General features: G+C 41.3%; 1 long non-coding RNA gene across 1 annotated transcript; it reads left to right on the top strand.

Moving 5' to 3' along the window:
* The first annotated feature begins 56,965 nt into the window (after positions 1–56,965).
* LOC143694210 (uncharacterized) lies at positions 56,966–134,978 on the top strand. The gene is made up of 5 exons (XR_013182563.1): positions 56,966–57,047; positions 57,819–57,956; positions 129,971–130,051; positions 130,658–130,707; positions 134,891–134,978. It is a non-coding gene; the product is annotated as an uncharacterized LOC143694210 (long non-coding RNA).
* Positions 134,979–144,179: the final 9,201 nt, after the last annotated feature.

The raw sequence follows: 144,179 nt of genomic DNA, 5'->3' as shown, positions 1-144,179 counted from the left end.
TCTCACCAACACTGATTTCCCCCACCTTCAATTCCTCATTTTCAGTCATTTGTGGCATTTTCCCAGTTGCTAGATAAGAGGCTGACCTCTGGGATCATTGTTGTGAGCAACTGAATTAATGGCAATGCTGCCCATGAACAGGGAGCTTTCTGCAGTGTCTCCACAGGGATGGCACGAACAGACAGAGCCCTGTGCCTGCCACCAGCTCAGCCATGGAAAAGCTGCAGTGGAAACACCCAAGGATGGTGTTGGCTCTGGTGATGCTAGCAATGGGCTGCATTTCACCTACCCTGGCACTAAAGAACATTTCCAAATTGCCTTCATCTTTAATTTATAGCCACAGCCACACAGTGGCTTTATTTAGAGGATGGAGACCTGAAATATGAACCTCCCAAAGGGGAGTTCTCTGCTCCCCTTTGGATCCAGCATGGATCCAAGCACCACAGCATATTTCCCTGAGTGTAGCCATAGGACTCCCCACATTTCCTAGGTTGTCTGGTCATTTTTTGGAGAGTCTCATTGCTATAATTCTTTTTTACAGCTGGATACAGGCCTGGAAAAAAAGCCCTGAGCTTCACGCCAAGATAAAATATTACAAAAAAGAAACTAAGTGTTGTCTGCCCACTGAATCTATTCCAGTGACCCTTTACTTAATAAAATGTGTTTAATTGGTGTCAGTGGGTGTTACCTCCGCAATGAAGGCAGGACTGGGCTTACACAGTCAATAATTGCTTAAAACCTTGTTCTTGATGAATAATAATCAGTGCTATGAGGACTGAGATTCCAAAGGAATGGAAAAAATGTTATCACCTGAGTAAGAGATTGCAATAAAATGTGAACAAAACTGGATGATTGGACCTACTTGGAGAAGATTTGATAAACAGCCATATAGAAGCATTCTGGATACAGTGGAAGCACACTTAGATAGGGGTAAAACTTGAGATGCAGCATTGCTAATTATTGCTAAGCACCAGCACCACTGTTTCCCAAAGCAGACATTCTTAACAGTTCTCTTATCCAGTGATTCCTTTAGTGAAGTCTGAAGGTAACCAAGCACATCTAAGCATTTAACTGAAGCAACAAACTCAACTGCACTGCCCACAAGCTTGAAAAAAAATATTCTGAAATAACATTGGGAACCCTGAGCCCAGGACAGGAGAAGTAGTGGATCCTAAGCTGGAAGATGAGGTCAGTCCTTCCTCTTTTCCTCTCCAGATACAGCAGGGGGTTCCCTGCCATCCTTTCCCTGGGTAAGTGGCAGTCCCTACACTGAAAGGAGAGGCACGATCCATCCAATCCCTTCCCAGTTTGATTTCATGGCAAACTAGTGGAAAACTACATAGGGGATTCCATAACAACAGAAATACTGAAAAATAAAATCTTCTCACGACTTGTCTCGTTGCAGTTGTTCATTTTTCCCTGTTCCCCTTGTGTAATTTCCAGGGCTGGTAAAATTCTGCTTTTGTATCTACAGTAAGTGGCTGTGATACCACAGCAATGGCAGGTTTTTATTAGCTGAGCTGACATCTGAAGTTAGGAGGAGCTCACATTCCCTTTCTCTAAAGAGGAAGCTCTCACTCACCTACTTTTAAAAGACTTATTACATCTTACAGTAAATCTACTGAGTACCTACACTGGGTTTATCTGCTTCTCGTAACATAAAAAACTTACCTAGTGCATTCAAAATCTAAAAGCAGACATTTTTTAATCATCTATATGGAATACAGTCCCCCTTATTTTTCCACACTCAAGCCATCTAAAGCAGATCATGAAACCTTGCTGGAGATCAGTCCAGTGAAGGCTGCAGATTTCAACTGCTATTTTTAATTTAAGCATTTCAATATATTAAAATCTTCCAAAGAATAAATAATGTATGTATTATGACCCCTTTCATTTATGACCTTTTTTAAAATTTAGTTTTATCCCTAAAGATTAAACACATCAGATGCCAAAATCAACTAAATCCGAATGTTAAAGTCACAACACAATAGTTTGCCTTCCCAGCATTGCTATCTTCTTCAAATAAAACTGATCACACCTATCTTCCTGTGGTTATAGACCAAAAAATAGTGTGTTGAGGCAGGCTTTGACTGATCCATCCCCTGGTCATTAGGAAGGACTGATTGTGTCTAAACACCCACAGAGATGGCACATTCTCTGTACCTGGAGGCTTGTTTGTCTTCAGCCTCAGTGATTACAAAAGTATTGCCCCTGGTTAATTCTGAAGCCTCTGTCAGTAACTCTGACTACATCATATTTCACTTTATTCAATCTGACCCTCTCCCTAGTTTAAGTTGCTCTCTGGGCTATTTCTAGTTCTGCTGTTGCTGGGTAAGTGGCTGCAGTGAGGGGGAAAAAATGGGGTTTGTATATTTAATTTCGTGCCTTTGCTTCAAATTTGTGTACATATTCCATTTATGATGGGGCAGGAGGAATAGCTCAAGTGTTCAGCACCAGCTCAACAATCATGACCACTGCAAGAGATGAAATGTGCATCACAGGAGGTGGAGAACATTCCTTTCTGACATGGAATTTGAATTCAATATATTTGAATATTTATTTGAACTATTCATTCAATTTATTTGAATATATTTGAATATTTGAATTCAATATTTGAGATATTCAAATTCAGTATTTGAGATATTCATTGCTCGGTCACAGAAGACCAAAATGAGGGAGGTGGGAGGCTGAAGGAGGGTTCTGGTACTTTGTCCCCCCAGGTGTCTGCAGCCAAACTGGTACCCAACCTTTCCTTTTTAAAATGGTGTGTTCAGTTTTTGGAAAAAGCAAATAACACACTAGAAATTATTGCTTTATGTGAACCCATACCTTGGGAAAATCATATAAGTTTATAACTAATAAACCAACAAAATGCTTGAAATGATTGTAGCAGAGTTCTGTGTGCTGCAAGAGATCAGTTCACACTGGATGAAAAGCCAACAGCACCTATTTTTTTGGGGGGGAGTAAGAAATTGTCTTTAACTACCCAAAGGTGTTCCAGACAGCCTCTCAAAGGACAGCTGTGTGTCAAATGCTCATCTCCAGATGTGGCAATGTGGTCACTGGAGAACAGACCAGTCAAGATGCAGAAAAACAGATTTAGGGAAAAAACCCCAACCAAACAAAAAAAAATTGGAAATCAAGAGAAGCATTTGAATTTTTAGTTGACATCATTCTCAAAAAGTAAGCGTTACAGGATGTGGTTATTTTTTCCCCCCTTTCTATTTTAATTTAAAATGTCACAACCTGAGCACGTCCGTGTTTGGCTGTTTGGGAATTTGGTGGCCCTCCCTCTCTGGCCCCACATAAATTTGATTTGCCTGTAGCAGATCTGGGACAAATTTTGCTCTGATGTAACACTTCATGCCAGGTGACTCAGTTTACGTCAGATCCTTCCTTACTGCAAACTGGGAGACTCCAGGTTCAAGGAGGCACTGGGCAAGGCAAGGTGGGTGAGAGCTCTGAGGCCAAGCAGGGGACAGACAGAGACACTCTGGGCAGTGGCAGGCTGTACACAGCCACATTCCCAGGCTCTGGAAAGCAAAACAAACACAGCCCAAATGCTGTGGAACAATCCTGGGCCCGTAAGTCCAGGCTGAATGAAACAGAGCTCAGTGCAAACACAGTCCAAAGGCAGTGGAAAGCAAACTTAGGCAAATAAACTCCAGGCTCTGTGAAACAGAGCACAGATAGATACACTCCAAGCACAAGTAGGAAAGCAAACAGAGACAAATATAGTCTAAACTTAATGAAGCAGATACATGAAACAGTAGCTGTCTCACTCTCCAAGCAAAATCCAAGTAACTTAGTCCAAAATCACTAAGCTGAAACATTTGTGGCTCTCTTGCAGGCAAACTGGAGTGTTAACCTTCCCTTCTCATATCCTTCGTGCCTTCCACTCACATTCAGCATGGGAGGCTCATTCTCCATCCCTCAATGGCCCACAGTAACTTCTGTGGATCAAAAGCTTTCCAATTTTTGCACGCCTTCAGAAAAATGTGAAGACTTGCAGTGTTTCAATGCAACATTCAAATGGGGCAAGGACACCATACTCAAATACATATATATACACATATATACATATATGTATATATGTATATGTGTATATATATACACACATACATATATATGTGTATATATATATATACACACGTATATGTATATATGTGTATGTGTACAGTTTCTTTTGGATATTTATAATGTAGCTTCCAAAGGAATGAAATAATGAAATAAAGGAGACAGATTAGATAGCAATCAACACATATATTTTAAAAAATGAAAACCAGAGAAAAAGGGAACCTAAGAGCATCAGAGACATTTCTTTACCTGAGAGAAACGGGACTAACATAAAAAAAAAAAAAAATTCTGAAGCGTTTCAGAAACTGAGAAAGCTTCCAGTGGTTAATTTTTTTTTTAAAGAAGATAACATGGTTAGTGATGGAGAGGAGGTAAACACTTAATAAATACTAGAATAAAAAAGGCTAAAGTACTTTTCTCACTTGAACATGGCAAAGTACTTCCCACTCTGATAGTAACTGTAAAGGAGGGTAAAAAACATCAATTACTGATAAGTACTTTAAACCTGGCAGGCCATAGATTTTGTCCCAAACAGTCCAAAAGACCTGTCTGAAGAAAATCCCTGGCAGATTTTTGATGTCTCTTGGAAGACCAGGAAGATTCCCATGAAACAGAAGAGCACTATGTTTAAAAAGGGCAGGCAGGATGACACAGGCAGCACCAGGTCAGTGAGGCTGACCTAGGTCTTGGGGGAAAGAATGATTTCACTTGCTGCAGGAGTCAGCTAAGAGGGAAATAAAGAGAGGAAAGAGAATTCTTGTCATTCAGTGTGTTTAACAGGAAACAGGTTGTGTCAGACAAACCTGATTTCATTCTCAGTGTAGATTGCTATAATTCTGCAGATGTGATGTACAGTACAACACTATGGTTAAAAATAGTGCTACATGATGGCAATAAAGTACATGGTCAAAGCATTAAGAATGAGATGAGTGCTTTTTTAAAAAACCCATCAGTGGGGAATCACAATTGGCTTGATGGCATTTTTGGGGATTCCCCCAAATCAAAGCTTTTCAGTGTTTTTAGCAATGTTTTAAGTAATTTTAATGCATGTTAACATGAAAACAAAGCAAATGCAGCCACCTTATATCACCAATAAAGGCTTACAGAATAAAATGAAGGTCATTTGCACTGAAAAACTCCAGGGCAAGAGTTAATTGTGTTCTTTTGATCCATTAAAATATTATATCTGTATGATTCTATAATAGGCAAACCAGTGACCTGTAATAAGGAAAGCGGGGAAGGAAAAGAGAATAAATGGCTGGGACATGAACCCCACTCGTGTTCCTCTCTGGGCCAGCCCTCCCAGGAATCAGAGCCATTGGCAGAACCCCTAGAGAGGTGTAACATCCTGCCTTAAGGCTCAGTAGCCCTTGCACGGTGGCACAAGTACTGTGCCACTAAAAACACCCATTGTTTTACATGCAACTCAATTACCAGCTTCATCTACCTTCAGGAGTCCCCTCCCATGCTCACTTTGCCAGTTTCCTCTGGATTCAGAATGCTTTTGTTGCTCTGAAATAGCAGAGTAAATGCAGTCTATCCCAAGGGATCTATTCTGCCTTTCACCTACTAGAGCAAAAGAAATGCAAAGCCAAAGCAACTAAAAACCATCAATGTTCCTAAATAATGATGACAATGATGATAATAACAACAACAACACTTTAGTGCTTTCTAATATTTTCTAAGTTAGCTAGATACCATTTTCCTTATTCCAGGAGGTGTTTGAGCAGAAACTTTGAAGGAAACTTATTTTCTACTTCAACTTTTATTACCTGCAGTCTCTTTTTGAGTGCAGTTCCTGGGCACTCCTTTTTTCTTTGTAAGATATTTTGCATATTTTGCATTCAAGTTGTGTGGCAAACTGAAAAAAAAAAAAAAGAAAAAAGTTTTGTTTGTTTAAAGTTATAATTATAATGCAAATCATATGTTATTTGATAATGTGTGATAAGCCAGGTCCTCAGCTGATAGAAACTGGGACAGCTTCACTCCTGAGCTGTGTCATTTTTATGCACTGAAAGATAGACCCATTAATGAAAATTAAAAGGCAGTGCTGCTTGTTTTATATTAATAATCAGCTTGCTTTGGTTTTCTCTTAAAATAATCATTAGCTAGCACACAATTTTGTTTCCTCTACATGAGAAAATACAATAGAAAAAGAAATCTAGTAGCTGGTAGCAGATCTACTAACACAGATATAAAACTCAAGGTTTGTTGACTGAGTATCTTTACATTCACTGATTAATCTTCCCTTTTCATCTCCCTGCATAAATACAGGATGGCTGAATGATCTAGATAATGGGAAATACATTTCATAATCTCTCATAAAACGTGTGGAAAACATATTCCCTTTTGTATCCAAATGCCTGGGTTTTATTGAAAACAGAGAAAAAGAATTGCTAACTTCCTCCTTATGGCAAAAGGCACCTTAGACATTAATCTTCAAGTTAGGGAAAAATCAGTGCAATGGATGCCCCAGTGAATTTTGCAGGTGAGTTCCTGCCTATGCAGTCAATTGTCACATACAAACAATATTCACAAACAATTGTCACATACAATAATCAACTGAGGCACATATTCCTCCCAGCCTTGTATTCTCAAAAAACAACAATGAAGGAAAAAAATTTCACAACTTCTCCATGCTCACTTGTCTCACACGTTTTGTATTTGATCTTAACTTCATATTTAAGAACTATAATGATAAATAATCCTTTTATGGACACATTGGAGTTTCATTAGAAAGGGGAGAACAACTGAAAGAATTACCTCCTACATGTTACAAACAGACCTCAGGGCTCAAACTTGTTGAGCACAAAATGCAGAATTTCACAAAGGTAAAAAGGTAAAAGGTGAAAGATGGTAAGGATGAGGTAAAAGGTAAAAGATGAGGTAAAGGTAAAAGATGAGCTCTTTTATGGCCTTTCTTGTCATGGGGGCCACCTACCAAGTTTTGTGTGTCAAAATTCTAGAGCTTTCTATTGAGACTATTTCATGAAGCCAAAATATGGAGACAGAGTCTCCTGTCCAGGATTAGGACACTGCCTAAGAGAAAAGTGGCCTATAATTCAATGAATTCCCATCCAACAACTATTCACTATGAGCTGTGGGACCCAGTGCAGGAGCAGGAACCTGTGTTGGCGTTGACCACTGACAATGCAGGACTCACTTTCACCATTGGCATGCCTTCTCTTGGCTTATCTAGTCCAGAAAATTCATCAGGATTTCTGCAAATGCCTTCAACAGAAGGGATAAAAACTGCTCCAAGTGGGGTTTAGTGGTTAGGGGATCCTCAGGGCTCTTTGGCCATATGGGCCTGAAATCCAGCAAAGAGAGCAGGGAATGGCCTGTTCACATTCTGGGGTTGTGAACATGGCCTGAAAGGGTTTGGCAGCACTTTCTTGGCTATACTTTAAAAGAAAGGAATGATCTCCGTGGTAGTTTCCAAGAAAATGACATAAGTACCTTATTCCCGGAAAGGTTTCAGGGAAATACCTCGCTGCAGCTCCCAGGCAAGCACTTAAATGCAGGAGAAGGAGCTGCAGAGTTGAAGTCATTTCCTGCTGACCAGCAAAGGAGTCTCTCTGCTCAGGGATCTCACCACCATGAGGCCCAGGCTGAGGCAGCTCACTTTCCTCACTCATTTTACAAGAAGCAGGGATGCCTAATTCAAAGTCCTGGATCACAGACTCAAAATTAGGTGCATAAAATCAGCCTAAAAATAGAATCAAATAAACCAGCAAGCTCCAAAATCTGAAAGACTTGGCTCTGAGGAGGAAGGCATCCAGATACAAACAAGGGACTATATTCAGGAAATGCACCAGCAAATGTGTAACAGTGCACAATTTGAGATGAACAAAGGGTGCTGGATTTTGGAGAGCTCAGAAATGCAAAGAACACAGGCAGAAGTGTCAGAGCAAGTCTATGCTCCATTCCCATGGGGCATATTATCACCATCTGGGAGATGATTGATATTTATTTGTGTAGCTTATGCACACACACAGGCACTGCATTTTAGATGGAGTCTCTCAAGTTAAATAGCAAAACGAACAATAAGACAACCTGCTGACAACTCCAGCTCAGACTAAAAGAATCAATCAGGAATCTCACAGCTTAGGAGTAACTCAAAACAGTTATTCCCCCATACATTTTCACTCCAGTGATAAAATGGTGTGTTTCGCTGTTTATAAACTACTTAACTTGGTAGGGATGTGGTGCACTTTCATTCTGAAGACTCCGAGTGCATCAGGCAAAGAAAGAGACTCCATACATTATCTAGGAAAAGGAAGGGTCAGACTGAGCCCCTGTTTTGACCTTCATGTTATTGGTCCCACTTAAACCAAAGGAGTTTGTCCCACAGAATTTTGCAGCAGCTGTGAGGTTCTGTAGTTAGTTTATATAAGCTTTGCTGAGTTTATGCTTGGAGAGTGCTGAGTGGTTAGGGGGATACTACATACTAAACCCTTGCCTCTTTAGGGAAAAAATGTATTAAGCTGTCATTTTTGTGTGCATAAATAGGAAATGTTGAATCAACTTCTGGCTTTCTAGACATCTAATTTGTTTTTCAGCTGTCCATTCTTTTTTCCTTTTTTTTTTTTTTTTTCCGAGGTTCAAGAATTTTCTTGGGAACTTTGGACATTTGCAGGAAGCCACTGAAATGCCATTCTGCCCATTTGCTTGGGAGCAAATACAGATGGCACCCACATGTAAAGAAACTGGGAGACACAAAGTTTTGTGGGAACCTACTCCTCTTCTGCTTGCCAAAAGCAAGTAAAATGTTACTCATCAGAACTTGAACTGGAATTATTATATAAAATTATGTCTCTTGCCTGTTAACTTCTGCTTCCAAAAGTCACAAAACAAGAAACTATATCATCATGTTTTCTAATGCCTTGTTCATGTTTATTTCCACAGCTGCCTTTAGACCTGTCTCAATTCTGAATTCCAGATGCTGACCAGGAGACACATGTTGGAAGGTACCTGGACTTCTCTGAGAAATCCTAGTCCATCTCCATCAGCAAATACCACTTTTAGACAACAGATTATCCTGCAGCAGCTCCAGCATAGAGATGGTGGGATGAGTTCTCTGCTGCCAGCCACACTGAGGAGCCTTTTAAAGTACCACAAACATCTACCCAAATCCCACAATCCAAACCAGACACAGAGCTCTGTGCAGCTCCCTGGTGTGCTGCAAATGACTGAGCAGGGCACGAGGCAACGCAGAGCTGTCTCAGTGGGCAAAACAGTCCATTTTATGCTGGTGTAACTGCAGCTTTTTTCATCTGAGTTGCACTTGAATAAAGTCGGGCTAACGCAGTGGTGAGGCAGATCTGATGCTTCTACTGTGCTTTGTATCTATGATTACAGCCTAAAAGATCTGCTTCAAGTAAAAAAAGATGTTTTGATTACATATGCCAGCACAGGAAACCACCATTTTTTTTTCACATGGGTGGCAATTATTTCATTCTTGGAGGTTGCTGCTATGCACCTATCCAAATGAATATATAGCATTTAAATATCAGCAGTGACTCATGGACCACTAACAACTACAGAACCCCAGATGATGAAAAGTTGGAAACATGTTTTTTTACAGATCCTTTTTGTGGTTGGTATCTTTAATAATGCCAAATGATTTACCAGGGTCTCTTAAGAGTAAAACAGTAAAGACTCCCATCTGTTAGAGGGTTGATCCAGCTTGTTCTCAACTTTTTTGAGTCAGTTTATTATCATCTGGGAGTAGTTCTGCACCTAGTTGTTCTTCTTGTCCTCCTTTTTTCTTGTTTTGGGAAGATAGCACCAAAAAAAGTCTTAACTGGAATGGGCCCTAAGTGCTTGTTGATTTTTTTTTCACATAGGAATAGTTCTTTCAAGAATGGTTAGGTCCTAAGCTTCAGACACTTCCTTCTTTTTCTATCTTAATTTTTTTTGCTCCTTAAAATTTTAACAGCTTGAGAAAACTGAGAAAATTGGAAACCTGTATGTAGAAGATTTAAACTAAATCACAATGTAGCCTTTCTTGCCCAATCATTCACCTTCCACTTTTGTTTTCACAAGGTCATACAATTTTGGTTTTCCAAATCTACAAAACAAGCAACTTTGTAAAATTCTGCCAGGTAGCATGATTGATCCCCAAGAGGGTTTCATTTTAGCCTTGGAAAACAAGAATCCACTTTCTCCACCACCAGCAGCCTCTGCCAGGTAGGATTTTGGCCTGGACATCACTTTCCCACCACCATCAGCAGGTTGTTTTTTCCTGAGATAAACTGCCCCAGCAGCTTAACCCAACATCACCAATGTCTACAGAATTGGGATTATTTTCACAGGAGCAGATCTCTGATAGAAAGTAGGTAAAGGAGAATGAAGAGATGAAAGAGTTGTTTAGGGAAGGCAAATTGGGAGGATGTGGAAGAATTTTATGAGGTTGATAGAGGGCTCCCAGCAGTGCAAAGAAATGGGAGATGAGTCTGCTCAGATTAAAAAAAAAAAAAAAAAAAAAAAAAAAAAAAAGTAATTTGCATAGACTTTTTTGAATTCTTCAATAATAGTTTGGAACAGCACCTGTGAGGAATTTCTGAATAAACATGTGTTTCTTAAAAAATATCAACCTGTTCATTCCTCTATTCTTTATCTCCGAATTCTCATCAGCTGCATCCTTCCTTCACATTTACCATTGCAAAGTTACAGTGGGTTCAAATGAATGTCCTGCCCTGTTAGACTGCTAAATATCCAACTGCAGAGAGCAAAGCTTCTCTGCCTGAGCCTGAAAGCCAAGGCAGGTACATGGAAGTCTCAGCCACAGCTCTGGTCCAGGGCCAGCCAGCTGTTTCAACTGACAGAGAATCAAGCTATCATTTCCCCAACCACAAACATACTACATCTTATTCAGAGTGAAATAAGAGACGTGTTTCCTTTTGACAGTTTGGGCAACAGGTGGAGAAAATTACAGTGTCACTCTAAGCATTTTCCTTTGGGCTGTTACACACTGTCTGTGCTCTTGCAGCTTTTGTGAACACTATCAACATGGAATTTCTCTTATTAACCATGAAGAACACAAGCTTTACATGCAAAACCAGAAGCCTTGACTCTCCTTGTGTGGAGCAATTGCACATGATATCTTAGTACCAATTCCAGATTTTACCCACTTTCCATTTTCCAGTTCCTGGGGCGCTTTGGAGATGAAAGACTGAAAAACACTGCAGAGTTTAGATGATGGAGCCAGGTAGGCAGCAAACAAAATAAAAATATCATAGCCTGGCCTTAAAGAGGTAGGCAGAAAACTGCATCCTGCTAACAGCAGAATATCCGTGCGCAACTGGTAAGAATGTCTGTCTTGTTCCAAAGTTTACTTCCTTTCTGAAAAAAAAAAATAAAATCTGCAGCTTGAAGAAAATACCAGAAACAACAAAACTTCATTGATATGGGCCAGGCAATAATACAGGGTGAGAATGTAGTCCACAAAACTATTAACTTAGTCAAGTATTTGCTCATTATTAAAATAACGCTGTCTCACTGCTACTGCTCCAGTTCCTTCTAGTCTCAGCAAAATCTTACAACATATTTCCACAAGAAAATGTAAAGCATGAAAGTACAGTGTAAAACATCACTGCTGCACCCAAAACAAGCCTTAATTTCAAGATTGGAATCTTTCTTCCTACGGCATGGATTCTGCTCATCTTCCCAGTGCTCAGCCTGTGCCCTTTTTCCCTGTCTGCTCCAAGCCTCAATCCTCACCCCTAATTGCTTGGTGCTAAAAAGCCCACTCGGTGCCTTGCAGAAGGTGTGTTTGGGAGGCTGCCAGGTCAGCTCTTTACACTGCAGAGACCTTGGGGTTGGGGCCATATCTCCATTTACGTTTGTGAATAATCCAACACATGTACAGCACTGCGGGTCTGATCCCGTATATCATAACATCACTGATGTGGGACCAGATGCTGTATGAACAAATGGGAATCTGTTGCATTCATGTAGTGCCTTTTTTTTTTTTTCCTTCCAAGGAACTCAAAGCACTTTACAATCTTTAAGCCTCACCACATGCCCGTGGGGTACAGCGGGGTAAGTAGGCCCTGTAGCATTCTTTACAGAGCCAAGTACATTTATTCAAATGTAGCTGAATAATAATAATGCAACCATGACCTCCCATGACACTTACGTTCCTCGGGAACAATGAAACTGTCAGCCACAAGGGTGAGACTCATGAGTCTGGGTGACAAAACTTTTTCGGCAGCTGGCCCACGGCTGCAGGCCTCACTTCCGTAATAGATTAGGATGACCACCAGCTCCCCCATGCAAAATGCAAAACTCTGCTTCTTCACACTCCTTTTCCCACCCCATCAACAAATACCAAAACAACCTCGGTGGAAAACAAGAAGCCCTCTATGGGGTTTTGTGAGCCGTGCTACAGATTCTAATGGACAATTGCTGCTCTGCTAATAGGTCTGTGTACTTTGGGAATGACCCTCTTCTCAATAATTTAATCCTTTAATAGCTTCTGGAGATCATTGATTGATTTAAATGAAGCATGGTTATATCCTTAAATTTGCTTTTACAGAATTACTTTTGCAGGGGTGAAGAGGTGACGAAGAAAGAAATTAACCTTCATCTCATCAAAATAGCATTTCTACACTATTACAAACCTGTATACTGAAAAGTATTGCACTTTTTTCCCAATTCAATAATTTGGTTCTAATCCAATAAGGAAAGTAGAAGAGACATTTAACAAAGGCCATTCTCTTCAGAAAAATGAAAACAAATTAAAACCAATCTGCAGGAAATCTTTGGAAGTTAAGACCCCAGACTCCTCCTCTGTGAGTAGAATGAATTTTGGAAATCTGTGAGTCAGAGGCACAATTATCTATGTAAAAAAAAATAAATCTATGCCCTATTGATTAACCTTGGCACTTCAGACAGCACTGTCACCTCATGCATTGGAATGACATGCCACCACGTGACAAACTTCAAACTGGCCATTTCTCAGAGATGGCTGCTAAAATATAAACTGCATTTAATGTACCAATGCCTGTGTCATGTGCAGCACTTTGCTTTCTAACTGGTTTACTGTCTTCCAGAAACAACCCAGAGTGTTAAACCAGGCAGAAAGTGTTACTTTTAATCACACAAACCTCTTTGTCACCCACTCTGGTTTTGCTGAGATGCCATTTCCCCCCCTTGTTTCTCAGCCTCCTTCCTCTTTAGCGGGAGCTCCTCCATCCCCTTATGTTCCCCCTGTGCACCGGGTGAGGCTGGAGTTGCCACAGTCTCCTTAATGTCTAATCCTTTAACACTGGGAGAGCATTGTATTGCAGCCCTAATGCAAGGATGAATTCTGGAATGTGCAGCCTGGAGAGAGGCTTATAGAATAAGAAAGAAAGAAAAAGGGAAGAGGAAAAAGGAATTGAAAAGAGAAAGAAGTCAAAACCACACATGGGACAGAAGGAAAAAAAGGGGATTAGGTGACAATATCCGACTGCACTGAAGGGTCAGGAGAATTAAGCTTCAGAGCAGCTTGCTCAATGTGTGCTGGGATAAAAAGACTCTGATATGAATGGAGGTGGTTCAAGTGCAGGCACATTGTGGAATGCAATAGGAGTCTGCTAGGGAACATTTAAGAGAGTTGTGCACCACTTTCATGTAGCAAATAATATATATTGTTTGCTGGGCAAAGATCTGAGCCTCCCTGTCACATTTACAAGGTTGTTACAGAGGAACGAGAAACACAAGAATGGAATGAAATGGAATGAAATGGAATAGCTTTACACTAAATGAAATTATAAATCAAATAATCTGAGCATGTGCTCCTAAGATTTATTATTGCATATGATGTTTATATTGAATATAAACTTAAAGCAATAGATTCCTTGTCCAAAGAAAATCAGTGCATTTGACATCAATGGAGTTAGATCCACTTTTAACAAATATTTCAGTCTGATTTTTAGTACCTAGTTGTACTGCATGTGCAACTGAATGCATAACCTTTTCATCGGGCCAGCTTTGTGATCTTTCTAATCAATGTAGGTGCTGCATCTTGAAGGACACTGACTCATGATTTTCATACATGCTGGGAGTACTTCTACACAGCTCAACAGTTTAACTGAAAATATTACAGATACTTTAAATTCCCATGCAGTTTATTTTCAATTTCCTACTCACTTCTTGCAGACAAAAAAAAATTCACTTCTCGCAGATGGCCTCAAAGTGACAGTATGGTTACTTTATGAAAACCAGCTCTCTACATTTTCTTACAAGACAGGCACTGGGAGTTAAACATAGCTGGAATCTGAGAAAATGCCCTATGTCATTCTGACACGCTTTTTTGCCCCAACATGGCTTCCTAATATAAGATGAAATAACAGCCTGATCTCAATCTGGCATGACTGCCTGTCTATGAAGCAGAGAGAAAACTGAGAAACATGAGAGATGGAAGAAACAAGTCATGAATAATAAAAGAAAGTGATTTTTAACTATGTAAAGAGAATTCATTCAAGTCAACCATCTGGCACAGGGCACATCCTGCAGAGAGAGCAGCCATGGAAAAATTACAAAGTCAGTTCAGTTAATATTTCCCAAGATGACACCACAGGAGACAAAGCTGGAGTAGAGTGCCACATCCAAGTGACTGATACTAAAACTATTTTGATATTGGTTATGAAACACACCAATCCCTAGAGTCTGGTTCAGGAAGATCCAAAGAACTCAGGTATTTACAAAAAAACCCAAAATACCATTTGCTCATTTGTAATACTATTGCCTTTCCTCTGCTGCAGAGAGCTTCAGTTAAGCTGAAGGTGGCTATGTATGTGACTCACATGCACTTTGCTTTACTTTTAAAACAGAACAGAAAAAAACAAAAAAAAACACGAAGAGAAGAGAAGAGAAGAGAAGAGAAGAGAAGAGAAGAGAAGAGAAGAGAAGAGAAGAGAAGAGAAGAGAAGAGAAGAGAAGAGAAGAGAAGAGAAGCCCAAAACACTCCACTTCTACACAAAAATTGCTTGGACTGGAGTGAGAAGGACACATTTCCTTCCTCCTCCCCAGTGGTAACACCTATGACCTGACCCAGGACTTGACCTGGAAGCTGAGAAAAGAAGAAAAAAGACAGGGCTTTCAGGGTTCACGACAGCATCTTTAGAAAGCTGTGTGCCTGTACATGGGCATTATGGAAGTACAGTGTCATTCATCCCCTAGGGACACAGATGTGAAAGCATTGCTGATGTATATTTTGTGTATTTTCAACTAATACTTTCCTGTGACAGAGAACAGAAGAATTGTTTCCAGTGAATTCAGCAGCAATATTTTTACTGACTTCAGTGAACTGGAGCTTTACTCCAAGGTTCTAAATATATCACAAGAGTTCACAGCCATATCAGCAATTCCTCCCCCATTATCCATATCCTTAAAAATACATGTATGTCCTTTATTTCCTGCATCCTCTGAGTTATCTGGGTTTGTTGTTTGCCCCGTTTCAGTCCAAGGCAGCTGAGAGCCAAGCCCCAGAGCCTTGAAATCAAAACAACAGCAACACATGAGGCAGTCTGCTGTCTGCAGGGTATGTCTGACTAAGCTGGGAGTGATGTAGGAGCTGAAGAATCCATTCTCTGGTGCAAGCAGGCACCATGGCTGGGCAAGGTCTCTGTGCTGCTACGTAATGTACTCCCCTGATCTGTGTACTCACACAGACACAGACTATCCTGCCCAAACAGAGCCAAAACATTCATCTCAAATCCTACAAAAAGCCCCAAGAGAAACAAAGGCAGTGTTTTGCATGTGTTTTTTTTAAAGTTTTTTTTTCTCACAAGCCCCTCCAAAAAAGATAGCTATCTTAGAGTTGGATTTTTGCATCACACATTCTTCTACCCACATCCCTTCTCCTGCTTCTTTTTCCTTAATAGCAAGAAGGGAGAAGAGAGGGAAGGAAAGAAAAAGGCTCTCTTTAAAGGAAAAAAAACCAAAACAAAACAATAGAAATCAAGGGCAGTATTACTCATACTCATTAGGAATCATGCTATAGGTAGAGGTTGGGAGGAAAGAACAGAAATCACTTTCTTTCCTACCTTTGGACTTCCTAGACTGGCCTAGCACAAAATGTTCGGCTTTACAGCTGGGGTGGAAGAGGAACTGTTCCTCCAAACATTCCAGAAGCTTATTCCTCAGAGAGGCTGGGCTGGTCAGCACAGCTGGACCAAGGACTGTGAAGGGATGCAAGAGGTGTAAATCAGCCTCTACAAGGGCAGGACCTCAGAAAGGAAATGTCTCTCCTCAGCAGCCATGTGCTAGCAGGGTGCAGCTCCTTTCCACCCCGTGTTTCTGGTCCGTGTCTGGAACAAACAATTGAGCCTTAAATAACTTGACTTGCCATTGAACTTGAGCCAAATGAAACCTGTAAGAGTCCAAATAAAGTTCATATTGGATTTTGCTCTTGTTTTTGGTATGTCACAATGCCAGATGGAGCCAAAAGTTGTGGTTCCACAAGAAGACTAATCTTATATTGCTCTTATCAGGAGGAAGACACTATTAGAATCTCAAGACACAGCTCATTATCAGCTACCTGAGCCCATTCTGCTGGTGAGCAGGCTGTCTGGGCAGTGCAAATCAGTTCTGACAATATTCATACTGTTGTGTTCAAGTCTGAGCCAGAGAAAAATCACATATAGATCCGGTAAAATAATTTTCACCACAAAAGCTTTTCCCCCACCAATGTAAATTATTTTGAGATGTTAGAAAACAAAACCTGGTTTTGCATGATCTTTCCCCAAGTGAACCACAACCCATCCCTCAGAATCAAGCTTGTTTATCTGAGAAATGAAAGTATTGGGAAATGGAAGAGAAGAGCTGATCAAAACCTTGCCTGCAGTCAGGCAGAGGTGGGCAGAGATTGTTTTTGAGGCAGAACCATTGGATGCTGTTGCCTGCAGTGCTGAGGAGATGCTTGCCCCTGCTTATCTGCAATTCAGGCCTCTTAATCACAGCTGGTAAGGAAAGAAGGCAGCCTGGTGCTCAGGTGGTTTGTGGTGCAACTACCAGCAGGCTGATAACGTGTTTCCACTGCAGGGGAACCTGTCTCTTCCTGTGACAATACTCAGGGTTTGGGGGTTTTTTTTTGAGTGCATGAAAGTGAGTGCAACGTGCACTTCCAGTACTTCAGATGAAATGAAGGCTATCATTTGAGAAGAGAACACGTTGAAAAATATTGAAAAATATTCAGAGGTAGAAAAATCTATTTCCCTGAAAACTCAGAGGATGAAATTTAGGACAGAGCTCTAACTGCATACCACTTTCCAATCGGTTCCCAAATGCCCCACAGGTATTCCAGCCACTGGCAGCAGTACCTGTGACAATCACAGGTCTGCATTCACTCCCCAAACAGCCCCTGCCCAGGGGAATGCCTGGATTCAGACCAACTATTGTTTCCCTCACATTCAGCACCACTGCTGAAGCATGAAGGAAACTCCCACCCTTGTCCTGCTCTCCTCACCCTCCTTGCCCTCCCCCTTGCCCCACACACGGAGATGTGAGAAAGGAAGCAGATCAGATGAAAGCAGTGAGAAATGGGGTTTCTTCCTCCCACTTTGCACTGCCATCCATCTCCCAGCACGGAGAGCCAGGCCAGGGCTCCTCTCCTGAGAGCTGCTGCTCACCTGCCACAGCCTCTTACCCCTGCATGTTTTTCCACCTTGGAGCATCCAAGAGTCAGAGAAATGAAAGATGAAAGTGGTGGTTGATAAATAATCTTGTATCAGCACCTCCTTCAGAGTACAGCACATTTTCCAAAGGGGTTTCTGGACTCAAGCACATTTTCCAAAGGGATTTATGGACTCTGCCTTTCAAACCTCTGACCACAAATGAATCTGAAGATCAAGAGCCACTACCACAGGGCAGGAAAAAAGGAATAATATTTGCTATCAATATTTGCTATAAATTTGACCTGAACTACATGTTGAAGCTTTAACAAAAAATGTCCCATACAGGTAAAAGTCTAAGTAGAAATACAGACAGAAAAAACCTGAAATTCCCAAAGAGACTTCCTGGTATCTTAAGGACACCATGTATCCCTAAAAAAAATATGCAGTTCATGGTATTTTAAGGATATTAAAAACAACACTGGTTTTTGGAAAGTGCTGGCCCAATCAGTAGTTTGTGAGAATAATATTACTTGTGAAGCATCAGTCACTTAACTGGAGTGCATCACCACATGACAACTGCACTCACATTAGAACAATTCAAATAAAAGTGATTTAGAGGGAGAATGCTCATCTATGTGCTACAGAGCATCATGCAGACAGCCTTGAAAGGTGGCACATATCAGTCATTTCCCAGAGCCTGGCTCTCCTATAGGCTTCATAATTCCTTCACCAAGTGCTGTGTTGGTAGAGCTTTAAAGAAGAGAAGGTAGAAAGTTCTGTTACACTGGCAAAAACTGGAAAAGTCGGTGTCTTTTAAACAAAAAAAACCAATCAATGGGGCATTTAGACAAGATAAAAGAAAAAACTTTTTACCATAGGGGTGGTCATACACCAGAGCCCAGAAAGGCTGGCAGCTCTTCACCCTTGGAGAGGTTAAAAACTCCACAAGTCCTTGGGCATCTTGCTGTGACTGGACCTGCTCTGGGAAGGAGGTGGGATGAGACAGCCAGAGGTGTTTTCCCACAGCATCCTCTGTCCCTCAGACTCTGTCATTGGAGGTTTTCATTGGCTCTGGTGCACTGTCTGCATGTGGAATGTTGTTCTCACTGCAAGTGGATTAGTAATAAATGAATTAATGAATAATAACATGGGCAATTAATAACTAATCTAGTTTATCATACAAAATAAATAATAATTAATGTGCAATAAATTATTGGAGAGTTTGCAAATTACTAGTTTGCTTTCAACTCGTGCACATAATCACACTACTCATGTGCTTGGAACCCTGCTACTCAGGTTTTGCATGTTCCTAGAATCTACTGAGCTACCTGTTCATAAAATTCAACGTGAATGCTTTAGTCATTTTTATCTTTGTAACAGAGCAAGGTTTGTTTGGGGCTTGCTGGGGTTTTTTTCCACAGCATAACCCAAAATGAACCTTAGATCAAAGCCATTCTATTCCACCCTGAATGCTGTGCCCTTTGCTGCAGTGTCTCAGAGCCTCCCAGTGATATATTACAGAATGTGATTAACAATTGTCACGTGTTGTTTGTTTCTCACCATCTCCCCAGGGATAAGCTCAGCCTAAGTGTTTCACTGGCAGGAGTTTATGCTCGGTTTTGTTTTGAAATTTTTAAGAATGATCTGGCAAAGGAGTATTGCCAGGTCATTTTCATGAAGCACAAGATTGACCCTGAACACTCTTCCACCTTTCTGTTTCACAGGGAGATAAGGAGATAAGATACACGCTATTTAATATAAAATTTGAGGAAGAACTGCCATGGTGAGGTTTCACTGGCAGCTCACAAAGGAACCAAACCTACGATCCAATATGCCCAGAGGCATTGATACTGCAGTGTGCTGAGGATCTTTTGACTGGTGTTCCTTATCCTCACCTCTTGCTGGCCCAAGAGGTGTCGAGGCCACTGCAGAGCAAATCAGGATCTCCTAGGATTTGACTGACTGGCAGAGAACAGGTTGGAGTTAACAGGTGGACTTGGCTGGACGATCTCCCCATGAATAAAAGACCCCTCCCCAAAAAGGTAATCCCCCAGAAAACATCCTGCTAAATGCACTCACTTTGTTTATCAGCACCGTGCCAAAACAACAAGCAGCTCTCTCTGGACTAGAGATGTGGTGAAAATAACTCCATGGCTTCAGCTCACAGACAGTTCAAGTCAGCACGGGTTATGTGAGCTCATCAAATCCCAGAGGAATCTTGGCAGAACAAATGAAAACATCAATTCAGGCATTTTCAGCACAACTTTAATGTATATTTTTCTCAGTTTTGGCATATACCCCCTGTCACCTCCCCACCATCCTCTCTATGTAGCCCCAAGGGCCATTAATCCCGTTTTGAAGACAGCAATTTCTTTCACAACCCAAACAACTGCCTCAACATGTCTAGATAAATACTGCTTTTATTTTTTGGAGGAATATTATATTCCACACTAGTTTAAATCTTTCATTCACATTATTTACATGAAATTTATCACCTAAAAACCCCCAAAATCCAGGACTACAAAAGACTGTGAGCTCTCCTTGTTTCACATATGGGAAAAACAGGAGCTGATGCTAAAGGATAGTCCTTCGATGTTAATGCAACAAGTCCTGACAGAAAATAACCAGGGCATGCATACCTGAATGCCTCAGGTGCCTCTGTACAGTGTGACTGAAAGGAAAACTCTCCTGGCTCACTTAGCTCCTTTAAAATGTAGGGCAAAATCTAATCACAATAATCTGGAAGTTGCTCTGCTCTACCAAGGTAAATCTGCCCCATGAAATCCATGGAGCTTCTATCACATTGTGCAGAGCAGCTGGGCTTGGAGACTCCAGCCTGGCACTGCAAGGCAGAAAAGATAATTCAGGGCAGGCTCAGTGTCAGGCCCAAGGTCTCCTGAACTATTTGAGTCATTGCCTAATGCAAATCTGTGAAATAAAATCAACAGGACTGGGTGAAGCTTTACATCTTTACATGAAACCCAGTTTCAAATGTAGAAATTCCGTTTTCAAGCTCGTATTTAATCAAACTGTGCACTCACCTTTCCTGCGGGTTTTACAGCAGATATCACTGATGAGAAAATCTGGGTTATGCTGTGGGAGAGCAAACGTACATCATTTTTTGCCTGATATTCTCATCTCAGATATACATCCTCCTCACTTCACCTCATCCAACTCCCAGACTGCTTGGAAATTATGGGAAAAGATCCTGATGTAGAAAAACTGACTCTCTGATGTACAGCTTGGGATGAGAACCAAATTGGGATGAGAACCAAATTATTCAAAGTACTAATAGTAGGATGAAAAGCCTCCTGTCACAACACAAATATTAAAGCCTTCATCCTGTCATGATACAAGGATAAATTTAGGAGTACACGAGGGACTCATTTGTCATGAGGTGGTAACAGTTTGAAACAAACTCAGATTTTCTTTTTTCAGTTGTATCAGAATTTTTTTTACCAGATGAGTAAGAAACCAGTGTAACAATTTCATTCAATATTTTGTGCTCCAAACTACAAACTTACTTTAAACTTGAGTAGATCTGGCTACAAGCAATTTTTCTGACTTCTTAAACAAATGCTTTTTATATAATTTAATTTTTAATTTTTCTACAGTTCTCTGCATGGCTAACAAACTGTGTTTATACCCTAACAGGAATATTTGATGCTCTGTCAAAGCAAATCAATCTTCCCTCTCTCTTTCGATTCTAACGATGCCATCAATAAAAGCCCTCATCAGAAATGAATGTTCTGCACAAAATGCTATGCATAATGGCATGACCCCTCAGGATGCAGGGCATGTCATTTTGAATTTATTCAATCTCTGGGAGCCCTGCACAGAGCTAACTTTTGAGTCTTTGGAGTCTCCAGCAAAACAAGATCATAGTGCCCCACACAGAGTCAGGAACAGAAGAGCTTGCACCTGCAGGAGCCTCTTCTTCACCCTGCTGTTGGAGGGGCTGCTTGTTTCAGTGTTTCCTCCCCACAGCCCTGCAGATCTCAGTCTGGGAGGTGAGCTGGGGATCAGCTCCATCCCTCTCTCCTCGTGCTGCCAAAACATGCAGAGCTGGGCTCCTCGTGCTCCCAAGACTACGACAACATGTTCCATACACACCACAGGGTTTATATTTCATAAATCACTTAAATCCCACTAGGCTCCTTGCCTTTTTCAATGCTGATCACCAGGGAACAGGAGAGGTTGGATTTCCATGGATGCTTTTACACTTGGGGGAACCCGGAGTGCTTTAGCATGGATTAATTCACATCCTGGCACACACAGTGACCAAGAAGTTAAACAGAATAATCTGCAGAAATGCAGATTATTCAGTGACTCTCTTTTGACCTGAACTACATGTTGAAGCCTTAACAAAAGATGTCCCCCACAGGTAAAAGTCTAAGTAGAAATCTAGACAGAAAAAACATTTCCATGAAAGCAAAGAGAAGAAATGTCAGTTTGGAGAAGAAACAAACCCTCCAAGCCTCAAGGATTTGTTTGTTGGTTTGTTTAGGTTTCTTCTGGCCCAGAAAAAATTCATTCTTTGGTTTTTCAGTTTTTCATGTAAAAGATGAAGCCATGCAGATTTCACAACATTTTCTACAAAAAATACCAGTAGTCAAAAACTTCATTATCCACTGAAAACCAATTCTGACCACCCTTTGTGTGATACTGGGGAATTCAAAGGAAGGTTTGGGCTCCTGGTACATATTTGCATTCCAGATGAAGCAGCAAGAAAATACAAGAGAACGAGTGGGAAGAATCACTTTTAAGATAAGCCAAGAGGGAAGAGTATCTCCAAGTCATGCAGGGTTTCCAAAGTAAAAGACTAGGTTGAAGGTAGAGCCTCTGAAGGGCTCAAAGGCAGTAGCTGTGGGCAGACTGGGGAGTTAGGCTTGTGCATACTATTGAGGGAACCAAGAAATTCAGTACTCAAAGATTAAAGAGAGAGCAAGGTAGATAATAGTTTTCGTTTCAAGAGACCTCTGTACAGACAGAAGGGGGAAAAGATCAGTATTTGAGGTGCATTGTTTAAGATCATCCTTGAATTCATTTTTTCCACAGTCAGAAGCAGGAAAAAAAAAGGAGTATTCTCTTGAGGAAGCACAGGAACCACTTGAAAATGCCAGAGCTATTGGACACTGAATGTACTGATGAGGGCATAACAGAGCACTCTTCCTGCAATTAATTTCTGATGGGAGACCAGTGTATCAGAAATATACGTGGTAGGTACCCCCAAAAGAGGAGAACAGAATGACTCCTCAATGCCTTCTCAATTCCAATGAGACACAGTGTAATATTATGAGAAATGCCCTTTTAAGAGAGCTTTCCCACCATTTCAGTATCCTGGTGGTAAACTGAGGTTCACAAGTGCAGTGAGTCCCTCTAACCCCCAGCCAGCCCAGCAGCAGGATCAGACCACAGGCATCCTGACTCCCAGCCACTCCAGTGGATATCAGCAATTAGCAGACCAAAACTCTCCAGGCTGATGAGGCCTTTCTGCATCATGGGCTCTGTTTTCCAGGACCTGGCTCCCAGAGCACAGCTGGTGAGGGTTTAATTGCACAGGCATTTGCAAACACTGCTATTACACAGTGAAACATGGGGACAGTTATAAATAGCACAGAGGGAAATTCAGCTCACAGAAAACTGGTGTCTCACAGGCTTCCACAGACCTTCTCCTGGATGGAGAATTTGGCAACTGAACTAGTTCAGGGTCAAATGTTTCAGGTTGACCCCTGTAGCAATGCCCCTTTTGAACACTTTTCCTCCTGCCTGCTACAAAGGTTACAGAGTAGGAAATGCCCATTATTGTTTGACCTTGTGTCACGGAGACATTTTAAGGCCCAAATGTGAGGTTATTTTTAGTTGTGCTGTTATTTCAAAGCCAGGCTGGGGAGAGCAAAATCAGCAAAACTTCACAAAGAGAAACAATACAAAATGGCAACCAGCATTATCTTCCCTTTCAGCTTGACAGGGATATTTGTCTTGATACTGAGCTGTGCTGGTGCTGTGCTTCCTCAAGGAATGTTGAATAACTTCCACTCACGTTACACAAGCGCCTGCCCCTGGATCACTTTCCTGTGTTGCCACTTGGCTGCAATGCCTGCAAAGGCTTTGTAATCCCCAGTTCTATTATTGTTTCCTAAGGATGCATCCTGCCTGGAAAACAGCAAAGGAAGGGAAACTGTATTTAACATTACTTCCTAATTAAACTGTTTGCATCATTCAAAGCCTGTGATGAATTCCTTCCTTTTCTCTCCTTCCCCTCTTGTTTACTAAAATCAGGAGATACAAAAAGACAGCAGGAGAGAGACACAGTAAACCAGATCCTAATCTCCAGCACAAAAGGTATTGGAGCTTTTCCAGGTTTCTACCAGCATCCTGAGGATCAAATTCTCTGACAATTTGCCACTGTAGCCTTGCAGAGGACAATGTTCTGTGCTGATGTGTAAGCTTTGCCAGAAAAATTTAATTTCTGGAGTTATGTAACTGGAGATAGGGGAAACCTATTTGTGGTGGTTGGGACAGTCTGGAATGTGGTTCAGCTCTGGATTCAGTCTCTATCTATCTTATTTATGATTTTCCCCAAAATAATTTGTTTGTGTTCCTGTCTCTGGTGTTTACAGAGATGGGAATGAGCTCACACCTAGATCTGAATTCAGAACTGAGCTTCCCCAGGGTTCAGATATTTTTGATCCGGTGTCTAGATTTGGGCCCACCTCCAATAAATGGGGTCACAGTCCTGATGAGCAAGAGGGATCTCTTGGCTTTATAATTCATGCCTCTCAGAATACGGGATTTCATATTTTCCAAACACTCAAACAGCATTAACTGCTGAACACTGACATGAACTCTGAATGATCAGCCCAAAATGTAAAGACTACCACTCCCCAAATCAACAACAGCAATACTGAGAGGAAGAGGCATGAGACAAAACTCTTGAGGTTGCAGAACAGGGAAAAGCCTGGGACTCCTGGCTTCCCATCCTGACCTCTGACTGCTGACTGGGCAAACTCTCCAAAAACAAACTAATGCAAAATCAAACCTCTCCACAGACTCCAGGTACGTGTCCTTGAGAGTCAGAACAGCAAATCTGGTGTATCAATCATACACAGAGGCACTTCTCCAAAAACTCAAGCCTTTGCCCCAGACTACTTCCAGAAATTAGAGACTGCCTACAAGCTATGTTGATGCATAATTGATTTATCAATTATTCCAGATAAATAGCAAGATAACCTTGGGAGCTACAGGGTAGGAAGATTATTTTCACAGGCCACAGTGCCCCAACAGCAGCTCTGTTAACAATGTACCACATGAAATTCTCTGTGTGGTCAGCTCAGGCACCAACAGCTGCCCAGATGTGGCACTGGAGTTAACATTGCTTCCTGCAAGGATGATGTCACTAATGCAGGCAGCATTTCAAAGCAGGAACGTGCTGCAGGTTCCCACAGATCAGCAAACGATGCAGGTCACTAAAAATCACACTGGTGACCAGGTAAATGAGGTGAGGCAGAGGGAGGTGTTCAATCCTTGCCAGGCACCCTGGAGGACTCCCAGCCTCTCCTAAACCTCTCTAGGGGCCTCCTTCAGCCAGAAGAGTCCTCCTGAGCTGCTCTTGAGTCACATTCACCCAGCTGGGTGCAGCACCAGGCATTCATCCCTGCAAGCATCATTCATAACCCACAGCCAAGTGGTGATTGCCTGAAGAAGGAAACAAAATCCTGAGGTGTCTCTACGGGGAGAGAGAGAGAGAAAGGCAAGAGGCCACAGTCAGCTTCTGCTCTGGTTGTCCCCAGTGTGAAATAGTCCAACCTTACTCCTACAGCTACAGCCAGATTTGCGGATGCATATTTTCCTTCTCTCTGGTGTACCTGCTGACTTGGAGTTCCTTAAACAATAAAACCAAGATGTGCTCTGGACAAACTGCTGTTCTGTGAAGCACAAATATCTCATCTGTGTGCATTTACATAGAACCACCACTGACTGGGAAAATGGGTCACCTTTTCATCAGGGCCAAAAGCCACGTGGTTGTGCAACTGCTGCTTTTATTAAGCTGTGCTTCAGACACTCTTCAGACAGAACATGAAATTTCTGTAGCCTCAGTGTATGGAAGTTGTTATTTGTGGGTAGAAGCCTTCTGGGAAGAAACATGCTATTATATGAAATGATAAACTCTAGAATCTAATGGACTGTATTGCAAAGATGCACAACCATGATTCTCACAAGGTTCACGACAGCATGGAAAAAAAATGTCTGTTTTTCCATATCCCAAGGATTTCCTAACAGCTTGAGAGTCTATAGCTGTTGTTTGCATTTTAAAAGAAGGTCAAGTTTCTCTGCTGCAATACATGCAAGCATTGGCATTGTCCCTGCATTCACCCATGTGGGCATTTCAAAGGATCACCTATAAACCATTCCTTCTGCTCCAGTGAATGTTGTTGAAAAAACACACACAGAGATTTTGTCCATAAAAGATGGAATGAATGTAGAATGAATGCTAAAATGAATGTAGAAGAAAGAAATCAGAAATATAAAGAAGCCATTTAGTGCCCTAACAGAGAGGCAGGGTTGAACTAATAGAAATTATTAACTACAACCTCTCTTCCATAATGAAAAATACACGATTATTGTTATTCTCTTTACTATACTTAGGAGAAGTAACTTTCCACAGGCTTGGCCAAAAGGCAGTGGCGTGGGAGATGTGTGTCATTCAGGTGCAATGTACCAACAAGATGTAAAACAAAGATCCTGGTGACCACCAGAGGTCCAGAGATATTTTTGGTAAAGAAACCCTCATTGAGAGCTAAATAATATTCACCTGATTACATTCTACATTTCCTCATGCATACATCGAGCATCACATGCCAAGCAAGGCTGCTGCATCTCTACAGAAACAAATGCATTTCTGTAATAGATCACTTCCATGTCAGATCATGTTGAAAAATATTGTCTTTGAAATATCTGAGTGCCTGCGTGGTTCCCAAAGGTTAGAACCACGTGGCCTCTTTCTCTGCTGAAAGAATAGCACCACTGCAATAATCAATCATCACCAAATCAGGGCAAGATCAGAAAACGGATACAATTAAAAGAACAGGGGAAAATAAATAGTCTGTGCAACACTACTGAAAAATCTGCCAAGGGATGTCCAGAAAGCTGCCCTAAAGTAGTCTCTTCTCAGACCCTCTCATCAGACAGTTCCTCACAGCTCGGGTGGGCACCTCCACACTGCCAGTCAGTGGCTGCAGGCAGCAACTGAGTCTGCACAAAGGCACAGAATCCCTTCCAGTATCTGTGTGGAAACACTCACCCCGGAGCTTTACAAGCAGCTTCACACAGGAGTGGAGGAGCTGCCTTCCTTCCTCTGCCATCTGGAAGTGGTTTGTGTCCCACTAGTGGTGTGCACATCACAGCCTGGAGAGCCCTGCTTTGGACCAGGAGCCTTGCCCAGGGCTCCTCTGGCTGCTCTGCACCCAGAGAGGATGAAGACCCCCCAGAGCAGCTGCATCACTGTCTGTGAAACCTCATATCTCATGAGCAGCAATTTAAAGCCGCCTTAAACTCCGCTGGCTTGAAGGCTGATCTGGCTGATTTATATCTCGGTAAGAGAAAAGACAAACAGATTTTCCCAGCCTTTCTAGTCTCTTCTCAGGAAGGAAAATAATTTCCTCTGAGGCATGCCGAAGAAGAAATCCATTAGCAGTTACAAAGCAGGGCTGAATGTTATTGTTACATCCAAATAGCTGTAACAGCCTTTGATTCCACTCCTATTACTTTGAGAGGGAAACATGGGATTTTATGTGCATGCAACCAGTGTCTCCTAATTGCCACCTCCCTACCACAATTCCATTGCATTAGATTTAAAAACTAATAAAACAGGCTATTTTGTTTCTTTTTTAATAACAATCACAAAGCAGTCCACTTATATCAGTTTCTCTGAAGGGCATCCATTTGTTGCCCACTCACAAACATAACATTGAGTAGCAGGACAGTAATTTGGTGCAAATTCATTCCTTTAGGGATCACCTTGAGTGTAACCAGGGTGGGTAAAGCAGTACTTGAAGTATTTAAGCTGAAGGGAGAGCTACAGGAAACAGGTGATTCATGCAGGAAACTGCACATCAAGGACTGTTGCCATGACTGCATGGCTTGGGCACACTGTGACACCTCAGGCTCAAGGCAAGGTGTCCCCAGCCACCCAGGGGCTGGCCTGCAGTGGTCCTCTGGACAAATATTTGTCTGTCTGGGTATTTTTGAAGGAAAAATACATTAAAACCAAGTGCTTGTTCTTGCATTCAATTTCTATTGAATATTTCCTCTCATCTGGGATTTAGGATTTTCCCCTCCCCCCCCCATTTCACATGTAAGTTTCTCTTCTCATTTTAGAGGAGTGCAAAAAAATGGATTAAGGGAGAGCTTTAGGGCTTTCCAAGGTAGGTAAAGTTATAAAATAAAATAAAGGTAACTAACAAATTTGCATTTGAAGATTGACCCATTAAAGAATTACATGCAAAGGTAAGAAGAGAAGTAAGAGAAAAGAATTCTTGTCTATCAGACAAAAAGTCATTTACTACCATTTCTCTTGCTGGCAAGGAAAAACACACACATACATGGAAAAAGGAAGGAGAACTAAATGAACTAAAGTTCATTAATCATGGACCTGCAGCTATAAAGATCTTACAGAAAGAGGAGGGATAGAGCTTGGGTTATATTAAAATGAGCTGGAGCTCTGCATGAGTCACAGAATCTTTAGAAAGATTTTATTAAAATCTATATATATATATAGCAAAGCATCATATAGAGATTTATAGGAAAGAAAGCATGTGGCTTGTGAACAGAAATCTGTGGCTCATGACTGTAAATATAAACACTGGTTTTGAACATCTGCAACTATTATTAGACAAGGCCTGTTTGTTTACATGGCCTGCTCTAGCAGGTGAAGAAATGAAGAGGGTATTTTTAGTGTCAGCAGGTTTTAAACTTGAGGACTTTGGGACTTAGGTGATTTTGATTAACCTGTTTAGTTACTGGGCTTTTTTGATGACGTGCATATGAGGGTGGCACACTCAATTTTTAAACAAATTCAGATTAGCTACAATAAGCATATTTTTAATGTCTTATTATTTTGCAACTATTTATGATGCATATCATCCCAGCTTCCAGCTTGGGTGTAAAAATCTTTGTTGCCTGTATTCAAAATCATGAAAGTTACGTTGCATGGGAGAAAAGTCATGCAGGTATTTTGCATGAAGATTAATGATAATAATGATAATAATAATTATAAAGAAACCTCTTCTTTTAAATAGATTCTTCACCCTGGTTTTTCAACTTGAAAGAAGATTTTGGGAACCCTTGATTTTCTGCTCCTTTTTCTCCCCCTTTTGGAGTCTTGGGCAGGTCACTTCAGTGTTCATTGCTCTTCATCTGTCTCAGAGAGATGCACAGAGACTGCCTGTTTTAGGGGTTTCAACTCAATGCTAAGAAGATTGACAGTGACAATGCAAATGAAACAGAAAGAAAAGTAAAATAATTGCTGAGATTAAGAGTTTGAAGTGCCAAAACATCACCTTTTCAAGTCAACTTGGATTATATTTAATCCACAGAGTTATGACTTCATGTGTTTGCTGTATGCACTTCCCTAAAATAATATTAACACAAGAAAAGTCCACCAAACCCAACAAAAAGCAAAGGCATTTAGTTTTTGGGTGTTTTTTGGTCTATGGAAGTTTGGTATTTCTCATTGTGTCCTGCTCTGGGTTCTCTCTAGAAGGAGCAGTGCCAAGACGCTCTGAGAAAGGCTATTCTTGTTCCACTCACAGCCCAGCAAGAAGCAGGAAGCTCCATAAATCTCACAAGAAAGTCTGTTTTGCCAGCAGGGCTGATTCTGAAGTTAACCCAAGTTGTGTCATAGCCTTCAACAAGGATCCAGCCAGGCTGAATTATCGCATTTACAGGAATCAAAGAGCTCCAGAAGGGTTTGGACAGAGATCAGGAAAGTATCTTAGCACCAAGCATCTAAGTAGGTCCCAAAATCAGATTCACCAAGCAGTTGCACAACAGGGGCAAGAGAAGCACCAGCAACACTGAAATCCAGCTCCTGATCAGGCTCAAGGAAAGTGTCAGAAGCAAAGCACCGGGGATTACAGAGAGAAATGACACAAGCTGAATGTAGGTGTGAGCCTCATTTTCTGGTAGATTTGTTTAGATTTTTGGCTAGTCTTTTTCTTTGCTGGATTTAAGGAAAAAAAAAAATCTCCCCTCCTGTAAAGATCAATTATGCCATATGCAAGATTGCCTAGCTGCATTTGCAGAGTTACACACGTTGTTCCCCACTCCATAGCTTGCTTCCCATGTGTTGGCCTACCAAGGATTGAATTAAAGAGCAATCAGGCCCTCAGTGGTGAAAGAAGGTTTTGTTTCCAGAAGTGTATGCTCCTTTTGGCCAAGGCAGCCCTCTCCTCATGGCTCTGTTCTTATTACACATATTAACTGTGGTCCATTTGACGTGCTATGTGAGTGCATGGGCTTGGAAGGATATTCCCAGTCAATATGATGAAAATTTCCACTATGTTAACACAGAAGGAACAATTGAGGTATCATTTACACGTTTCTGAATTCAGGATAAATGTAAATGAAAGAAAATCAATGCAGCTTTTGGCTGGAAATGAACATGAGGTCCTACTGGCAGGGCCTCGGGGTAGAAATAAGCAGCAAATTGTTCCTCTGCCCTTGAAAACATCATCAAAACCCCATTAAGGAAAAACTCCAGTAATATCTTGATGCATTTTTTCCCCAGAAAGAGAAAATTACCACCTCTGTCACATCCACCTCCAAACATCATAAAACAAGAAAAATACCATACAGCAAGTGGTTCCAAGGTTGGGTGTTATCCTAAACTGTAAGAGATTCAGGTTCAAGTAGCTACTTCCTGACCCTCCCTCCCCTCCCTGTCTGAAATATAAAGCCCAGCAGTATTCCAGAAAGACAATTATTTACCTATAGAAATCTAATGTCGCAAAATTTCTCTTGGCTAAAACATTAGAATTGGAACATTCCCACAACTCCACCAAAGACTGCTGGGTTAGCTGCCATTACATCACAGGATGTACACAATCCAGACCCTCCTAAACCACCCAGAGGTAGGAAAATGAAACACAGCAGATCCTAAAGATTCCCCCACATGCCCTGTGATGAGTTCTCAGGGAAAGCCAAACACCCTGCACGGGCCCTGTCTGCATTGATGAATGATAAGGAGCAGAGCACCAGCCTGGTCAGTGCTGCCCACACCATTGTCAGCCTGCTCACAAACGTGGGTTTGGCTCTTGCCAGTTCTCCTCTCTCAGATTTGCTTCAGCATGATCTGAGAGATAGCAAAGGTCAGTTGTTTCCACCAGGCAGCATGGCCAAGGTGTCTTGGCTCTTTGGGAGGGGAGGAGGGTGAGCTCAGCCCCATGGCTGAGTCATGCCATGCTCTTTGATCTCCAGGCCAAAGAACCATCCCTGGCTCTTTGTGTTCTGCTACAGACACAATCCTGACAGTCTGAGTTGAGAAGAAAACTGCCTGCTTCACTGCCTCTCCATAAATCACTCAGGACTTCTCCAGAACATGTTGGTGGGATTTCTGGGGTGATTTGGGAGATCCCAGTTTGAAGAACACTGGAAGCAGCCCGTTTTTCTTGTGTTAAAAAATGGTTCACCAAGAGTTCTTCTGTAAATCTAGTTCAGGCAGTGAGACAAGGGGATATTTCCACAACTCTGACCTTCAGTTTTGGATGAAGAAGCAATACATTGTCTTTCCAATAACTAAGACTCCAAAGGACTTGTAAACACTGGAGCCAGAGAACACCTCTGTGAGACAGTTTGGCCCATGCCATTATTCCCTTTCTATGGGGAGGAAAATTGGGTCACAACTTTGGTGAAATACTTTTCCAGGGCTTTTTCAGCATGCAAGTGGCACTGCTGAAAACAGGATGCATGAGTCACAAACCCTGGGCTCCCGTTTAACTCTGCAGGGAAAGGAGATGGTTATTTGGGTTTTGGGTGGCAGCAGGTTGCAGCCACAGAAAGGGATGTGCTTCCTGGAGTCACCTGAGCTCCATATCATTTATCACCTGAGCCAGGGGTGCCTCAGAATGGCACCATGGAGCCAGGCTGGAGAGCTGGCCCCACTCTGCCACAGCTGCAGCAGCACACCTGGGCCATAAACTCTACCTCTCAACACCAGGCAGCAGGGGGCTGAGAAGTCAGATCCTTCAGCACACAAGGTCACCAGGCCAAAGCCTTTTTATGGATTTAGCCCTCAAAACAGGATTTAATAGCACACGGTAAATAAGGCCTTGGGCCACACATGAAACAATGAAGATGAAACAAACTGCTGAATAGCTGCTCATTAGGAGGCCTCTGAACATCCTGTGCACAGAGGTAAGAGGCGTCTGCGGAAAAAATAGTATGGGATCAGATAATTAAAAAATGAATCATAATGAATTACACAGGCAGCTTTAATTAGGGCATTTCCTAACTTTTCCGTGCTTTTCTCTGTGACATCAAAATGCCCTTCCAACACCATTTTTTTGTGTGCAGAGTGTAGAGCTGTGTTCATTTGTGCTCCGAAGGCCACAGGAATATTTATGTTGCAAAGGCACCTTAGGTTTTCCTCGCAGGTATGTTATCTCCAAGTCACTTGCATCTCTTCCCATCCACACCAGCTCTGAGTGGAGGAGACCCTGACACTTCTACAAAGAACTGCCCCAGTAACTCAAGAGCAAGAACAGACTCAAGCCCTGTGTCTTTAAAAAGTGTCAGAAGGAAAAGACAGAGCAGTAGAAATACTCGTTGTACAACTCAGCTCTTCCAGCTACATCAGCTTATAACCATACCGGATTCCAGGGCATCCGTGGGAAAGTATTTATTTTACCTGTAGGTATAATTGTAAGCAATAAAAACACCTCAGACCTTGCCAGAAAGGGTGTGAATTTCTAAAAAGAAGGAAAAACTCTGAATTCCAATACCTGAGCAAACAAGTTAGTATAACAGAAAAAAAAAAAAAAGTAAATGAAACAGCGTTGCCAAAACAATGAGCTTATGGTTTGCCAACAGCTGGATTGCACTTTCACTTACAAATGCTACAAAAAAAGGCTCTGACTTCTTAGCACATTTTCTTTTGAATCCAGTAGATTTGTTTCTGAGTACAAAAGATGCACAGAGAGAATATTAGCAGAAGCTTTGAAAACCAAAATAATCCCCCCATATCTTTTCCTTTGGAAGAAATTTCACCAGTTTGCCAATAAAGAAAAAGCATGTCTTGCCAGCTTAAAAAATATTGGCAACACAAATATTGCTGTGGCCTTCAGGAGGTAGGAAGAGAGAATGGAGCTCCCCAAAATTCACACGCACTGAGTTAAAAACATGATCTGCAATGTTTTGATGCACCTTGCCAACTAAAAGCTCGACAGTTTGCTGTCAAACCAAGGATGCAAAGGCTGGAAGTGCTGTTTGTCTCCCAGCCAGCTGGTGACAATGCAGCCTGATTGCAATCTCCCCCTGTGTCATGCCCAGGTTGTCCTGTCACAGCCTCAGCCTCACAAAATGAATGAGGAGTTGGACTTGCCCAGCCCAGCACTTGAATTTGCAGGGACACGTTTTTCTGAACAAAATCTCACCAGACAAAGGTTTCCACTGGCAAGCTCTTGTGTTTCCTCATGCGCCACAAAATTCCCACTGCCTTCCTGACAAGTCTCATTTCCAGCCCTGAGTGAAACCAGAACATTCATGAAAAGCAAACTAGGTGGGAGAACAAAGTTAATCAACTTCAGAAGCCCTTCCAGAAGCCTGTTTTATAGGATGGCTTAAGACAGGAGTTATTTCAAGTAAGCTTGTTCGACTAAGCCCCAGCATCATGTCTTGAGAGGGAATTAGAATACCTAAAAATGTTACTAATTTTCACCTGCCAAATCTCTGGCCTTCAAGCTGACAATGACACTTCTTGGTCAGGTCTTTACACCTCTGTACTCGCCTCCACCTTCCTTTGGCTGCTCAGCCCTGCTGAGTTTTTCACACAGAGCTGACTTCTCCTTTTTGATCTCTGATAATCTGCTAAATCTCTTCTACTCCTTATCACAATCTAGTTTGCAGCTATTTTGCAGCTCTGCTTGGAGGGCTTTTTAGACAATATTGAAAATCCTAGAGAAGCTGCACCTCTCCTAACCAGTCTCTGCATTGTTATATGTGCACTTGCTCCTTTCTGCTGTGCACCTAGACAGATGCACAGCATTTCTCTTTTATGCCAATCGGCCCCTTACATCTGAAGGCAAAAAAGTGTGCTGTTCTAGCCCAGAAGGTCTTGCAATGGTGGAACTCACAATGGCAGCAACAATAACATCTGGCCAAAATGCTCCTTCTGCTAGATTTGGCAGAGTTGGCCATCTTTGAAAGGTATCATGCAGCAGTCTCTGTGTAAAATTCATCACATAAGGGAAAAAACCCCAGCTGAACCTTAAAAATGAGATGCATTTGTACTTGGCAACACTGGTTTTCTGATTGTTTTCTAATGGCAAACACTAAACAAGATGGCTGTGGCAAAGCAAAGGAGACAACTGAAAATGAAGGCAAAAACAAAAAACCTATAGACAACTCCACAATAAAGACAATTTCCATGCAAACTGCAACTGTTGAATTTCAGGCCTTTCAGCTGTCTGTCTGCTTAAAAGCTTTTTATTCAGCAAACAATTTACTTTGTAACAAACCTAGGTCTGGAAAATTTCTGCCCAAAACATGCTTCTTTCACAGAATCAGAAATTAGCTGATGACTTAATAGCAACACTTACTACTAAGCATTATAATAAGGAAGTATTTTATGTACTTGCCTTGCATTCTACCAAAGACAAAGATGAGAGACTTGCACTGTTCTTGTACCACACATATTGTGGATCAAAAGTTTGCCAGTAAGGGTCCCAATGGCGGTGTTCTCTGGCTTTTGTGGAAGGCTGAAACATCCCAGAAAAACCAACAACCAAAACTGGTGGTTAGCACTTGTGATAAAATAACTAAATGAGATTTGGACAGGGAACAGAGGCTTGTACATTCAGAGAAAGACAGTTGAAGAGATATGTTTGGGGACGAGTAGCAGAGCAATGTGTGGGTAACAGCCAATACAGCAAGCCCACAGTTCTTTACGGCATATTTGGGAAGTTACTGCCACAGAAATAACAGATGGAAACAAAGGAAGATGCAGTCATTTCCATAATAATACTTGGAGGGTGGAAAACAGACTGCAGCCCTCTGAATTTCTGTTTCAAAAGTCTTGTTCCAATCATACTAAAATCCACAGCATTAATTCTTCAGATACATGAGGAAGATGATTTGAATGATGTCTGGACTGAATCTGGGACCTGAAAGTCTGACCAAGTAAGAAAAAACCCCAAACCATCAATGTCTTGTATACCAAGTGTTAAAATATCTTGGCAAGACCTATCTATAGCAGATACAGGAGCTGCAGAATGGCCATCTGGCCCAGCATCCTGTCTTCAACAATGGCCATAAGCAAACCTCATGTCTAAGTTAAGAACAGGAGCAAATGTATATGACACTTTCTTTGAGCACATTCCCAGTCCTGGAATTATTTTATGCTCAAATGTTTCCTGAGCTTGGTGTGGCCTCTTGGGAACACCCAACAGAGCTGCCCCTTCCAAGTGTTTGCCTTGTCTCCCCTTAGAGCCACGCAGGCACTTTTTGCATCCAAAGCATCTGTTGGCAGGAAGTCTACCTCTAGAAGTTTCTTTTGAACATGATTCCTGCCAAGATCATTTGACAGCCCTTATTTCTTGCACCCTAAGAGATTGCAACAGGCAGCCACCCACCCATGCCACCAGAGGTTTGTAGACTTCTATCAGATCCTACCTTACTTCCTTATTTTCTGAACTGAAGCATCCCAGGAGGTGCAGTCACTCCTTGCTTAGACCTTTGGTCATTCTTTCTGCCCTTTCCAGGGCCTTTTGTAGTTTTGGGGTTTGTTTCTTTTACAGCAGAGGGGCCAGCACTGCACATGGGTGGAGTATGGGCTTGCAGAAGGACATGGTGGCAACTCTCCGATACTCCAGGGCCACAGCCCGCACGGTTTGGGACAACAAGTGAGAAGAAGAAACCTCTTCAAGCTGCAGGAGAAAGGGAACAGCACAATTCTTATGATGATTGTGGCTGCAGAAGTACCTGTCTATTCATAATGCAAGGATCTGAACCTCAGATGGGCAACAGCCTGAATGTTTACCAGTTACCAATCCTATTTACCAATAATATTACAAAATTGGGACTTGGTGAGCAAAACCAGATCTATTCAAAGGTATCATCTACCCACAGGTAGCACATTATTCAGCCCACAGAAAGTGACCATTTCTATATAAATATTTTGCATTACTTATACTTTTTTGTTACTTAAAAACGTTCAGAAGATGACTGGATTGCCAATATGTGCACAGTTCTACCTGTCATGGCCATCCTTAGAAGGTTCTCTGGATTTCAGGTCAGGTTTTGTGCTTGTGCTGTCTTACACACAAAACTACCTAAAATTTGAAATTTCCCTTGACCTCTCTCACCCCCTGACTACAATTTAGTTTTCTGCTTGGCACTTTTTTGATTGAGGTGTTGTGGTCAGATGGACTGACCAACAGCAAGCACAAAGAAGAACTCAAGAACAAGAATTAAGTTTGTGAATGGCTTTTTATGCACTTGAAAGCATCCCCCTAAAGAGCCCATATTCCTGAGAGCTTTCTGCAGAATGGTTGCCTGCAATTATTTTTTCTCATCTTTAAGTGCATTTATGTAAAGGCTGCAGCAACAATTGGCACATATGAACAGCAGATTGTCTGTGTTTTTCATTAGTGTGGCAGTAACATATCCTTTGTTTTTCAGTCCTGGGCTGAACGAAACATCTTCCTCAGAGACAAATCTCCACGATGATTAATCGTGAAGCATTCCATATGGATACTGATATCCCACGTGCTTTAAATGAGGCTGGGTGGGAAATCTGCTTCACTTACCTCTCAACCCAGAAAAATGCTGAAAGGTACCCACAGGTCCATTCCACTGTGATTTTTAACATCACCAAAGATTTGATTGAGACCAGGTTAACTGTGGGAGCCTTTGCTGTTACAGCACTGATCATTTAGTGGTGCCATTTTTTAGTTTAGTTTTGCCGTAAGGACAAAAATAGGGTTATGCTCACACAAAACTATTTTTTGCTGAAGTGACTTATTTCACTGACAGACCTTATGTAAAGCCACACCACTCAAAAGTGTCTTCCAATAGCATTAAATTCACTTTCACTGTGAGAGCTGAGCATGGGACAGAAGGCTTTGGCTGCTCTGCCTGCAGACCCATTTGATGTTCCATGGAGTACTGGAGTGTGGAACCTTCCTGAGATGCAACTGAACCACATGTGGGTTTATACTTCTGATATATTAATATATTTAGACATTATTAGCTTCCCCACATACTGCAGAGCAGTAACCTAAAGTACAGTCAAATTGTTCCATAATGCAATATATTCAGCACAATACTCTAGCCAAAATCAGCTCTAAAATAAATAGCCACAACTTAATTGACGTAATAGAGGTCTATTTGCTAGCTTGGCACTTTTCACTTATTTGACTTCAACTCAGAAAGCGCATTAAGAGCCTAATGTCCATTTTCCAAGTGGAAACAGAAGCAACTTCTTCCTATCTACACACATAAATTAAAACACCAGAAGTACAGCACAGTATTCTTTGCTTTATGAGTGTACCTCAGTCTGAAGTACAGGTTCAGTCCTGAGTTAATTTTTCCTTCTCCCAGACATATTTACTGTCCCACTTCCTCAGAACCCATTATTGATGACAGATTGCCTAATCAGTCAGTGGCTCTCACAACATTTCTTTCATCTCTTGACCTGCAGTGGTTTCGGCGTTGTTCTATAAATGGGTCTCTGCCATCACAGCATATGATAAAATCCCCAGGATTCTGAGCTTCAGGAGGCAGAGAATACAAGCTAAATCTTTAAAATAGTTTGCACCCCTTCATGAAGCCCCCTGGAACAAAGCTGGCTCCTGGGATGGCCTCTTTTGCTGTTGCTTTCTGCCATTCAGACAGAGGTTCAACAAACAAATGTCTAACAGTTGGATATCCGGATGCAAATTTTGGTAAAAATGAATCCACATATTAATGTCCCTCCAGAATCAGGGATAATTTGCTCATAGTATCACAATGTTGGCCTTTGCTGGGACATTTGAGTCATGACCCTCATAATCCAATCAGCTTCTGATACACCCATGCTTTCCAGGTGCCAGAATCACTAACAAACAAGAAAACCCTGAACCATAATCTTTTTCTTTCTCTTTAAGATTCCCATTGCAGCATACTCTCCATCTGGAAAGTCCAAAGGGCTTGGTAGGAAGACAGGTAAGATTGTTTTAACAAAAATCTTTTGAAGGACCAGCTCTTGCAGTGATTAATCTCTGAAGAAAAAGGTTTCTACCAACTCAAAGCAGCTTGAATGGAGGTGTATGTAAAATGAAACATATTTATGCTGATATTCAATTTTCATTTACAAATAAATAGGTAGAAGATATAAAACTGCCAGCTTAATCTTTGAAATTGATTAAGACATTTGAGCCAGCATTCAGAAATGTTAATTTTTTCTAGTTATTTTAAAAAAAGATAACTGGCTTCCTACCTAGCCTGTGGGCTAGGTTTTAAGCTGCATGAGCATAATTCAAGAAACACCCAACTGAAGTGAAATATGTTAAATGAGAGGATGAGAAAAGCAGCAACGTGCATTAATACGTTATTCAGAGGCTTCACAGAGCTCCTGACGTAAAGAATCAGTCAAATGCTCACCCAGCCAGGCCTCTGGAGAGCCAAGTGGCCTGCATTTCTTTATGCAGTGTTCTCCACGCCATCCCAATTATTAGTCTTGAGCTAATGGTGCTTTGCTATGAATAAATATGCAAAGTGGAGCCGACTGAATGAAATCCAAAAAGCCAAGGCACAAAGCTCCTCTGCTGTGTGCCAGCACCTCGCAGCTGCTGAGGCATGAGCTAGAAGACAGCTCTATTTCCCTGCTTCACTACAAGGCTCTGGTGTGGGCTCCATTATAAGCCAATATAAGATTAAAGAAAAGGGAAATCAAATCTTTCCATAAATCCATCTGAAAGCAAACGCAGCGATGCTGCAGAGACAGTGATTTACACTAGCATTCAATTTTAGGGACTAAAACATCCCATCTGAGCAACAAACAAAAAATTAACCTATTGTTAACAATTTTCTCGTTCATGATTTAAAACAGAAGCATTCACATAACTCAAAAGCGTATAAAACGTGCTATTTTTCTAATCACTGAGTACAGCAAAAATAGGACTTTTAACCATGCTGAAACCACAGCAGGGGCTTTACCACTGCTCATTGAAAACAACAGTCCAGCCCACACAGTAAAATTTTAACATATCTGTGATTTGTTTTGCATTTAACTGGAGCTCTGAAAAATTATACCAGTAAACAGCATTAAATCTTCTGTCTTACATGGAAGTCTGCCTGGATCAGCAGCTTTATTTTAGATTTATCACACTCCTTTGGTCCACATTTGAACTCCCCTCTCTTCCTGGCCCCACAGTGTATTCCAGCAATTTTTCTGGAGCTGTGCAAAGGTAGCAGCTTCTGGCAGACAAAGGTCCATCTAAGACATGAATCCAAGTCACCACCAAGCATTTCAAAGTGAATGCTACTTTCATCTGAAGAGGAAATGGTGCCTTTTAATCTTAATTATTTTGCCATGGCTCTTCCCACTGTTTAAAGGCTAACAGGAAAAGTAAGAAGTCTTATGAATTATTAAGCAAACAGAATTTCTGAATCACTGCATTCCTTCAGACACCACAAGAGTCCCAAGAAAGGTGACCTTCCCACTTCTGGACTTTCTGGAGTATAGCTGGAAGGCATCAGGCAATTTTGCCAGGGGGAGTTAAAATCTAGAAATTTGATGAGCATTGAAGGGAAATTCCTAGCACAGTGGATCAGTTGGATCCTCATCTGCAGTTGCTATCCTGGCACTCAAATTTTTGCCAGGACATTGACAAAAAGCTGTCAGCCATGGTGTTCCTGGAGATCCATTTGCCACACACATCCTGACCCTCACATATTCCCAAAGCATGAGCTATATAACCAGGCAGGCCTAGGAAGGGTAAAGGGATGAAAGACCAGACCAGAAGGGTGATCTTTCATCCTGATGTCCTGTATAAGAAAAGTTGTAGACCTTATTCCACTTAATTTTGAAGTGTAAAGAATTGCTTTTCCCTAGGAAAGTATAATCAGGCCTTGTTTAAGTAGTAATCATATTATTATTTACAAATGCTACTGATTAGCCAACTGAAGGCAGCTTTATATGTCTGCACCAACCAAAAATTCAGTTGATTTTATTTTCTTTCAAAACAACAACTTCACCTTCATGTCACTAGAGCACAGGGGCCTTAGGACAGAACTGCAATTGCTGGTAGCACCACACCAGCAGAGATCAGGGCAGTGGATTTGGCAGCCTTTTGGGAGCTATCAGTTTCCATGCCTCCAGCACAGACCAGACCACCAAGGAAGTGTAGATAAACATGGCAGGAGGCTGAGGACTGTGCTGGAAGCTTTGCATCCAAATGTTCCAAGTAAGATGTTGTTTAGGTACAACAGGACACAGTTGTGCACAGAAAATACTCTTTGCAATGGCTGCAAATGGGACCTGAGAGCTTTCTGCTGCTGCAGGACAGCAAACCCCATTAAACACAAAGAGAGATCCCGTAGATCCTAACAAATAAAGCAAGGTACAAATTCAGATGTAAGGCTAACTTCAGATCTCACAGTGAGCTCATAAGGCTTCATGTAACCTTGCACTCACACTGGCACTTACTTTAGGTCTGCTCCTTTGTTAAAACCACCACTGGCTGCAAAATGCTCTATCAAGTTTGCTCCAGCCGAATCATGGTAGAAGAATTCTTTCCTATTCCCTATCCTTCTTTACCAGTTTCTCTCTGCCACCCCTCTTTATCCTGATGTCCCTTAGATACTTTCCTGACATTGCCAGTCTGAATGTTCAGCCTCCCTGTTATGGATATCATGAAAACCTTTTGCATTTAATACAATCAGAGATGGATTTAGGCAGTTTCTGTAACAGCATTAAATATACTCAATATGTCAATATACTTACACATGTCTCAACAGCACAAATTGAAAAGGATGGACAGATAGAGCAGGAAGCAACTGAGAAAAGCACATGTAAAACAAGCTCTGTCCATTTGCTTAGATGACACTGACCTGCTCACAACTACCCTAAATACCCAGCTTGACCTGCTGTCAGTTTGTGACAGGAAAAAAAAAACAAAAACCAAAACCAAAAAACCCTGACCTCTGAGCTTTGTAGCAGCCACAAACAACAAGGATGAGCCACAGCATAACTTCATTTTGTCCAGATAATTATATATGTTCCTCTTCACATCAAGTCCTACCTTATTCTAGAAAGGAAAAATGAGGTCTGGTGGCTGTAATTTAAAGAGAAATGGAGCACCACTGACTGGGAGATCCAGAGATCACTTTGCTGGTAATACAGAAACACTATCAATCACACCATTCAAATGCCACTGACCCTTCCCTTCAGTAAAAAAAAGTACAGCTAAAAAGCAGAAGAAAGAGAGAGAGACCAAAGAAAGCAAGGGTGCTGATATACTGAAGAAAATTTCTTGAGTGTTTATAGGTCTTTCATTATCTGAATCAAAGGCTCTGTCTTGTCAAGAGGTGATTCTGGGTAAACAGGGCTTTATTACAGAAGTATGCCCACACATGGGATTTTCTTCCTATTCTTCAAACTTACTCTCCTAAAAGTAATTTCCAAGACTAGCCAAGTCCCTTAACAGACCCCATAAACACTGGGTTTGCTCCTGAATTCCTGGAGGATATTTTCATGTTGCCCCCACCTTTTGCACCCCGACAAAAGGTAAAGTTGGGGGGAGGATCTGCAGAATCTTCCCCCCTTTGGACTTCAGAGCCTGTAGATTAACAACTGGCTCAGGTGGGCAGCACAAATTAAAACCAGGCATGGCATGGGAGAAGAACAAATGAAAGAGACCACTATCCCAGGGAGGATCTGGCTGAAAGAACACAAGCGCCATGCTAAGAACTAGAACCATTAAATTAATGTGAGAATTCAGCCATACCTAAGAAATATGAATATGTCTCCCTGGGAAAGGTATAATGCACAAAGAGGGGGCATCAGCCTCAGGGAACCCCACAATTCCCAGCACTCCAATGTTTGCTTTTAGCAAAGCCTGCAGAAGGAGCTGGGTACTGAGTACCCTACCTCTTGGCAAGGAGCTAGCCCACCACTGCCTCTCTCTCACTGGTGTGCTAAAAGGCAAATCTGTGTTCTCACACATCAGAAGTCTATTTTTGCCATTGGAACTGTCTTTAAAAATAATAGCGGGAAGAGTGGGAACAAACACCAGCAAAAGGCAGGGAAAGGATTTACTCCTTGTAGCATTAATTCCTTCACTAATAAACCACAACTGCAAATTCAGTAACTCTTAATAGCAAAATTAGGTTCTTACCTGTTGCTTTTTGCCATTCACATGACCTTTAGTCATTGGAACTGGAATTGACTTGTGTGGGTGTAGTTTGGTATGAGAATTGAAGGCTCTCATAATTCTCAAACACACCTACATTGATGTAAGAGCTGCTTAGTGTTTCAATGGAAAAAAAGAAAAGATAAGTAAATCTTGATAATGTAAATAGTGTTCAAGCTTTAGAGATCATTTCCTGAATAAGCAGAGTAGGCTGGGTCAGGGGGTGGGAGGGAAGATTCAGAACAGATTTGCTATCAGGATTTCACAAAGCAGTTGAAAAATATGAACAGATTGACAAAAACTGTTGTTTAATATAAACTGAGGATAAAAATGGAAATCAACTGATCCATCCTGTCATGACCTGTGACAGTGCTTGGAGCTGATCATGGAAACACTCCAACTCATGCTTTCTGTTTCAACACAATATAAACTGGATTACAATATGATATCCTTTCCCTTAACATTCTCAAAAGTCTCACCACCTCTGCTTACTCCCAAACCAACAAGATTTTGCATTTCTCATCAGAGACTGATTTTTTTTTTAATTTTCCTCTGTGAGGCTTGTTTGTTTATCACAGGCTGAGAGAGCACACAGATTGCTCCAAGGCCTCCCCAGCAGACCTGAGTTAGTACAGGAGCTCTGGAGCACTTCTCCATCCATATAATTTCCCCATTATGACGGATAGTTTAATATGTGCCTTTAAATCAGGTTCAGAACAGCTTCTTATTGTTGCTGTTATTGGTTTTGGTTGGGTGTTTTTGTTAAAACTAACCTCATTAAAGATAATGCTACATCAGTAGGCTCCACTGACAATAACTGCAATGAAGTGAACCCTACTAACTTTTCACATGTAACTTTTCTTAATATGTTTTGGGCTTTTTTGGCACTGAAATCTGAAGGGGAAAAAATGCCAACAATCAACTTGATCTAAATCTCATTTTCTTCCCGTTCCTGCTATTGAAATGAGAAAGGATCTCCCCACCCTACCCATATACAAACTTAAAACTGAAAACAAAAAAGAACATATTTTTACTCTTCCCTCAAGTCCCCCTGTATGATAAAAGATTTTGGAGGTGACCTGGATGACCCTCAGAGAAGATGTCATTCATTCAGCAGGTGGCCAGCACATATTCAGGTCCCTCATCTGTGTGAGGGTTTGACTCCACACTTCCCACCTGAACATCCAAAGTTACATGAGCCACTTTTTTTGCTAGGAGAGTAAACATGAAGGGTTCAAACTCCTGATCTGAATTTGAGTCTGTGGTCTACTCATTGCTTCATTCAGCCTAAGCTCTGGCTCAGAGCAAGACTCACAGGGAGGGATTAGAAAACCACAGCTGATTTCTTAATGAGATTTTATCTCCCTGATGCCATGGCTTGTTTTAATCCCACCAGCTCCCTAACCTTCCAAAGAGTCTCCAAAAGAAAACAAGCTAGGACAAGGTAGAGAGAGGACAAATAATAACTTAGACATCTGAATAACTTGGGCATCTACATTTCATTTCCAAAAGCCAGTTGGACTGTAAGTGAAGTGAGCAGTATGAAAAAGGAACTTCTCAGGTTGAAAAAAGAATGTAGATGACAGCAGGGAGGAGGACACCACATGTCTAATGCTACCCCATGTTGATTCCTCTTTCCATATTTCCTTTCAGGTCAATGGAGAGAGGATGACTTTTCCTAAGTTTCCCACTTTTCCCATGCTGAGCACCTTGGTGAGGTGATCAAAAGACCTCTTCTGTATTTTTGAAAACTACTTCTTTTTTTACTTTAAAACCTAAACCTCTTAAAAATGCTCACTTAATCACCCCAAATGTCTTAATTCATTAGCAAAATACACCTTTTTATTTATGCTTTGGTTATCCTCTTTAATGTTCAAGCGTCCCCTTTAAGACTTTTACATCCAGTAACAAAAGTGTGAAGCAAAACACTGAAGGCTTTGAGTTTGGCCTGTGTAGACTTCAACTGTCCTCAGCTTTAAGGAGGAATCCGTCATAATACTGCACACAAGTGGCAAATAAAATTTATCAGCAGTGATCAGATATTTCTGGAATGCTGTAATACTTTTCCATGTTAGAGTTCCTTCTAAGGTGCAGTATATTACCTATAGAGACTCTACATAATCTCTTTGAGATGAAAAAAGTGCTCACAAATCAAGGTGTTGGCTGCACTTCCTGCCACTGACACCGGATTTTGAAAAAGAGATCTTGGAAACAGAGTAAATACACAGCAGTTTTCTCCCAGAGCCTCGGGTTCAAGTTCTTACTTAACAACAAGGAAAACCAACTGTGATAGCCTCCATCCCAGTCAGCACAAGTTATTTATCATCACCCACCCATCACAGACTCAGTGCAGCAGCCAGCTCTGGTCTGGCAGGAAAAGTTTTAGTCTGGAGTGACTGAAGACCTGCCTGTCAGCAAGAGAATCACAAACCCTGCCTGCTGCACCAGCATGGGCTCTTTTTCAGAGCATCAGTGCCATTGATGATATTAGTAAAAGGACATGGAACTGGTAGAAGTTGAAATTATCAAAATAGAGCTGCCTGGAAAATAGGAAGGGTTGTTGATTTTTTTTTTTTCCCTCTTTTTTCCATTACAGAAAACAATGCATTTTTACTCACAAAGAAAAACTGACATTTCAGGCACTGTGGAAATAGTCCTTGGAACAGAGGCCTGGGACAGATCTCCTGGCACATCTGGCCAGGGAGGATGATGCAGGGATCCAAGGAGCACTGTGTGTCTTTGGAAGTGACACCTCCTGGGCAGTCCCACCCCTAAGGGGTAATGAGGTGAGACCCAGCAGAACCAGCAGAACCTTTATCTCTTTCACAGCACCTACAGTGCTTGAATGGAGGGCTCCCAACATTTCCGTTTTCAGAATTCCGTTCTTCAACAGAATTGAAAATGCATCTCTCTTTGAAAAAATTCCTTTCTCCAAAGCCTAACAAAAGAAACAGTTCCAACAAAAAAGCTCAGTTTGATTTAATTGCTTCACCAAATCGGGAGAGTTTCAAGTTCCATTTCAACCCTGTCACTGGTGCTGCAAAAGCAGATCCCAAGGAGAAACACCTTTATAAATCAATATATATGATTTATATATGATTTCTCCTTGGAATCTGCTTTCATTTCTGGTGAAATGCTGCCATGAGATTTATCCCCCAGCCTTATCTTAAATGGGTAACGTGTGACTGGCAACACTACGAAAATAATTCTAGCTATTGTCCTCACACAGGCACTCTTCTGGCAGCCACAAAATAAATTTAGCTTAATCATAAACTCCAGTAACTATCAGGAATATCCATTATCTCTGCTGAAAATGTACTGTTGCTCTGCAAGTCTATTAATGAGCAGACATTTTCAATCCTAACTGTCCAGGCTTCAGAGAAGTGAAAGGGAGTTTATAGGCATAAAAAGCAGGGAAAAAAACCAATCTGACTTCATCTGCTGGGCTTTTATCAAATGTATATAGCCAAAGAGCTTAAGAAAAGCTGGAAATTACTGTTTTCACCTTCTTTGCTTGGATAGCTATCAAACATTTTTTATTTTTAGCATCAAAGTAGCTGAAAGGGCATTGTTAGAAAGAATGGTCTCCCTCTCTTGGCTCATGCAATAAACTTCAGGGAGGGGGGCATAACTTCAGAGACTGCTTGAAAAAATGGTGTTTTTAAATTCCCAATCTAGCTGAGCAAACGAAGTGTCAGTTTTGCTCCTCAAAGCTCATGGACTTATTTACTTGTAGGACATGTTTCCATATCTATGATTCTGTTCCTGTGGGTGAAATCAGAGGAGGGTAGTGACAGTATCTTCTAAGAACATAAACACCACTCTGTGTCAGACCAAAGCCATAAGCAGCCCCAAATCCAGTTGTCACTGGAGGATGCTTGACCAAGGAGCACGCTATGGGGTTGGTGTTGGCGTAGTGTTCGTGTACTCAAGAAAATATATTTTTCTCAAATGACTGTTGTGAGATGTGACTAGAAACACAGCAGAGTAGGCTTAAGCTTAGAAAAAAAAGGAAAAAAACTTTATGCAGCTACACTACAGTAAAGAAACACATAAAAATTAGAATGAAAACTTTGTAAAACATTCCTCTTCCCCCCACCTAATTTCTACTTAAGTCCAGTGAGACAAAACTTTGGATTCTCAGTCAAGTTACTACTTCTCAGATAGACAATTTTTAGTTTATTAAGGGAGAGAGGAATTTCTGTTGTATTATGGTTTACTACAGGAAACACAGTTGAAACTTCTTATGTTTTTATGCTACACATGGAGAAAATCTGCCATTGTGACATCTTTTTTTTATGTAGAGTGTTCTTACTACTGTCTATGGACTAAAATTGTTTATAGGGTTCTTTTAGTAGAGATCCTTCTATAGGATGCTCTACTAAGTACTAAGAAACAACAATTTCTCATTTTGGGACAACAGTTTCCCCCATTTTCACCTCCCCTGGGGCCAAGGGTCTTGAGAACAGAGATTTTCTTCTTTGAAGACAGAGGGTACCACTATCATCATCTTCTTCTGTTCAGTGAAACAGTCTCACTACTCTGAGTTCAGCAGCTTTTCACTAGAAGGCACAAAATAGCCAACAATCTCTTGTTACAAGGTCTTAAAAGACTAAAGTATCCAATTAAGAACTGAAACCTGGATTAGTCTCCCTTTTAACCCAATAACTGATCCCAAAGAACTGCAATGGGGACTTTTCTGCCCATTTACAGAATGACACCCAAACCCATGGAGATGAAGGAAGAAGCAGCATGAAGAAGAAACCCAGGGTGACACCCTGTGCCCTCCATCTTGCTTCCATCCACAACATCCTAAAACTCCCAAAACCTAAATTTCTCACCAAGTGATGCACCTGCACTGCTCTCTATAATCTATTGCACACTTTTGTGGATTCCAGTCTATCTTGAAGTCTGGGAAACTTTCCCCATGGATAAGGGTCAAAGTCAGTGCTGCCATGGGGGTCAGGGCACCCCAAACCGGACAGAGAAATATTCCCACTGCCCTGGGTTTCCACAGGCACGGGCTCTCTTTCCCTCTGAAGGGGGCTGCCCATGACATCTCAGTGTTTCTCCACCCTTGTGTCCTGCAGAGGCTGGCCCAGTTCCATTCCCTTCACCCCCTTTCTCTCTTCACTCACCAAAACAAAAAAAAAAAAAAAAAAAAGAGAGTTCCTCTGAGAGTTTTCTGCTTTTAACCCCCTCTGTTCTCAGAAGTGTATCCATGTCTCCAGTAGTTCCACCAAGTGTCATTATTTAAATCTGACCAGTAATTAGTTTAGCTATAACTTCCCAAAAAACTCACTTCCTTATCAACCTACGAAAAAGCACCACAACCAGGGCATGGAGAAAGTGCCCTGGTTTTTTTATTTGCCCCCTGGTTTCCTCTCAATTTCTGGAAATTAAAGATGCAGAGACTTCCTGACTCAAATATTGCTTTGGATCACTGTGCTCAATAGCTCTTTCATGGCATTGTGCTGCTGATAAGGAGGCTGTGATTGATGCTCATTTGGTGCTCTGTGAGGCCTCTTTGGTCCTGCCCTTCTTGCCACCTCCAGCTCCTTCTTTGAATCCTGGATTGGCATCTGAGGCAATAAAGCAGCATTTTCCAGAGATATTGATCTGTGAAGAGCAGATCAACAGCCTGATTGTTACAAGGCTGCTTGCAGAAATCCATTACAAGTGATTTATTCTTTTACAGCACTGGCTAGAAATCACATATGCCCAAGCTTCTTAATGCACTGAGTGATCTGGGCTGAGACCTCAAAACTAGGGGCAAAACTCAGGCTCTGCACTCTCTACATAGACTGGGCAGATCCTACAGAATTTTCTGCCCAAATAAATTCTTGCATCTGCCAGCACTAAAATATAATGACTCAGGCCCCTGCGTGCTGAAGTCATCTCTTCCTTGTACCCCAGCACAGCGGTGCCTCTGGCATAGCCTCGTTTGTAACTGGTTTTGGGGAACTCCTCTGCCTTGGTTTGCCACAGGATTTCCTGAAATTATCCCCTGTGATCAGCTTAAAGCAGGAAGGTGATCGTGCCCATTGTCAGATGCACTTCTGTGTGTTGCCCTCCTCTGCCTTCTCACAACCAACTTGTAATAAAAAAAGACTAATCCAGCTTTGAGCAAGTTTCGCAAACTTCAAACAAAAGACAATATTGGAAGCAGAAGCCTCAATAGTGCTTAACAATTACATTGTTAATCTTCATATAACACAAACATTAAATAATTAATCTCGGTGGCTGAAACTCAGCCCCAGTAAAACTCTGATGACTTCTGTGGATGTTTGCCAGGGAGAAATTTAGCCTGCAATTTTTCTTGTCTCTCCTTCTGGCAATCCTGGGAGCATTCTGTAGTTCCCACCCTGTCCGTGGCACACCTTTTGGCAGGAGCAAACTCCGTGATGTTCCTGATGCTGCACTGCCCTTCACAGCAGCTGTGTAGCCCCAGTAATTTCCTGAGGACAACCAGTGGCACCTATTTGGCCCTCTGTGTGCCCGAGGGAAGCATGAACCTGCTTACTGGGCAAACAAGAATAAGCCTCTTCCAGCTTTCTCAGTTCTATCTCACAGTTTAGAAACTTCTGCAATTCCTAATTCGCATTTCTCTGGGAGTGAAATACAAAGAACTATTTTGCCTCATTTCTTCCATTTCAGCAGCTCCCTCTTTTTAAATGTCACAGAATTAATGTCACTCATATAAGAAATTTTAAAGCAGAACTTAGAAAATGCTTTCCTTTAATGCCCAAACCTGCAGCAAATATAAACCTTTGTAAATGCAGCCTAATTTGCTAACATGCAGTGCTAATTTGATTACTCCAGATAAAGGTTTTAGTGGGACCAATTGGTGCTTGCTGCAGTGTGAAACTAGAAGGATAATTTGCTAAGAGAAAAGTGCAAGCTCTCTTTGGCACCCTGAAATGTGTTCGGTTGGTTTTGTGCTTTTGCATTTGAGTGAGTACTCCAGCACAAATTGGGCACAATTAGCAGCACATTTAAAAAAATACAGCTCAGTTCTGGTGCTAATTTGTCCCTGCAATAACACCAATTTCCCCTGTATTTACACTCAGTAAGCGTACAGAGGCTAACACAGAGGAAAGCCTTGGACAATTCCCATTTGTATAGCACAGAGCAAATAATTCTTTGTGCCCTATGTGAAATGAGTCGAATATCTCAGCCCACTTTCCAGAGAACATGTGTCTACATCACAAAATCTGCCACCACAAGTTGGCACTAATTGGCAGTCTCAGGAAAGTGGCAAAGGAATGAATGGCCCCTGGATACCGAACTAACATTTTTCCCCTACAGGTGGTCTTTTCAAGTCTTCAAGTCGGAATTGAGATGTACATTGTTTAGGCAAGGTGAAGTTTGTACTGCTGGTACATGTTTTGTTGATTCATAGAAGATTTCAGTGTATAGCGAGCGTTTTCATAAGCGTTACATTCACGCTATTAAAAAAATAAACAAAAACCTTAAATTGTATTAAAAAAAAAAACAACCCAAAAAAACAACAAAACAAATTCCAGCTGTCCCTATTTTCCCCCACTTTGTCCTCTCAAAATCCTCAGTATGTTCAAAGGCACGACCAAATCTTTTCAGCTCTCGTCAGCGTGTATTGATGAAACAGCTCCGTTAGATCTGATACCAAACCAGGAGATTAGGATGCCAGATGCTTTCATCAGGGCCCTGACTCTGCAGACTTCATTCACATAGAGCCCTGTTTGGGCCATTTTCTAGTCCAAACCTCACTGATATCAGTGGGAAGTCCCTAAAACTCCAGTGAGCTATAGAAAAAGTCCTTTGGTGAGAGGGGTGTTAAGGAGTTCAGTCTGCGTGGTCCTGTGTCACAGAAAGAAATGCCACAGAGGCTTTGATTATGGAGCATAATTATATTTACATGGAAATAAATCAGCTATTACAGAGGCTCTTCAGAGTGCCTGAAAATGACATCCAGATAGAGCAAAAGCAGAAATAAGTTAAGTTTTTTCCTTTTTCAACTAAGGAAAAGGCTTCCAAAGTAAACTTAGAAGTCACTGTATGTTGTCATTGTCAGGTCAAGGTAAAACATTTGTTCACATGATGTGCTTCAATTATCCTTGAGGACTCAGTGATATTTCCCATATTTTTTTAATATAAGCTCAAATCAGATGATCTGTTTTCATTAGCTATACTATAACTTTTTTTCCACACCTTTAGATATGCTTTCAAAAGTCACCCTGTTGTGCTCAATATGATGAATTTATTTTTTTGGAAGAACTTCCTACTTAAGGGAAGGGAGGGTTCCTTCTCCCCTTCTGACTCCTCATAACAGGACAGGTAACAAGCACAGGTCTGTGGCTGTGGTTTCAGTCAGTGAACTGCTTGTCAGGAACTGGACTGAAACTCTCTGCCCCATCTCACAGGCTGGCACAGAGCACATGAACACAGTCCTTCGGTACTAACAACTCAGCTACAGGTAGGAACAAGCCAGCTCTTATCTTGCACTGGTGACAGGGGAAAATGGAGTGTTACTCATGTGGGAAGGGGTCTTTTCCTGCCACTATTCATAAGCACACAGAGTCCCCCGGGCTCTGCCAGTCCTCCCTCATTCATGCATTCAAGGTGAGCAAGGATTTGCAACCTGTAAATCACAGCAGACAAAATCCTGCAGGCTGCTGCAGTGCTGCATCTTGGTCTCTGCTTGGAGCTTGTCCACTCAAACTGCTGAATACACCTGTCCTTTTGCTGATATAACCACCAGGCTAGTTAAAAAAGCTGCCAAAGAGAAGTTATCGTAACTTTAGGAATAATCATCCAACAAGCAAAAGGGTATTTCTATGCTTCTCTTGAGAACAGCTTTTCAGATTATCCAGAAAGTTTTTTTAAGCTGTGTGGGATTTTATAGCTTCTGCTGATCAGAAGCTATATAGTTAGGATGCAAAAGGGGAATTCTTTACAGGTTTCTTGTATTTTGTACCTATCTTACAGGGGTACAATTTGACATTATCAAAAATTGTCCCAGAAAAACTTTGACCTGTAACTCTCACACAGCTTGACTCAAGTTTTTTTCTTATCCAAGTTAGGTCAAGAGATTGGAAGAAAACAATACTTGGTTGTTTTCATTCCACTTTATCCTGTAGGTATAGAAATGGAAGAATCCCCTCTGGAAAGGCAGCTTAGTGATCCTGGTGAAACAACACATTTGGCACACTTCTGCACCACGCTTTGGAGAAGGACAGCGTTCCCTGCTGCAGGTGCTAAATTTTCTGTTGTTATTGCTTTTGGGCCCAGGTCCCAGGGAGCCCTGCTTGGCAATTAATTGGACTGTTTAGAGTCTAAACCTTGGTTATCCTCAGGCTGGTATGAAAGGAGCAACAGAAGGAAGAACCAAAACAAATACCACCTTGGAGAGAGAACAGAGCCTAACAAAGGTTAGGAAATTCAGGCACATAAAGCCAGAGAGGTCCAGCTCTGCAGGGCTGCTCCAGCTGCCCCCTTGCACTGACTTCTCCAGCCTGCCAAACAAACTTGCCTCCTTTTTAACTAATTCCAAAGATCTGCACAGGACTGAAAGAATGTTATGTTTTGTCATGAGTCAGTCCAGCCCCTGTTTTTCCCCTAGGCCCTACCTGTCTTCTAACCAAGCCAGATATTAGACATGGTAGCAGGCTCTGCTGACTGATGCGAGTGTTGAAATTAGAGCTTTGCCTGCTGCTACAGCTCATATTTGTTTTACAAAATTTGGAAGAAAATTCACTAAGTACTTTTGGACAGCAGGTCAGGCTGGTTAGCAGCATTTCTATATTTCTGTCCTGTGAGAAGATCTGGCTGAACAAGAAACTAACAGTGGGGATCACTTGGCTGATCTGGGCAACCAAGTTGCATTTGCTGCTTTCACTTAATTTGTCCTAAGCTATTTAGAAACTAATTCAGCCCCAGGAGTTTTGTATTTTACAGCATGCCAGGAAAGTTGTCTACAGTTTTTTGATGATCAAGGAAATGTCTTAGTTCAAATAAAAAATATTAATTAAACAACACTAAAATAGATGCAGATTTTAGAAAGCCAGATTTTAGGATGACAGGTGGTACCTGCTCTCATAGGTGTGACTGAATTCCATTGGAAAGAAAGAAAACTACAGCAAGAGCTGAAAAGCAAGCCTGAGGAAGCCTCCCTTATTTCACATTTAAATCCTAGGTGTTGGGCATGGTAAAGATATATTACCATAAATCAAAGCTAATGCCATGAGCCAGATGGTTCAAATTTGTGTACTAAGTGTTAAGCACTAACAGAGCACAACAGTCTGTTGTCTTTCCACAGGAGGGTTCTCAGTTTTGAGCAGCTAATTAGCCTAAAATTAATTAGGGCCAATCTGAACATTTTTACACACACACAAAAAAAAAAAAAGAAAGAAAAAGAAATTTGAACATATGCAAAAACAGGCCAAAACCCCTGTCTGACAAGAGCAGCAATGGCACTGAGAACAGGCAGGAGAGAATTGTATGAGGGAACAGAAGAGAAAAGAGCCTACACAGACAACTGCCACAGGCAGGTTAAAGGAAAGAAAGAAGAAAGAAAACAAATCTTTGGAGAAGAGAAACAGTCCATCTCCAAAGTTTACTTGGGAAGCTGCTGCACCGAGGGTCAGCTTGTCACAAACCTCGTCCAGATGGTTGGGATAAATATTTTACAGGTGCCACACTTTACATGGTGCTTGTGTTTAACCTGGTCTGCTGCTGTGCAGAGACTTGGAGGCAGTGACAGCCAATTCCTGATTCCCAAAGAGATGGCAAAGCTCACAGCCCTGCTGGGAAGCTGCAGTTCTGCTCCAGAGCAGCATTCCCCTGGGAACTTTGGTGTAAAAATGCTGACACCTACCCTGTTAGCCAGCAGACTTTCTGGATGACACAGATACCAAATCCCACCCCATTTCCATTTCCTTCAGGCACATAAGATTTTTTTTTTCTTCCCCAGATTGAAGCCTCAGCTCTTAAATAATACACAGGCCAAAAAAGTCCTGTAAATGCAGAATTATATTTTGGTTCTTTTTTCTCTCAGTGAGCAAACTTCATCCACTCAGAGGTGCTAGGCACTTTGGCAGGGCTGAGATCCGGGGCACTGCAATAATGTTTAATCCCATTACTAATGCTTATTTTAGAATCTGCTTGTCCTTAAAGACATGATAGAGATCTTAATTATTGTCTCCAACATGTATTTGCCTGAAATAATTATTATACTTCATTCCTATAGAGACAATGAGATAAAACCCTTATTTCATTTTATTGGCCCTTCTATCCATCAAGAAATTAGTTTCTTGTGAGAGCTTTGAAGTAGTCCCCTTCACGGATTAAACTCCTTGAAAGTACAAGAAGAGAAGGGCGGGGTGTGGGGGAATTGAAATAATTTACATACCAGCAGACATGTAATGGGAATCAAGAATGCAACCAGACCTACATGATGGTTGAGAGGAAAACGTTGAGACATGCTATTCAACATGAAAAAAATAAAAAAAAGGGTCCAGTTAGCTGCAGATTTTAGCTCAGGAGGCAGCCAAGGGCTGCACTCAGGCAGAGGAAGCAAGCAGCAGAGAGGAACTTCCCTGATCGTATTAAAAAAAAAAAAAATAAAACAATGAAACCCCGAACCCAACAACCCCCCAAAACACCCATTACTGGATAAAAGAACATCAGATGCTCAACTGTCACTTGGGTGTCTGCCAGGCAGGCTCCCAGCACCACTGTCAATATTATACAGTGTAGGAATAAATAGCACAAGCTCTGTCAGAGTAGCACCTAAGATCTGGTGTTAGATCTATGCAAGATGTTGTCTCCACAAAATATGAAAATTTTTGTGCTCTGAATTCCATAACAAACAAAATTCCAGCCATGTTTTTTTTTTCAGAAGACAAGGCTGCAAACCTGACTGCTGAGATTGTCCCTGTGTTTACTTTCAAAAAAATACAGGCCAACTTTTATTTCTGGTAAATTTCAAACAAGATAAAAAAATAAAGCCTATCCCTTAAAGGGAAAACTTTGAGCACAAGAATTATTATTGTATAGGGATTAATTCCGCAGAATCCTCTGAACTGTCTCCTGGGATTGAAGGAACAGTTTGGGCTGGTCCTGTAACACCTTCTTGAGAGCCAGTGCTTTCCCACAGAAAGCAATGGCATCCTAAGATTTTAGAAACTTGATTGCAATGGGTGCTCAGCATTCTGGCCTGGGCAGAGCAATTACACATGCTGTGAAATTTTATGAGTTATTCAATTGATCTAAATTTAATCATGCCTTTAACTCTTGAGTCTGACTGGAACCAGGAGTGCTGAGGGCCCTGCTGATCAGAAGCTCTATGGTCAGGAAGCTTTTAAATGTAGATCACCACACCTTCAAGCAAAGAAATGTGAGCATGTGAAGAACCTGCCCCAAACCTTAGCATGTTCAGGATAAAGGTTTTGCAGTGCTGGGCTGTATGTAGCACATGTGATACACAAAGCAACCCTTCCCAGTCACCTGCCCATCGTGGATGTAGCTACAAAACACTTATTTTCTTTTCCATATTCTGCATGTTTAAATTTCTGTCTACTATCCACACAAGCAGCTGTCATTTGTTTCAAGGCACAGAGGTGGAGACACAAGGACCATGCCAATTCCTCTTCTCCAATGCACACTTTTGCTTTTTCTGCCTTCTGGCCTGAATGATTCCAAAATAAAAATCTCTCTGTCTGACAGCAAGTGGCTGCTCTTTTTAGTGAGCCTTCCCACTGTCCTGCAGCCCTGATACCACTGTGCTGCAAGAAAAATATATTCACTTCCCAACACAACCTTGAAAGCCAAAACAGTGGGAAACCTCCTGCTTGGTATCGTGCCAAAGAAAGTTTTTGAAGAGAAAAATGGTGGTGTACAGACAATGGTATAGACAGTGTTGGTCAGAAAAGTCCTATATATTATTAGATTATCTCAAGAAAAGCAATGCAAATGGTAATCACATGTATGCCACGAGGGCTAAATATAAATGTGTCAGAGGCCTCCTGTATGGAGAAAGTCCAGCTGATATTGATAAGATTTAATGCTTCAGTTGATGATTGAAAGGTTTCAGTCCAGCTTAGAAGGTATGTGCTGACACCTTCACTGCAGATTTTGTAAGGAAAGGTTCACATCCCTTCATGAAAAGAATCTCAACCATGCAGACAGCAGAAGCCCAGGGTTCCATGCCCCGCAGGTTTTACAGCCCTGGGAATGTTGTGCAGCAACTTTCCAAGCTGCCATTTTTCAGATCCTAAAGCTGCACACACAAGAGGAACATACAGTCCTCTGAAACCATCCAGTTCTTCAAAGTAGGGCATATGATAGTAGAACTTCCTCTTTGCTGATTAATGTTCTTTAAAGCTCTCAGCACTGTTTAATCATGTGATTCAAAGTCACCCTTTCTGCTGCTATGTGAAGAGCAAAAGGCCAACTTGTCTGTCAGCTCAGTGCCATTGATGGCTTTTATAACATCAACACAGAAAAATAAAATAAATCACATCGTTGCATTTAGGAAAAACCCCAGCAATGCTGCTCAGGTGACACAGGGGCCACGCTGGCTGCCAGCCAGGATCCACCATGGGCTGTGACTTCCCAGAGAAGCAGCTGTGTCATCCTGTTAGGAAGTAAAAAGCCAGGCAGAATCCCATTCTCTATAATGTGGTTTCAGAAGAAGTGCCAAAATTGTTAAATTGATTGAACAATGGACAGAAAGAGGCAGAATTACATCAGGCACATTTCAAATCCCTCTGCAATTGCTGTTGGCAGCGGGCTTGCAGCTACAAGAGACTTTTGCCCTTAACATTCAGGGGCTTCAAATGTTACAAAAAAAAAGGGCAGAACCAGGGAATAAAACTTAGCCATGGGACCAGAGCTGGTCTCTTCCCTCCCTCAAATGATTGTCCTCACCTCTAATTTATGAAGCAAGGACTATGAGAGATGTCAGCCACAAAAGAAGCCTGGCTCCACAGTTTGAGGACACTATTCTACCCATGCTGTTGGCTCTCAGCCTGTGCCATGTTCCCAGGAGAACTAAACCTCCCCCAGCATTTCAGCCACTGCCCATCACAGGTGGGCACCTGTGCCCAAATTGCTCATGTGGGCAGGTGCACCCTGATCTGCTGTCCTGGGTAGGGATGATGAACCTCTGCCATGCTTTAGGAATAATGGAAGGGAGGAAAAACCGCCACCTTAAATACCCCACAAAAATTAACACTTGACTTTCCTAGTACAAGACATCTCTCTTTTTTTTTTTTTTTTTTCTTTTTGGTGCAAATATCTCAAGGGGCTAAATGAACTTTCTTACTCACAGACAGACATATAGATAGCAAATGCAAAAGCCAGGAAAATACCTGTGCTGGTATGAGCAACATCTGGTGTTGCAGTACTGGCTTTACAGCAGTTCAGTCCCAGCCAAGCAAGTATGATGAGAAAAACTGTTGCAAACTGGTAATTTTGAAACTTAGGAAACCCCCAGCTAAGCCAAAGCATTGCCAATGATTTCCCTCATAGCCCATCTGGTACAGTCTGGGGAAATCCTATACAGTGCCCACAGAAATATTTAAGGAGTAAACAGGACCGTTTGAGTGATTTCTTCCCTCCCCCATCCCACAGGAGCAGGGAAGGGAGTGGAAGTTCAGCAGAGGCTTTTTATTCCTGTGCTGTTACATAACTGTGCCTCTGCAGAACTCCTCCTCCCGCTTCCAGCAGCATCAAGCCCACAGGAGGCTGGAAAGGAGGCAGGGAAAAAAAGGTATGTGACTTGCTCAGGGCTACAAACCCATGGCAGAGGAGGGAGGGGAACTTGCAGGTCCCGGCAGAGCCACTGCCGAACCCTGCCGAGGCTCCACATTCCTGCCATTCCTTGCACACCCTTCTCCAGAGGTGAAGCTGCTGCATCACGGGCTGACCATCCAGCTCAAGGCACCACCTGCTTCCCAATCATCCCTCTGCCTTCCAGCATGCACAGACACACACTGGAGATATTCCCTAGTCTCAAGAGGATTTAAGGTCCCTGGAAATCATGCCCATCACATTCACTGACCACTGGTTTTTCTCTTTGGTAGCCTTCCCTAACCACAGGCCTCATTTAAGCACCACTGACTGAGTCTCCTATTCTTTCAAAATTCTGCAGTAGATTCCATTTGCTAATACTAACAGGAAATCCCATGAATCTGCCTCATGCCCTTTCACTGACTTCACAAATCCAATTGATACAGATAGAGCCAATTTCTGAAACTGCAGCTGTCCACACTTACAAAGCTCTGACTGTTAGATAAGAAAGTGCCAGCTGGAACAAGAAGTTTCTCCTACTACTGGATGCCACACTCCCAGCCAAGCAGGCAGCTGTCACTTGGGTGGTAGCAGAGCTGCTTAAATGGGAAACCCTTAGATCCAGTCCCTCGTGCTCACCCTAAAGCAATTGAACAGCCCCACAACAGGAAAAGGGAGCAAAGCTGAGTCCCAGAAGAATGCAGTTGCACTTGTTTTCAATCCCCTCTCCATATTATTGCATCCCTCACAGGCCATAGTAGCTGGAGGCCCAGGAAGGTGAAGCTCTGTTGGCCCCTCTTTGGATTTAAACAGTGCCATGGTCTCAGCCTCACTGAAAGAGAAGCTGAAGTTCTCCTCAAGTCTGAGCAGCATTCTGCACTTCACAAAGGTAACACCTGCTCTTGTGATGGTTTTCACTGCTGATTTTAAAACATGCATGAGTTTTAATCTGCGTACCATTACAGCTCCCAAGATGTTTTAATAAGCAGGCACTGGACTGGGAGGTGAGGGGATGGGCAAAGTGGCTGGCTCCACCTTCCTCAGCCTGGATGTGTCCAGGGGGAGCATGGATCATCTCCCATCAGAGTCTAACTGGATATGCACTCACCCCTGACACCAAGAGTGCCCTATACCTGGGAGGGGATTGCAGAGGGCTGACACAGGCTGGAAGTTCACTTTCAGCAGAGGTGGGTCTAATCCCCAGTCCTACACCATCACTGCACGGGGTAGCTCTGCTGGGTGCCACCAAGTCTTTCTGCAGCTATGGCTCTTGGCCACCTGCCTAAGTGTCAGGAAAACTATTTAACAATCCCTTCATGGATCCCTACTTCACCCACCCTTGGTCCAGTAGGGGCATAAGCATAAGCAGAATAAAAGAAATCCATGTTATTAATGACACTCGACAGATTTCATCAGTGCCTTCCTAAAAGATTCCTGTATTAGAACCAAAGGCACCTCATGGCTCACTGCACATCTTCAGTGAACCCTTAGAAGTTACCAGAAACTTTTTATTTCTTCTCTAAAATAACACAGCTGCCTACTGGAAAATGCCCATATGCCCATCCATTCTGTTTTATTATTTCCTTATTTCTTTATCATTAATCTACTTTTCTGGAGATATTTCAAAGCCAATTCCTCTCTTGCCTCATCCCCTCACATCAACCACTGAGCAGGAATTTTTAAAGGGGTTTGTAAGTCATACTATTTACATACAGGTTTCCATGAGATTTTTAATCTTTTTAACCTTCCTCCTAAATAAGGATGTTTCGAAAGCTTTTTTCTTCCTATTTGGTAAATCACATCAGTTGAGTACTGAAACAAAAATGAACATAAATTCTTCTGATAGGTTGGGAAGGACATTAAACCAGAAGCCTTTAATAACTTTGAATACTCCATGGGAAGCTCTAGTATGAGCATGAGGATAACTGATTTGATCAAATGCAATACACAGATAGACAAACAAGCATACATGCATCATTGCACCTCAGAGATCTTGAGCCATAAGAAAAAAAGAGGAAGCACATCAATTGTTCAGTCCAGAATTAATAAAATAAAGGGAAAATCCATATATATATATATATATATACACACACACATTTAAGCCAAGAAAATTTGGTTTTAGAAAGTAAAATACTGCTTGTGCAGATAAATACATATTTGGCACCCACAATTATATATTGATTTTGCTCTTTATCCTTACAGTCATCTTTATGGTGATTTCCTGAATGGGAAAAGGGCCTTCAGGAAAGAAAAGCTAACAGAGAAAGAAACAAATATCTAAGTAGAAATTAAAGCCCAAGCAGTAAATACAACGGTGGATGCTGTATTTTAATGGAAACTTTCTATATGGATCCATGCAAGTTACATGCATGGAAAGTTGACTGTGGCTTTGCGGGCTTCTTAATATAAATATCCTGACATAAAAATTACTGTTCTAGAAAGCTTTGTGGAAAGCTTGGAAAAAATCTCCTCATACACAGGCCTATGTAAACTGTTCAGTAACTAGGGAGAGTTTTCGGATGGAAGCCGCCTTCCCCACCCCCCTTTGCAGACTCCTGTCTCATTTTGTGAAATTGCTTTGCTGTCTTTCAGAGGGGGCAGCTGAGCAATCCGTTTCAGTGCCTCTCTTTCCCATGGAACAAATCCCCCCCAGCCCTCCTGCTGCACCCTGACAGAGATGGCAGGCCTTTCTTTGCTGAATTCTTTCAATAATGCTGCAACTGCAACATTAGGAGAAACAATTAGGACTAAGGGGAGTTGCCTCTGCATGCCAGATCTGCTTAATAACTTAATTAAATAAACAGAAATATAATTATAATGTAAATATTTCCTTTCTTTAATTCCAAGGCATTCTTAGAGAGAGAACACTGCTGAAATGATACAAGATTATTGAAAACCTTTTCAGTTCCTCCACACTTAAAAACAATTTTGCTGTCTTCCCATGCCTTCCCACTTGTAGTATTTCACTTTTGAAATTTCAGAACCAGCTATCAGACAGAGAAAAATGCATCCTTGGAAATGAATACCCCAGATAGTCAAAAGTGTTTCTAATTGAAAAGGAACCATGAAGGAGTAAATTGCTCTGCAGATTTCCTTCCTCAAATTATTTTCATTCAGCAGTTTTCTCTGAGAACTTTTACAGTTTCAAATGTTTTCTTGAAAAAGTGCAAGACACACTCAGATCATGTTGTCTTTTGGCATGTACACAGCCACTCAGAGACAATGACCCTACCTTATGGCTTTACATTGAATGAATTCTGATGGCTTCAGTGCATTTACTCATGATTTACCTCAGTTCAGGATAAAATTTAACATCAAAAAGGTTGTTCCCCAGGTACTTACACAGGGAAATTTTCTTTAGCTTCACCACCACCAAATTCTGAAAGCAACCTGTTCCATCGAGCTACTTAAAAAGAACAATAAAAATCTAAGCAGTGGCAGTGACACCATCCTGAAACAACACATATGACAACACCCCAGGTCAAGTATTATGAAAAATCCCTCTAAAATAGCAAGCAGAGCAAGAATAGAAAAATTCCCCTGAATTAGGAATCAACTCCTACTGCTGGCTAGATCTGACTCCAAATTACAGCGATCTTAGCTTTGTCCTTTCTCTCTCAGAACTGCTAAAATTAAAAGTCAGCATGTAAATGTGCAAACCCACCTAATGCTGACCCCAGACCAGTACAAGCTGAGTATCCTGAGGATTCTTCATGCACAAGCCTCCAAGAGCACCTGGACCTAGGCAAGACACTCAAAACTTTGCAGGCAACCCAGACACCTGCAAGTCCCAGCTGCAGTAATGATGGCCAAACCAGATTTTCTGGCAACAGCTTCCTTCATTTCCCAGTCTGGACCCACGTTATTTCCCATTGACCATCTCCATCCCACACTCTTCTGTGGATGCACGTGAGTTAACTCCTTATGCCACAAAATTTGGATTGTTCTCTGCCTCCTGTGACTGCCCCAGGTTTGGCCTGTGGATGCTGTGCCTGCGAGTGGTTCTGCCATTATTAATTCTCTGCAGCACACAAGGCACAGGTGCGGGCTGGGAGTTTGGGAAGGAGAGCTGAGGATGACCTCATGCTGGACTTTGGAAGGAGGATGTTAAAGAGCTCAGGCAGCCAGTGCTGACAGAGAGACATGCACCTGTGCAGCAGGGACTCTGCCTTCCTCCTTCCTCTGTGCTCCCACATGGAGAAACCCCAGCCCCAGCTGAAGTTCAGAACCAAGCTGCAGGTTCAGGGCTTAATTAGAGATTACACCCACACCAAAAAGGGGTATGGAAGAGAAGAAACAGAACTGGTTTAACTGTATTAACTCCACTGTTAATACAGGCCAGTAGTACACTTGACTTTATGGTCACATGCACTTCTTCACAATTCCCTGTTCCTGTCGTCTCCTTGTCTTCAGAAAGTGACCCTGGGCTTGCTGCCATTGTTACTTACATCTTCTCTCTCATCAGACCTATTCTTGTTTCTACTTGGTGCTCTTAATTCCTTAAATATAAAAGTTTATATTTATCTATATAATTATACACACATATTCCACTCAATTTCCTCAGGATATGACGCTTCCATGCTGCATAAACTTCCTTCCCTGGCCTTCTCCAGCTCTATCATTCTTTTTGCTACTGTCCAGGGTGCAGCTGTCAGGGGCAGGAAGCCCCAGACCCTGCTCCTCACATCCAGATTGATCAAGGTCAGGGAAAGGGTAGCCAGTACCTGCTGCCTCCCAAACCCTCCACATCAGGACAAATGAGTCCCCAGTCAGCCCTGTGAGCTCTCAAACACAGAAACAGATGGAGAAGGCGGTGTAGGGAGGTAAAAGCCATGTCAGACAAGGACGTGAGCTTATGGCCCTCCCAGAGATGGCCAAAGGCTGAGAAAGGGGCAGGGGAAGTTCAGGTGAGCACCCCAGAATATAAAAACTGCAGTGGGTAATCATGGAAATGAGGTTTCTTGTGTAAGGAAGCTTCAAGGAATAAAATGGATATGCCTGAATATTGCAGTTGCAATGTTATTTCAAATAATTAATTAAGAATGCGATTAGATTATCTAAGTAAATCATCTACATTATTTATACAACCTGTTCAGCACTCCTAATTTCCAAGGACTTGCAGACTTGGATTAGAAATTGGATTTAATTTTTTTCTTAATAAATTTTGCTTTTGGGGTACAGAACTAGAGGATAAAAGTGTCACAGAAGACTTAAAGCAGATGAAATAACATGAGTTCCCACTAATTCTGCCAACATGCAGATGAAAAAAAAAAAATCACGTTGTTTTTACCCAAGTCTCTAAAATGTCACTTTTGGAGCCCTCCCATAGTGAGATTAGGAGAAACTGATGCTGAAACTGTGACTGAAAGGAAAATTTTGTGAGCAGCTTTGGAGTAAAAGGGTATAGAGCCTTTTTTGGAGCACGGCTATGCCGAGTGCAGAGAGACTGAGCCACAGAGAGCTCCATGAAACCCAAGAGAGTCACATTAAATCTAAGTGCTCATCAAAATGTTTCACATTAATGAACCACCACGGTTTCTGAAGGGTAAAAAATCACCATTCAGTAGAGCTGGGTTTGCACTGTGAAAGGTGAACTGGAACTGAAATGAACTTTCCCACGCTGAAGAAAATGCTTACATCCTGCCTGGCCAGTTTTAGAGAAAAATGTCAGCTACGACATCTGGATGTAAAACCAAAATTCTTGAGTCAGGGCTTCTCTAATCCAAGGCCTTCATTGGAACCCATTTCTGCAGCTCATGTGGCAAACCAGCCTCTGCAAGGATCACCAAGGACAGGTTCTGCAAGGTGTCTTCAACTCCCCATCAGTTTGAGGTGCAACCAGTGGGAGATAGAGACAGACCCTGCAGGACTTGACCCAGCTTCAGAAAACAGAGAACCACAGGTATAAAGCTACATTTAGCTGGATTCCCTTTTGCAGTTTCAAAACCCTAAGGAATGTGTCATTGGAGGAATGGGATAATTATTACAGCACAGAACTGTTAAAAGGAAAAATGTCCTATATTCCCCTTTGATGTTGAAAGAAGAATCATTAATTCAAAGGCATGCAAAAATTCATGGAATTTAAAACACCAAGCAAATATAGTCTAGTCTTGTCAGGGTGCCTCTTGTAAGACATTTCCTAGCTTGCCCAACCACAGTGGAGCCCCCACAGCTTTTTCAGATCTCCTCTACAGGGTTAGTTAGATTATCCTCAAATACAGCAAAATAATTAAACCACACCAATTAAAATGAATGTGACTTCAAGGGCTCTTCTCTAAAGCATTGCTCTCTGTCAACTATTTCATTCCAAGCCATGCAGAACCTAAAAGTAACATATATCCCAGAAAGTCAGCCGTGCCCTGGGCTGCACCAAAATACCCACAGCTGGCAGGTCTAGGGAGTGGTGCCTCCCTTTCACTCCGCTCTCATGAGACCCCAGCTGGATACAGCTCTGGGGCTTCCAGCATCAGAAGGCATGGACCTGTCAGGGCAAGTCCAGGGGAGGCCCCAACGATCATCAGAGGGATGGAGAACCTCTCCTATGAAGGCTGAGTGAGTTGGGGCAGCCCAGCCTGGAGAAAAGATGATTCCAGGAAGACCTCAGAGCCTCTTCCAGTACCTAAAGGACTACAAGAGAGCTGGAGAGGGACTTTTTGCAAGGGTATGGAGTGACAGGACAAGAGAGAATGACTTTAAACTGACAGAGAGTGGGTTTAGATAACATACTGAGAAGAAATTCTTTTACTGTGAGGGTGGTGAGGCATCATGACAGGTTGCCCAGGAGGAGCTGTGAATGCCCCATGCATTCCTGGAAATGTCCAAAGCCAAGCTGGATGAGCTTTGAGCAACCTGGTCTAGTGGAAGATGCCTCTGCCCACAGCAACAGGGGGAAGTTGAATTTTAGATCTTTAAGGCCCTTTCCAAACCACACTATTCTACAAAATGTGTATTTTTCCTTTGGACATAAGGTCAGACATAGAGTTAGGAGACTGTTGCCCTGTAATTAGCAAAACTTTCAGCAAACAAATCTAGTTTTTAAGATTTCACCCACCCACTGAACTGGTGCCTCTTCAGCAGCATCCCAATGGGACAATGGCCATTTGTGGTCACAGCAGACTTTTCCCTTCAGCCCTTATGGATACACATCTCACAAATGCTGCTATAATTTATAATTTTTAATATAATTTATGATTTTTATTAAATGCATGATTGGCATGAATAGAATGAGAACTGCTGAAACAGGACTCTTTCTTTCCTAGAATATTCTGAATTCAGCAAATATTACAAATAGTCCATTTCCATTGGGACAATCATATTTGCAATTTGAGTTACAAGTTTAGCACTTGACTCATAGTGATGATGATTTAGGCCCATTAATTATGCCTTGGACTCCAAATGGCTGTCAATTCATCTATTTCTCACCCTGTTTGTCTAACTTCAGCCTTGCAAGGACAATTGATGAAAGGAAAAGGTCTGAGTGAGCTGCCTCAGCCACTGTTTAGCAGTGGGGTGTGAAGCTTAGCCCAGGCTGGCCCTCCAAATATTTGTACTTCTCAGGAAGCATCTGCAGCTGCTGTTGTGCTCCATGGGTTTTTGTGACTGTAGCTTGGACTTGTCTCATTTCCACACCTCTCATCAGCATAAGCTGTGCCCCGAGCTCCCAGAAATTCAGGAGTTTAGCCCAGTTTTGGTCTTGGGCTGGAAGAGGTCAGTGAATTGTGGGCTTGGCACATAAAAAACAGCAGACATTTTTGACCTCCATTTCTCAAAGACCAAGTTCTTTGGCACTGATGTGCTTCCTGCTAATATGTACGAGACTGATATTCTGTACCTTTTGGTTTTGTTTGGGGTTTTTTTTTGTTGTTTTTTTTAAGCTATCCCTTCAAAGCTTCCTTTCTTTTCAGTTCAGGCCCACAGGTGCTATGGCTGCACTTAGAAATCAGCCCATTGACCAAAGTCCTGCAAGCACCATTTACCACAGTGGAGGCTTGTCACTGGAGACCAGCCATGACTCCTGATTCTGAGGACTACCTGATCCCCTCTAAGAGCCTCCTCCACTATTTTGTAATTAAATTTTCTGCTACACCTCACTAAATTTCCACTAGACCTCGCTAAACAGGACAACACGACAAGAAGGAAGATAATGTACTGTGAAAGCATAAAACAACAGCAGAGTTTTCTCTAAGGACAGCCACATAACAGACATGGATCATATTAGACATCAATTTGCCTTTACAATTTTTTTCCAAGGAACTTTCATGTTTGTGTCTCTTTGGGTAACTCTTTTAACTCTCTGGCTTGCTGAGGAATCGTGTAGAGCACAGGTTAGCCCAAACCATGCCAGGGGCTATTCTAACACTGTGAGACCACAAGAGAACAGAAATACTGATCAGTGCTGTGCTGTTTCCTGGTAAATAGAAGCCCTATGACACATTTTCCCCCTTAGAAAATGCCTATCCTTTATTCACCCAGGTTGCTTCAATAAAGAAAACACACAGTTAAAAGGTTACTGGTAAAAATCAGCTTTTTCAGGAGCATTAGTGTTCATGTTGGAAGCCTGCTTGTGAGGGAACCTCTTCCTTCAAATAGCTCCCATTACCACATTTTGATTCCCATCACACATCAGACTGAGAGCAGGAGCCCAGTTCCTTTCAGCCAAACAAAACTGAGATTCCTGCCTGTGGCTAGTCCCAAGGCCAAAGCCTGCAGAGTGGACAGCTTGGGCCTTGGCACCAGCTGGGTTGGTTCTGTAGATCTGTTCCTGTAATATTGCACTACTCACAAACAGAGATGAAGCCTCCCTGTGCAGGACTCTCCCATTAAACCCTTTTAAAGGGATTTAAGGCACTCAGGCCCCTGTAACTGCAGGGATAACCATATCTGACTCCAAGAGCTGGAAGTCATTTAGTCTCTCCAAACAAGTGAAGGACCACTCTGGATGAAGTCTGCAGTGCCCTCTAGTCTGACTCTCTCTTCATAACTGAGTAGGTTCAATTCCTCTGTGGCTACAGCTGGTTCCACACCAGACCAAGAGGTTACTGCTGGTCTTCAGCAGAACTTCCCTGACTGTAAATGAGCAAGTTCCCCTGTTATCAGAGACAACTGCAGCCCAGGCTGCAAACCCTGCACTTGGCTGGTTATAACTTGCTCCAGCACTTTGTCTTGCAAAGTAAAGACACATGACTTGCTCAGTGGTCACTTATAAATAAGCTCAGGACTGCAGTGATTCACATGATCAGTGTTGTTACTTATTGTGTTATATACAATGGACAGTGTTTTGGGGGGGATGAGGTGAGGGAGAGTTGCAAATACACACGGCACTTTCAAGTTTGCATGTCTTAAATTGACTTTAGATTTCCTTGCTCCTGTAGTACATATTTCCAGAATGCTTGGATCTGATTCAGCTTGAACAAAACAGTTTCACTGCTCAGAGACCAGAGGAACACAGTGGTGAATCAGGGCCTTTATTTGCCTCCAATGGCTCACTATCAGGCCCACTGCAAACTACCTATTGAAAGCATGACAGCCAGCACTATGCTCTATAGTGAGCGTTTGGAGTATCATGCCCTAAGTATAGGCCATATGAAGAGGTCTTTTGTTCAGGAAAGCAAACTGTACAGTGTTTAGTAAGCCACACTCCAAATATAGGATCGATAAAGCGCGGCTAAAATCAACTATTGCCTCAACAGGCATTCACAGATTTTCTCTGAATTAAGCACGCTTCAATCTTAGGGCCACAATGCCTTCACTCAGCTCTTTCACAAACAGTTCATGCAGAAATAGAGTAGGCTAGGACCTGGTATCGGGCAGTGCGCAAGAACTTGAGGCTCCAAGTGGGGAAGGGAAAAAAAAAATGAGGGGGAAAAAAAAAGAAAATAAAAATAAACCATATGGAATCCACACTCAGATGCCTTTAAAACAACCACAAACATTCTTGCTGCCTCAAGCTGCAAATGTCGTGAAACAATTACTGGGCTGGGGGACTTCAAAGGTTCACTGAGAGCAGCAGTTTTATTTTTCAATCAAACACAGGAATAGGGCTTTTTTCCTTCCCTCCCTCTCTCGCTCTCCCCTTTTTTTTCTCTGAATGAAACAGTGCCCAGGCTTCCTGATTTCAAAAACCCTGTTCGGCTTCGCTTGACCACTCCATAACCTTAGGAGAAGCTCAAAAACTTCAAAACAAAACTGTGAGTCATACTGAATGAAAAAGACATTCTTAAATTTCATTAAGATTGAAAACTGCTGCATTCCTTGTTTGTAAAATTTACATGAATGATCTTTAAGAGCTTGCAGCTGAATGCTGTGCAAAGCTTGAACTTCCATAAATTCCTGTTTACTTAATCATTGATTCTAGAAGGTAACTGACAATCATGTGCAGGGGTTAGGAGATGCACAATTCACTGTGCACAGAAACAGCTGGACTCCTTCTTGCCACTGCCTAACCTATTTATACTTCCCCCCCCCCCCCCCCCCTCACTTTTTGAAGCATCTATGCACTTTTATTTCTTGTTTTCATTTCAGGAAGGCAACAGTTTAACCTCACTTTCCTTGCAGGGGCTTTTGCAAAGGCTGCACTGTTGCTTACCTCGAGCATTGGCTCACTAGTAGAGGGAGCTGTGCTTAACATGGAGTTTTCAGATGGCTGGAAGCACAGGGCATGTTTGGCAGAGCAGATATATGGCCAGCAGCCCCAGCTCTCCAACGTTTAAGGAGCACACCTCCCACCACCTGGAGAATCCAGGCTGCTCCAAGAGGCCGGATCCCAAGGGGTTCAAGTTGGCACTGACCCCTCTGCAGAGAGTCATGCACACAAAAATCATGCAGAAATAACACGCTGCCCCCTTTGAAGAGAACTGAGTCAAATTGTTAAAAATGAAACTGACTCATTGTAGAAACAGTGGTCACTGGAATGGCATCTCCACAACTGCTGCGGTAAGAGAGGAAGCTGCCTGACCACAACTGCCTTTGTGCTTATTCTAGCTGTTTAAGTTCTAAAAACCACAAAACCCCATTTGAAATTCCACTGTATAGCAAGGTTTGTGTAATGAGGTTACAATTCATAATAGGATCATTGAAAACTGAAACAAGCAGCATTAATATGTGGACTGCCTGCAACGAGCTGGCAGCAGCGTGATGATGTCATTTTTAATTAAAAGTCTGTCCCTGTTTGATATGCTGAAAAAAAGAGTGCAAATCAGGGAATATGCACTGATCCCATCCATAGGGAAGGACTGTCAAGCAGCACAGTGGTATCACAGAGCACCCTGCGAGCCATATGGCATGGCTTTAATGGAACTAATTCCCACGTACTCTGTTTGTGTCACGCGTATCAGGATTCTGGTCCCACACGGAAAAGACATTAGTCAGGAAGAGGGGGAGGGGAGGCTCAGTGATACCCAGCCTGGTATCCTTTGTCATGTGCCATGCTGTAAATGCTACTGCAGCACTGCTGAGCCCAAGAGGAAATGGGCTGCAGGTTCATGGAAGTGGGCAGACCCTTCACTCCCTTAAGTCAGCGACTAACTCAACTTACAGCAATTGAAGTCCAGGACTTTCAGCAGAGGTGACCAACCAGCCCTGTGAAATACCAATTTAAAATGTCTGGTGCTTGTAGGGCCATTTATTAATCCAGTATTGCACTTTCACCCAAGACTGAGTGACACAGAAACTAAGAGATGCTCATCCACAAAACCCTTCCCTACCCAGCACCACTGATTCCCTTTCAGCCTCCTGTGCTTTCCTTAAGGCATTTAAACCAACTCTGGACTTCAGTATAAGGAGGATACACTCCTGTGAATGTCAGTGTCTGCTGAACACGCTGTCCACCTCCCAAACATTGGCACCAAAGACCCAGTCAGCCCATCCTCAGTTCTCCGAACTGCCCTTTTGGCTCATCTTACTCAGCTGGACAAGAGCTATAAGATGTTGGTAGTAATGAAGCTGGTCATGACTTGTGTGAAAGTAGCAGAAGAAAGATGACCAAGAGAACATTTACACTTCAATTAACTGCCATTTTCATGTCCTACAAATATTTTGGAGGGAATTTTGCCATTTATTTAAAAGTTCACTGTTGGGTTTCTCCACGCTAACAACTGGGTTTGGGTCCAAGTCATGAAGACTATTACATGCACATCCTTACACCAAGCTGGTCTGCAGACCTCCACTAAACCAGTCAAATTTGCTTTTCCTTTTTAAGATTTCTGTGTAAAGTTTGATGTAAGGGTATATGTGGATCTCTGAAAACATTGAGTTGATCATGAGTGTAAAAGAAATTTGGGGATCATTAGCATAAAGTTTTGGCATTAGGTCTTAGTTTCATAGAATGCTGCTCTCACGTAGGATACACCTTGCCATTATCATCAGGGGTATTTAGGGCATCATCAGGGAAATTCATTTGGTCTAGTACTTTTATTTCAGCCAGTACTTTAGCTGCCCAGATGGTTCTATACAAAAGGAAAGAATGGAGAAATCTGTGTCCTGTCCCAGGTATCCGCAGGCCTGCAAAAACCTTCCTCGATTTATATTGAAAACTAGAGAGATGTTTCAAAAGGTTTCAGCTTTATCCTAGCCAAAGAATGCTCAGTGTAACACCTGATACAATTGTGCTCTCTGAGGACAATCCTACAGGATTCCTTCTTGGGAGACACAAAGAGGCAGGACCTGTCTCTGACTGCAGCAGCTCCTCTCCTAGAGCCCCGTGTGTGGGTGCATGTGGCTGCAAGCACACACATGTGTGTGAAAGGGAGAGAGTGCTCCCAACCAACTTTCTAAACCAGTGGGAGGGAAGGATTACCACAGCATTGGACCCCACATGTTTAATTTTCACACAGACTTAACATGAGATAAGCTACAGCAGACCCAAGATAGTGGTTTTCCTATTCTTATTGACCCCGATCACTTAAAGCCTTTTGAGTGCTGTACTCCAGAGCGAATATTTAAATTCTACTTGGATATTGTTTCTTGTAGTACTGAGTGCAGTGTGCTTTTTGAAGAAATAGTATTTCCTTCTTGGACCACAATGAGCAAGTCCAAGGTCAGAAAAATCACACGTGGTAGAACAGGTTGCAGTGTGAAGGGCTCATAAGGTCACACAGATTTTTGCTTTTTAGCTCAAGGAACTTGGCTATTTGTCAGGGAAATACAGAGCCTATCTTCTCATGTTAATAATTGATGTAATTCCATATACTCATTACTGTGAAGCCAAAATTCATCAGCTAAAAAATTATAACCTACCTATCCTATAAAAGACAGATCATTACTCATACAAACTGAATTACAGCCAGACGAACAACAAAGAAGAATATTCAAATTTGTTCTCTTGTGTGGAAAAAACATTGGAGATTGGAAAAGTAAATGTAAAACTGTTCTCAGTGAATGTTAACCTATAAATAAAGCACTGAAGATCCCCAACATCAGTGTAAATTTTCCCACCCTGTTCATTCTTGCCTTACCTTGGAGGCATGTTAAGAAGTGAGACTGCTGGGATGTTTCTGCCCGATACCCTTTTTGTGTGTTTCACAGCTAGAAAGTGAAAGGCTCAGCAGGTTAAATACCAGCAGAGTAAAGTATTTTATTCAGATATCAGTTGCAAAGATCGGGGGAGGAGGGGGAACGCAGTGAGGCCTTTCAGCCTGCAGTGCCATGGGAGAAGAAAAACGAGACAGCAGAAGTGTGTGGTAACACAAAAAGAATGTTATCTCAGCGGAGGGGAAAATACTTTCAAATGCATAATTGCAAACACATACCCTCAGCAGCTAACCCAGAGCCCTTCTCAGACTGCACAGCTAAAAGTTTGGAAAGTGGCCAAAGTATCAGTTTTATTTGAGAGATCAAAGTGATGAAAGAGAGAGAAAGAATAGCATCAAATATGATTGATAAAAAGTATTGCTTTCTTTGATTGGTTTCTGCTCCCCCTCCCTTTTCCACCTCATTCTTCTCCCAAGTTCACTAAGAAAAATGTCAGATCTGTGGTCCATCCAGTAACACATGCGTGCACGTGAGATGTGCCTATAGGAAAACACCTGCTCACTGCACATACCTGCCTAAATCCCTGATGGCCACCAGGTTCCTACAGATTCACTGCAGGTAGGAGCTGTTTGCTGCAGTGCAGTCATTTGTGACCCTGCACGGATGGCACACACAGGCATTGTCCCAGGTGGTGATATTTGGTTACTCTGCACAGCCTCCCTGGTGCTGCTGAGCATCAAGGCAATCCCCACGTGGATTTCCAGGGACTCTGACCTGAGAGTGTCGCTGCTTCTGGTCCATAATTGTCCTCCCCCCCCCTCTTTATTGTGCATACTATCTTTATATAAACACAGCAAGGAAGATAAAAGGTTTATGATGGCAACACAGTTGAGTTTATGGTTCCTTTCACACACGTAGATGTTGCCTCAAGCACAGACCAGCCAGGATGAAGAGCTTGGAACTAAAGGGCACTTTCACATGTGATGAGTTCAAACCCTTCTAAATCCTCACAGGAATTGTGTCTGACAGGCAGGGACTAGGCCATGCTTAGGCTCATGAATTTAACAATATTATACAGGCCAGGACCTGCAAACAATGTACACAGTCACTTTATATGTGCACATGTGTTGCAAAATCAGTTCTTTGCATCAGGGTTTTGCAGCCCATGGGGATGACATTTACTAGAACCACTTACATGAGCAAGAGTTTATTGCAGGAATAAAAGGCAGATCACGCCACAGGAATTCTGAGAAAGAAGCTTGTGGAGGTTACTGATGAGTAATGAAATGGGGGGGAAAAAAATTGCAAAGGTATTGATTCCAAAGCAATACTGAGAAAATAAGAAATTTTGCAGAGAAGGAACAAGGCAGCTCTGAGCCATGACAGATATTAGGAGGTGAAAAAGAGCAGAAAGAGACCATAGCAGATGGAAAAGCAAAGAAATAGACCTGAGATGATTTGCAAAAGACCTAGATATTATCAGAGGTAGAGCAAGATGTTGTAGGTATTTCTGTGCTAAAGATGAACAAAAAAATCACAATAATTCAAGAGGGAGACAGGCATGATGATGAAATTGGCCATTAAAGCAGACCAAGAAGATACAGGAGACCAGGTAGGATATGACCAGGTAATAAACAGTTTTGCAACAAGCAGAGAGGGTAGGGGCTTTGTTAAGGAAGGAAAAATGATCCACAATAGTGAATTTGAACAACGTCCTTATGGATTTGATAAACTCATGCTTAACAAGATGTGGTGGTGAGCCTGGTTCATTAATCATTCAGCCATCTAGCTAATCCTGCATCCAATATCTCAAAGTCTGCAACAATCAGATGCTGTCTTGGCAAGCCTGAACCACTGGACAAACAGCAGATTAGGGGTGCATGATAAATGCATCACACCACATAACTCTGCAAGGAAAACAGGACACAGAGGCGTGATGAAACATGGGATGATTTGAGTCACAAGATAAACCTGTCCCTTAAAAGGGGAAAATACTTCAAGGAGGATGAAGAACAGGAATGTGGGCAAAAGGGTAGGGAAACTGTAATGTGGGTAATGTGCATGTGGTTAGGAAAGATGGAGAATGCTGAGATAAAAGGAAAAGGGCAGACACACCATAGAGGAGAAGGAAAAGAGAAAGTGTAAAATTGTGGGGTTTTTAAACACCTATCACCATGGCAGGACCAGATCAGGTGCACTGTGAAAGGAGAATGTGCAACTGTTCAAACCACTCTGTGTGCTCCTAATCTGAAGGATGGCAGCTCTTCCTTTCTTCCTCTGCCCACAGCACAGAATTGTTCCCCAATTCTCCCCACCCTTCATCCATCCACCAGTACTGGGGTTGCATCAAGATTTGTAAGCAAGCTGGCAAGTCAAGTGTCTCCCAGGATGAAAGTACACAGAAAACCATCAAGAAGTGCAGCCATCACTTTGGGGTGAATCCAGCCAATTTCACTGCTTCCTCTCTTGGTCCCCGGGTTGTTTAAGCAACATCTTTTCATTCCCCAGCACTAATTAGTGCTCATAACATGCCATGAGATACATAAACAATTAGTATTACCTCTATTTCACAGGGAAGAAAATTAAGACTAATAGAGTGAACAATTTAGCTACACCACAGGGAAGGTTAATTCCCAAAGTAGGGATTTAGACAAAATGAGTTCTTAACACTGTTCTCTGAGCACAGCAATTGATAACTTTGCTGTTCCTACCTGAGCACCTCAAAGCAAGACAGACAACTGCCATCAGACTTCAGGGCTGTTCCTGTTCTTTGTTCATTTTACACCTGATGGTTACACAGACTCAATTATTGACATGCCTGTGATCTGTATAACTCTCAGTAGACCAATACTTTTCTTTTTTCTGAAAAGCAGGCTTGAACTGCAAAAACTACCAGGTATATTTAAAATTAATAGAGAAGAAAGAAACAAAAGAACAGCAGACCTGAAGGACAACAGCAAATACAAAGAAAGTAGCAAATATGATACTGAAACCCAATGAGAAAGGTTAAATGCACAAAAAGAATAATGCAAGCGGAACCACACAAGGAAGTGCAAGGCTGTGAGCTGCAGGGAAATCTGAACTAACAGAGATTGCAGCACATGTACACCTGGGAGCTCCAGGCCAGTGAGGCAGCAGGATGCCACACACCCTGAGCTCCCCTCAGAGCTGCTGGCCCTGCTGGTTTCAAAGTCTAGCAACTGCAGCTACCGCTCAATGACGTCTGCAAAGCTCACAGCAGCACAAGTGCTCACCACCTCCACACCATCCCAGCCCAACAAACAACTGCTGCTCCCAGGGAGGCGTGGAGAGAGGTCAGACCAGCAAGAAGCACATAATTACAGCTAAACTGCGACCATCTTCTGGATTTGGCTGTCTGTGGGGCTCTGGCCAAGCTGAGGATGCGTGGCATCTCCACAAGCTCTTCCTACAGTTGCTCTCACTGGTTGTCATGTGCCTTCCTTACTAAACAAGAAGCATGGAGAAAATGAGATTAATTTGCCTGCAAACATGAGAAGAGGCTGCAGTCAGAACATGGGATAATACAGTCCCCTGCACAAGCCAACCTCACTGGCAGGGAGGTTGAAACAGAAGCCCTACCTCATTTTGAAAATGGCTTGGATGGCTGTAATTAAACAGCAGAGGCTGCAGCAGCCTTAAAATTCAGGATATGCACTGTCTGGCCTTTTCCTTTAGACCTGAACCCTCATTTAGGACACTCTAATAAATTATTATTAGAATTATTTTTAGGAGCTCCCTAAACAACTACTTATCTAAAGGTCTCCTACTTTTTTCATCCCATTCTAGCCCTCATTTTTTGGCTCTGCAGTGTGGGGCATCCTTCTAAATTGTGTGGCAAGAAATGGGCTAACAGTGTCCCAAACCCACCTGACACTTCCGGGCATGAAGGGTCTTCACATGACACCTCCAAAATAGTAGCAAAGGTACAACCAAAAGCTTTTGATTAAATCAGGTATTCAGTAAGCATTCCACTCATCTGTGCAGGAAAACTAAGCATCAGAATAGTGTGCAGTGAGGAAGAAAGCATTACATTTTTGGGGGGTCTCTCTGGGGCTTGTTGTTCTAAAGAATCAGTGACTGATAGGGAGTAGGTTGCTGAAAACAGGCAAATCTTTATGCAGCAATTCACAGCCAACCAAGAGATGTCATGGTTGAATTAAACCATCATTTTCAGGTTGCCTTTCTTTTTTGCTCATTATTTTTGACTGCTCATTATTTTGTCTGGCAGTTACTATAGTGGCAAAACATTCTCTCTAAACCTAAAAAAAAAAAAAAAAAAGAAAAAGGAATGGCACATGTAACAATGATTCAGCAGAGGCTGGTGGTGTGAGCTGTCAGCTAAATATCCTGTGAGATACTTTGTTGGCTAAACCTAAGATTATTATGGTAGAAAGATAAATGGCACTCACGCTGCTTCTGGGAGATTTTTCTGCCTCTTATTGAGATGATATGCACATGATCACAGGTTGGTAACTGCCCATGAAACAAATGCTGGTGAACACTGAGATCTATCATTTGCTCTGAAAGGAAAAAAAGTCACCCGTTAATTTTATAAATAACCAGGAAGCAGCTTTGTGCCCTTAAAATAGATCAGCAACAGCCTCTGCACCTCAGAGTTGATTCTGGGTGATGTTTCAGGCACATAAAGTCCAGTAAAGTTGATCCCAACCTAAAGAACACAGGATCATTTACTCTTTGAACAATAGACAGGGAGATTGAAACAGAAGCCCTACCTCATTTTGAAAATGGTTTGGATGGCTGTAAATAAACAGCAGAGGCTACAGCAGCCTTAAAATTCAGGATATGCACTGTCTGGCCTTTTCCTTTAGACCTGAACCCTCATTTAGGACACTCTAATAAATTATTATTAGAATTATTTTTAGGAGCTCCCTATATAACTACTTATCCAAAGGTCTCCGACTTTTTTCATCCTATTCTTGAACTCTTTTGACACATTAATAACATTATTGCTTTTTTGAACTGTGCAAGAGGAAAGTCCATTGCAGATGGATTGCAGACACTCATTTATGCAAGAAATTAACTCAATTTGGAACTGTCAGCTTAACTCAATTTGGAACTGTCAGCTCAACTCAACTCAAAGTAAAAGCAACATATAATAGCAATGTTCTACCTGGGTAGATTAAAAAAAAATAATAAATTTAAGAATCTGTGGGGCTTTAGTGATCATTCTTGCAAAGGACTTGAACAAGGACTCACAAATAATTGCCACCCTCTCAATAAATGCCTGAAAGTTTGTGGATCAGCCACAGGTGCAAACATCCAAACAGACAGCTACCAACTGGGCACTAACAAATTGGTATAAATTATCATCTAGTCAGAGAACAAATAGGAAAAAATGTACAAAATTAATCTCTTGCAAGTTACAGTTACTCTGTGATGGTGTAGCCACCCAGATACTTCACCTACACCAGGGGTGCTAAGTGCCTGGAGAAAGTGCTCTAGTGTTGACTGAGCATTCCAAAAAGGCTTTCACTGGAAAGCCAGCTTTGCTGAGCGTTTATTTTCACAAGAATTGTAGAGGCACTTTGGGCCAACCCTCTTAAAAATGCTCAGACACTCCAGAATTGACAAAAATTTCCACAACTTGCTCCCTCAGCAGCAGCTCCAGCCTTTGGGATGCATTAACATTCCAAATTACCCCCATTACATTGAAATGCCCTCCTGTGAATTAGCACACTGAGATGGGAATCACCCCACTGACATTTCATGTGTGTTTTCCTAATGCAGCCACAGTCGCAATTCAAGCCTTCAAGTCTTTGTCAGTTTGAGAAGAAAATAGGAAAAAAAGTGAAAATAAAAAAACTCTGAGAAGCTTCTCACTGGTCTTCTTCAAAACCCAGGAGTGTTTGAGATGTCTTCCCAAGGGGGGGGGAAAAAAAAGGAAAGAAGGAGCTCCTTGGAATAAACAATCTGTGAAGGGGTAAGAACAAGTGTCTTGGGCAGAAAGAGAACTCCATATAGCTGAGATGAAACAAATGTGTCCTGTGAAACAGGAGGGAAAGGGGAGGGGGGCAGTGGAGAGGGCAGCAGACAACTCTGACTTGCTCGCTCTTTCCAGGCTTTGTGTTTATTTCTGTCATGGATCTGAAAAGGCAGGCAGCAGACTTTGTAGAAGTGCCTTATGAAATGGGGTAAATAATGGACCCCAGATGCCCTTGTTTCCTTCATTATTCAGTCTAGGCCTTCAAAGCTGCTTTGCAGTGTGAGGTATCAGGGGGAGGTAGAGTGCTCTGTTAACAAGATTTCAATGAGCTTTGGAAGCAGGTCCAGGGAAGCTGCTGGAAGTGTTTCAGACATACAGTACTTTTGTGCTTTTCTGACCCGTATGCAGTGAGAAAACACAGGACAGAGGGTGCCCTGATTTTTAAGAAAACACCATCTAAACAATATGTAAACAACAGCAATGCTTTTGTGTGTATGTGATCCCTTCAATTCAGCTTTCTCAAAGCATCTAAAATATATTAAAGCTTTAAGAACACGGCTTCAAACTGAAGCTCAGACAATTTGGAATATGTATTAAAAAAAAAACAAAAAAAAAAAAAAAAGAAAGAAAAGCAGCACAGTAAGAAACTGGCCAGCCAGGGCCATGAAAACAGGGATTTGAACTCCCCATTTCCCTGGTCCTTCCCCATAAGGCAAAATTTCCTGCCCACTTAGCAACAAACTGCATTTCGCCTTCACTTTGAGACCCACCCTAAACATTTCTCTGTGCATATTTCTGAGATTCTTCATGATTCATCCTCAACCAGGAGCCACGTGAACCCAACTGACACATTCAAACCCTTCCATTTTTTTGGATGGGTTTAGCAGTAGTTTAAATCTAAACTCCACAGACCACACCCACTCCAAATAAGTGTCCTTTCCCTGCACTTTCTCGCTTTTGGTGATATTGACATTTAAAAGCCCAAAAAGAACCAAAAAAAAAGAATAAAAAGAAAAAAAAGGATGTCTCAAGTTGCCATTCTTTCAGCCCTTGCCCTCCCCATTGTTGACAGCAGCGGTTCTATATTTACTCTAGCAGCATTACATCCTGTGCGTGGGGATGGCTCTGCGCGCTCAGATGTTTCCGAGTCACCGCGGGTAGGAGGATGCATTGTGCGCCGCATCCTTTCCTCCATCCTGCCTCACCTTAAAAAAACACAATGGCACCACCTAAAGGGCACATCATGCACACAGGGAGCCTCGCTCGATGCATTTCCCCCTCCCGTGTGTGCATCAACAACAGTCCTGGCAACGCTGAGCCAGCCCTGCGGTGGCAATATTCATTTTCTTGGGAGCTGGCGCGGCACAGAGCTTATTCACCATTCAAATCATGCATACAGGAAGAGACATCCATATTTTTATAGTTCCTCTGATAAGGCTGTAACAGAAAGGACAACTGTTAAAGCAGCTGCCCCTTTTCTGTGCATTCAACGTGAATGTAGCAGGCATGCCTAACATAACAATTTGAGCAGTTTTAGGGAAGATTAAATATAGGAAGGAAGTCTCTTGCAAACAGAATGGTAAGCGATACTGCGCCATATAAATCTCTAAGAAAAAAAAATATGTGTCAGAACACAAGGAATTAAAAGGAAGAAGGGATAGGAGATCCTTTCATTCCATTGTATCTAGGTAATACAGCAGCATGTATATTGCTATATGTCCCCCCATATGTTAGGCAATGATCCTAATATCCCAGAAGAACAGGGGGGGTTTAAGAACAAGTTGGACTTGTTCTCCTTTCTCAGCATCAGTCATAGCTTTCATAGTTCATTCTCCTAGATAACTTTTGTGAAAGCATGTAAGTGCTTTCACAACTGAGGACAGGCATAACATAGGCTCTTCCTAACAAATGTATGAGGGCTTGATCATTTGGAATGTACATTTTTCCAAGGCAAAACCAAACTATTTCAAAGTTAATACAGGCAATAGCCTATTTGTGGTTTCAGTTCCATTTTATATATTCATCTTGGGTTGCTCCATTTACATCAGCAAAACTGAGGAGGAAAAAATAACTGGTCCTCTAAAATAACATTTATATATAAATATAACAGAGAGAGACAAAGTGAATGGCAACTAGTTTTCAAATGCCTATTACAGTGAACATACAACCCTGCTCTGTTCTGTGCTTTGGTTTTAAAGGGAAGACTAAGACACAATCAACTGACAAAGACTAAAGTTATTTTGAGGGGCATCCACCAGTTCCAAATGTTGCCAACAGACTCTGGAGATTTTCACTCGACAATCTGAAGTCTGTACCACAAGATAACATGCACAAAGCCTTTTAACTGCTTCAATTTGGTTACTAGCTGACAATATTGTATGGGAAAAACTGCTTCTTGATAAGTGAGGAGGGAGAGAAGCCAAAGACTGGTTGGGAATAAAGAACAAACTACTTCCTACCCCCCAGGTCAGCACTGGGTGGGGAATGGCAGGCTGTAATTGCCTGTAATGCAGTTCATAAATAAAGAGACTTTGGTCTCACAGAGAGCAAAACAAGGAGGAAATACCTTTCAAGGCTTGTGTTTTAAACATTGTTTCCAGAATAAAGCGAAAGGACAGCCTTTGAAAACATTTAATATGCCAGTTGCCCAAGAAGGATGTGCTAGCCTTAAACACAGCCGTCAGGGCCTGGATACTCAACAGAGCTCCACTGCCCACGTGCATTTCCAAATCAGATGACTAGATTTCCTGAAGCACTAGGCCTCCATCAGAAGTTTTGATTATTTTGGCATTTCCTTTAGGAGCTGAATTGGAAGTTGACAACAACTGCTGAGTGCTCAGCTCCTTGAAAAACCTGGCCTGGAGATTAATAGCTATGCAGTGCTGAGCATACCAGCTGCCTTTTACTCAGTGTCTCTCATAATTTACAGTATCAATTGCTTGAGTCTAACACTTTTGGGAAGCTGACCATGAGTTTTCCCACTTTGTAGGTAAAACAAATGCAAAAGTACCTGTTCTAAGAATAAATCTAGGGTAAAAGCTTCCACAGACTCTTCAGTCTCCTGTATTTGCATTAAACAGTACACGTAGAAAGGTGAATATTTTCAAAGACAGCAACAACCTAAGACACACATAAATGAAAGAAAGATCCTGCCATTCCCTAGATGATTTTAAAGCTCTATGCTCACTCTCAAGGGAGACTCTTCATTAATAAACTCTTCATTCCAGCCTATGGGTTTATTCTGACCCCTCAGTACATTCCTGTCTGAAGAGGACCTTAACATTACTAAAGGAAAAAGTTAATGGAAAATTTTGTGAAGGGTGTAGTAGGTGGCAAACCTACCATATAGGTGGGAAAATGGGGGGCAGTGGTGGTGTGCTCTGCATCTTTTTGCAAAGCATGAAAAGGAAAATGTCAAACCTCCTAAAGCTTCAGCTGTGTACTGCCACAGCCCATAAAACCAATTCCAGCCACATCCCCCAAGCACAGTTTTCCTAACATTAAAGGGCAGCAAATCAACTGACAAAAACTTGCAAAGGAGACCATAAAAACATAATTTTCATTTCAATTGGAAATGAAGCAGATAGTTAATAAAAAATTGGTTACCTCAAAGGACAAGGAATACCTGCCAACCTCTGTGTGGGATGGACATTTTTGTGCCAGTGCATTATGCATCCATTCCTGGCCTAAGTGGTTATAAAAGCCCATCAATTCAAATTGTCTTTTGAGCAATTTAGCTTAAGATCTCCCAATGAAATGGTCATCACCTTAGTGATATGCTCCTTAACTGTTTCTAATTGTCAACTCAGCAGCAGCTACACTGCCAAAATAATCTGTTAAAGTTTGTAGGATTTTGATTGAGTAAGAATCCCAGGATTTGATTTTCAAGTTATGTCTTGGAGTGCACAACGTGCAAAGCTGATGCTGCAAGCATAGAGTTAGAAAAATAGCAAGGAATTAAAAAAAAATTAAAATGAACTCCTCTAGTCACTGAGATCAAATGTTCAGAGAAAAGCCTCAGAAATGTTTATTCTCCCAGATTAGATGGAATTCTAAGCAGTGTTCATTGGAGAGAAGAGGTGGAGTGTGCTATGTCTTATTCTTGTTCCCTGTATCCGCCTTTCTCCTAAAAGTGCCAAGTAGCAGGGCTGCAGGGATTATGGTGCTGAGGGAATTCTTGCCACTTTCCTTCTCTCTCTCTCTCTATTTAAACACGACAACTCTTGGCAGGCCTGGGTCACATTGTTTGTGTAGCCAGGACAAGAGGGTGGAATTCTGGAACACGTTCCAGCCCACATTCCGGATTTTCCTATAACCTAGCCCCTTATTTTAAACACACGCCTCTGCGAATTACCTTTGTGCTGCTGTGCCATTTGAAAATCTGTTTCAAACACTCCTTGCAAATTAAAATCTGATTCAGCTTGAGCTCCAGTCAAGGTATTTCTTCATGGTGAATGATCGATGAAAAAGGCAGTGTTTGGTTTTGCAGGAAAAATAAAAATAAAAAAAAAAAAAGAGGAGAGAGTATGAAAGAGGAAGGACAAATGGCTCAGAATCAGCCAGGGAGTATGGTATTTCTCCCTCTGAATGAACAATTTTAATAACTGCCTATGTTGATTGCATAACAATTTATACAACTGTACTTTATTGCTTGTCTTGTCATAGGACTGGCCTACCCTTTTGTGAGTGCAATTTGCATATCTATCTTTTTTGCACCACCAAGTAACAGGCAAAAAAATTTCAACAATCATTTGGCTGACAATCAGATGCGTTAATTTGCAGCTAAAAAAAGTACAAAATGAAGGTCAAACTGAGGCAGTCAAAAATGCAGTCCCTGCTTTCTCTTACTCAGCTGACTGTTGCACAAAGATCAAGATTGCTCAATCTGGTGTGTGTACTTTCAGCTCAATAAGTGCTTTCATTCATCATTCACAACTTGCTTCATTATGAAAGTTGAACTATATCTTTAACACAAACCACACTTCCTTTGTCCTGAATGAAAGATCTGCCTGGGCACACGGGAGAACAGGCTCCTTGTTGATGCAATGTTATCACATGCACTGGGGCCAATATCTTACATCTCACAGCACAAATTGCCCGTGGAGAACAAACTTCCCATAAAGAAGAGACTACTCAAGCAGAGCATTTTTAATTAAATGATGGAGGGAAAGGAACTCTCTGTCTCTCTACCGGTGGCACCAGGTTTAACAATCCATTTGTCACAAAAATGTTCCTGCATCTTCTTTCATGAAGTTGCTGATGCATATTAGGACCTGCACTCCCTCCAGGCAGAGCCCTCCAGGATAGCATCTGCATACCCTATTAGAAACTCATTAACTGGCACTGGCGTAACTTCAGCTTCACATTTCCATGCCTAACACTTTCTTGTTAGTTTCTGTGTTCCTTCTCTTATAGTCCTCTCCTTTTAACTGCTTTTCCATCCTTGAATACTTGTTTGGAAAGGATATTGTGTTCCGTGTTCAGACACCCCACACTCTCTAAGGGAAAAAGTCAGAAACAGTAACAAAATATGGAAGTTACAAGATACCACTTTCCTCATTAGCTTATAACCTTTTCAGGTACTGAAAGGCACCAAAATCAGGCTGTCAGACAGGAGGCAGAGCAGGAGAACAGGGAGGGTGTTAGGAAAGGAATAACAAAGGAAAAAAAGACAAGAACCTACTTATAATTGTCAAGGCAGGCACCTTCTGTGAGTATGAAGGCTGCCTAATGAAGTTAGAATAAGTTCAAGAAATGCCTGTACTATCCATATGTAGAGCATGGATTTCATCTCACTGGATTTCACAAGCCACTTCTGACAACTGAGATAAGATATGTCAACACTCTCTGCTTGTAGAGTTTTTCACTCTTTTAGCACATCAAATGCATTTTGTATCTTAGCAAAATCTCTCTTCTTCCCGTTCCTCCGCAAGCATTTTTCTAAAGGTTAGCTGGAAGTGGTATTAAACACAGGACTGGGGAAGAGTGAGTGGAGAGCCACAATTTCAGGGTCCATTCTCACCCTGCAGCCAAAGGAGCCTGTTCTGGCTGATGGACCCAAAAAATGCCAGAGGCACTGAAGTACCCACTGCTCCCCAAGCTGGCGCTGCTTGGTTCCTGCCCATCCAAAGCCCCCTCCTGCACAGTGTCACAGCATGAATGCCAAGTGATAGCCTGAGAAAACAAGTCACACGTGTAGCACCATGCTGAATAATATCCCTGCGCCCCTCTTATCTCTCCTGTTCCTTTCGTCTGCTGCTGAGAAACCATTAACACACTCAGGGCTCTGAGAGGGAGAACAACAGCAGACAGGAGATGGATTTCAGGTGACCTCCTGAACTCTCCCAAGCTGACGATGAGCAGGCACTGGAGTAAACCTGAGGTGTTATCCAAGAGCAGCTTCACAGCCACTGCCTGATCCAATGTATGTATATCCCAATTTTCCAGAGAATTTCCATCCTCTCCCTGGCTTGGGTAACTCCAGTATTAGCAAGGTAGAGGAATGGAAGGCAGCCCTGACCCTCACTTCCAAGCACAGAATGAGAGTAAATGAGTAAACATTTTCTGGAAAAAAATAAAAAATAATTAAAAACAAAACAAAAAAAAACAAACCAAAAAAAAAAAAAAAACCCAAACAAAACACCCCCCCCCAAAAAAACCCAAAAAAAAACAAAAAAAAAAAAGAAAAAAGAAAAAGGAGTTCAAGTTTCAGAAAGCAGAAAACACCCTGTAAATGAAGGAGGGAAAGGTAAGAGAAATGGTATGGAAAATTTGGAACTAACTCTAACAACCTGCAAAAGAGAACCTCTAGTCAAATATGCACATTTACAAGATGAAGTAGTTATTAATTATCCACTTTTTGCAACTGAGACAACAAAAATCTTTGTAAAATCTTAAGAATATGTACAAATCTCGGACATTTGAGCATCTCATCAGAGAGGGATCTTGGATAACATTAAGCTCTAAATAAAGCCCCAAATTCTAGCTAGCTTCCTTACCAAGTCTGAGATTTTCACAAAATGTGGACCCAGGAACTTCCTATTTAATGGCTGACCAATTTATGATCTGCTACAATTTTAATACACTTCTATCAGAAACCTTCCAGCATTTTCAGCAATTCAAAAGACCCTCAACACCAGAAATATCATATGGTGGCTGCAGAAGATTGCCAGGTCTTAAAATATTATAACAGTTGCTATTTTTCATGTCACTGGATATATTTTCAGCCCAGCAGCAATGGCACACTTCTAGTAGCAAATTCTATATAAATGGAAAACACACAATGTACACAGAAGCTAAGAATATTCCAACCCTTGACACACAGGTATGCTAGTTTTCTCATTAAGAGTAGAATTATAAAATTGGCAGTTCCTATAAACAAGCATTTATCAAATAGGAATCTGTTTGTGTTGAGTAGGCAAAAGAATTTGTATTTAAATTTTCTGAATGTATATTTGTGTTTCATCATGCATTTGACATCAATCTATAATTAAACTAATTTCTGTAATCAAATGGCAAGAACTATCATGTTTAAAAGAATTGCAAAAGCTGTGAAAGATTCATGATAGCAGAGTTAAATTAATTTTTAATGAAGTCCTACATAAAGCCCCCTGCAAAGATTAATTTCAGTTATATACCCAAAGGTTACAGTCAATTTATATCTTATTTAAGTCATATTCCACGGCACATTTACAACCAGTCTTTTGCAGTGCTGATTTAAAATTAAACCAGACATTGCAGGACTTTTCATTTTAATTTAAAGAGCTAATGCTTTGGAAAAATGGTGGAATAAGCATCACTGGAAGACTTTAAAAGCAAGAGACAAACATCTGCCAGGAAGGATGGAGATATAATTGATCCCACCTTGGGGCAGAGGGATAGATTAGAAGATCTTTTGAGGTTTCTTCCAATCCTATTTTTCTTCATTTCCAAGGTGTGGAAATGGGAAAACAAAGAATCACAGAAAACATCTGAACAACTGAAGGAAAAGTAATTGTATAATTGAAACCAAATTGTTAACTGATTGCAACTTCCATGTTATATTTGGATGGGAATTAGCAAGAGACAATAACACAGATTAACTGAGACAAGGGAAAGATAAAAATGCCAGGGGAACCAGAACTCCAAAAGCTGCTGTGGAATTGAAGGCAAATGTTTGCTGGCCACACATGCCCCGTGTGTCAGCCCCCAGGAGCCTGCACAGGGCTCGGCTTTGTCTGGAAACCAGCTTGGATTTTATCCCATGTCCCGCCTCAGGAAAAGGGAAAACGAGCCACACATTTCCCAGCTTAATCTCCAAGGTGGGCACAAATGATAGATGAAATTTAAGCACAAGAAAAGTGTGTCTGCAAAGGGAGGGTCTCCATGCACCAATCAACCCCTCCTGCCTCGGTCATAGGGGGAAGGTGTGAGGGCATCCTTTCAAAAACCAGCTTCTTGAGCCTGTTCTGCTCCAACACTTCTGCCTCCCTGCAGATCTAAAACAACAAAGCCTCCTTTCCCCCAGGAAGGACAAGCCTAAAGCACTTTGTGTGTCTAGAGCTCAATTCTCAGGAATTATTTTTGGGTTATTTTCCTTTACTAAATTATTTGATAAGGTCATTGTGCAATCAGCTGGGACTGGAAATTCTTTCCCACTCCCTCCATTTGCAACCACAATGTATTGCAAGGGTTTCTAAGACCTGAAATTGTGGTGCTTGTAACTCAAATCTGCCAAGCTCATGGATTTTTAAGAGCAAGAAATTCAACAGCCTATCTTGCTAATGCTGAAATTTCTGCCCTAAAATCCCAGCAGGAAGACAACCTTAAAACAAAAAGTTTCTTATTCTTAAAGTCAAAATCTTGCTGTTATTTGATCCCATTTTGAGAAGGAGGTTGTAAGAGGCAGAAATATGCATTAAAAGACAAACACAAAATTTATTTTTTCCTTAGAGCAACAAGGATATTAAGACATTTTTTCCATTTATTCCACACTATAGTCAGAGTTCATATCAAGGGGATGCAGAAACTCAAGGGAGTGTCCTTTAAGAATGAGAGCAGGCATTTAGAAGACAAATTCCTTTCCTGACTTGGCCACCAGATCCTCTGGGACAAATCATTTAACGTTATGAAACATTAGCAATTCACAAGCTGATGTGTTTTTACTCCCTTAGAAGTACAAATGAAGAAAAAAAAGTGAAGAATCAATGATACAAACTGTATGCTAACAGGTAGCTATAGATTTGATGGGACTTAAGTTTGGCAACCAACAGCTTTCTGCAATCTTTGAGACCACAGAAAATGTGTGCAATAAGGAGTGTGCAACAAAGCTTACGAAGACAAGGTGACTGTGCAGAGTCCTGCACACGTGGAGCTACAATGATGATGAAGAAGGGCTCAACAGTGAGTTTTCCTGTTGGAAAATCAATCTCACATTTCCCAGAAGGCCATTAGAATAGTCTGGACTGGTAGCACAATGCACACAGGTTCCCCTGTCACATCTTCAGTCTACCCCAAAGGCTACATTGAAAATGATGAGGATGATGGTGGCAGGGACTCTGGATCATCCAAAGTTTGTGTACCAAGAGCATCCTCTCATGGCTAAGGAGGGCTTGCACACGTGCTGTAACGTAAAGAAACAGGGAATTAAAGCAATGCACTGGGTGCTTTTGGACTTTTCTTCACCATCATTTAGTCTCTCCTCACTGAAACAGAAATAATTCACCAGCATTTTCCTTCTTCTGCCATAGTTACCACTATGATATCTCCATTACTGTACCAAAGTTAGAGTTAAAAACAAAGGAAAAAGTCTCTATCAGGTGGCATTAGTCAATAAATACAGAAAACCCAAGAACAAAGCATCCATACTGCACTTAATCTCCCTCCCTGCCTATCTTCATTTATTTTAGCCTACCGTTAGTTGTACTCTTTGCATAGGAAACAAGCACTGAGCCCTTGGAAGCAGAACACCTAGGCCATGGAAATGTCAAAATCTGACCAAAAAAGTGAAGCTGGCAATGTAACCACAGCTTCTCTCTCCACCTGCCTAATGCCCATCACGAAAAAAGAGGGGGAGAGAGAGGACATTGCATTAATGGACACGTTATTGTAGGAATCAAACACTGTGGCTAAAATTATCCAGCAAACACAAGTCTAAACTGTAAACTGGTCAAGTAAGAGGGGTTAATAAACCCTTTCTGTTGGTTGCAAAGTGGAGACAAATAGTTATTGGCTAGGTGCTCTGCACAGCTGTAAAGTGTGAGGGACTTGGGAGGCATTGTGACCCAGACACTGAGGGATTGAATGTGACTGCATAGTGGTGAATAACTTGTTTGTCATTCATGTGAATAAAATGTGGAAGTAGATCGATGCTTTTCTCCATAATATGGGTTCTCTACTAAGCACAGTAAATCTCCGTCTCACGACAATGGTGTGAGATCATTCATGCCATTAGTTTCAATAACACTGACTCTATACTGCATGCAGTTTTGCTGTTCTCTTTCCTCAGTATAACAAAGCCTGAGAGTGCCAGCTGCCTCTTGGGCCTTAAAAAGAAAGAAAGCGAGAGAGAGAGACTTTTATTTACCATGATTTTGATTGGTTAATTTCTCTCTATTATTTTGTTGCTTCCTCCCATATGAAAAAATGCATTGTCGCCCAAACTAACGCGCAGGAGAAAGGCTGCTCGGTGAACATGCAAAATATAAATCACCAGCCAGCAATGGCACTTTGAACACGGAGCATAACACCACTATCAGCCTTGATTTTTACCCCAAATATCACAGATTTTTTTTTCTCCCCACCTTTTACAGCTGGGGCTGTGATCGGTCTCATCTGCTGAGCTTCAATCAGGCCGCGCACGCACGCAGCAGTCAGGGTTTTATGAGTGTAGTATTTTAATTGTTGTAGTACATGGTTGGCACGTGAATGAAAGCCAAAGTCCTTCCAGCTACAGATATGACTAAGTTATAAAGATAACCGTGCAACAGAGGCATTTTCTGACCATTTTAATGGCCTTTACTGCAGTGTCATTTAATACAGCCATTTAATTGTGCCATGTTGGCACTCCTGCAGAAAAGATTGCCATGGACCCCCTTCCCCTCCCTGCACTGCCCTGCCTGGGGCTGCAGCTTGGCCTCTCCATTGTAGCTGTATGCTGAAACTTTGCAAATACCATGCCAAGTTAGGATGTTTTTCCCTGGAAAGTCAGAGTAGGGGATGATGGCAGAATCAAAGAGGAAAAAGATTATGGTGCACACACTTAAATTCAACTTATATACACTTAAATTCAAGTGCTTACATCCCCATAAATCTGGTCTTGAAAGGGAGACCAAAAATGTTCAGGTAGAAGACATCCAAATCCTGAGGGCATGTTCAAATGCACTAGGCTATACACTTTGTGTTTCAGATAATGCCATGGTCCACAGACCTGTGTTCCTGATGTTTTCAGAAAGTGCTTTCTGATCAAAAACAAGAACAAAAAGTTGTCTCCTTATCTGCTTGCATTATTTAGAAAAACAAGAGGGGGTGCGACAAAATATACAGAAAGCCCCGGAAGTTTTACTATTAGAAAACAACATTTTGTGTCCTCACATCAGGACCAGCTGGTTAAGCTTGGACAAGTTACTGCTTCTCTCCATATCCCAGATTATTCAGCTATAAAACAACCTGAAGAGTGAACAGCTACCTTAGCTGCAGGGATGAAGTGGTTAATGTGGAGAAAACACACATTTTACATTAGGTATGCAATACATTTATACTGTTCCTGATCTCCTAGAAGGACTTGGGCAACACTGAGGAATTAAAATGGGGACCTGGCACTGGTCTGACTACCCCAAGTGCTTGGGTGTGAGCAACAACAATCCATCTGTTCCATTACCAGCCAGACAAAGCCAGCATTACATAAGAACCACAGGGATATATTGGCTTATTAGGAAAATGCTTCCAGAGCCCATTATACACAACATTACAGAGCTGTATAAATGCATATTAAATAACAGCACACAGCTTGGCATGTGTTAGCTTTAAAAATGTGTGTACACTTCCAAAAAATGGTCATGGCAGCTGTTTCAAAATTGATATAGCCTTCTCAGTTAGAAAAAAAAAAGTTTAAAAATCAGCTGTTGAAAAAACCCCACCCTAGATACACATTTGCCCAGCATGCTGGAGCAGCATCTCCTGGGTAAATAACTCATGGGTTTTGACATTAGTACATGTTCAAAGTATGTATTTACCTGATGGACCATAACAGCCATGAAGGAGCCTGTCTAGCCTACTGGGTAATATCTGATGGATTTTTCTACAATTAGTATGCATGCCACTAAGCATCCTAAATCATATAAATAGTGTACCTTTTAAAAAGCCAAAATAAAAATTCAGACAATCCAAAACATACAATGCTTTGGACCACAATGCGTGGGCAAGCTTAATAGTTTAGAGGTTTGCAAAATAGAAGCAAGGACAGATAGATATTTTATCCTCAGTTCCACTGTAACATGAGCCAGAATTTTGAAAAAATTAGCAGAATTCTCTCCTGGTGCCAGAGACCCAGCTACCAACAATATTTCACAGGGTTTTGCAATAACCTCATGGTAACAACTCACTTAACCCACTGGGAAGAGTGAAACTCAAAAGCAGCCTCAGAGCACTTTGCTCCTGTGGTCTCCTGCTTCTCTGTAGCTCTGGTCTGGGGTCCTGTGGCTGGCCACACTGACAGCTCATGCCTCATCATGCTGAGGGGAAGAGGTGCCTGAGTGATTTCACCTTCATGCACAGAAACACAGCCTTGACAGGTGTCTGAGTGCTCCCAAACAAGGATGGGTTTCACCCCTCACCGGAGAGCCAGGGAAGGAAGAGGCCATTGTCAGACACTTGTGCTTTCCCCTCTGCAGGAAGGAGTTTAAAGGGAAGGGGACACCCATTACCGTTCTTCACAATGCTTACATTTGCTACAGAAAGAGTTTGCAGTTCAAAAACAAGAAAAAAAAAAAAAACCTTAAAAGGGTGTAACCTTTTCCTTTAATTATTGGCTTATTGTGTTATTGTGCTTCACATGCTGTTGTACAGTCACCTAAAGAAACTGTCAGCTAAATAGAATCTGTGGGCTTCACCTTTTCAGAAAAATACAAATATAAATCACTGAAGAACATTTTTGGTGTTATTTGTAGAAAGCCCCATGGGATGCAGATGTCTCGTGGTGAAAATGCCACATTTCAGGCAGCTATTCATGCCATACATCCCCCACAATTTTCAGATAAAGATGCCATAGTCATCCCTACCATTAGTATCCCAAATTGTATTTTTAGTGCAAAGTAAAGAATTCATATTTCCATATTAGCTACTGCTATATATGAAATTCATTACTATCTGCCAATCTATGATCTATGCTACATTTAAGTTCCACTTAACTCCCAACTGAGAACCCAGAGCAGGCTTTATGCCTTCTTTAAGGTCTATTTATCCAAGGAATACAATTCCACACTCTCAAACTTTTTACCATATTCCCAATAACCAGAAAGCTAAATGGGATTCGTTGTACACGTAACAAAATAAACACATCAGTGAATGGAAAAGATGTTAACAAGGACAGGCTTTTCCTTACTTGTTTTCCTTAGGTGATGAAGAAACATCACTTTTCCTAAAACCCCACTGTGGCTATGCAGAACTTCCAGATAGATCCAGTGCAGCCACAAGAGATGTTTAACAGCAAAACTGCACTGCTCTCCTCCCCAAGCCTCTGAAATCCAGAGCAGTGCTTGACCTTGAGTCTGAAAATCTAGCCAGCAATCCCAATGCTCAATCTGTGCTCCAGAATTTGTCTTTGTGTGGGTTTAGAGGCTTAATTTAAGTAGCACTCAATTAATAGCATTTCTATTAAAGATTTTCATAGGTATCTTCTTGAATTCTGACAGCATTTTCATTTTCACCACCCAGTATTAGGGCCAGACATTTGTTTTAACTTTCTGCATTTTTTTCATAAAGATCTACTGTCTGCTTTACTATAACTTCTGTAATGAAGTCAAGTACATACAACCACACAACTCTACAAGAAACTCAATCTGAGTGAAAAATGGACACATACATGAAAATCCCTTCAGAATAAACCTTTCAAAATACTAAATTTGTATTAACCATATGAATATCTCCAAATCTATTGAAGAATTTGAGATGATGGAAAAAAGTGCTTGAGGAACAAAAAAAGCATCTCTACTTCCTTTAAAATAAACTCTCAGTCTCATGATTTATTTCTAATTTATCATCAAGGAATGCAACTGGTGTGCTACCCCTGCTTTAGGACCTTGCAAGACAATTTTCACTGTTCAAAATTGGAGCAAATCCTTCCTGCTCTGCCCTTCTCAGCTGTCACTGACTTTTGGTCTTCTAAATCATGAACTCTCTGAAGCAGGAGGTATGTTGTTCGGAGTATTCAGAACCTACCTCACAAACATCAATACGATATTTGGAATTATTATTGTGAGACCAAGAATTGAGAAACTCAAAATTATTGACTCGGGATATTTTTTCAATATATTCATGAAAAATTTCATCAAAAAATAAAGAGCAGATAAAGAAAAGCAGATACATAACTGCAGCAAAATATTGGCCATGAACATCTCCTTCCTCTGGGTGCCTGAAGAACAGCATGAATAAACCTCAACTACTGCAGCACAGACTAGAAAAACTGATTTGAATGTAAGGCTCCTTTATGACTGGAAACTATTACCTCTAGGTTTCATTTTTTCATTTCAATAGGTCCCTAAAGGGAAGCAAGAGGCCCTTCCATGAGCACAGGCTCTGCATGGACAAAAGCAGCCTGCACTGACCACTCCTGCCATGTATGACAAAGCTCTTCCACCCGGATCCTGGGCAGAAGGGACATTTCCCAGTCTGCTCCTGGCCTGTGTTGGGCTTATAAAGCTGCAGTTGATTTTGCTGAATGCCCCTGCTGCCTCTGACAGGTCTTTGCAAGCAGACACATTGTCAAGGTTCTCATTATGCTTCCAAAAAAACCCAAAACAACAGCTGTAATAAATAGGGCTATGAGCTGCAGCAAAGGAGAGGCCACGTGCAAGCTTAAATTCATGAACTGCACCCCTGCAGCTGCCAGGCAGGTAGCAGGGAAATTGTAAATCACTTCATTTTTAGTCACAGGGGTGTACTAGTGAGAGGGAAATGAGGACAAAAGCAAACATCTTGGGTTATAGTTTCTGGAGATTTCATTAACACAATACATACTGAAATCAAACAGCAACTCTTGTGACAATTAGAACTCCTAGGTCAGTAGGAATTTTTGGATGAATGCTAGATTTGGTTGGGTTTAGGTTACAATATTTGATTAATCTATTTTTCTGCTCTCATAGAATGATTCGAAATTCAAAAAACCCCATAAGTGAGAAGTGATTATCCTCTCAAATTAAGAACACATATCTCATCTGTCAATGAAAACTCTGTCACTTTCTTCAGCTCCAAATGTTCATAATTAGTCTGAGGAGCCTGGTGCCATCCAATTTTCACCCCAGCAAAGACATTTTCATAGGTAGTGCCCTGAAGTTGGGATACCAGTACAAATATTTCTGCTTATTAATCAGAGCTTCCAGTTGGTCCATTGCAATTTAATCCTGCAAGGAGCTTGCTCAAGACACTGCTGGTCAAATGCTCCACATCATCATTACACATTTCCAGTCATGTTTTCTCCATAAAGTACACTTGCATTGTTCAGTCTGAACTCACAACAGTTGCCATCAACTTGAATTTGCAGCACATTATTATTATTATTATTATTTGCTTGTCTATTTATCATTTAGGCACTTTTTTTCCATCATCTCAAATTCTGCATCTTAGAAAAGGAACTGCTGGGTGAAGGACCATTCCTGGCTGCTACACAAGATTGGGGATCAGGAAGTGTTTCCAGTTTGTGCCAGAGGTTTCCTCTGTCAGCTCCAATCACTGATATAACTTCCCTCCCACCTTTGTGAGAATTCACTAATGTTTGAAAACATCTTTTATCCTAAGTAGGAAACTGCTATAAAACAGTTGACATTTTTAAGCTAATTTTGTTGGGTTTTTTTAATGCTGGGATCCATGAGATCAATTTCTTACACTGGAAGAGATCATTGCAAGGTGCCATTCTATTTCAATGGCAAATTCAAATTGTTACCTACATCAAATTCTTAATTATAACTGAGCTGCAGACAGAAGAATGGAGCAAAGGAAAAAATTGCGGGCTTAAGTTAACATTATAAGAAAGTTAAATTCACCAATATGCATTGGATGCTTATGCAGAGAAAAAGACCATTAAAGAATACTTTGGGCTAGTGACAGAAATATTTTAAGATTGCTTTTTTTAACCTAGAAATCATTCCAACAATTCCCTTTCCCTAAGACCAAAACTAATTTGAAAAGCATACACGTTCATGGAGATCTCTAGGTGTAAGATGGTCAAATGATAACCTCTTATTTAATATACTTATCACAATGAATCCTTTCCACATAACAAAATAACTGCTGTCCACTCAATATGAAGAAAATATTCTCATCGCTTACCTAGTGCTATGTCTCTTGCATATCTTTGTGCCATCACAAGATGTAACAGAGATAAGATGGGGAGAAAAAAAGCAGCCAATTTTTTCTGTGTGATTTCCCCTCACCATCCTTCCTGGCTCCCATTATTGGCCCCCATTGTTTATCTTAATCTGCTCTGTGAACTCATCTGAAATACAGGTATGAGAGAAAGCAGCAATTTACTTGCAACTCAACTTGCAGCAAAATCACAGAACTACATTTCAGAGAACAATCGGGTCTTGCAGGAGGGGAGAGGAAGAGGGAGGTGGGGATCAGGAGAGAGCAAGTGAGCAACTGTGTGCTAAGGTAACACTCTCTCCCCTCCTTGTGGTATCTAAAAGTTCTTGCTGCCTGAAGGAATAAATGTGAATCTCATGCAGTTCTTCATTTTAGAGTAAGTCTGCCCTCAAAGAGATGCAAATCTAATGGAGTTACTAATAGAACGCAATTGTATCTCAAAATTGTTTCTGCAAGGTGCATTTGTGTGCTCACGTATAAAGAGCAGGGAAGATGCTTGCAAGACACACTTCTTTAAGAGAAACAAATAAGCACATTTGGTATAGTTTACAAGAGCAACTGGCAGATATTTTATTATTAAGTAATTATTTTCCACCATGAAATTTGCATGGACAATACATCCTTTAATCTCTAAGCTGCTGTCGAGCTGTCGGCAGCTAGCAGAGGTATTCACTGAATTACGTAAAGCAAGTTTTTAGGTTTGTGCCAGTTCCCATTGGCAATTAACCACACTCACAGTCAAAGTGGCTTTTGGTACCAACCTGAGCAAAGATAACCGAGATGATAATGACTTATTCTACTCAAAGCATTCTGAATGACACTGGCAAGTGCAAAAACTAATGCTGGCAAGTAGAGGGGACGGATAGTTCCTGTCATCATTTTTAATTACAAAAGATTCATTCAGTTTAGTACCACATACCAGGATTACATTAGTCCATCTTAATTAACCATTCAATTTACATTTTACTTGATTATTTTGCGGCTACAGGCCTAAAAGAGGAGGCAAGCTCCCTGCTCTAGGGAATGAGCAGAGCTAGGGAGGGAACAGAGGAAGGGAAAGCTGAGAAAGCAGCACAATGTTTGATGCATGACAGATCAGTCCCACGGGTTTAGGAATTTGTTTTAGCTGCAGGCAAACACCCTCAGCACAGGAAACAGCAAGTTTGCAATGGCACTTGTGCTTTTTCTAAGCAGCCTGGCCAAGTGCAGGACTGTGAGTTATTAGCAGAGGAAACTGGATTAGGAAACAGAGATGCACAAGGTTATTTAGGGTAAAGAGTAGGAAGAGCCTACTAAATAACTCAACACATGGTAGTGAATTCATCCCAGCACATCAGCCCTAACACAGGCACTAGAATTCTACCAGTACAGTCAGAAAACAGCAGATACTGTCAGGAATCAGACAGGAAAGGAACAACATTCCCTGTTAAACAGCCCATCATGTGCCTACGGGTCAAATACAGCAATTTTGGTTTCCCCATCTTACAAAATGTAAAATGGAAAAAGAAAAGTCATAATCATGGTCAAAGGAATAGACCACCTTCCACACAATCAATAAGATAGTCTGAGAGTGCTCAGCCTGGAAAACAGGGATTTATGAAGAACATGTGGTTAAGATCTCCAAGGTTATGATGGGCATGCAAAAGATGAACAGCAAACAATTACTACATGTAGCTACCAATACAAGAACTAGCAAGTGAATCTTGCAGGTGACAAATGTAAGATTGATAAAAGGAGATATTTCTTCATACAGTGTTGTTTAACCTAGGGAATTCCTCACCACAGGACAGATCTACGTGTGCATGTTCAAAAAAAAAAGTAGAAAACTTTGAGAAATTAAATTTCTAATATTTCTTGTTTCTGCACTCAGGACAATATTCAGAAATAGTGTTTCACTGTAACACCTACCATGCTCTTTTTCTCCTCCATTACCACACCCAGAGTACTTCACTGAGGGCACCTCTGCTCCCCCTCTGCACACCACTTGTACACACATCTTGGACCCCAGGAATTTAGACATTTGAATTTCAACACTTTAAATTCCTGCTGGACAACTTGAATAGATTAAAACCAAAGCCTGAATCTTCATTAACTCCTGTAAGCTTCAATTAAATCATCAAGATTTTCCTCGGAGGTATTAGGGAAGGTGTCTTAAACAAACAGTTCATTTTTTCAGCACACTGATATAATGAAGTTATATGAAGTCATGGAGTTTCATGAAATGTTGGTATTTTGGTATGGCTAGTGACTCAATAAATAAATCAGTTCCATTCAAAGAAGTTTTTACCTTTATTTTTCTCCTGGTAAAACAATGATTAAAAATGTTTGTGCTTCAAGTGTCAGATTCCACAAAAGATATTATTTTCAGTCCATTAAAAAAAAAAAAAAAAGAAAATGGAGGGTTTGACTGGCAAAGCTACTAAACATTGGAGCTGCTCAGTGCATTCATCAATTCTGCTATGAAAACACTCAGGTCTTTTCATTCTCTCCTCTAGCCCATCAGAGCCTAAATTTAGTGGACCCGTGACCCAGGCAAATACCTTCACTTCCTGTGTTTTCCTGTTGCAGCCCTGCTCAGCAGTGACTGTGGTAGGTATCCCACCTCTGCCTTGCAGCAAAGCCCAGCCAAACCTTCCCTGGCTGTACTTTTAACCTTCAGAACAATGATGGCTCTGCTTAGGACAACAGAGTAGGAGCTGCTGCCCCACAGCACCCTGGAGGGGAGGATGATGGACAGTGAGAAGGAAAGAAATTCCACTTTGTCATGTTGATACCAATCTACTTCAAATATTTACATTATGGGATGAAAGTTAGAATCTGCGACTCCTTAAACAGCATCGTTGTAAAAGGACACATATTCCTTCTTTAAAATCCCCACAGTTTCCTTGATAACTTTATATTTACAATGAAATAGACTTAAAAGGAAGAATCAAATGTACCTCAACCTCAAATACCACTGACTTGGTGGTCACCTGCTCTTGCTGAAAATCAGGCTCATTTCCACCCCCCTGCTTGATTCCAGTGCACTGAACTATGACCTCCCATTTGCCAGAAAACATTTCCTACACACTAACCATTGGTATTTGATTTATAAATGATTTTTTTGTTAGGCCAAGGGATCACTGCGTCTCTTCTACTATGCTAGAGATAAAAACTGTTGACCCAATCTGTGTGCAGCCAAATACAATGAACCTCAGTGTTAATGACACCAGGAAACTCAATGCATGTTCTGGATTATTGCAATTCCAGTTGAGCAGCTTCACATAATTTCTCAGACTCAAACAACCAAATCCATTATGTGGCTCCATTCATAACCCTGCCGCACTTCATTCTGGTTGGTATCTCGGGGCCTGGAGATAAGATATCCATTTAAAGATCTGCATGAGCAGTTTTTATACTTGTCAAAATGGAAATGCAATAGCCAAAGAAGCCCTTTCAGACACTTTGGTCCCAGCCCCACCTACGGATAATATGATCCTGTGAGGACTGGTAGCAATTAGTTTAATAGGAAGCACGAGAAACAATTTCTATTGCTCCACCTCCTAAACTATTGCATTACAATGTGATTCTCAGTATCTGGAGTGTTTCACAGATAAATAGTTTATTTATTTAAGTCATGATTAAAGCAAAGCATTTTATAAAAGTAGAACAGCGGGTGAGAGGAGGCAGTCTGGTCTATTTTCCTCAGAGTAAGGATATCTTCAGAATAACTGGATGTCCTCAATCAATGCTTCAAATAGACCCTCACAAAAATTTATCTCAAGACTTCATTTTTTATTGCTCTCTGTTTTGGGGCACAGGCTTTGACAGTAAAGATCAATATATGGCAAGCAAATCCCCAAGCATGTGTTTTAAAGGCCAGGAGACACAAACCCTTTGGTCTCATTGAAACACACACAAGCTGGCAGGAAATGAAGGAAATTAACATAACCAGCATTCTCTTGAAAAAGGGACATGTACATGCCCACATAATTCTCATAGTCTCTGCTGCATGGAGCACTTCTTTCCTGACAGTTCCAGTGGGGTTTACCTGGAAGCAGTCCTGGCTTGTGGAGATGAGTGTTTGCCACAGTACCACGGGCTGCAAGACTCTGAAGAGTTTAAATAAACTTGATTTCACACTGAGCTATTCTCCCTGCAGGCCATGTACAAACCTTTATCTGAGTTCCCACCACACCTTTGCCTGGGAATGGTTAGCTTCCCCCCAGGGTCATTTGATATGGAGCCCCTGCTGTATAAATACAAACACCCACACCTTCATTATCCGTGTGCTTTACTTTTCCTCGGGGCTTGCAGCTCCCCCTGTCCCAGCGATAAGGATGGCCCGAGGTGCTGCAGTGTGGCTGCTCAGCTCAGGCCAGGAACAATGCACACCCCAGGCATCAGCAGAGGTATCAGCAGCAGGAAGAAGCCACCCAGCTGCCTGGCAGCCCTCTAACTCATCCCCACCCCCAAACCTGCTCTGGGGCTACGTGCCTTATTAAACAGAGACACCCTAACCTGGCTGGCACAGACCTGACCTGCCCCCAGCTAACCCTGTCCTGCTCTTTGCAAGCCACAGTGCTATAAAGTCTTCCACTCAGCATAAGCAGAAGCTTTCAGGACAATGACAGATGCAATGGTTTTGCATTCCCAGGAGAAGGTCCTGTTAGATTTCCTTCTGAGCTAACCCAGGTCAGATCAGCCCAAGTCGAGAACAGCACCTTCAATAATGCTGAAATTTTTCTCTTTGAACTCCAAAGTGCTATTAGTTTTAGACACAGAATAAAATGATCCATGGCAAGAGAGTCCATAAAAACCTGTGTTCAGTGACAAAAAGCCAGGGAGAAGATGAATCATGGAACAAGCTGGATGCTGTATTGCAGTCAGCTCCGGCAATGCCAATAATGATTTGAATTGTGATCACCCAGACACAAATTTGCTTCCTAAGAGTTTAGGCACCTCTTCTCAGAGTTTTATTTTTTTCTTAGTGCATAGAAGGAGAAAAGGTGAAACACCAAGCAAGCAGAGGTGTCCCTTGCAAGCTGTCAAAGTTGAGCTGCTGGGATACAGCAACAGAAGGAAAGGTCATCCCATGCAAGACAGTTATGCCAAGCATCAAGACTTTAAATAGAAAAGAGTTTATGTAATTGTGGTGCCCAAGTGCTTCCTCATGACAGTCTCTCTCAGCCAAGCCATCAAGGTTAGGAAGTGTTACCTGTTGCTTTTAAGGGGTTTTTTTAGTCACAGTGCAATTACATTAACATGTAAGGTATAACATGTAATAGTTGATGGATTTTTTTATGTTTTACAACAGGAGATGCAAACACCAAACTTATTTTCATGCTATGGTTTCTAATAGAGTAACAACATCTAAACAACATCATCATTCTGAGAAATTTTCATTCTACCAATCAATGCAGCAATTAGAAGTTTCTGTTGCATTTCCACTATGCCATTTAGAAGACAGCACAGCTGGGTTTCAGAAGACTGATATTTACTAAAAAGATAAGCTGATAACACCAATTCATTAATTTCATAAAAATACACAATAAGTTGTTGCTTTTTACTGGGAATTCCTCTTTTTGTCAGTAAAACATCAAGTCCTCCCCAGAAATCTAACATAAGAGATGCCTAAAAAAATATCTACCATGCTCAGGTGAGAAGTGCATCTATCCATGGTTTAAGTGTTGAAAAATTATCTTCACAAACTACACTCAGAATTTTTATTAGGAAGTACCTTATCACTATAATAACATGAGATTAAATAATTGAGAAATCCACCCTAGAACCAAGATAAACCAGAGCTGATATATCCACTTGAACTAAAATGTCAGATTTTGCAAACCAGATTAATCTTTCAGTCACTCTGGAAGGCTTATTTTAGGATGGGGATACATTCAATGCATTTCTGACTCAGTACAGCTGGGTATTAAATCTATAATCAAAGTGATTATAGATTACAATATGATGCATACCTAATGCACTGTGGGCCAGACATCTAAGAACACTTTCCTGATGGAAAACAATGTTAAGTCCTTCATGAGCATCTTCACATCTCCAATGAATTCCCAGTCTCAAGGAGCTATCTGCAGTTGAAATATATATTCATTTCACCAGAAGTGAAAGAGATACGAGCAGATTTGAGCATAAAAATCTATCAGTTCAGGTAATGCTATCACTGATAGTCACTTGTCTCAATAATAGCTGAGGCCACGACTCAGAATCAGCTAAGGTGAGCCATTCCATCCTTGTAGAAGCTCCTGCAGTCTGGGGCAGGGGGGGGAGGAAGAAGAGAACACCGACAATTTATCAGCTCCATGGGTCATCAAGAAATCAAAGCTCAGTCCATGGCAGCATTGGAAAAACCTCTGCCTTTATACAGAAGAAAGCAATCGGTTACTACTGGCTAAAAAAAAAAAAAAAAAAAAGTTGGCAAACTCAAGAACTGTCTTTACAGTACTCTTTGCATACCTTACATTTGTTGAATGGTTTCCAAAACTAAAGCTTTCCCATGGGAAGGCAAAGAAACAATAGCAATTTCTTCTGAATGAAGCTCTCCTAAAGCCGAAGAGTAAACATACAATATGTGACCTGAAAGTTTGCTTTTAACTGTACAAGTGGCCAATTACATAACTAATCAAAATACCTTCAAAAGCAATTCCTGAGGGAAGGCAAAAAAAAAAAAAAAAGAGAGAGAAAGAGGAAAAACCAGAAGGGAAAGAAAAAAAAAAAGCAGCCCAGCAGAGAGAAAGTGATTGATAACCTGCTGCACTGTATGAACTTGTATGTGTGTGCACATACATTCAAGCTTAATGATGTTTAAAGATTTATTGCACCTCTGCAGAGGGCTGTGTGACTCCCAGGAAATCTGCATTCCATCGGAGATGCCAGTGCCGGTTGAGGAGATGGATCCGTACACGACACAGCTCCTGCTCCAGGAGGGAGCACGAGCTGCTGACGTGGCAGCCATGGAATGCATTGGCTGCATGGCCTAGGCACACTTCTTGACGTCCAACGGTGAAATAGTTGGAGTCTCAAGACTTATTTTGAGAGGAGGACCTGCTTGCAGAATATAAATTGTCTCTTAAAAATTAGTGGGGGAAGCAAAATTTGTTTCTTTACTGGGGAGACACGGCATGCACTCTGCATTGCACGTGTATCCTCCACAGCCATATAACGTGGAATTAAACCTAAGCAGAGGCTTGGTTGGTATTAATTCTTAAAGAAACACGTCTTCACACCTTATAAACTCTGGGGCTCTCTGTTCTTGAGGCACCTGTATTAAAGGCAAACAGGAATTTAAATATTTTTGTGCATAGTCCACGCAAGTGCTGAATTACACGGCAACTTAAGAAAACGTGGGAAATGAATTTGTAGAAAATTCTCAAAACCTGACAGAAGGCTCACATAGATAAGAAATGCTGACTTAGAAATGCCATGGAATAGGACAGACATTTGGAGAGAGAAATTGAACACTAAAGTTTCAAAGGATGGCCTTGCAAAAAAGACTAGATACTTGAGAGAAAAAGAGCTATGAAAGATGCATTGTAGTAAGACCCACAAGGGGCAATTTTAGATGATTGGCTTTAAGGCGTTTACAACATGGTGTGGCAAAAACTGATAGGCCAAGAAATGCTTATAGTGTATTGTAATTAAGAAATAGTTAACTTCTGATTGCAATGGCATGAATTATAACACCTGTATTGTCTCACCCTTCACATAGACTGAAAAGGGAATAAAAGTTTTTAAAATGCCTTTCAGTTACCCCATCTCTAAGTCAAAAAAAAAAACAAACAAACTCAATCCAACAAAAACTGTCAATTTCTGTGCCAAAAATGGCTGCAGGTTTAGGTGTCTCAAGCTTTGTTCCACCACCACCATTCCTTGTGTACTGAAGGCAGGATTAGCTCAGGCATTCCCTGACCCCTACTGGTAAGGCTGGCCCTGATTTTTGCCTACAGAAGGAAACAGAGGGGGGAAATACACTTAATGGCTTTAGGAATGCCAAGAGGATTGTAGAAGGAACTTGAGAACCAGACAAAATATTTTGCAGGTAGAACAACCTTCTCTAGAGGCTATGGTAGGCTTAAAGTGTACCAGGGAGAATAAGTGAGTTGGGATCCTCTTTCAAATCCTTTCCTGACCAGAGGGATCTACCTGAGGTTTATTTACCACTGCTCTAAGAGATGAATGCAGCTGCCATAGACATAGCTCAAGGAACTTCACCTTGCTGCACACACGGTGTCAAAAGCATCCACAAATCACCAAGCACAGCCCCTGGAGGGGCTCAGCCCAGCCCAGGAGCTACAGGAGAGGCCCTGGTGCTCACCTCATGCTGCTCCATTCCCCACTCCAGGCTGGAGTGATGGAACTCTGCACAGGAAGAGCTCTATGCGACAGAGGCTAGAGAGGAGAATCTCCACAATGCAATGACTGCTTCTGCTCAGGGAGAAGGCTTGTTTCAGGAACTCTGCAGCAAAGTGCACCCAGTAAACTGATCTAAAGACCCCTCCTTTTCACAGTATGGAAGAGGATCAGCATTAAATTAGATCCACCCACTTCTGCCCGAATCCACCTCTCCCCTGCTGCACAAATGGACACAGCTTTGGAGGCAGCCTCTCCTGAAGGCACACGAAAACAGCTCAGTGATTCCACATGGCAACAGCTGAAACAAGCCCTGAGCAAATGCTATCTATAATGCTGACAGCAAGCTAAAAGTCATACTTGAGTTTTTTTTCTTTTCCTATTTAGGCAAATTTTCAAGGAGCTACTGTGAGTGAGTTCAGCTAGAGTTGGACATATTTTTTCATTCTAATGAAAAATCAACACATTTTCCAGTAGGCATTAAAAAGTAAAAAAAAACTTTTTGACCATTATATCTCCAGAAGAGCAAGCTAAAGTACAGCAATACCCACCTTAACTGGAATAAATCCATCTCCAGTTACTGAAATAAAATCAATGTTTCTCTATGGGACCGTTATTTACTAAGGGGTAAGTGCATTTAAAATCCTAATTCATGCATTTGCCTTGCAAAATCTGTTTTGGATTATTTCAACAACTAGCTGATCATGTACATTTAGCTGGAAAATATACAGCTTTGAAAAAAATATGAGGGGAAACCTGGAGATGTACAGTATAATTATGAAGACAGACTTGCCAGTACCTCCAACAGAACAGGCCAATGTCAATATCCTTAATGAACTGCATTTTCTTCCACCAGTGGCCAAAAAGACAGAAAAAAATATTTTTAGAACCTATTTATGTCCCCAAAGCCAATCTCCTAGACTCATCCCCCTCACCCCCAGCCCAAGGAAGTCTCTATTACATATATCCATCTTTTTGAGCAAATATCAAATCTCTTAACTCTGGGTTAACTAGCAGACATTCCACATTTTCTGACATCATTCTGACTTTGTATCAACTATATTTCCTGCTGAAAAAAAAGGCAAAAAATCATTTGGGAAATACATTTGTTGTCAAGACAACTTCCAGCACTGAATGCCCAAACTCCAACAGATCATATTTTTCTGAAGGTCTCTTTTCCAAGTAATGGAAGGCTTTGCTTACAGCATCTTCAGATACATCTTTTTGCAAAATCATAGAACCCTTTAGGCTGAAAAAGGCCTTTAAAATGCTCCATTTCCTGCTGCATCTACAAAAAACACTTCTCAGTCATGAGCTCCTCTGATGCCAGGAGACTTTGCTTCCCTGCTAGGATAGAATCTTTTTGCTCTGCTGCATACCACATTCTGGACCAAGAGCAAATCAGGAACAGAATCTCAACACTATAAATCAAGTAAGGTGGAATATTTGTGAGTGGAGAAAGCAAAAGCCTGGGAAAATTCCTCTTGCTTTAATGGGCCTTGAATTTCACCAGTTTTTGTTTCTGCCATGGTGCTTAGTTCATTGGAATTAGGCAAGCCACTTAACTTCAGAAGTAATAAAGACTTTTGAATATTTAACTCAAAAGCTTTGCTCTCCCCATTGTGTGTGCGGCCACGCGTGTTTTACCTTCTGGAGGCTGCCCACAAAAATGAAGGAGGGAATCACACTGGAAACAAAAACAAGGATTAAAATAAAATATACTCCCTGTGCTACAGCCCTGGGCAATGGTTTTTGTTCCTAAATGACCCACTGCAGCTTCCTAGCCAGGGGTCCAGAGGATCTGCATCCCCTCCCTGACTTTTTGGGGAATTGTTTCACATCCTCCCTCTCCAGCCTCTGAACTTACTGACGTGAGATAAACTTTATCAGAATCCATGTTGACCTTCCTCTCTTTTGAACTCTCAAACATTGATTAACTTGTAAGTTATGCAGCAGGGGGACAACTTCAATAACACCCTTATGAGTACTTTTCTCCTGACTGGCTATTTCAGCACTTATAACTCTAAAAGATATTACAAGGGCTAAAACTGACTTCCCTCTTTCTTCCCACTTGTGAAAACAGAAAATCTTGCTGGAATATTAAGAAAAAGGTCATTAATTTCTTGTAAGCGGTTAGCTGCTCCATGAGAATTGCCATTAGCAGCCAGTTGCAAAGAAGTCACTAAAGCAGGGCTAGCCACACTTCAGAAAGAAAGGAGGTGGCTGGAGTCATTCTGAGCAGAATTTTGAGGAAATCCTAGACGTTGCATATCACAAAAATAAGGTGCTCCAGTATAAAAAAGAACCAAAAAAACCACAATTCTAATACAGAAACAAAGCCTTGAATGAAAAGGAAAAAAAAGGCAGAAGAAAGTATCCATGCCCATAATCAGCACCTGTAGCTGTGCAGAAACATAAGATTCCACCATTTCCAGCTTGTGTTTGTGTCATACTGAATTACATCTTCATCCTCTCTGTCAGGACTCATCCCTGCACAGGCCACCAATTGTTGGTGTCAGTCCTGGCACCAGTTTATTATCTTACTGTAAAACTTTCATACCTTCTCTCTGTTAATTCCCACAGACAGCTCCTCACAACACTGACTCCTTTTCTCTTCCTTCTCCACGGCCTGCTGATCCCTTTGTGTCCCTTGCACAACCACCTAACCCTTACTGTCCCTCACAGCACATACTAACCCTTCCTGACCCTCATTGCTCCTCACTCCAAACTCCAACTCTCCTCTTGACCAGGTAACCCACTCTTTTATAACTCCCATCCTTATTGGGCACAGCTCTGTTACTGAACTTTTTGGTAATTAGTACAACTGCAACTTCTCAGGGGTCAGATTACCTTCAGCACTATCTCTATCCTCCTACAATTCATCCTCCCACAACTCCCCCTTTTCTTTTGCTTACAGAGTTGCAGCATCTCTAGAAAGACATGTCCAAGTAAATTGACATTACGACAAGCTCACATATTCCACTTAGGACTTGCAGTTATGCAAATGTTCAGACAACACATCACGGTAAGAATATATATTTCTAAGTTTTGATTTAGTTTTGCTTTTCACAGTATAGAGCATCAACCTAAGGCTTTTCATAAACTAATGTTATGTCTACTAATCTCTGCAGGGCCCTTTGCAGAGGACAGCAATCACAGTACAACCATCTTTGGTGTAGCTTCCATTTAACTCTTGAATGCATCTGTGAATTGAGCTTGATTCATTCTCTAAATTCACAGAGTACTTATCATCAAAATCTTTACACTCATGCTTATGGGATAATAACAAAATTAATAGCTGTAATTCATATGTTTCATCAACAAATAAACACATTACACTGAATAATAAAACTACTCTGTTTCCAGTTCCTACAGTTACTTTAACAAATTCTCTTGTTCTTCTTTCAGTTCTGTTGCTTTCATCTCTTGCAATTCCAGTTCTTCAATCTGCTGAAGCAAAGTCCCTGTCTGCTGCTTCTCCTCATGCAGTTTTCTACTCATTTTCATAATATCTCTCTCACATTGTAACAAAAAAAAGGAAGTTTTTTCATTTGGTCTCATTAACATTTCTTTTATATCAAATAACCAAAGTGCATAGATCCCACTCCTCATATGTAACACCCTTCTTCTACAAAATTCATAACAAACTGTCCAAAATGAATTTTTCTTCACTTAATATTTAAGTCCTCCTTTGCAGGATCCCAGTTGCTCAACTGGGGTCCTTGAATAAAATTAAAAAAAAAAAAAAAAGGCAGAAGAAAGAATCCATGCACATAATCAGCACCTGTAGCTGTGCAGAAACATAACTCTGACTTCATAAGTCATCTAAACATTCAGGCTCTTTGCTAGACTGGGTTCCACCATTACTGCTCTTTCTGCAGTTCTCTACCCAAATCACCACAGGATCACATCAGGGTCACCAATTGTCAGGACCCATCCCTTGCACAGGCCACCAATTGTTGGTGTCAGTGCTTGGCACCAGTTTATTATCTTACTGCAAAACTTCCGTACCTTCTCTCTGTGAGCCCCATGGGCAGCTCCTCACAATGTTGACTCCTTTTCTCTTCCCTCTGCACAGCCTGCTGACTCCTTCCTGGCCCTTGCACGATCCCCTGACCCTCACAGCTCCTTGCAGCACACCAACAAACTCCAACTCTCCTCTTGACCACCCAACCCACTCTTTAGTAACACCCATCCTTATTGGACACAGCTGTGGCCTGTTAAAGGCAGGGCTGTTGCTACTCTTTGGTAATTACCACAGCTGCAACTCCTCAGGGCTGTGATTGCCTTCAGCACTATCTCTATGCTCCTACAATCCATCCTTCCACAGTCTCCACCCCACATAACCTTGCTATTTTTATTTTTTCCTACATACTGAAGACTCCTTAGAAAACTGATTTAGTGACTAGGTCCAGCTATCAGGTACCTATTTCCATGAGGTGCAGACCAAAGGTCTGACCTGCGGGATCCTCCCCAGCAGCTCTAAATTATCAGAATCATAGAGGGATCATTTACTTCCTATCCCAGAGGAGAGCAGCAGGATTTCTCCCCAGCCTTGCAGTTGAATCAAAACCAGCTTAGGAGTTCCATTTTACATCCTGTTCAGAATCAGGGTTTCCAACAGCACAGCAACAGCCCAAAACCTGTGGGGAAACTTCAGTCTGCACTATTTTACTGAAAAGCTGGTGTGTTGTTCACAGCACCACAAATCCTTCAGCAATCTCTTGTCTCAGAAAGGTGCCAGGTTGACAGGGGAGCTAAGAAGACTCAAACACAAGCAGCTGTAGCTTGTGTGTAGTTCTAAAACACTTCAAAAGATTTACATGCAAGTTATCAATTAACAAATATTACACTCAGGGTCACCCCAAACTGTGTTATCATTCTCATAGTGCTGCAAGATTCTTTTTAAAGAATTATCTTTCCTTTTGCAGTTCAGCCATTTCCACCCTAATGCCTTTTAGTCCATCCTGGTTATAGAGTTGAAGAGATAATTTCTTGTTAAGAAATAAAGTCAGGACGAATAATGCCACCAGTGTTATTTATGTAGGGCTGGTACATTCCATGGATGTTTCCTCCAAAATTATTTCAAAGTGCTGTTTTGATATCCATGTTTCTCTAATGAGCAGAGTCTTGTGTTCACAACTAAAACATAAAAACAGTGCAAAATGTACAGAAACTTTTACAGTGCCGGCATCCCAGCTAACAGGAATTAGTACAAACACATTCTTTTAATGTGAGTTCATTTTTGGAGTTCAATGGCCCTTATTATCTCTCAAGGCAAGATGAAGCTTCTCATGATTGACCATGTGCACAATATGACAGCAGAATCAAAGGGAGGTCAGTTATCTACACCCAGTGAGTTCACCCCATCACTCTAATTACATTTTTTTTTCTTTTTTTTTTTTTTTCCTTTGGAGGATGGCTCAGGGAAATAGGGTGATGATACAAGGTAAAAGAGAAGGCAAATAATATTTTCACAAAAGGTACTAGTTCTTTTACAGTGTAGGGTGTCAAGCTAGTCATGTCAGCATCAGGTGGTTCCCAGCTACAAAATAGCAGATTTCAGAAACACTTCCACTGAATTCTGAATTTTACCTATGGCCACAGAAGAATACATTTGTTGCCTAACACATGATAGATTTGGGCTAGATTTTTTTTCCATTACTGACTTGGTTAGTTTTGATGTCTCTCTTCAAAACGGTCATGCACTATTTTTCATATAAAGTTGACTATAAATCCTTATTAGTGTACCAGGCACTGGGAGCAAAAGAACTCTCACAAGCCTAGAAAACCAGAAGCAGCTTCTTCCAGAGGCACAAATACTACTAGAGGGAGCCTTGCCCACCAGGTAGAACACACAGCCCAAATACTAAAGAGTCAGAGACTGTATCATCACCACAAGCAGAAGGAAAGTGAGGTATTTTGTTTGCACAGAGCTCTGAAACTTGGCAAGATTGACAAAGTGAGCAGATATCACTCTGCTGCACACCCTCCTGGCTGTCACAGCACCCAGTTTGCTGGAAGACACCTGGTGTGTTTATTCACAGGTGAAAGTAATTTCAAATATTTGTTCTTGATTAGGTATTATTTTCGATACTGCCATCTGCACCAACCTGACTCACCCATTCATAAAGTTTTTCTTTGAGAAGGCAAGGAAGTTATTGGGGCTTGTATCAATCATTCCAGCTTTATGAATGAAAAGCTTCTTCACTTCTTATTGCCACCCAGATGTTCAGGGTGTGAACCAGAAAACCAAAACTTTAAAAGAAAGCAAACCTGTGCATTTTTAATGGAAGAATGTAACCAAGAGCCGCTACTGAGTGACACGAACCAAAAATAAAAATACAGATGACTAAGCACACTCTTGCCAAACAACTTCTGAGACCAATTTAAGAATGAAACACAGCAGTGCCAAAGCTTTGAACTAGAGGAAGCAGATGCTTTTGCTGCTGTGACATGAATTTCCACCCAGCAGGTAGATGAGATGAAATCCGGTCTCATCAGGTCACTAACAAGGATCCAGGGCTAACAGCAGATTGGGCTAAGCCAGCAATAACAACACTTTTACATATGATTTCCTGATACATGGAAGTTGGATATTTCCGCTATTTCATCTTCTATTTTTCTTAGGACAAACTGCTGAAAACGAAATTGCCATGGAATGCAGGCATCTATTCTGATACACAATAGTTTATTGAAATGGACTGCACGGGAAGCATTCCTTCCCTGGATGTGTGTACCAACACCAGCAAGTGGGGTGACCACTGCACAAACAGCCAGAGGTGAAGGCAATTTGCTTGGCAAAAGTCAAGGTGGTGCAGGTGGAATTAATCCCTGGTTAAATAATTCTCCCTTCAAAGCCCACTCAGGAGAGTTACTGCTGTCAATCTAATGAGTTTTATTGGTTTATTACCATCATATGTTTTCACACAGTCAAATTTTCAGGTGTTTATGTTTTCACTTGGCAAAAGCAAGCTCTGAGTCAGGTTTGTGTGAATTAAACACAATTTTATTTTCTTTGTACCACTAGCAAAACGATTTGCTACAGCAGTAGGAATACAGAGGAAGGTTTGCTTGGGGAAAAAAAAAAAGTAATCCACTTTCCATGAGATATGTGTTTCATCCAGAAGTTGTTCATGCTACAGTCAGTTCCCATTTCTCTGTTTTTCTCCCCAGAGGTCACCAATGTCAGCTACAGGCTGCTTCTGGTCACTTTCCCAAGGGAAAGCTTTGTGTGGCATTAATGGCTGGAAAGGCAGGGATTGAGAGCAGCATGAAAATACGTGGAATATAAGGCTCTAATTACAGCAATAGTGTATTTTAAACTCAGGGTTCCCCAGGGTATTACATCAGTAACTCAGCTGAGACACTGAACCAAGGGAAGAACTCTCACATCATTTAACTATTTGCTATAATAGATGAAAAGAAAGAAGATATTTTGATTAAAGCTCCTCAACAGTGAAAGCCTAAAGCCAAAATCTCCCTGCATGAGCCCACTGACCTCACGTTTGCTCATGCAGTTCTGGTGCACTCAGAGAGGAGAGAAGTCAGGTAGAGCAGCATAAGCACAGGGGCCCTGCTCTGCCTGCACAGACACTTGCACAATCAGAATTTTTTTGATTAGAAGGGACCTCTTGAGATCTTGCAGTCCTACCCCATGTTCATTCATTCCTTCCCCCTGTCTGTGGAAGTACCACAGGCACGACCCATTGATCAACCACATGAAATTCCCAGCTACAAGCAGTGAATTTATGGATTTTTTTTAAAGATATTCATTTGCCAGGGCTAAACAATAACTGAAACAATTCCACAGTCTTCTGGAACATGTAAGTACCAGCACAGGAACGACTGCAGATGTTCATTTGCTCTTGTATTTCCACTTGTCTCTTAACCATCCCAGGTTTCTCCAGCTTACATGTCAGCATATAAATGTCTTTCTCTTGAGAGAGACCTGGTTATCCCAAGCCACAGACACACCAAAATTCCAGCTGAAGACAGGGAGAATGATGTTCATTCTGTTCATTATTTCTCGAAGACAAATTGAGCACTTCTCAAACTTCACATAAACATTTTAAAAGTCAGATTATCTGTCTAGTCTCAGACTTCATGACACAGAAAACAAAAATGATTATGTCTTAATATTCCACATTCAAAAGGGCCTAATTTCACTACAGGGCTGCATTTTTGTTCTGTGCAAAATGCAATAAATTGTAGTTGTGTATCAATGAAATATTGAAGAGGAAATTAAAAGTATATTCAGTCACGTTTCATTTTCACAAAACCATAAACATAGACAAGAGGGAATACAAATAGTGCACATTGGAAGCCTTCCTTATTTAAGTTGCATGTAGGCACTTCTTTCATCAACAGAGACTAAAGAAAGGAGAATTATGCCACAGATCACTTTTGTTTTTCTTCAAAGTTAGATAGGTAAAGATAGCAAACTAGAACTTATTAATAAGTGAAAGAAGGCCTTAAAAATCTGAAGAAATAATAAACTGATCCGCCCAGCTGTAACTCCTCCAAGTTATTCTGTCTCAATCCAAACACCTTCTACACTGGTCCTCTAAAAAGACCTTTTCAATCTTTCCTTGCCTTTTACAATACACCAGTGTTGCTCAATTCATTTAAGGCTTAATTCATGAATAAGAAACCACATTTACTCCACACTCCTGCTTGGGATCTATCACACAGCTGGGATGAAAGGGCCTTGATTCAGAAGTTGCCAGGAAGCTGGGTCACAGTGGTACAGGGGCAAAGTTTAGGCCAATACAATTAAGCCCACAAAAATTTGAGTAATATGCACTTCTCATCACAATACACAGGAACTTACACTTACTGAGTCCCACAAAATACTCCTTACAGATCCCAAAGGTCTCGTTAAAGAGAACATGAACAGAGACTGTGGGCATCAAGTATTTCTCACCCTTGGCTGAAAATGCTGGGATGGGGAAAAAAAGGAGATGGCAATTGTAGCAGAATGTAAAGCAGAGCACTGTCTGTTCTCCAGTGCTACATGGCTGCTGACCAGAATAAATAATGATTTTCCTCATCTGAATCTTAAGAAACACTTTGGGGATCACATGCATGTTGCACAATGTTTAGAGAGAGGGGAGAGGAAAGCACCCTCCAGTCTTGTACAGGAGGGCTTGTGAGTGGCTCCCAAAAAGCCCACTCATGATGCTCAGGAACACTAAAAGCATCTGCTCCATCAGGCAGCAGCCCCCTCAGTATGCAGTTCACATACAGGTTTACCTCCACAAGAGAAAGAAACATTCAGCACGGAGGGGGGAAAAAAATAAAATCCATTAGCGTTCAAAAACATTAAACATTGGAACAGAGTGTTTGCATCTTACAGAGTGTTTGCTGTGAAATTCTCAACTGCCAAATGAAATGCATCAGTGCAAAAAATAGCAGAGAAATACCAAACGATGCCATCATGTCCAGAACCGCAAGCATTTCCTTGTATTCACTATTCCCATAGCCAGACAGGGAGGTTCCTCCACCCAGTGTGACTGTAACTTCCCTTGTAGAAATACCATGGGCGCTGGAGTAAAGCATTGAATGTGGTTTTTAACACTGATGATTCAGCTCAGAAGTGGCACACACACAGCCAGGCTCACTGGAGCATCGTTCTGCATCTGCAAGCAGCAGTCAGAGACCCTGGGAGTATCCTCCACAATTGTTAACCAAATGGAAAGATTCCCCTTTATCCATTTCAATCGAGCCATTACACAAATCATCACCTTCTCTACCCCGAGCAAGGATCTGGGAACAGATGCAATTTGCAGCTGAATGGCAAACTTGGTTACAAAGGGATGAGTACAGCTCCAGCAGCAATGGGGCTCTCCCTATCTACACCTGCTCCTGCTGCTTTTGGAATGCTGGGCTGGATCCTCCTGCAGAACCACACCCAGTGCAAGCTTAAAACATGGAGATTAAATCTCCAGGCTCTTGATCAAGGGAATAACTGCTGAGGGTTTAATGCAAAACTCATCAGCTCATCTATTAGTAACACACCCCAGTTCCCATTCTGCCTCTCCTCTTCATCCATATCCCAGTCTCTCCACTTAGGAATGCAGAAGCCTCACCCTGGCAAAACCCCAACTCTCTTTGCAGTCACAAAGCTCTTTCTTGGTTCCTCTTGTGCCATCTTCTAGCTCCTCTCTAGCTTTTGTATCCAACTGTCCCCAGATACCAGGCTCCTTCTCGCAGTCCTACTCTCCTCCAGCCCACATCCTTCCTCAGACCTTTCATATCAACCATCCCATTGGTTTCTTATCACACTGCTCTTGCCTTCGACATCCTACCACAAAACATTGCTCTCTTTCCTTAACTGAAACTGTAATCTGTTAAACTAACATCCAGATCCTGGTTTCCATTTGTGTTCCCAGTCTCTGTGACCCACCTGCTTCCCAGCCAGTCTGTTTCTTACTGCTGTGCATGGACACCTCTTTTAGAGCAAGAACTAATACTGTTGTCCATGTTTAACTGCAATTAAATCTAAGAAAATCCCATTCAGTTCTTGACTTGAAGAGTCCAAAACCACTTCACGTACTTCAAGGAATGACCTAATGGCAGGATCACAAATCCCTAATAAGCACGTCCAGATTATGACTTAGGATTTTTATTTCCCCAGTTAAAAAATGTGTTCCATAGACAGGAATGGCAGAAAAGGGAAAAAAATAGTTCACAGGGAGTCTGAAATCTTTCCAAATTTTAGATGCTAACTTCAATCTAAGTTTGAAGCACCAACACAATTAAAGTGCCAAAATAAGATGATCAGAGTATTTTTGACATGGGCAACCAAATGTATTTTCATTCTCATTCTGAGAAACATCTGGATTCTTACTGTAACATGCCTAAAATTCAGCCTAAGTTCCTTACTCCAAGAAGAAACCACAGGCAACACAAAAACACACAGTCCTTCGCCCAGGCAAAAAAAAAAAACTGCAAATGAGCTAACAGCAAAATGTTACTAACTTTTCTATAATCCATGGTTTTCAGAAGCCCTAAAGACAGTCAAGTCAAATTTCATAATGGCTTGGAACATATTATACATCAAATAAATATTGGTGGGGGTTTGCAAAGGCATAAAGGCTATCAGAGTACCCAGTTCCCCATGAAATCCAGTGGAAAGAAAGGAGTTATTCACAGGAAAAAGGTAAATACTGCAAGAATTTGAGTGAATTTAGGAGAGCAGACTGGGAATCCTGGAAATCCTTACCTGAGCTGTCATCTCACTGCTGGTTCATAAATGTGGGTAGGACACATGCCATCAATCCAAAACCCTTCTCTGCACCAACACCCACCAAAGACTTCAGTCTTGACAGGGTTGAAGAATTCAGCCCACGTGTCACGGCCAAGCCTGGCTTGAGCCCAGACATTATGTCTTTTTTTATTTTCCCATCTGTACTGAGAATCTCCCACTTGGTGGATTTCCTCAGATTGTCTCATAAAACTCATTTGTACCGGTTACCCCTTAGGATTTTTTTTTTTGAAAGGGAAGAGAAACTGCAGTACCGATGTCCTGGATATAATTTATAAATTAGTTTATTTACTGTAACACTTGTCTCAAAGGTAAAAAGATAGAAGAAACCAGGGAAGATGGAAGACAAGAAAAAACCACAAATTCCAATCTTCTGTTTTATCCACTAGGGAAAAAAACCCCTTCAACATTTCTTCCTAACTACAATCCTGGTGCTAAGTTCTCCCTTCAGCAGTTCATCCTAAGCAGAAATCACATGTTTCCACATTGTTTAACCCTGCCCTGTCCCAGAGATAGTTCTTGAGTTTTGTCCCTCTTCACAACAGCTGCTTTCTCTTAACTTATCCAAAAGGTGAAAGGAGGAGACAGAGAGAGCGTGGAAAAAGGGCTATTTAGGACTGTCTTTTGGCTTTGGCCAAACATCATCCATGAAAGTAGGAAACAAAAAGACATGATGGGGTGAAGGTTCTTGACTGTTTACAATTAAACACCCAAACCACAAGATATTTATTGTTGCGTCTTTGACATGCAAATTTTAGGAATCCAAACTAGAGCTCGCAGAAACATTTTTACATGGCACTGAATTATGGTTTACAGTTCTGATGTGAAAAGAAAAAGAAATTACCTTGCTCCAAATGTGTTTGTGCTGACAGCTCTATCGAAAATCTATTAAAACCTGCAGAATGTTTTAAAAGCTGTTGGAAGGAACCCTGTTTCAATTTAATTGTGTACATTTATGGAGGGGTTTTTATAAGCTTGACAGATGCTATTTCAGCAGAACTCCCCCCTGACTGCACGGAGCTCGTGCTATACCTGGAATCCACAACACCTCTCCCTGTTCCTCTGTCATCTAAAAACTTCCTAAATTCCCACAGAGAGAGAAAGGGGGCTTTAACACACAAAGGGGGCAAAGGAATTGTTTCCCAGGGCTGGGAGTGCCATTTTTGGTATGATTTGTCTCTCCATTCTAGCAAACTTCTTGCTGCAGCTACAATTTCAGCTGGCAAAGGGGACTGAAGGACTTGCCTATTTCTAGGAGCATCGAGGATTAGGTCACTTGAAAGGCTGAGAGAAGGTTCTGTGAGGGAGATGCCTGCTGCATCCCTCATCAGGAATGCAGCTCTCCAGCTTCCAGCCTCATCTGCACACGCACACAAATGAAATTGAATTAAATGTGCCAAAAGAACACTGTGATCCCACGTAATATGCACCTTAAATTTTAAATGGAATTGCTTCTTATAACCATGTTTGCCTTAACACTGTAAATAAGGAAGGGTGTAACCCTTAACAGGCTCTTATCAGTTAACTATATAGAAATAAGAAACAGTTGGTGAGTTTTTAAAAGTATTGACTCAGCAGTTTACAACAAGAGATGACTTGGCTGCACTGAAAGAAAGGACTGGGGAAAAAAAAAAAGGAGAGTTCTCTGTAGGCAGCTGGCTCTCACTTATGCTCCTTTTAAGACTCTACATACCAAATTTCAGCGTGTTATGAAGAAGAATATAATTAGTTTGCTTCCTCTCCCTCCCCTTTATGTAACAAAATAGTGAATTATTTATGCAGTATCTGCTTTCCAGATTTTTGAATATCAGTTAAGATTTTGCCAATAAATAATAATAGTAATAAAAAAAATATCACAAAACATCATTGGTTTTTACAGGCCAAAGCATGGAGCATGCTATAATAAAACACAGCTTATCATCTGGTGAGCCTGATCTCACAAAAAACACACAGCATTTCTACTGAATTAAACAAGACTCTTCACTTGACTTCTTGCTCACACAAGATTACTAAACTGGAGCTTCAAGATTTTAGCAAAAGCTTTATGTGAAAATATCATTTTACAGGGGTATCTGAAGCAAGTGACAATTCATTGATCACAGACACATATGGGCCTGGCTAGTCACAAGGAAAAAGGAACTGGAGAAGGAGAACTTGCCTCTTTTTATTCAGGAGAGTTTCACCAACACTGACAAAAAACAGAAGAGCATGAAATCAAAATGACATTTGATTTACAGAAATGAGCATTTCCATCTTTGCTTTATCCTCTCCATTATTTTCAAACTACTGACCCTAAAAGCACCCAATACTGAGCTTATTATCAATTATTATTATTAGACTGTAGAGCTGAAATCTTGGGTACCTTATTTTCTGGAAACACTTCTACTGTCCCATAACCATTCCTAAGCATCTCTAATAATCCCTGCCTGAAGCCTTGCAAACCATTAAACCAGGTTTAGTCCAGATGTTTCAAGGAAAACAGTTCCAGGTAATGTCCTAAGTACTCCTTGAGGTCCTGCACACAATCTTGTTTTGACCTAAATGGTTTACAAGCTCTTAAGTACGGTTTGACTTTCAAAAGTGAGCCAGAAACACAAACATTTCTCATCTGTGGCACCTTCAAAAAGGGTTTACAACTAGTGAGTGTAGTAACAGCACTGGCAATGCCAGAGAAAGGAAGCTGTGGGAATTGGACAGCAAAAAAGGAACACAGGGACAGCAAGGAAGAACAGGAATACTATGACACAGCTAAGCAGAGCAGCTTAAACACTTTTTCTAGGTAGGAAAAAGGAAATAATCTTATGGTAAACCCTGGACTTATTTAGGCACTTTGATTGACAGCAAGGATGGGAAACATCTCAGAAGAGTCTTGCAGTATTGAACTCAATGTGTTTTTTAAAAAAAAAATCCAAATGAAACCACCCAACCATCAGAGTGTAACACACAGAGATAAAGCCAGTGTTCTACATCACCACAGTTTCATCAGAGCCTTTGAAGCCACACACCTTTGATCTGAGGCAAGTGATAAATGTGTTATGTTTTAAGTGGACTATTACATGTTCTGTTTAACACAATGGTAGGTCTGAGCCAGCACAGTCATGGTGCAATGAGGAAATAACCTGAATGGAACAGGTACAAAAAACAGAGGCATCTGCTCCATGCCTTTCAGATAAACAGGTACCCAGGTGCCCAAGAGCTTCTAGAGGCATGACAAATAACACCCACACAGCCTGGGGGATGAAGGACTGGACACAAACTATTTGCAGAGTAGAAGCCTTGCCTTTGTACTTCCAGGCGTGAGGAAGTGTGGCTTGTAAATATTTCCCAGTGCAACCAGGCAGGACTCAAAGGCAACAAACCTCCTAAGGGGCCCTTTCCAACATAAATGAGCCAAAGCCAGGGTATTTGTTAGGAATCTCTTCCAATTTTGGGACACACAAATGGAATGCCCATTCAGGCATCAAATGCCTCACTGTAAGGCCTTCATGCAAGCCCCAGTTTCAGTCAAAGGCAGAAAGACTGTCCTAAACTTGGCTACCTGAGGTTTTTTTCTGGGCAGACCAGATTTCCACAGCTCTAATAAAAACAGCTGTCAGACACTTCCAGTCCTCCAGTTTGGAATTCAGTTTCCTACCCTGTAATGGTTCTGAATCCCTTAATTTATCATAAAACTTAACCAGTTTCATTGTTTAAGAAGAGATTGGCTCAAAATACATTCTAACTTGATCTCACAATATTTTTGTGGGTTTGTTTGGTTGTTTTAACTTCCTACTCTGAGTAATCAGCAGTTTGCTTGTGTTTCTAGCTTTTAAAGGAAGAATGTTATGGCTGGGCTAATCTGAAGGCAACAAAAGCAGAAAGCAGACAAGTGTACTTCAAAGCGTTACAATGTCAGGGGCAGCAAGCTTAAAGAAAAACAACAAATCAAAAAATCTCCAAAAATAACACCACTTACTATCTGTTCCAATGCCCTGGCTTGGATTTTATGGCCCTCACTAGAATCTTCCAAACCAATAATTATGACACTATTCCTTTATCTCTTACACCTGCCCCTATAAACTATTCTAAGCTATGAAGTCTCTCTGAGCTTTTTCTTAGTATCAGTTCCTTTCCTGGCAGGTCAGCACAGTGCAGTTACCTGCCCAAAAAGTGACAAGCAGGCTGTAAAGGACTGATAATAAACAGGAAATAATTGTTCACAGTGGCATACTAGTGGCATATTTGTTAATAATACTGTACAAACAGCCACTCAACCCACAGAGCTCCTAAAATGGAAGAAGCAAACAAAAACCAGTGATTATCAATAGTCCAGTGAAAGGTATCAACCACAGGGAATCATGGGAATGTAAACCCAAGTGTGCTAATTCCAGTGTCTAAAATATTTGGGTTGAATGCCTACTCGGGATTTTTTTGTTGTTGTTGTTAGGAAAACGGAGGGGAGGGAAATTAAAAAAAAAAAAATCCACTTGTTATCCTAATCATATTTCTCAATATTGTCACTGCTTAGAGGTTAACTGGAGCACTCCTATTATTGGGGAAGATCCCACATGGAACAAAGGAGCTGTACAGAATCTCTCTTCTGGTGTGTGTTTGTCCTCACTTTATTTTTTTGTTTGTTTGTTTGTTTTGTTTTGTTAGGGAGAACAGTAACTTTTGCTGGATGCATTGTTTCCTCTTACTGCACATCTCTTCCTGCAGAATGAATCACTTTCTGAAAAAACCCTTGGCACACAAAACCCAGCTCCTGAAGCTGCCATAGAAGAACACAGCAATAATTTAGCTATACATGAGTAGTTATGATATTCTTATTTATAGGATGAATATTAGTGAGCAAATGAACGTGAGCCATAAAATGTTACTATCAGAATAAAATATACTTATTTTCATACCTAAAAGCCAGTGCCAATACTTATGCAGGTAAATGGACTTTGTAATCAGCACACTTTGTACAGCTTTTAACTTAACCCAGCCATGAATGCTTCTGATTTGCAGTTTTTCCTCATTATATATTGAGAGCAGTCTACAAAAGTTTAAACTCAGCTAAGTATCTTTCCATTGCTGCTATTTTATATCTAATTCTGTCCTCTATTTTTTTTAAAGTCACACTAAGGTAGTTCAGCTAGTTTGGGGTGTTTTTTTTTTTTACTTTAGCATTAAATATTATATTTAATATTCAATTAATTGGATATTAAATATCCCCCAATAATTGCATTTAACAGTAATGTTTGTATTTTGGGATAATACCCCACACACTTCTAATCTAGATATAGAGGTGAAGATGTTTATAAACTGGCTGAAGCACCTTTAAGAGCATTCTAGACATGACAACCCTTCCTCCTCTTCCTGGGTAACCAGAGAGAAGCACAAATGTCCAACACTCCTTTGGGACTTGGGAATTTTTCACATGGGATCTTCCAATAGGTAGAGGAGGGAAAGAAAACCCTCAGGTCATACTCTGTTCTCTCAGCAGCAGAGGGTCTGATAAAGTCAGGTGCTCCACAATTCCTACAAGCAGCCAAGCACCACTAAGCACAAGCATCTTAAAAGTGCAGCTCAGATGGGACCATTTTTAGTTCACCTCCACTCACAGTCCCAGCACTGAGAGCTTGGCAGCTGCTCTGGGTTTCTGCAGAATATTGGTTGTGAGGGTCTGGTGTCTGTGAGATGTGTACCTACCATCTTATAGAGACACTTCTTACACCTCCAAACTATGAAATGTTAAGGAACAATTTTTGACCAGCACAGATTGTGGCCTTTAAAATAAAAAAAAAACCCAAAAACCAACACTGCAATAGCACAGAAACAGCTCATAAAATTAGGTTTATTCTCTTTCATACCTCATATTTGTACAATTATACTACATGAGTTCTGAAAAATGTTGCATAGTTCTGCAGTGAGTGGATTTCCACTAATGGGATTTGGACACATATTGCAGCCCTCTCATCAGCAATAAGGAAACTGAATGTTCCCTGGTAATCAGCTCAGTACAGTCATTTTTTAACCCACAGACAAGGCATGGCAGCAAAGCCCAAATTTTCAACCTTGAGAAGGCTCTGTGAGCTGACCCTGCTGAGGGCAGGCAGAAGCCAGGGAGACTTCTTGTAGACAAGGGATGGAGATGCACTTTATCTTCTAATGAGAAAAGAAATTCAACAAATCTGACCCACTGCTGAAGCTACAAATAAGGAAAATCATCAGGCTGCACCCAAAACTACAGATATGGACTGCACACAGAGGTAACAGGAAAGGTTGTAAGATATCTTTAAACTCCATCAAAACTACAACACCAACAGGCATCAGCCTCATCCCTTTTTTTGGGAATGCTTCAACAACAAGGATAGGCAAAAGGACAAGAGTAAGTCAAGCTGCTTTGCACTGCAGGGAGGTTCCTTTATTTTTATTCTCACTCCAGACAGTGACAAATACAAAAGTGAGAGAGAAAGAGGTATCAGCTCCCACTAGGCTGCAGTGCAAGTGCTCTTTGAGCACGTCCCTGTGTGATCCTAGCTGGAGACATAAATACATCCCCAAAGGATGCAATCCAGAGACACCATTTGACACCAAGCAACAACTTAAATGTGGTCAGAACAGCCAGACAGATCAATCCACGTGGCTGCAATAAGATGGTTAAATTCTAGTGCATTCCAATATTTTTATTTCAGCAACCATAAAGGACTTTTCCATAAAGCATTGACACACCATTGCTTTGCACAGTTGTATTTGTGCTCCCACTGAAGTTGCTCAAAGCAGATGAGACGTACACAGTGTAACAAAATTTAAAAATAAGCCAAATTTGATGATGTGAAAAGGGTTATATTTTAAAGGAGACATTTCCTACTTCTACTTAAACACAGCAGGTGGACCATCCCACTTTGAGACAGAAGGAAAACACTGGCTGAAGGAAGAAGCATCCCTAATCATTGTCAATTCATGTTTCTGCAACACCAAAAGGTCTCAGTGATTTTTAGGTCTGACAACATGAAAAAAAACCCCACATCTACTTAATCAGAACTTGAATACTGACCAAAACAGCAAAGTGAGCTATTTCTAATTATTTATATATTTGGTTTTGTTATGGGAAACCTTGTGCCTAGCTTTAAACATGGGAATATTAACACGTGAAAAAGAAAAAATTTAATTTGAGGATCTGGATAGACCAGGAAGTTGCTGGGAAATGAAGTTTACTTGTAAAATCTCTGTAGATTTTACACTGCAGATCACCAAAGCTCACTTTAATTAGATCTCCTTTGACTAAAACACTAATGGTTACTTTCTTTAAAGTTAGCCCACACACATATTTGCACCCACACCGTTTCAAAGCCATGCCATGGGGGAAGACCTGGAGGTGGCTGCAGTAACCTCCCAGAAAGGCCAGGAGTGTGCCAAGCTGTGACTCCAAGCATCCTGCCACCTGAGAGCACAAGCCATGTTTCCATGTGTGGCAAAACCAGTTGCTCAGACTCTCCAGCAGGGAAGTTTGGCAAACATGTGTAATTTCTTACCTGCAGGTGAGGTTTGGTGCTAGGAGTACAGGGCCAGGAATTCTCCATCCAAATACAGGCTCAGTCAAAGCCTTGCCAAGTTATTTGTTCTACTTCTCACTTCTTTTTAACATTATCATTGATAGCCATATTTTTATGGTCTTGTAAGATTAGAATGGCAGCGTTAAACTAACCTTAGATAGACAAAAGTACAAAACCTTCACTTATTGCTAAAACTTAAGTATATTTTAAAATTACAAGAAAGCCAACCATGAGCTAGGCAGGAGAGCACATGCCTTTGCAAATCCACAGCAATTCAGTCATGCTCCAAAGCAGCTCCATGCCATGTGCCATAATGGTATCAATCATGCACTCCCAGCACAGCTAAAATCCAGCAGCAGCTTGCTCAGTAAAGAACGGGATGGGCAGTGGACAATCCCTATGGCAACTCAGCCAAATGCTTTTCAGGATCTATTTCACAGCAGGGAAAACAGACAAGAAAAAGTGATGTTTTTCAAGGTCAGGCAGCATCAGAGCCTGATCTATATTTCCTCTAAACCTAAAAGCTAAAATTAAAAAAACTTCTGTAGCCTAAAACTCTGGGCATGAGTTCTGGCAGTTGCCTCCAAATGTCCTCCAGAAGAGGCAACTCAGCCTTCCTTTCCAGAGAAGAGGTAACTGGAAACACACTTACTACCAGTGATTGGAAATAATTACCAGGGGAGATTACTTCCTACAGAGAACCTGGTCCCCTCAGCAAGCCCAAAACCAGCCAGCACAAAGAGCTTGTAGTTCAGTGATGGCAGTTTTCTATCCGTGATGCAAATCAATACGTTTTATAATTAACACCCAATTTATTCCCGTGGTTTTGTGTGTTCCCCTTGAAGTGAATTCTCTCGCCCTTTTTGATGCTAAAGCAGTCAAAACAATAAATGCTGCGAGTCAGCTTCTAAGGGAATGGGGCACCTCTCCTCACAAATAGGTGCCATTTGGATTCCCTTCATGAACAGGGGATTGCCTTTTAAAGTCACAGAACACTTTCAGCATTCAATGGCTGGGGCTGGTGCTGCTCAGGTTCCTTTTGTGATTTGTACCCCAGGGACACGAGCCCCGTGCACCACCAGCTTCTTCCCTTGTTTTGCACCCCACATTATCAATCTGTGTAAATAAGATGCACAGCACCGACTGGTTAATAAATAAACTCTCACTTTGATTACACTTTCAGTTTCCAAGTGCAGAGCTGACTTTACAACGAGGAATAAATGTGTTTGCGCTTTCGGTGCCCTTGCAAGTTTGTTCACAAATACGTGATTCATATCCGATCCTGGACATTAACACTTTCCTCATGACTCACACGTACAGTTAAACAATAAAACAGAAAGCTTACTGAGGTTTTGTTTAACATGCATAAAGCACTTATTATTAATATTTTTCAATTTAATTGTTTAACAATTCGCCGATCCTATTATTAGCTGCAAGGAGGGGATGTTTCCACTTCTGTCCCGAAATAAATAGATGCTTTTGAATTTACCCTGATTTATAATCTTTCAGCTACAGTTCAGAACATAAATAACAAAAAGCCATTAAGCACTGTATGGAGCAGGGTATGTACCTTACCAACCTGCCCACAGGACATTATTTGAATGGGTAAAAGGCAACTGTTCTGTGTTCCTCATTCTATAGAGCATGGTGTGTGCAACATACTGATCAACACACCATTTCCTCACATTGTTTTCCTCTCCAAAGTGAAGGATAAACCAGAAGATTTGTCCTTCCTCACACAATAGAGCCTTTAGGTCTTCTATCTGGTCCCTACATGTTAGGATGTTCGCTGCAATACAATTCCCGGATAAATTGTAATGAGCAACTGGCAAATCTGAAACCCCTTAAGAGTTCAAGTTCAGTTAAAAAAAAACCCTGAAGGGTTATTTTTAAAACTTTATCCTTCACTATTCAGTATTCTTTTAAAGCATGTAAAATCATCATCACTGGGCTGAATTTGCAGTTTGCAAAAAAACAGCTCCATGTCCACACATAGGAACCATGGAAGTGCTAAGCAGAGTTTGTAAGAATCATACTGTAATGTAGATATAGATTCAGGCAAAATATAAGATTTTGATCTCCAGTTTCAGCCTGCAGGACAGTTTCTTATCTTGGGACATGTATGTCTGCCTGAAGTGTGTATTCATGCTGCTTTCAAACCAGTTTCACAAACTTGCTCCTGTCTTCATGCAAGCTATTTCTAAACAACGACAGAAATAAGTGTTCCACTGCAGACAAAGTTTTTCAGTTTGCTCCACTAAGCTTTTCCAGGGGGTAAACTCTACTAAAATACTGGAGGACAAATTCAGGAAACCCACTGATGACACAGGACCATGTTCTGCAGCTGTTGTTCTTGTCAGTAACCCATGAAGTGATGAGTAAGAACCTCCTGGGCTCCATCCTAACCCTGCTGAAGTTACTCACAAAATAGTCACCCTGTAGGTGTGAAGCTAGCCCTAAATTCAGAGGCTGGCTCTGCCTTGAGAATGCTTTCAACTTGGCCCACAAATTTTTGCAATTTCCAACTGCTTCCTGACTCTCCATGCTCCTCACTGGTGGCAGTTGTAGTCTTGGACATGTTGTCTTCAGCACCTGACCTTGCAGAGGCAGGAACAGTGATTTGCTGGTGTTGACAAAGCCCCTCTGCACTCCCAGCTGTGGATGCAATTTCAGGATGGCTAAGCAAGGACAGGGAAGATGGAGGAGTTACTCACAAGCAGACACTAGGACCAGTCATTGCCCCCCCATGGCTAATAATTTAATCCCAGAAAACTACATTTTTGGTAAAATAATGTTAACACTTTATCCCTGCCTCACCAGCAGAGAATAAATAGAAAATCCTTCCCTAGGGATGAAGCACCATCCCTAGCTTCCTCCTCAGGTTTCCACAGACATAAAAGGAGAGGGAATAGTGCCATGCTTCTCCTGCTTGCTCAGGAACTCAAGTACCACATTTGCTTGAGGGGGATCCTCACTGCCCTGGCAGCTGGGCATGCTCCCATTATCTCTCATTAATGGTTTCATTCTCATTAGAGCAATGTCCAAGAGCCTCACCTGTGAAGGATTCTCTGGGAATAGGTGCCTCAGGCAGCCTCAGCACTCCCAAAGGACCTGCCCCACATAGCCTAGATGTAGATGCCATCTTAGGGTGATGCCATGCACCTCTTTCCTGGCTGGAAAGACACCTGAGGGTCCTGGAGTGCCACCTGAGGGTCCCTCAGGAGCAGCCAGGGATGAGCAGCCAGGGATTGACACAGCTGGGCATGGTGGGCAGCATTCCCGCTCAGCACCATGGCTCTGCAGACAAATTCCATGCATTCCTCCATTCCAGAGTGCCTCAGAAAACACAAGCCAGTTGCAGGTTTCACCATGCAGCTCTTATCTCAGCACCAGATGACCAAAAAAACCAAAGGGAAATACGAGCAGGGGAAGCGGCTCTCGGTGTTTTCGTGTGCCGCTTGTTGCTAGGAAAAATATTTCCTTCGTATCTCTGTGGGCTCTGCAAGTCAGCATCAGTGGAGCTCTGCTGGCTGCCAGAGAGCATAAAACAGCAAATGTCAGGAAAAGAATAGGAAGAAGAAGTAAAGCTTTAAGAATGTTGGTGAATCTCTGTCCCCTCACATGGTCAACGAGAAGACTCGGAGACCCACGCACCTCCAATCTTTTCTGGAACAAACCTTGGGAGTGTCTTCCCAAGGTATTTTGTCTAAGTTTTACTATTTTTTTTTTTTTTTTTTTTCCCTGTGGGTTTCTTCTTTTGTCTTTTGGTGTTTTTTTGTGGGTTTTATTTTTGGTTTGTTTTGGGGGAGGGTTTTGTTTGTTTTGTTTTAGAAGGTTGAAAGCAGTTATTCATGTCAGGGCAGCACAGGGTGGAGGGGAGCCCCTCTTTGCCTGGTGCTGAGCATTTGAAATGGGCAGGAGACAGAGGGTGGGAAGGGGCCAGGGCAGAGTATCCTCTCCCCAGGGATGGTGGGACCTGGGTCTGCCACCAGTGACACTTCTAGTCACAGATGATACCCCAGAGAGGAAGGCAGACAACCCTTCTGGTCTGGGCACCCCACACAGCTCTGAGCCCTGCTGAGACTGGTGACAGCCTCACAGTGTTCCAACCTTCCTAGAGGCCAAAGGATGACCCATTTCCGAGGCCAGCTATTCATCCATCCTTCAGCTGGGGCCAGTGACAGTGATGAGGGGCTGGGGCTGCAGAGTTTGAAGCTGGTTATCTCTCAGTTTGCTTCACAGGAGCTACAGAACAAGTCAGTGGATATGCTTGAGCTGGGAACCCCCATTAAACATTTTCCAGCCTCCACTGATCATCCTCCAAATTGTCCCATGTCTGCTCCCATTGCTGACTGCTTTTTGAGTTCTCACATGGTGCTGCTCTTTGAATTTTCAGTTTTTCACAATAAAGTGGTCTTCCCCACTCTCTTTGCATTGTTTTATAAGCCATTTGTTTTTAAGCAAGACTCTTTTTTTCCCCTCACAAAAAGAAAGAGCAAAACTTTGTCTGAATACAAATCCCATACCCGGCAGTGTGCTGACATTTGTGCACAGAGATGTGCTTTCCAGTTTATTCTATTGTGTGCTTTCTTTTTTTCTTTTTTTTTTTTTCTTTTAAAAGTACTTCAGTGGAAAGTTTGGATGATTCCAGGGGAGTATCCTTTAACACCACCAGAGAAATAGCTTGAAAAATTGGAAATACATATCAGTGTTGCAAGAGGAGTTATGTAGGGCTTGTAGGTTCCTTGCTTTTGCTTTATTCAATATACAAGATCTCAAAAAAAAAAAAAAAAAAGGAGATAAAAAATAAAAAAAGGACAACTTTCATTGGTAACACCAGCAGCTGTGCTTCTCTCCACCTGGATGTATTAATGCAAGTGCAGGGTTTCTGCTGTCCCAGCCATCTGCCTTTTCAGAGCCCACCACTGGAGTGAGCCCATGGCAGCTCCCGGTGTCCAGCCAAGGATTCTGACCCCATCAGCAGCAGCACAATTCCAGCTTCGCCTCCTTGCTGATGTCCAGCAGGGGCTGGGCGCTCGGGAGGACACCAGGACATGGATATTCCTGTCGGTCTGGGTTTATATTCCCACAGCACACTGATTGCCCAGTGGTGGGTTTGCCCCAGAGCACTCAGGTAAAGGGCTGAGCTTTATTGCACGGCGCCATCTAGCTCCCACCAAAGGAATTCTGTCCAGAGCTCTTTGCCCACATCTTCCCGACCCAAACGTTAGCTGATACTTGGCAGGGAAAACACAGAAGGTGGTAAAGGATGAGAAAGAGTGAACGTCACCGTTGTCCCTTCGTGAACCTCCTGGGAGCCGGGAGAACTGGAGCAAGGCAGGTCACCCCACCGTCCCTGCTGTCCTTCTTGGGGAGCTTTGTTCTCTCACTTCAGCAAGGACAAGTGGCTTGGCCCAAACAGGGGCAGGAAACCATTTTGGGTGCACAAACCATTTTGGGTGCACAAACCGTCCCCACCCTTTCATCCCCTGGTACCTCTCACCCTCTGTTTCTTTGTCACACCCCCGGGCCACTGCTCTGTAGCAGACAACAGCCAGAACATGCTACATCAATGCCACAAAAGCAAAGACATCAATTACTGCAGCTGGCCATTAATTCCCACTAATTACATATAACACATCATGTGTTATCTAGGTTTTTTTCTGGTGATGGCCACCATAGTTAAGCTGAGCATTTTCCATCTTAAATATTGCAGATTTCAAATAGATGAGAATTCAGACTCATTTCATAAAGAGAAATAAAATCTGAAGGCTGTTTCTTCTCTCTGAATATCCTTCACTCACTAGGCTCTCAGCCTCTAAGCCTGTTTACTAAATAGGAAGAGCTCTGTGGCTTGTCCTAAAACATTTAAGACACTTAAAATTGGGGTGTGCTTGTAGCCCAAAGGAAGAGAGAAGACAGGCTGAGATCACACGAACCAGGAAACTCTCAAAACTGTATGAAAACAGGTAATATCCAAGCAAAAAAACAAACTTAAAACTCCCAGTCTGCAGGAGACTTGCCAGCCTGTGAGTTAGGCTCCAGTGATGTATGGAATATATTTGCTCTGAGCCCATGCTCTGCTCTATGCCAGAAGCTTTTAAACCATCTTTACAAATATGTTCCCATCTTTTGCCAAGGGAATGTACAGTCTTTTTCCCCTCACGTTGGTATCTAGTGTTGCTCTTATTAAACTTAGAGATTTCTGAGGTTGCAATTACTTCTGAATATTCTTAAATACTTGATTGGTGTCTACCAAACTTTAGTGCTTTCTCATTTTGGCAAAACAAGCATTTCTTTTCATATTTACTTTGCATGCATGCTTTACAAAAAGACCAACAAAACTGCCTAAAAATGCTTCAGTGATCAGTGGTGTTTCAGCTCTGCAGACTGGCAGACTTGTTTGCTCTACTGCATTACTCTTGAAACAATGAGCTGTTTCTCCACTTCCTTCTGTGATCTTTTGTCCAGAGTGATCCTTTTTCCTCCCACGAAGCTGCCACGCTCTGTTCCTGCACCAGCAAGGACTTCCAGAAGCCAGGCCTGTTTTTTCTGCTGTACCCCTTTTGATGTTATACACAATCCTTTTACATTTCCCCAGCTCCTGCTGCCCCAGAGGAAAGGTTGGATTAGGCTCCAGAAGCCTGGAGATGTGGCAAGGACACAGGAGCAGGCGGAACCCACAAGTGGCCCTGTGCAGGTGGGAACTCTGCCATCAGCTCCTGACCCTGCTGCTCCTTTGGCCATGCCCTGACCTCATCCCTCCTCATCCTTCATGCTACAAACAGATTTGTGTTACAGAGTGGGCTGAAAGCCCTCCTCTCTGGATTTAAGCAACATTTGACAACAAAGATAGAGTTTGAAAGAAGATGAAGCCAGACCAGGTGTTGCTGGGTTGCAGGAGGTTGACTCCCTTCAAAACCCCACATACAAGAAGAGCTGACAGGAAAGGACCTGCAATTGCTTCTGTAGATTGCATTTAGTGCAGTCAAGTGTGGTCCTGGTGTTTGTTAACTTTTAGGCTCAAGTGCTTGTCAGACATGAATAAAGAAGATTTCTCCTTTTCTAGGGGTCGCAGCTGTACATAAAGTAAAAACTAAAATTAGAAACAATGACTTTCACTAAGGAATGCAGGAAATGTTGTGATGTATTTTCACTGCAACCACTTGAAAGCAGAATTGCTGTGGAAATAAAGCAACTCTAAACACACTGAACTTGATGACTCAGTTGGTCCAGAAAAAAAAATAAAAATCACAAGTCAGCAATTTGAAGCAGCAGCACCACCAAATGTACTGTATCTGCAGCACTGATGTAATGTGCATTGCAACATCATATTTCCCTGCATGCTGTGCTCATGAGTTTGATGAGCCACAGCTTTTTTAGATGAAGCTTAGGATTTGCAGCACATTACATAAGAGACTTTCCTTTAGAGCTGAGGCTGGTAGATGTTGGAACCACCCAGCTTCTAAAGGGAGCAATTTCCTCCAACTTCCTTCTGACCCTGATCTCAGGCACACAGCAAATTAAAAAGCAGCATAGGTCCAGCCAATTCTCCTAATGCACCCAGAATTATCAGCACTGCAGCATTTTCCATTCAAAACAGTTATGCAAATGATCTTCTATCGCCACATGCAAATGACTGAATTGATTTTTGGTAATTTTTCAAACAATTTCCTGGGTTTCATCAGTACCTAAGAAGTAAAATATTAAAATAAAAGTGGGCATCTCTTCAATTCAAATTTTCCGTTTAATGTTCTACTTTAATAATGGCCATAAGAAATTATTGGCAGCTGTTAAAAATCTCTTTTAAAAAAGGATATATCCTCTGGTCTATGGAAGGACAATAGAGGAAAAAAATAAACTATAGAGAGAATTGTGGAATAACAGTTCCTGCTTTAATATTACAATACATTTCTACATTCCTGAAGCTGCACACACTGCTATTTGGAAGTCTAATGAGCAGGAACCATGACATTATATGATTAAATTTAAGGAGGGTGACTGCATTGAAAATAGAGATTTAGAGATCATTTTATCTTTTGCACATTATATTGGACAACTATGAAATAGAAAGCAACAAGAAATTAAATGGAACCAAAAGAGGCCAAATGGAACCAATTTTTCCCCCTTTTTGTTTTGTCCTTCTGAAGTTCGCGCCTTGCTGCTTCTGTTCATGAAAACCCTTCTGCAAGAGGATTTTATTTGCTACTGCCAAAATCCCAAACTTCAAGATTTTTTTTGGTGCTCTGATGGAGTTGGCCACTCTTGAGAAATCTGGTCCTACCTTCTGCTGTTATTTTCTCTAACTTACCTAAGTATTGTTCATTGTCTGTTCAGAGCTCTCTGATCTTCTGTACCACAGCAATTGATTACATTAATTTAACCCCCACCATGGCCATCCCATGTTATACATCCTTTCCTGCTTCCACTTTCCTTAATTTTCCAGTCACTGGCATAACCAGGATCGACTGAGAAAGAACTAGTTCATAGGCAGACAAATATTTCTCCACCATGTTTAAAACCCTCCACACCACTCTGCCAAGAGAACAAGGCAAGAAGTAGCAAGACACTTTGAAAAAGCAGAGAGCACACAGAAAACTACCAGGATTAAAGGGATCCCACAAAATATCAGAGTCCACTTCTTAGAAACACTCTGCTTCTGCTAGAATAGAGCCTCTAGCCTTCATTTTCCAGGCAAATTGCCATGACTATGTAACCAGCAGAATGGAACAGCTTGGTTATTCTCAGAGAAAGCGAACTTTAATAATGGTGCTCATTCTCCCTGAGGAACATTGCTGGATAGAGGACACCACTGTTTTGCTTTTCTTGTTGGCAGTTCCCAGCCAGGCCAGGAGAGCCATGGTTCTCCCAGTCCTGAGCTGGAGCAATGCATCACTGAGGAGCAGCTGACAGCCCAAGGGTTCTGTGCAGCCACACAGTTGGGCTGGGGGTGGTTGTGGTCTCTGCAAAGGGAAAGGAATGTTCACCAGGAAAATTAGATGAAAATCGTCAGAAGAGAGTGGCCAAGGAGTTTTCCAGCTCTGATTTACTCGCTGTTCTTGGCTCATCACTCCCCTTCTCTTTTTCTGAACGATCCATCACCAAGCAAGTGGGTTCATGGAATAATAACAGCAATTAGTTGCATTGGAGTTACTTTATTCCACAAACTCTGGGATAACTGTGCTCAGACTAATTTCTCTCAAAATACTGAAAGCAAACTGGGAGCATCCCATACTTTTAATTCTTTGCATGACTGTGACCTTGTCTTCCAGTCTTGAAATACAAGGTAATTTAAGGTCGAAGTGGCTCCAAGAGAAAAAATAAAGACTGGAAGAAGAATACATTAATTCAAGTGACATTTAGGTCAGTGCAATCTTTGGTTCACTCACAAGAAACCAATTTAAAGTCCAAGAGAGTAATAAAGTTGAGTGGCAAGAGGCAGTTCCAAGCTACCTCTGTGAAAGGAAGGAGAGAAATCATTGCCCTAGAATCTTTGTTTCTTCTAATTTCAAGTAAGAGATGGAACACAGAGAAACTTCCTAAATTATTATTATTTGCTTATTTCTCCCACAGTAAGAGCCATAATTCCATGTCATGGCATGGACCATTAGCATGTTTTTTACCCCTGTTTTAATCCTTAAGTGGCCCAAGTGAAATATCTTCTGATATTGAGGGGTTACTTTTAATTGACATAAATCACAACTTCAGGTCTGAAGCTCATTTTCATGAACTAAAATTTAGACAGTTTTAACTTGCATTTTTTTGTTTCCCCACAGGTTATTTTTCTTAGCTCAGGACGGCTGAGGATTGTACCTGTATGAATAGAAAGAAATAATGAAAGAATCCTTGTGGTTCAGGTCAGTAAAAGAAACAGGAAGTCCTTCTGGTCATTGTGTCCATCCTTGTTACTTATATGAACTAAACCCTATTTCCTAGAGGGAAAATTAATCTTTTCACTTAACTGACTGTGAAGATGGGAGAGCTCCCAGAACACCCCAGAGTGTAGCTGATACAGGTGATAATAGGGCTACAGGAGGTCTAGCCAGGTACTGCAACCAGATTGGGAATTTTGAGCTTCCACAGACAAATATTCCTTGCCATGCTTTTGTAAGACATGTACACCTGTAATTTTCTCCTTTCTTACATGCATGGAAACATCCAAAAACTTCTCTGAGCATGGATTGCTCCTCAGGCATCCCTCACTTAGGGAACAGCAGAAGAAAATGGGCACTGGCATGAAACAGCGATAGAAATATTTGCATGCTGAATTCCTGGAACAGAACCATATCCCTGTGCAAAGTTTACTTGTATTCTTTCTACTGATTGTTTCTTAGGAATGACTGGCCAATTTGATTTTCACTCCAGCTGGTTATTCCCACATACTTTGGATTTTATTCAACCTGTACTCATGAGGTTTAGTGTTTGGTTTTTTTGGTTTGTTTTTTTTTTTTTTTTCTTGGCAGTATCAGCCAGTATTCAGGAAAACAAGGCTCTGCAAACCTAACCATAAAAGGTATGTGAAATTCAAGCTGTGAAAAAAATCCTCTTGCTCTAATGAAGAAAATTGAAGAATTTTGATACAAGGAAGCTGTGACCAGCATGCTGAACAAAACACTTATGCAAGTTAATTTTGCAAATATGGACATGAGCTATTTGAAGAAAGGGGGAACAAGAAAAGAAAGGGATTCTCAGGAAAATTTTAAAGGTGAGGTTAAAGATTTGCTAGGGAATTTCTGTGAGGATGGATATTTGCACATATGCTCCTTCATGCAAGTAAACTTCAGTGGAAAATGGAGCTCCTTGAAGGCATTCTTTGTCTAGAAGTACCAGTGGGAAGGAAAACAGTAACAGAATTTTTATAGACTTTTATAGATTTTTACAGACTTGCAGAGTTCAGATGATCTCCAAAAATCGATCAAAAATTGCAAAACTTCCAACAAGTTAACAGTTAATATGCTACAGATTATCATTCAAGGAAAACTTTTTAAAGATGAGCATTTTCTGGGAAAGAAGTGGTGAAAAATCAAACTACCTTTCTTAGGACAGAAACAAAGAAAATCACCTACATCGAAAAGCTGAAAGCAAATCAAACAAAGGATGCACTATGTTGAAGGGCAGGAAACCGTGCAGATTCTGCAAAAATGCTGAGATAATAGACAATTCTGATTAGTGAGCCTTTGTTTTCAAGGCAAGAAAAATCAGCTTGGATTTAGGTTTTTGAATGGGTTTGTTTGATCTGTGTATGAGGGCAATGACAGTCATTTAGTAGGAGACCTTTATTATTAGGTTTTGGTCATAGGTTAGATTTGTAACCAAGAGTAGAGCATAAATAATAAAATTAAAGTGCAATACAATCAGTCTGCAAAATGGTGGCTTTAACACGCTAAGATTAAGCACATCCAGAATGGCAATCCATGAATGCATCACCATGAATAACAACTAGCAAAGAGAAGAACTTTTCTGAGATTAAGAGCTGACAACAGCACTGAATGTTTGCCTCTCCCCTACTTAATATACAACACTTTTTTAGCTACTGTTGTAAGAAAGAGCTCAAATAAATCTGAGGGGGAAATTATGGGCAAGATGACTCTTTCCACAGTAGTTGGAAAGAAGAGGACATGGGTGCATCAGGAGCCTGAATATCATCCTTGACCTTGCTAGGAGCACTCTGAAGGAATCAAACCCTCAGCCTTGGCCTGTTTCACTTTCTGTGCCCAGGAAGTGACCACACCTCCATTAACACTTGGTGGCTTTTTTAGGAGTCCCCACTGCAGAAAGTTTAGGGTGGAGAGAGGCAGCTGTGCCACTGAGAGGTGGACTCCTTGTAGCAAAGGGAACCTCTGGGAACATTTGCAGGCTAGTGCTGGGCTGGAAATTTGGATCTATAGTGATGATCCCATCACATTTAGGAATTTTATCTTTGCAGAAAAAAGCCCTCAAAAAGCCCAGAAAAAAAAAAACAAAACACAAAAACCCAAAAACTTCTAAAGCACACAGCTATAAACTGTAGTCTGCCATTCAAAGTTTGGCCAGTATATCAGATTCAGTGAGGCCGTGTGATTCTGGCAGATGTAACTGCAGCAGTAAAATGCTTATGTACCTCGTGCACTGAAACCCTGTTGCTATAATACAGCATTATCTGGTCTAAGTGCTTTTCCTTAAGGCATAATTTTCTATCCCAGTTTAGGTGGTTCATAGCAACACTGACAAACATCAGAGTGTCAACCTATTCTGAGGCAAAGCACTTTCTGCTTCGAAAAAAAGATTATCTGTAGGTATTTTTGAGGTGTTCTTACACAGACCTCTAAATTGTGATCTTTCTGAGACTGAGGAAAGGAAAATTGCCTACTAGTTCTTAAGCTAAATTTCTCCTCCCCTCTCAATCCTGGCCTTTTTATGGAAGTTCTACTGCTCGCTGAAAGAAGCTGCAGAGGCAACAGGCTAACAACATTTGTTTACTGTGGATCTCCCTTTGAAGGATGATTACAACAACATCATTCTGCATATCCGGAGGGTGGATTGCTTATCTCCCTGAAGGAGAAGGAGAACAATCACATATTTGATAAGTTCAAACAAAAGTGCACACAATTATAGGAAGCCAAGTGTTTGCTGGAAGAGGGCAGTTTATACAAACCCCATTTTTATAACCTAATTACACACAATTATTTCATGACAGTTTTCAGGAGCAATGTTCTGCAGCCCTGCACTATCTTTCCCTTGCGGTGACACGTGAAATATTTTCCATTTGAAAGTTGACACCAAAGGGGAAGCACAGTACAGAAAGGAGTCACTGCAAGAACTTTGCTCCATGTCCACTTTCACCCCCACCCACCTCACGTTCCGAGGCAATGAGGTGATGGTAAAGCCATACAGGGCTGCCTTTCCACCTGTGGGAACAGTGGTGAGAGCTGTGAGGGCAGGAGAAGCATTTGCTTCCACCTTAGCTCCAGCAGGGACCCGCTGTTCCAGGCCCCAAAGGAGCAGCAGTGCCCAGGAATTAGAGGGAATTTGTGGTGGTGGGAAGGCTGCACTGACAGGACAGGACAGGGTTGTGTGGCTGCAGACATGGAAGAGGAACTGCTGGGGAAAGGCGCCACATTCCAAAGGAATTGAGTTCTTTGCCCAATATCTAAAAGGATATTGACAGCAGCAGGTTGGTTTGATATGTGAGTGACACACTCAGTGAATGGGTTCCAAGGAGCCATATGAGAACATGCTGCACTAAAGGGCTGGAGATTCAGGGAACTGGTGGTCTCAATGTAACTGGACTGGGGGGGAGAAAGGAATTTCCTTCTAGTGGAAGAAGGAGAAAGGAGAAAGGAGGAGAGATTTTGGTTGTCTTTAGCACTTTCTAAACACTCATAACTGGTCTACAAGCTAAATGACACTGTTGTCTAAGAAAATAAAATCTAGTTCTGTTATAAATGTAAATAAATAAATAAATAAATTTTTAAAAAGAAGGAAGGTAAAAAAATCATTTCCTACATGGATTAAGTAAGGAAGACTTCCTTGATGTTATCTGTAGGGTTTTTATAAAGGTAATCCTCCAGCCTGAAAATCCAGATTCCAGGAGGAGTGAGGAAGGTTTTCAGGATCAGATTGTAGAGTTTGTTTACAAAAGAATGCTAGTAAAGGGAAAGAGATGGGCACAAAACAGTGGATCTCAGTACAGCATGTAAATGCTGTAAAGATACTTTGGGCAGGTTACTGGCAAATCCAGGCAAAAAAGAAAATAGGTTACAGAGGACTCATCTGGGTCTGAATAACTTCAGATCTCTACAATTGCTGTACCTGTGTCTAGCCCTTCTAAAGAAGAAGAGGTCAGTGACAGCAGTTGTTCAGTGACCACAAAAAAAGAACATGTCCCACAGGCTGTTCAACCTTGAACATTTCTGTAAATAGAATTCTGCCTGGAATATTTAAGGCTTTCATCACAATTAGTGTATTCTGTTCATAGCATTGACTGGTTTATTACCTTAGCATTATGCCATATGTAATAAAAAAAGTTTTCACAGGCTTATTATCCTGAAGATTTGGGTGCACACACAGAAAATGGTTGTACATGTTTACAGAGCTAAGGCCAAAAAAAGACTCGTTTAGGAACAAATATTTCTTTTGCTGGAAAACTTCCATTTCTCTTTTTGATGTAATGCATAAGTGGCTGCCATGGAAATGTAATGCTGAGGCTCGGTCCTGATGCCACCAAGATAAAAGGCAAAATTGTCTTTGAGTTCCAGACATAGAAATTATTTTTCTGGACTCATTGGAAGGTTCAAAAAGTGAAGATATATGTTGCATTTTAAGGCAAGCATATTAATTTTCTTCAGACATGTGCAACTAACTGAAACAGAGACACCTTTCTTTACTGATTTATGCAGGGTGACTGGGAAAACAGTGCACAGAAAAATATCTTCCTTCCTACATACTTGGCTTCTTGTACCTCAGCATATATAGATCCAAGCAGTATTTTGACTTCCAAATTTTTAATGTTAATTATTTACTTCTAGTTACCTTTAAATATGGAAGATCTGGCTGCCTTTTCCAGGAAGAATAAAGAATTCTCTTTGATTGCCTTTTGTAATGCAACATTCTGCAGGAAAATGTAGCATCACCTTCTGCAGGTACAATCTCATGGGAGGGAACACAATCCTGTAAACACATCCAATTTTACATTTACTCTTTTTCTCCTTTCTTAGACAAAGTTTCCTTTACCAGGAGCTTTGGCATTAGAGAGGCTGTTGGAATAAATGAAGGGACAGAAGCGTCATCTGGTTAATACCCAGGTAAAAGCAAAAGCAGAGTCAGAGACATGAAAGCCATCAGAGATGTCCTACAGTTTATGATGTGAATGTAAAGTGTGCTTAAGGCAATGTGAATTACCCTCAGCAGATCTCTGATGTTACAAAAGTAATTGCTGAGATCTCTTCTGAATTGCTGATAACTCTATCTATCATGGCTTGGTTTGTTTGTTTTAAGTTGCATTCTTAGAACCAACAGGAACTCTTGACAATAGAGAGCTATAGAATTTTTTTTTTTGAGTTTAAAACATTGAATCATATCCAACAGGCCCTTAGCTCTGTTCATCAAAACAACAGTTGCTGGGGCAAAAGTCCACAAATGTGTGCCTTAGTTTTGATTCCACGTTTCCAGCAGCATGGAAAAGTTTTTGCTGTAGGAGAGCAAGGACAAGCCTATCATCAAGAACATTCAAACCCTACAAACTACATATAGAGAAAAATTCACAGGGATGGCTTTCGTGCTGATGAGAAAGCTGCCAGCTTGCAGGGGGGAGGTGTGTATAGCTGGCTTCATACCTGAAAAGGTGGGGATAATCACTAAAGAGAGCCTGTACCCCAGACAGCTTGTGCTTACTTACACAACCCCCAGAATTACTAGTTACCCCAGAGCATATTCTCCATGTCCTTAGGCGTAGGTCAAAATTCCCCCCATCCCTGCTGAATCTCCTGGTTTGGGAGGGGTTGGAGTCAGTTTGGCTCAGGTACAAAAGACACAGCATTTATTTCCTAATGAAAACCTGAATATATATTAAAAAAAAAAAAGCAGATAAAATAATCTTATTACACCTTTCAAAAAGCACTAGAAAAACTGGGCTGATAGGCCTCACTGTTATGCAAAGGAAGACTGGGTCAGGAAGAATGAAAACACAGGTTGGGGAAAACAAGAGTTGTTTAGAAAGTTCAATGAGTCATTAGTTTTGTTGTTTAGAAAGTTAAATGAGCTCTTAGTTTTAAGGAAAAACATCAGTATTAATAGTTACCTATGGGTTAGCAAGTCAGTCAGTGACTGGTACCTGCCAGTAACCCTACAGCTGAGATGAATTGCCCTCCTGTTATTGCTTGGTTTGGCAAAAGAGATTTCTTGCCACTAAGATCACTGCTATATCCTACTTAGACCCAACACGTGGCACAGAAGGAGGAGTCATTATATATTTAATATTTCTCTTTTGAGAACTAGAGGAAGCAGGATTATATTAGGGGCAGGAGTGCCATTGTTTTATCCTGAGTTTAACATAGGACATCAAGATTATGCAAAGTACAAAACCATTTCTTTGGAAAAGGAGCAGACATCAGAAGATCTTTGTCAGAGACAGAGCTACATAAATTGAAATCAAATACAAAACAAATCTCTACAATGTCTGCCAGCATGGTAGCTCAGACAGCTCTCTGTTTTTTCAAAAAACCCCAGTTTATATTAATAAAGCTAATATCAGGTATTTCCAGTGGTGTCAGGCAGAGAAGAACAGGGCTCCCCCAAGCTTCCTGCACAGCCCTGCCACACAGGCAGCACAGCTCACCAGAAAAGGGCATCACATTCTTCTCTGCACATGCAATTAAATTGTGTGAATCTAAGGCAAGTGTGCTGCATTTAAACAATGAAGTCAGCCAATAAATCTCACTGCTGTCCAATTCTTCCAGGGCTGCAGCCTTAGCCCATACCTCCAAGATAAATTATGATGTTCACCACCAAGTCCTGCAACCACAGCCAATAATGATCCTTCCAAAGAGTGATCCCACTGATTTCAGTCATGTTACTTTTAGCTTATTCTGACGTGAGTGGAATGCCCATCCCATTGACAGGAACAGCAATCTGCTCATGGACTTTAGAATATTTGCTGTCCTCTGGCCTCAACCATGAGAAACAAGAGTTTCAGAATTAATCACAGCTCCTCCTCCTCTGCCACTCACTGCAAGCAGAAAGGAAATTGCTTTTAACATATATATTTAAACAAGCTTGGTTGCATTAATTATCTCTCCTATGACATTCACCTCAGTTCTTCTTGTTATTGCATTTTAGACTGTAACTAACTCTGTGGTTTTAAGTAAATGAACTCATTTGAACACTTGGTCCTGTATTTTTCCTGTCTGTTAATAGCTGAGCCATTCAGTATGGGACGGCAGCACCCCCAGAATTCCTGAGAAAACTGAGTCATCCCATCATTGCTCACAGGAGGGTTGTACAGTTGGGTATTACTGCCACCTAGTTTTCAACTTTTATTATTATTATTACCTAGACTTTGGCATTTTCTATGGTAAAAATAAGTACATCTATAAAACCAGACAATTTTCATTTTAGTCATATATATATGTCTACATATCTATCTCCTGTGATGTCTTGAAATAGTGGAAAATTGACCAGGGATAAATTATTACTGAATAAAATCTGCATGCATCTAAATGCAATCTTGAAATTCCTATTTAGGGGAGATATTACTAATCCCATCTATAAACAAAGTGTGAAAATCCAACTTAAATTGGCTATGCAAAATCCAACTTAAATTGTTGGAGTTTGTAGATCTATAGTTGATCTTTTTGCCAGCTTACACAAAATCTAATAATCTTTATTGTGGATCTTTTTCAATGCAATGGTCAAATAACACCTTCCTGCTTAATACGGGTGCTATACCAAAGCCTTGCAGAAAGGCCTTGCAATATAAGACTCCTCATGGAGGTACCACGTATTTTTCATTTTGAAGTGTAAAAAGAGAGCTTTCATGTTGGGATAGTCTTTTTTAGACCAAGATATGAACTAAAAGCTTAGCAAAAAAGCAAACCAAAAAACCAAAAACAAAACAAAACAAAACAAACAAAAAAACCCCTACAAAAACAAACACCCCCCCCCAAAAAAAAAAAAAAAAAAAAAAAACCAAAACAGAGAAATGTGGAAAACAATTAAAGCAATTTTTGAAACCTCATATAAATTCCATTTTGAGGTCTGAGAAAGGAACTGTTGGGATTCTCCTTTTCAGTGACCTTTTTGCTTTTATGCTAGTTCTGTGGTTTCTGACTCTGACTAGGAGTGCCTGTGGGAACCCATACAAATGGGAGGGTAAATTCAGAACCCAGCTGAGCAACCTTTCACAAGATGTGAAATGGTAAATATATTGCCACAGGAAGGTTCCAGTTTTGAAAACAAAAAATTAAAAATGGCTTATAAGTGAAATTTAACTGCTAGAGCTGGGGCTCTGTTACTCCAAGGCAGAGCAACATGTTTTATAGTTTATCCAGTGCCATTCTACTGAACAAGATGAGGAGAGGGAAGTCTGCTCTTTGCTGCAACTGAATTTTGTCCATTCTTTTAACAAACCGCATGGCAAAAATTAGGCCATTTCATTGTGTTTGTGTGCAGCAATCACGCACAAAAGCTGCTCCATAAATCTCCTAAAGGAGCCTGGATTCTCCTTCATGGAAGTGAAAGATTTGTGTGGCAATTTTTCATGGCAGCAAGACCAAGTATACTGATGCTGTTGGTCTTTATTTTTACCGAAACAGCTTTAATGACTGGAAGTAAAACAAGATGTTTGTGAGCTTCAGACATGATGCAATTTGAGGAATTTGGCACGGTGGATGGGTTGACAAGGCACAATTCTGAAGGGGGCCTTTCAAGACAAAACTGAGACATCTATATTAAGACAGGTTGAGAGGCCACAGATGTCTCTAAGCATTCTCCCTTGTTTTTTAAATTGTTATTGAAAGACGAAATTCTATTTGAACTCAGGTCCCAGGCCCCTGGGCTTGAAAACCATATTGTGCACCCCCCACCGTGCTCAGGTTAAGTTCATTCAAACTATTTCTGCAGCTACAGTATGGATCACACTCAGTTTTCCTTTTTTCCCCTAACAGGTTTGTTTCTGGTCATAAATTCTCAATCAGTGTGCAAGCCACATTGTACGATTTCGTAAGTAGTGTAGTTAAAACATGTTTAAAGTCAAAAGAAAAAGGATCTGACAATGGAGCATTGTCCCCTTTTGCAGAACTGAAGTGTACCTTCTTTGATTCGGTAACCTTGCTGCACTTTGGTATGAAATTGCCCCTTTTTCCATCAAACTTGCATTTAAAGTGCCTCATTAGCATGTCTCACCAGATCAGTAACGATTCTGCAAACCCAACACTCATCTCAGTCAAGCCACCATGGTTTTTCTATCTGTTTAACATCTAAAACTCCTTGACAAAGTTCCTTTTAAAATTTACTCCTTTTGTTTCTCCTTGGGTTTTCTGCAAAGATCTTTAAACTTCGATGTACTCCAAGATGACTCCTGAACAAAAATCATGTCTAGCCCAGCTAGTAAATCTACCCTCCATTCAATGGGATTAAATAAGTGTTTCACGGCTATTGTAGAAGCCTCTAAAAAGGATCTTGCATCTTTAAGAGTTTCCTACAATAAATTAAACACATCTCACCCATTATAAAAGAAAAAAAAGAAAAAAGAGGAGACTTGATCCAGCACAGGGAAGCCACTGTAGACCCACAGTGATGCCATACTTCTACCACCAAAACACCCACAGATAACAGAGCCCAAATGAACAGCAACAGGCAATGCAAGAGGAATTTCATTTTTTAGGAGCTCAGCCTTGGGCTTCCCATCAGTAAAACAGGACCAGCAAAATAAGGAACTATGTAACATATCAAAAATCTAAAACTCTCGGAGCTGTTAAAAAGGAAATGTGGCAGGTTGCTAGTTTGAATTTGCAGTAGCTCAGCCAGGAAATTCTTGTTTCTTCTGAAATATGAAAGATCTCAACCTCAATGTTCAGATACTCCTGAGCCCTTCTTAAACACGGGCACAGGAGTAATCCCACTGATATTCTTGAGATTCGTGTCTTGCTTAAGGTTAATCTCATGTTTAAACTAGAGCAAACACACCAATTCAAACCTCTCAGATTTTTCTGCTCATTTATGAACTCATTTAGGAACAGAAAAAACTGGAGCGCTTTGAACCGAAAGCAGTATTGAAAAAAAAGTTTGCTGAAAAGGAAAAAAAAAAATCTGTGCAGAGAAATATCTGTGAAAGAGCACCTCAATTTGACATTAAGTCCTGGAGGCTGAGAACAAGCTACAAACCACAATCATCAGTGTGACTGTGACCTAAATTGACATTAATTTTCCTCAAATGCTACTGAATCATCTGAAAATCATCCCCACTTCAGTGTTGAACAACCCACCTGAAATGAACCAACATTCCAAAGTTGTGTTCAGAAAACACAGGAAAAATCCTGCCAGCATGACTGGGCACCAGTTTAGTACCTTTGCTGTAGCAAAGAACATAGTTGATAAATTTGGAAATACCTTTTAATTCTCACGTGAAGATAAAGGCCTTCATTGCATTCTTTCCAGTCATTACCTGCAAAGGGAAAAGAAATGTAACTCAGCAAGTTCAAATTCTCCCTTAAAGCTACAGGGCTAATCAACCTCTGAACATTAGCTGGGTGCTCTGTATTCCAAGTGGAAATGCAATGCAGGCAGTGGAAGCAATTGCCTCATTTCCTAGTGATCAAAGAAGACTGAAACAAAGTGCCTTGAGAAAACAGGGAAGCACAGAAGGAAGTGCTTCTTGTATAAACCAGGCAGGAGAGAAGATTGTTATCACCTCTCCCCATTCCTCTCGCTTTAATCTGTCAGAGTTTACTAATTTTATTTTCCAAACATTAAGGTGAACTTAGTTCTGAGTGTAAGTGGCACAATCCTCTTCTCCCTGAGGTCACCATCCAAGGTGAAAGAGAATCACTCACATTCAGTCACTTTTCCTGTCCCTCTGGATGGACAGAGTTAGGCTTCCCAGAGCTGGGAATTACAGAGTAATTTTGTGACCATTTTCCATGCAGCCACTCCTGCCAGCCTGGTCAGCCAAGTGTCCCCCCTGGAAGGACCCTGCTTCTGCAGAAGTCACTCAGAGCTATAAATGGCACCAATTCTCACAGATTTGTTGGAGGCTATTGGTGTTTTCTGAGAGTTCCTGGTGGTAGACTTTGGTCCAATAATAACTACCCTTACAAGTTTCCAAGCCTGGAAAACATTCAAACCCAAAAAACTGGCTGAGTCACAATACAGTCTTTCTATTTCTGAGTCAGTCTCATCCTTCCTGAAGGTCTAACTCACAGGTTTTGACCTCCTTGTGTTTGTGACATCCAACTAAACACCAGCTGATGTGCTTTGGTCCAAAGTGAGTTTTAGTGAGCCTTTTCTTTAAAACAAGAGCTTCTACAAGTTGGTGTTTTTGTATATTAATTGAGAATTCTTAAAGTACTCCTATATAATGAACAATATTTTATTAGTTATGATATTACTTATTCTTAACTTCCTGTGGTAAAAGCCACACTGATGATCTCTTTTGGTTTGATGTGTATTACAAATCTACAATATAGAAAAATTCACCATGGTTTGGAAAAAGGGGATGCCTGAAATGTGTCTGCCCAAGATTTAACTGCTGTACACATCATCCCAAAAGCTCACACCTGCCAGGAAAGGTTCCTCTATGGACAGTGAAGGCCTCTTCTCCCAGGTTAGCAAGTGAAAGGACAATAGGAAATTATGTCAAATTGCACCGGGGGGGTTTAAATTGGATATTGAGAAAAATTTCTTTGCCAAAAGGGTTGTCAAGCACTGGAACAGTCTGTCCAGGGTGATGGAGTCACCATTCCTGGATGTATTTAAAAGCCATGAAAATGTGGCACCTGGAGACATGGTTTAGTGGTGAACATGGTGGGGGAAAGACTGGACTTGGTGATCTTGGAGGTTTTTTCCAATCTAAACAACTCTATGATTCTACAAGGGAAGGAGTATTTCTAAAGAATGATTCACACTATCCAACAATAAATGTAAACTATTCATAAACTGTTGTATTTAAGTTATTCCTGATCCTCTGATAGTGATTCTGTCACTTCCCCACAGCAACACAATATCAGTCAACTAGTCCACACCTGCAGTTTTAAGCTGCAAATCTCTAAATCATTAAATAAGACCAGAAACTACAGAGTGGGGCTGCTCCTCATCCTGCTGCTCCCTCTTGGTTGCTGCACTTCTCCATTTCGGACACAAGCCCTGCCCATCCTCTGCTCTTCCCCTGCTCCCAAGTTTGGCTCTCAGACTCTGCAGGAAACAAAAACTGAGCTTTCTTTAGTGTGGCAGGACACTGGAGTTTACCATGGTGGCCTGAAGACAGGCCCTGTTCCTCCTGGCAAGCTCCAACAGCAATTACCAACAGGACAAAGTCATAGGAAATGGTTTGCTTTTTGTTTTTTGATTCCACAGGGTATGTCAAGGACAAGCTTTCTGTTTCTGGCCTTTTTATAGATGATAACTTCTGTGGCCACAGATTCTAGAAAAAAGAAGGAAATCCAAAGCTGTCTGCCAAACTACAGCAGATGTGGATCAAATGAAAAGTAAGAAAAAGAAGAAGAAACAGGAAAAGAAAAAGAAGAAAAAAAAAGAAAAAAGAAAAAAGAAAAAAGAAAAAAGAAAAAAGAAAAAAGAAAAAAGAAAAAAAGAAAAAAGAAAAAAGAAAAAAGAAAAAAGAAAAAAGAAAAAAAGAAAAAAGAAAAAAGAAAAAAGAAAAAAAGAAAAAAGAGGAAAGGAACTTGATACCTTGTAACAACAGAGGGCTGAAGATTTTGAAAATTCACAAGCTTTCACTGTCCATCTAATGCTGGCATTAAGGCTCTGTGCACCACAGAAAATCTGTTCAGAGACCAATTACCACAAGTTACAGCTGGAAAAAAGAAGGACAGTATTAAACATTGTTTAATAATAATATTTCAATAATTAGACTCTTGTGTTTCGTTCCAACACCAAAAAGCTGAATGAAATTTTGTCTTCGTTCATTCTGAATTTCTAGGTCTGATTTCTTCCAATCTCAGCCAGAAAAGATTTCAGAGCACTTGCTATGAAATTACAGCCACTTAGAGAGGTGGATCATTCAAATACACCACCTTTGCAATATTTTAACACAAAAGAGAGGCAGTCTATCATGAGGGACCTAAAAAACCAGACCAAATGCAAATTAAAAAAACCCAGTCAGTGTTTTCTTTTCCATGTGCAGGATGTAATAATAATTAACTATAATATCTTGTTCCTCTCTGAGCCTTAGTACAGGGAATCACATCTTCACCAGAAGCCTTTAACCAAAGTGTAATGTTCTGAAAGTCCCAGAGTATAAATTCATTAATTTAGTCAAACATCCAAAAGACAGGTAGATACAAAGGCAATTTGATAAAATAGGGGTACATTTTTCTTTCTCCTTTTGCTTTTTTGTTGCCCAAAAAGCCATTGCTTGGTTCCTTACTTCAACTATCATTCACTTCCACAACATTCACTGAAGTTATTGAATAATAATCATTATTCCTGCAAAAAAATCCTTCCATTGCCAAGATATGTGTGTATCCAAACTGGTCCTTCAAGGAAATAACTGCTACAGAATACTTCATCTCCATGTTTTTCATACTGGTTTTTGATTCCTGTTGCTGAATTACTTTAAAAAAACCAAAATCCTTTGTGTAGGAAGAAAGGTTTTGTACCACTTCCATAGAGAACTTGTAACCATGTAGGTGCTGGAGAGAGAAAGTCACAATTGTATTTCACTTTCCATGCCCACTTTGGAAATTTTACCCCAGAAAGAATAGGAAGTCCTGTTCCTGAAATGCAGATGTCACAGGGATGAAAACTCCTATAAAACCAGGACACCAAACAACATTTTAGGACAAAAGTAAAGATCAGAACAATCACATAAAACACACACAAGGATTAATTGAGAAGAAGAATTTGTTAATGTGGCAGAAATTGACTAATGATACACCAGCTCCTGAGGGAAGAAAAGATCATCTATAGAGGTAGTGAATGCAAAGTATTTGTCTGACCCTTAAGAAGAAGAGCAAATAACTTTTTAATAGGAAGTGCAAAAAAACTTATAAAAAATAAAGCTATCTTCCACTTTGAATTTGCCAGTTGTTAGGCCGTTTAATAAGTCAGGATATAGGATCTCTCTACTTGATGATGCCCTAATTCCACACCATATTGAAGCACTCATTTAAAAAACTCCACAATCATTTGTAGGTGAGAATTCTGTTGGGAGAAGATTGCTGAAACTATAGCCAAGCATAATTAAAGTTATACAAGTGCTGCTTCACAGCCCAAAATTATATTGCAGCCTAAACTTTCTCCCTGAAGAAGTAGGTTGATCAGGAAACATCTCCT

This window comes from Agelaius phoeniceus, chromosome 6 (genome assembly GCF_051311805.1).
Source record: "Agelaius phoeniceus isolate bAgePho1 chromosome 6, bAgePho1.hap1, whole genome shotgun sequence".
Classification (NCBI taxonomy): domain Eukaryota; kingdom Metazoa; phylum Chordata; class Aves; order Passeriformes; family Icteridae; genus Agelaius; species Agelaius phoeniceus.
This window is presented reverse-complemented; position numbering and strand designations above follow the sequence as displayed.